General features: G+C 47.9%; 1 protein-coding gene and 1 pseudogene across 13 annotated transcripts; both read left to right on the top strand.

Moving 5' to 3' along the window:
- Positions 1-44701: 44701 nt before the first annotated feature.
- On the top strand, positions 44702-127781 carry Bcas1 (brain enriched myelin associated protein 1). 12 transcript variants are annotated; one of them, XM_087648498.1, is made up of 13 exons: positions 44702-45219; positions 52244-52320; positions 53968-54046; positions 66530-67104; positions 85596-85751; positions 86335-86379; positions 89538-89669; positions 95711-95923; positions 103903-103944; positions 108934-109101; positions 116620-116685; positions 122908-123186; positions 126647-127625. In XM_087648498.1, the coding sequence occupies exons 2-13, from the start codon at positions 52249-52251 to the stop codon at positions 126719-126721; spliced, it is 1902 nt and encodes a 633-aa protein (XP_087504624.1). In that variant the 5' UTR covers positions 44702-45219; positions 52244-52248; the 3' UTR covers positions 126722-127625.
- On the top strand, positions 125827-126348 carry Rps23-ps5 (ribosomal protein S23, pseudogene 5; annotated as a pseudogene). The gene has a single exon (XR_015684018.1). The product of XR_015684018.1 is annotated as a ribosomal protein S23, pseudogene 5 (transcript).
- Positions 127782-130113: the final 2332 nt, after the last annotated feature.

Below are 130113 nucleotides of genomic sequence, written 5' to 3'. Positions count from 1 at the left end.
ACGACTGGACTCAGACGTCCCTGCTCACACGAGAATGAATGCTGAGCCTGCCGGATTTGACCAAATAGAGGGAAAATGTTTAGGACAGACAGGCTGGCACCCGGCATCCTGGACGAACACTACCAGGCCTCAAGAACCTGGGAGTTCACTCTCCCCTCAAGTCAACATGTGCTGAGGACACGGAGAGAAAAAGGACCGTTAATCACACAGGGTGTCTCCTTACCCCTGGAAGAGATAAAAATCCACGCCTGTGTTCCACCTGGAATGCTGAGAGCAGAGGTTGTCAGAGACCTGGTGACATTTTGCTCTCTGTGGAGGCAGCTCTCACCCACCTTTTGCTACCCAAATTCCCCACAATGATAATCCCAGACTCTTCCCTCCCTAGACTGTTAACCAACCTTAGCGGAGAGGTCACGTGTGCTTTATGGCCTTCTGGCCTCTATGCTATGGGTCAGAGACCACACTAGGCCTTAAGAAGGGGACTCTCCCTGAACCTAGAGCTCACTGTGTGTAAGGCTGGCTGGCCATGAGCTTGCTGGAGCCACCCATGTCCATCTGGCAATGCCAGGCTCACAGGTGCACGCAGGAACACCCCTCTTGAGTACTGAGGATTCGAACCGGCGTCTTCACACTTGCAGCTTAAGCATCCTACCAAGTCAAGTCCCCAGTCGCTGTATCCTAGCTCTATAATCTTCTCTTCACGGTGGGCTATGCCTTACAGACAAGCTTACAGGAGAGAAGGCTGTACCATGGGTTACAGAGACAGTAAGCAATACACCCACGATCCAATATTCCTTAGGACCCCAGAATACAAGCTCGCAGTGACATTGTGTCTTTACATCTGCCCCAGGCTTACCACTCAATATCTGCCATAAACAACTCAAACAGTCGCGGCGGGACTGCGTGTAAGTCTGCGTTACAATCCTCAAGGGGGTGAGAAGAGCAGCTGTGACTTCCTGTGGGCCGCGCACCAAGCCGAAGTAGACAGAACCTTCACGAAGCTTCTATTCCACAGCGTGATGAGGAGGCCCCAGCGAAACGCGGTACGCAATCAGGGTGCAAAGGAAGCACGAGAGGACGGAGAGCCGTAGCGGCAGGGATTGCTGTCTTAGGTGCAATGGGCAGAAGGGAAGGCTCTGACCAGGGCTGAGAACTAAATGAAAAGGGGGAACAGCCCTGTGGTACCTGTGGGGCGCACGGGGAGAGGGGGAGCAGGAAGCACACTGCGAAGGATGAAGAGGAAGCTGAGAACTCTCTGCGGCTATAGAAAAGAAGATGCAGTCCAAATGGGAGGGACCTTCACAGGTGGCCAAGCGTGTGGTCTTGGGAGCTTGGGAGGCCACCATATTGAGTTTTTTGAATTTGAGAAGCTATTGAGAGGGTTACGACCGCCCCATGTTCTGGGTGTGTGCAGAACGGGTTACAGCAGGGCAGGAATAGAGACTAGAAAACACACTAGCAGACGAAATGGTGACTGATCATGAGCCCAGAAGGAGGTGACCTGAGCTTGCACCTCACTGGTGCTGATGGAAAGATGGAGACAGTAGTATTTAATAAATGGGAGCCCCGAGGTGAATTTGAGAAGCAAGCCAACAGTATTTAGTGACAGAAAGATCATCAAGGCTTCCGTCACCACCACCAGCTCCCGGCATTCCTGAGGGCACCTCCTCCTCCCCTTCAGCCTCTTGTTGCTAGGCACAGTCACGTGACCCCAGCACAAGCTGTAGCTCCTCAGTAAGAAACCAAGTTAATCTCTCTAAGGGTTTGGCCATTTTGAATTTTCCAGGAGAGCCTATCCTGCTTATTCTTGTTGCTAATCCCAGCACCTTGCACGGTGCCTTCCCCACACGGAGATCACCATGAATGAATCACCTTTCCATGAATGAGCAAGTGAGGGAGAAAGGGAACGGCTTGAGGCTGAGCTTACAGAAGCAAGACAAAGTACTGGCAGGAAATGCCGGTTGGAGTATAACTGACCACCCTGGGAGAGCAGCCACTGAGAGGAACAAAGGCACCTTTCACCCCCGCGCCGGATTTCAGTCATTCATGACTCAGCACTGGGAGGGAAGCCAGACACAGCGAAGCATGATAGTAGCCCTGAACGGGAATAGCGTGGTAGCCCCTCTAACAAGTAAGGATACAAAGGCATACAGGTGAAAGGGACTTCGTATGCTATCCCAGCACCGACCCCAGCCCATTTGAAAACCCCCTACGGGACAGATCATGGCTGCTTTCCACACTCAGCAGCAACGACTAGTTACCTAGGAATCCTTTCTTGGCTGCAACTTCAAAGAAACTCCACTCAAACAGGAGTGATCTTACATTGTTCCACGCCCATCCTGAGGGGTGCTCAGAATCTAATAACGATCACGATTGCCAACTAACACGCCCCCACCCCAGCAGCCTCACACTGATGATGGGGCTACAAGCTATCCACACACAGAAATTGGTGTTTCAGTCATTGAAGACCAAATGCAGGAATAGTGTGGATTTCACACACACACACACACCGCTATGTGCTACTCAGAATCTGTGGGCAGGCAACTCTGACTGGACGGTGTGTGAAAGTGTCCCTCTGTGACTGAATCGTGATCTTTGTGGTCAGAACTCTGTAGCAGGTAGGACGGTTGAACGAATGTTCCTAGCATCAGGGAAGGCTTTGAGGGGGAAACAGTTCAGGCTAGTGTCGATGGAAATTGAAGTTCTTGCTTTGAAAGCTGTTGCTGGAGGAATAGAGAGTTTGCCCTTCCGTGTGGACCTTGAGACGATTAAGAACCAACAATGCTCAGTGAGCAATGGCTGCCCAGATCAGCTCACGGTCAGCTCACGGAACAGGACCTGCAAGGGGCTTTCCATCCTGAAGGCATTTTTCATTCCCTCTTTCCCGAGTCTTTTTTCTTTTCAGACACAGAGTTGGCCGCAGAGATTAAAATATACCCACCAGTGTTTGATGAGGCATAGAAGGCAGATGGTGTCGACCGGAACTCTAGTCCCTGCTTCTCTCTTCTTCAGGTGCAGTAGACGTTCCAAGACTCGTGTGATTAAAAGACATCACTAAAATACGCTTTGCATATTTACAAGAGGAAAGTGTGGTCAGGCATCGGGGACCACCCCTGTAATTCCAGGAGTCCTAAAGCTGGGGTGGGGTGGGGGTGTGACAATTTCAAGACTAGCCTGCACTCCAAACCAAAGCCCAGAGGACTGTTCTTCAAACTAAGTATTTGCAGAATGCAAATATATATATACATACACATGTATATGTATATATATTTACAAATCACATAAATATTTTCAGGATGCAAATATTTGAAGCTTGGCTTGACCCCTCTTCCTAGCAATTTTTAAAAATGTATACACACACACTCCTTTTCCTTGATCCAAACTTCTGGATAAGTTATAAAGGAAGAAAAGAGTGGAAATGATTTGCACTTCATCTCTGAAATGACAGAGTACATAGTCCGTCAAAAACAACTGAACAAGGGATGGGAGACGGCTCTGTGATAAAGAGCACTGGGTGCTCTGGAAGTTTTGTTTCTCCCACCCAAGGCTGCTTGCTCACAGGCAACTGCCTCTAACTCCAGCTCCAGGGGATCTGGCACCCCCTCCTGGAACCTACAGGTACTGCACTCATGTGCACAGACACTTAACCTAAAACTACAATTTTAAAAAGAAAAGAAACGAAATCGAAGAGAAACAGAACAGTCTGGGTTCAGATGTGTCCATGTTGAACTACTATTCTAAAGAGGAACCTAAACCCATCTTTTTATCTATTTATCTTTCCCACATTTCTCTTAATTAATATATTTTAATTAACTGTCGGGGTTAATTTAATTAGTCGTGGCCTGTTTGAATGGTGCATTCCCTTGAATCCATGCCCAGGTATTTACGCCATGCCTAGACTGTTGAATGACAGTCACGTTCTTCTTAAGGATTAAGCCTCATCAACCTTTTTCAAAGCCATCTTGGGCTTACTCTGGCACCAGGAGACGGAGACAAAAATCAACATCATCTCGTTATGTGATCATCTCTGGCAAGAGACGACATGATTCTGCCTTCGTAGGAAAGAATGTTGCTTGTGTGGAGAAACCAGGTCCAGTGAACCCGTTCACCTACCAACCCCTCCGACACTCTAGTGAGTCAGAGGGAGACCTCCATGTTGGTGCCTCTGGCTGGGTAAACAGGTACAGAAGTGTCTAGGACCTTTGATATCAAGATATCAAGACTTTGATGTCTAGATATCAAGGACTCGGAAGCTCCTTACCTAGAATGATCTGGAGCACAGGAAAATCTCAGGAGGAAGAAGGCTGCCTCTGTGCTGTCCACACTGGGCAAAGTCGATGTGGCCACCATAAGTGTCCTTAGAGTTTGTCTTTGGGTCACCACAACAGTAATGGAGAGAAAGCATCTCCCCTGGTGGCCCAGCAGAAGGCTTGTGATTGATACTAAACATGAAGGTGGGGGAGGCCAGGGTGGGAAGTAGATAGAGGAACAGAAAGTTGTGAAGAGTCAGACAGGGACAATGGAACCCTAGTCATGTAGAAGGGTGCCATGAAGCTGCCAAGTCACAGGGGGTCCAGGGACCTTCGTATTCTAAGCCCAGGAAGATATATAACAGATGTCAGGGGCTGAAAGTCTCAACAGTCAAATCACAGAGCTGTGACAGCACCCAAGCACCCAAGGCCTTTTCAGAAACTACAGTCCAACGGGCATAGCTTGCAGCCACCCACTGCAGCTCCTGCTTTCAGAAGATGAGGACAGCCGTAGGTGGAGAGGGCTGGATGGTTAGTGACTAATGGCCAGAGCAGTAAGGCTCTACCGGAAGCACCCAGAGCTATAACTATCTGGCTTCTAGTGTCTTCCCTGACTCTTAAAGATCAGACTTGGAAGCTTCTGCATCTGCCTGTCCAGCCCTTACACCTCAGGCTCTCAAGGGGTGGAGATGGCCAGTGTCAACAGCAGATGGAGCACAGCCAGTTGATTGGTGACAAGAGGATTTAATAAGAGTGCTGGGGGTGCAGGTCTGCAGTTGTGTAAAATATCACAATATAGTCAGGGTTTGCATTCCTGCACACAACATCATGACCAAGAAGCAAGTTGGGGAGGAAAGGGTTTATTCAGCTTACACTTCCACATTGCTGTTTATCACCAAAGGAAGTCAGGACTGGAACTCAAGCAGGTCAGGAAGCAGGAGGTAGGAGCTGATGCAGAGGCCATGGAGGGATGTTGCTTACTGGCTTGCTTCCCCTGGCTTGCTCAGCTTGCTCTCTTATAGAACCCAAGAACATCAGCCCAGGGATGGCACCTCCCACAATGGGCTAGATGCTCCCTCCTTGATCACTAATTGAGAAAATACCTTACAGCTGGATCTCATGGAGGCATTTTCTCAAGGGAGGCTCCTTTCTCTGTGATAACTCCAGCTTGTGTCAAGTTGACACTCAAAACCACCCTGTACAATGTGGATGTGCACCGGTGTCCTCAAGAGAGGGTCCTTGGGTTGAGATTCCCAGGCTCATGATCCTCCTCAGTGGATACCACCACCCACACAAATCTCACCAAACCCATATTAAACCACCAATAAATGCAACACCAAGAAATCCAACCTGGACACTCCAGTTCAAGCATTCCCGTGCTAACCCATAATACCATACTCTCTAGCAGAGAGGAAACAGAGAAAATGACGAATGCACCTGCATTTAGTGGCACCCAGTTGGAATGAGAAACGGTAAAGGGAAATGAGGTTCCCAGTAAGGAACGATGCTGAGATGTTGTCCAGTTGTTCCTCACACCAGCAGGATACGAGGTCAGCCATTCCATCCTCCACACGGGCTTAGCCTAAGCACACCTCCAAGGACAACTGTCCAGAGACAGAATGAACTTTAGCACAGTTCTGGGGGGGGGGAGATGTTTCCTCCTTTGAGCCTGAAGATCCCAAACATATATGCTTCGTGCCAAGCCACACTATAAGGAACACGTCTTTTATCAGGACACACCCAGCCAGTAACATGGGTCCTTGCTGGCTCAGTAACAGCTAATGAGAGAAACAGAGTTCAGGGTTCACTGATTACCGCAACGCCGTGCAAAAAGTAAACTCCAGTTACGACCTTTTTGTTACCTGCCTTGGGTTGTGAGCATTGATGGAAAGAAGGAGACTAGCTGCCTCAGTGAACAGCTAGAAACACAATGTTTCCAGAGAGTGCTGGAGACTGGACTCAGTGGTAAAAAGTGTGTAGTGCTATTCCAAAGGACCCAAATTCAGCCCCTACGTGGGACAGCTCACAACGGTCTACAACTCCAGCTCAGGGGATGTGACACCCCTGGCCTCCTCCAGCACCCACACTCAAGTATACCTAAACACACACATGCACGTGCGCGCGCACAAACACACACACACACACACACGATAAAAATAAAACAAATCTTTTAAAATATGCAAAGACATTAGAAGTACAAGATCAGTGTTATGGCTCAGCTAGTAACAGCACTAGGCACACAAGCCTGAGGTCCCAAATTCAATCGCTTGGACTCCACATAAAAAAGCTGGACGAATTGGTACAGATTTGCAATCCCAGCATCCCTAGGGTGAGGTGGGAGGCAGAGACAGGAGACTAAGCTGCAAGTGACAGAGAGACTGGCCTGGAGGGCAGCTGGGCAGAAACAATGTGAGGCCCTGCATTAGCAAGGTGGAGGCAGAACACTGACTCAGATCTGTACACATGCGCCATGGCGCCTGTAAGTCATGTCCTCTCTCTCACACATACACAGTAACAGATAACGTAAACATTTAGCAACAAAGTAGCATTAGCAATACTCAATTATGGACCTGAATTTTGTGTGTGAAACAATGTGTTACTCCTATGGCCACCTGCATGGTGCTTAGGACAGGTGTGCACCACCACACCTGGCTTCTGACAGGTGTGCACCACCACACCTGGCTTCTGACAGGTGTGCACCACCACACCTGGCTTCTGACAGGTGCGCACCATCACACCTGGCTTCTGCCATGCTGGGAATGAAACCTGGGCCCTGTGCATACCAGGCGAGCATTCTGACAACAGACCTAGCCCTCCCCCAGCCAATTAATTTTAATTTAATTATTCATTTATTGTCATTAATTAATTTCAATGAATTTTCACATTCTAAACAATTCAAATTATGATAATCTTTCAACGTTTCTTCAAAATATAATGCCTCGTTCAATACAAACAAAATATATGTGCCTCATAAGTGTGACTTACTTAGGACAGTCAACATTCATGTTTGGTGAACTGGGGTAAAGCGGGGGATTATCATCTAGGGAAACCATCTTACGTTATATGAGTTGTGTGCACTCATAACTCAGTTCTCAAGTCCGCAGCTCCAGGGGAAAGACTCGGAGTCAGGCTGGGTATTATGCTCCGTGTTAAAGATGCTAAAAAAAATAATATACAAGCACAATTCAAGACTTAAAGTGAGCTAGACGTGAGAAGTGGACTGACCCTCCCTGCTGGCGCTGTATTCCCAGTACAGGGGGAGAAGGCACCACAGAGGCCTCCGCAGTCCGGAGAAGGAACAGAGCTGGGAGATTAAAGATTTGCCAAGCTGTGGGCTTTTTTCTCATCTATTTTTGGGTTCTGCTGAGCAAAAAGCCCCTGCACTTTCTGAACCTGGACTCTGAACATCCTCCCTCTAGTTTACTATAAAAAGAAAATTCTTTAATAATAATTAAAAAACAGTGCTGGCATGAGAGTTTAACATGTTCTCTGGCTCTCCCAGCCCCTGAATTCCTGGCTGAGGAAGCACAAGCTGGTGAATGACAGGAAGGGACAGAGTGGAACATTATCTCTATTCAAGGTCTGAAGCAGGGTGAAGACCGCATGCCAGGGGCTGGCTCAGTAACCACATGGCAGGGAGGGGAGAGGAGACCAGGAGGGGAGGAAGGAAGGGAAGAGAGGGAAATGTGTGCCCTGTTTTGGGACTGAGCAAGGTTCTAGAAGATTCCTCAACAGGAGTTGCTGACACAGACCTCAGAAATCCTTTGCCTGTTTCACATGATGTGTGTTACACTTCCAAATTCTTCAAATTCTCAGGCCTCAGGAGTTTCACCTTCTGTGTTAAGGTTTACCTTTTGTCTTGGAAGCCATACCTGTGTGTGTAGGTGTGAGCTGGCTTCCTGCTCACTGCCGCCTGACAAAAGCTTCCTTTAGCCACGCTCAGTTTCATATTCCCATGTCCTCCCCTGGTCCATGTCCTCCAACTCCCTTACCAAACCCTCTACACACCGGAGATGCCTGCAAATGCCAAAGGCCGTGTGTGTATGTGTGTGTATATGTATGTGTGTATGTATGTATGTGTGTGGTGTGTGTATGTGTGTACATGTGTATGTGTGTATATGTGTGTGTATGTGTGTGTATGTGTGTGGTGTGTATGTGTGGTGTGTGTGTGTATGTGTGATGTGTATGTGTGGTGTGTGTGTATGTGTGTGTATGTATGTGTGGTGTGTGTATGTGTGTGTATGTGTATGGTATGTGTGTGCATGTGTATATATGTGTGTGTATGTGTGTGTGTATGTGTGTATGTGTGGTGTGTGTGTATGTGTGTGTATGTGTGTGGTGTGTATGTGTGGTGTGTGTGTGTATGTGTGTATATGTGTGTGTTGTTTGTTTTCTGCTATGCTCCCCGTCTTATTTACCTCAGAAATGAAGAATATCGAAAACAAAAAATAAAGTTGAGAACAATCACTGCACATCTGTAGACCCTGAAACTCTCGAAGGAAGAAGCCCTCGCCCCCGCCCCACCCCCAGTCTGAGAAGACGTTACTGTATAACAGAGTGAGACAGTGCAGGAGTTCCTAAATCTTGTATTCTTTTTTTTTTTTTTTTTTTTTTTTTTTTTTTTTTTTTTGGTTCTTTTTTTCGGAGCTGGGGACCGAACCCAGGGCCTTGCGCTTCCTAGGTAAGCGCTCTACCACTGTGCTAAATCCCCAGCCCCTAAATCTTGTATTCTTGAAGAGACTATTTTAGGTTTGACTGGATTTTGGTCTTGATAGAAAATCCCATGGAAAATTACAGAAAAATACCCAGCTCTATTCTAGGAACCTGAGGTCAGATGCCTCAGGCTCTTAACTCCTGTTAAATCACTTGCTCGTGCGAAACCTCCCCTTACAGCTGTGGAGTGAGAAATCAGGCTATGATTTTTGCTTTTAAAACACACACACACACACACACACACACACACACACACACACACACACACACACACACAGAGCTCCCAGGGACTAAGGCCATCCCAAGAGTACACAGGGATGGACCTAGGGTTCCAGCCTCATATGTAGCAGAGGAGGGCCTTGTCGGGCATCATGGGAGGAGAGGCCCTTGGTCCTGTCAAAGTTCGATGCCCCAGTGTAGGGGAATGTCAGGGCAGAGAGGTGGGAGGGAGTGGGGGGAGCACTCTCATAGAAGCAGGGGGAGATAGCAGGTTTCTGGAGGGGAAACTGGGAAAAGGGATAACATTTGAACTGTGAATAAAAAACATCCAATAAAAGAAAAAATGTTGGGGAAAAAAACCCTTACTGTAAACACTCAGTGCTACACTTGGGTCCCAAATACCTGAGTGTAGTCCCAGCTGGCTGGAATAAGACTTTCAGGTGTCTGTAAGCCTTGTCTGAGTGGTCATCTCCTCGGGCTCGCCATAACTAGGGAAGATAAGGAGATCAGTGCTCAGCTGAGCTTTTGTGGGCTTAAGCATTTCTGCGGAGTGCTAGATTTTCTGGTCTGGACTCTCGTTTCTAAACAGGTAATCCCAACAACCGGAGAGAGTAAAGCCAGTTGGGGAGGCAGACTGCAAAGTCAAGAACTGCCTGAGCTCAAGGTCAGACTGAGCAACTTTGAGACCCATTCTTGGAGCAGAATGAAAAGCAGGGCTGAGATGCCCTTCCATAGTAGAGGGCTGCCTAGGGATGCAAAACACTACGCGGGACCTCCACTGCCAACTGATTCTGTACGGTCCCTGGCTGGCTCTGGAGATCAGCGGTAAAACCCTTGCCTTGAGCGTGAAAGGACCAGATCCAAGAGTGGGTGGGGCAGAATTTTAACTGTCATGGAGCGGGCCTGAGCCCTGCAAGCCCCCAGGTACCCCACAGTTCATCTGTCCGTGGGTCCTACGTTTCTAGTATGAAATCTGACCCACAAGTTCCCGCTTGACTCTGAAACTCCATTCACTTTTTTTTTCATTCACCCAAGATAATTAGGATCTTTAATACCTAACCTCAAACTAGGACTGAACTTTAGTCTCAGGAAGGCTGCTAAAGACGGCAACTCCCAAACAGAGCGCTGCAGGGGGTGGACCTGTCAGCTATCGCCTGCTGAACCACAGTACCTTTGGTTCATCCAGGAGTCACTGGGTTCACATATTGCAAAACCAGACCTGAGACACTGTCTTGCATCCTTCCTGGGCAAGCAAACAGCACAAACAGCTTTGAGATGCCAGGGGAGGGAGGGAGAGACACCCACCAGCTAGAACATTCTTCCAGATGACTACTGAGAATCATGGGTAACGAGGCAGTCAAGATGTTGAGAGTTATCTTTCCTTACTATTTTAATATTTTCCTAAAACATGAAGAATAGAAAAACGCAAGAAATCACAGGGTTAGTAGGTCCGTACGTTTGGTGTCTATGCTGCAGGTGTGTTTGGGGAAGCAGAGCAGGGGAAGAGCATCACTCTTGGTGGTGCGCGCGCCAACATTCTAGAGTGAGATGCATGTTCTTCTCACGGCTGATTCGTGAAGTCAGCAGGATGGGCAGGAAGTGGGAGAGATGGGGAACAACCCCAAAGCCCCACGTGGTGCTCAGAAACTGCACGTCTCCTCGCCGTCTCTCAGTGGTGCGTGTGACCCACCTGAGAGACGGACCCACCTCCATGAAGTTAAACAGCTATATGTACAGGCTAGGGTTTGAACACCAAAAGGCGCTGATGCACAGGAACTACAGGGGCTGTGGCAGAGTCACCGTCTCACACCAAGGAAAGAAGCCCATAGACCCATCCACAGTCCGGGTGAGCTGTAAGAGCCTTGCCACTGCTGGCCTCTGGGGGGCTCTTTCACTTCCGGTTTCTAAATGGCGCACACATCCACTGAGGGCTAGCCCAGTCAGGAAAGAGAGGAGAGGAATTCAGAGGGATACAGACCTTCCTGAGTTAGTTAACCTGGGAAATCTGTCATCCATGAAAGATGTGTCTGCCCCTGACCACAAAAACCTCTGAAGGGATGTATTTTTACATTCTCCCATCCAACCACTCCACTCCACAAACACCGAGCGACACTTCCGGGGCCCAGGGAGACACTGGGGACTGCAACAGTCACAAATCTCTGAAACATCCCGGATACTGATCTCCCCGATTCTTTCCCGCTCCGCTGATTTCTCTACAAAGTTGTAGCAGATGTTTTAAAATCCGGATTAGGCCAGGCATGGTGGCGCGCAACTTTCAGCCCAGCACGTGGGAAGCGATACCAGCAGAGCTTTGTGAGTCTGAGGCATCGGGTGAGCATAGACACACACACACACACACACACACACACACACACACACACACACACACACCCTTACATGTCTTAAAATGTAACTTATGGGCTCCTACATAAACGCTCGTGGAGTATATCTATCTCTGAGGTGTGGGGCCAGGCTAGTGCATCTCAGTGGGCTCGCCAGGGAGAAGCAGGCTTAATAACGTCTGCCCTCTGTGCACTGCACGTGTAGGCAGTGACGATGCTCATGCACTGGTGGTGCATGTCTGAAGCCTCAGCTCTTGGGTAGAGGGAGAAAGAGCTCCAGGCCAGCCTGGGTTACATAGGGAATCCCTTTTTGGAGACACACAGGGAAATCTGTCAAGAGCCTGAATTCTCCGGTAGGCATCGTCACAACAGTAAAATGTTACATGAACTAGTGAGGCGGAATGAGTTAACTGCCACGGTTCCATCAGGGAGAATAATCGCTCTCTATCCCTCCCGGCGTCCTCCCAATGGCTGTGATATAAAGGACCCCCAAACTGTCCACCTTCCATGAGTCTTTGCCTGCTAAGTCCCGTGCGTGGCATTTCACAACATGCTGACCCTGAAGAGCCGGCAATGCTCTCCCCAAGGGGACCGCCCCGGGATGACTTACACACCTGCTGAGTCATCACCTGGGATTCGCTCCTGTTGACACTACGCTTCGAACTCGGTGCCCTGTGTCCTCCTCTGCTGAAGTCACACTTTAACTGGGAAGTCACTCCCTGACCTCTCTCAGTAGGTCAGGGACCTCTGTACACACTTCACTTCCTCTAAGCTAGAACGGGCTGCTGATTCATTGATGAGGGCTGCAGGGAGCAGATGAGTGGCAGGTGATTGGCCGCAGGAGATGCCACGGACTCCATCTCTGAGTTCTGCTCCCAGATGCTCCTTTGGCCTCTGAAATGTGGGTTCTCAAAGGCACGGGGCCACCTGGGGGCTGATGAGATACCAAATGCCACCCGGCCTGTGTGGCAACCCTCACTTCTAAACCTAGAAATGAAGTCTCAGTTCTGCGATCCGGATTCTGTGAAACCAAAACATTTTTCGAAAGGAAAGGAAGTTTAGAACTGCCCCCCAGAATGCTCCAGAAGGTACAAAAGGTCAAGAAAAACTCAGGAGGTGGGGTGCGTGCCTTTAATTCCAGCACTCAGGAGACAGAAGCAGGAGGATTCCTGCCTGTCCAAGGCCTGTCTGAGGTGCACAGATAGACCCTGTCTCAAAAGCAAGCCAAAGAAAACAAAGGTCCAGAGGCCCACAGGGTAAGAGCGCCATTAGGCAACCACAAAGACCAGAGTTCAGTAACAAGCTTGGGGTCTCACGCACACCCGGAATCTCAGGTCTGGGGGAGCAGAGACAAGAGGATTACTCAGTCCCTGTCCCAAAGGAACCAGTGGAGGATGACAGAGGGGACATCCTCTTCTGTGCCTGCTCACACATGTGCACATACACACATAAAGTATAAATTAAAGGGGACGCGCACGCGCGCACACACACACACACACACACACACAAACACACACAAAGACAAAAAGCAAATCACAAAACAGGATTTTTTCTTTCTTTCTTTTGAGGTGGGATGGGTTGGGAGGTGGGGAGCACACGGGTTGAAGACGGTTTCTCTGTGTAGCCTTGGCTATCTAGGAACTCACTTTATGGACTAGGTTGGCCTTGAACTCACAGAGATCGAACTGCCCCTACCTCCCAAGTGCTGGGATTGAAGCTGTGCACCTCCACACCTGACTATAACACAGGTCATTTTACAGATAAGAAATGTTTCCAGCGTCCGGAAAAGCAGTGGTCATCCATCTGACTTATTCAGACTTTCACAGTTCAGCACTTCAGTGAGAAACAAAATACTCCAGATGTGTTTGCGGACCCTGGCTTCCCGTGAACAAGCCCTTGCCCTCACCTCCCTCTCCGAGGCTACACCCACCCTGACGCCAGACCGTGGTGCTCAGCCTTAGATGATACTGCGTCAAATCAATGAGCTCAGAATATGACCGGGACCTGGCATTGTCTGTGAGCTTCATTCAACATGTCTTCCTGCGGTTTGGTTTTTTGGTTTTTTTTGTTTTTGTTTTTGTTTTTGTTTTCCTTTCTTTTTTTCAGAGCTGGGGACCGAACTCAGGGCCTCTACCACTGAGCTAAATCCCCAACCCCTGCAGTTTGGTTTTTAATTCGGCATCTCATTTTGACAACGTCACCCCGCTCATATGTCACCGAGCTTCAGTTGATTTTAACTTTTTAATTTGAACGTAATATCAGCTGAGTGACTTATCCCTGCTGTTTAACCGTTATCTTCTTGCTGGATGTTCAGGTGATGTCTGCCTTTTCTAGATCAAATTGTCATGTCCTATATACTCCTGCCTGTGTCCCTCGTGTGTGTCTGTGAGTACCCTGCCAGGTCACTGGGGGACTCTTGAAGGTCATGGGCACACGATGCCTCTGTAAAAGCTCACCAGGTAACTCTGCACCACGGTCACGGCATTTGCTGTCTGCATTAGTATTCTATGAGAGCTTAGGTCTTGGTATCCATGGTATAGCTCAGAGTGTGTTATTAACATGCATAAAGGCCTAGGTTCCCTCCTCTGCACCAGATTAAACTGGCCATGAGTGGGCTATACCTGCTACCCCGGCACCCGGGAGGTAAAGACAGAAGGATTAGAAGTTCAAAGTCATCCTACATTAAGCAGAAATTTTGAGGTCAGCACAGGCTACGTGAAACTCTGTCTCAAAACACAAAAAGAGTTCTGCTATTTTTGTCCCTCTGTCATGGGTGTGCCCTGGGGTAAGCCCTGGGGTGTGCTGCAGAACCCCCATGCCTCGCCTTCCTCCCCTGGCATCGACACCCCTGACACCATCTCTGGCACGCACACCTGGACCTCAATAAGCGGGTTTGTCATGTACCTGGTGACCCGCTACCTGGAGGGCGTTCCTGGACTCTCCACCTGGCTTTGACCTCAGTGCCCCAACTGACACCTGGCATCGCCCCCACAGCAAACAAGCGCTGAGAGGGGAACTTTGTAACACTATCAGTCTAAACTAATCACAGGCGGGGTCACTCTCCACAGTCGGTGACCACAGTGACCTGGAGGAACAACTGTCCCCAAACCTCAATGACCCCAACCGGGGATGCCCCCTGCTCCTCAAGGAGGCAACACCCATGACTGATAAGTGTTAGCTGAGTCTGGGCCGTGCGCCTGCTCAGGGAGCACAGGCTGTTGCCGCAGGTCAAAGGTCAAGTGCTTTCAGAAGTCACTCCTAGATCATTCAATGATATCTGTTTACCCGCTCTTCTTTCGACTGCACCCAAAGATGCAGACCACCCTGTGAGACTGCGGCCCCATTTGCCACAGTAGGACACATCTGGCTCAGGGGGACGTCCCTCTCATCAGCTTCGCAGCCCCTGAGGATTGTGATGGGGTTTTGCTACCACTCAACGAGAAGAAACTGCCTTGGGGGAGAACAGAATTTAGTGAGCGCATCTGAGACCACGCGATGAGTTAAACACAAGAGAAAAAAGCGGGAGGCTGAGCTCTAGGTGTCTCCTGTGTCCTTGTGTGTCCTGAGGATGGGAGGGTTCCCCTTTACAGTTCAGTGTCTCTGAAGCTGCAGCAATGTGGACTGTTGGTTCCACCCCACGGTTGCCTGGCAACAGCCAGGCGTGCCTGACTCACTATAAAAGGGGCTGCTTGCCCCCTCCTCTCTCTCTCTCCGTCCCTTCTCTCCCCATTCCCCTCACTCTCTCTTTCCATGTGTTCATAAGGGGCTTCTACTCCTCTCTTCCACACTTCTCTCTCTCTGTCTGTCTGACTCTCTCTCTCTCTCTCTCTCTCTCTCTCTCTCTGCCTTTCTCTGTCTCTACCCCCTCAACTCCCCTCCCCATGCCCTACATAAACTCAATTCTGTACTATATGCTGTGTGGCTGGTCCCTCAGGTGGAAGGGATACTTCAGCACGGGCCACCAGAGATGCCCCTTCCACCTCACTGTACCAGGCCTCTACCAAACACATTCCTGGCTCCCTTTCCTTTTTATAAACAAAAGAAAGATCAGGGAGCTAAGAATGTCCTCTCTCCGTATCATTCGCCTTGCTGCCAACACCCCCACTTTCAGGCTTGTAAAGGGACCATAAAGAGAAATGCCTTCAGGGCGGGGTTTGCAACATCGTGGTTTAGGAAGAAGAAGGGGTCTCTTTGCGTCCATGAATAGGACACCTATCTTGTAAACGTTTTTTCAAATCTGGAATGAAGAACCCAGTGCCAGTGGGTGCCATACCTCTTGGGGGTCAGCCTCCCCCACCTCTCTAGCTCCCTTCGCTTGGGTTTACTAAGTAAACTTCATGTTAAACCGTCTGTGTCTCTTGGCTGAATTCTTTGCCTTTGTGAGGTAAGAACAGAGGTTTGTAAACCTTCTCTGAGTAGCAATGCCGACCGGCCTTTGTGCTAGGATGTATTCTACATGGCTGCTCCCGCTATGGTCTCAGGCGCTTCAGTATCACGCTCAGGGAAATCAGTACATTGACAAAAGGACCCAGCTCATAAATGAGGGTCCAGAGATGTGTCCCAAGGAGGCCAGCTACAGATCAACGTCTTAGCCGAGGAGAGAGTGGTGAGCACTGTGAAGAGGCCAAGACAATGAAAGCCACAGAATCGTGACCCATATGTGTCTGCGCATGCTGTGTGTGTAGGCTCAATAGTGATTCCCTCCAAACTAAAACAATGCATCCCAGAGGAAGAGAGTTAAACACTCAGAAAGTGACCACGTCCTGTGAGCCTTGGTCCCTGGAAGCCCTCAGCATGGTTCAAAGCCTGTTCTCTCAAAACGTCTCTTTGAACTTCAAGATTTTTCCCTAAGCTCTTCTCTCTTATACTGACGTATTGTCCAGTCGCAATTCTTCCTTTGCAACCTGTCTTAGTTTCTTTTCAGTCACCGAGAGAATATATCATGGCCTAAGCAATTTACGGAAGAAAGAGTTTGCTAGGGTTTTATTGTTTTAGAGAGTCAGTCCATGACCTTCATGACAGGAAGCATGACGGTAGGCAGACACCAATGGCACCAGAGCAGTAGCTGGACACTCACATCTCGAGATAAGGGCTGGGGAGGAGAGAGAGAGAGAGAGAGAGAGAGAGAGACAGAGAGAGAGACAGAGAGAGAGACAGAGAGAGAGACAGAGAGAGAGACAGAGAGAGAGACAGAGAGAGAGAGACAGAGAGAGACAGAGACAGAGGCAGAGAGACAGAGAGAGAGACAGAGAGAGAGAATGAGCTAACTGGGAACACTTTCAAAAGCTTAAAGCCCACCTCCAGTGATGCACCTCTTCCAACAACACCACACCTCCTAATCCTTCCCAAACAGTTCCACTAACTGGGGACTAAGTATTCAAACATAGGAACCTATAGGGGCCATTCTCATTCCAACAACCACAGATAGTTTCTTAACTCCCTCAAGCATTCCCTTTCCTGGGAGAGGGAAGCTTAAAGAGCTGTGGTACAAGAGAAAGGTCAAGGGGTAAGTGAGGGGAGGGGAAGTAGGAGAGGAGGGAGGGGGGTTGGGAAGGGAGGGAGGGGAGAGGGAGGGAGTCTAGTGTCACCTCAAACCCCCTTCTCCTTTTGATGTATAGCAAGTTCAAGGTTCAGGCTGGCTCACAGAGAAGACTCAGACAGACGGGGAGGGTTGAAGTATCTTTCTTTGATTTGGGGAGCATGTCTTAGGGTTAGTGCCTCGCGACTGTGTCCACATGCAATACCTCCACTCTAGTTCATCCCTGTGAGTGTTAGAGAAAGGACTTCAGGGCTGCCAGGTGGGAAAGACAGAGGCTGCCTTCTGCCTGACAGCTGTCTTGAGAGAAGTATGTTGTCATGGGGGAGGGGAAATGGAGGAAGGGAAGGCTGAGGGCTGTTCTGAGAGCACTGGGTGGGAGAGATGGATGGTAACAGGCCATACACTGGGCAAGTGTCTAGATCAGCAACACACACACACACACACACACACACACACACACACACACACACACGCCTACACCTCGTGTGGGCTGAGCTGCCTCTCCTTAGAGGGGAAGTTAGACTAAGCCCATGGAGCCCAGCAGTCTGCACAGGGTTTGGAGTAAGGTCTTTGGCTTGCATGGGAAGAGAATGTTTGGGGGTGCACACAGGATACAAGTGAGCATGGCCAGGCTAGCCAACAACCCCATGGTCCTTGGATACCTTCTACCTTTTATTTGACAAATGGTCTCCCATTGGCCTGGAACTTATCACCCAGCTGAGGCCCCTTACCCCATCCCTACACACACACCTCACAGCCCTGGGATTATAGCCACTCACTGTCACATACAGCTTTCTACAAAGTTCTGGGCATCTGAAGTCAAGTCCTCACACTGGTAATGCAAGCACTTAATGGGGTAGGACATTTCTCCTTTCCCGAATGCCCTGTCTATTCAGAAGCCTCAAAACACACCTGGGAGGCACAAGGTATTGATCAGCTCGCTACTGGTCACAGGCTATGGGTCTATCTTGTAACCCTCACTACCTAGCTTCTAGTCACCCCAGCATCCTTCCCCCAGTATTCAGGGAGGGTGCAGCAGCCTCCGTACCTAAAACCCTCCAATTAACAAGCTTAGTGCAGACGGAAGGGAAGCTTGCTGTGGGAAACTTAATATATCTAAGGAGACTAGAATTCTCCTTTGAGTTCAGGCCAAGTGTAACTACTGACCTGCCTTTCTTAACGGCAGCAACAAGACACCGGCTTGCTGTCACGGATGCTGTCAACCATTTAACAGAGCATTTAACTCTCAGAAACATAAACTACTGGGATGTTTATTGTAATGTTAAGCATGAGGTTCGAGTATCTCGGAGGAGGTGAGGCTGGTGCCGGGTGCTGACCTCTTAGCACTGGCCGGGACGTTTCCTTACACTGGTTCTATCACATTAGCTGTTAAGTACAGCGACTGTGTATTCGGTCTGTTACTCTTTAACGTCAGGGCGGAACTCCCCAGCCCGTCCATCTAAAAATGTGGTCCAGCTGCGCCACCTGCTGACAATATTAGGAAGTACATGCGGTGTCTGGATTCTGTTGAAGAATGGCTGGGGCAAATACATACCTAGGCAAACACAGGACCACGTTGGACACTGCCAGGATGTTCACTTGTCTTCCCTGGGGATACTATTACTGGGTAGTTTTTTTAATAAGATTCTTTGGACAGTGATGTGGATCAGTGAGTGGATAAAGGTGCTTGCCTCTAAACCTGAGTTTGATCCCAGGCTCCCACGAGATGACCTCTGAGAGCACACACACATACATACTGAGTAAATGAATAAATAAACAAGCAGACCAGCTTCCTGACCCTCACCCAGTGGTGCCTGGCCTGCTGTAATCAGTTAGTACTTAAAACCTGCAGTGCGTCAGGCATCCCACAGGGACATTTAACACATGAACGCCACTGCTCCAGGCTTCCAGGGGGGGATGTAGGCACAGAGAATTCAAGCAACTTGTATAAAGTCACACAGCAAAAAGTGGCAAGGACAAGATTCCAACCGGGTAACCTTGCCCAGAGATCCTGCTTTAAATCTCCATGCTGCTCAACCTTCCAAAAAAGCAAAAGTTGTAGAGAGTGACTACTAAATAATCTTTCACTTTATTAACTCAACCTTCCAGGAAGGTTAGCTCTAGAAGATGCAAACTTTACTGTCCCACTTCATTGCAAAACTCCATACTATATACTGTCTCACTGTGCTTAGAAATCAGGCAGCAACTATTGAGCTGCATGAGCACTGAATTCTGGGAAGTGAATATTTTCTTTCACATCAAGGAACAAACAGACCATGACCTCATAATGCTGCCTCTTAAGGAGTGGACATTCCTCCTGAGAATCATGTCTCCGTCATTTATGAAGGGCAGTGCCTTGGCTCCAAGAATACATTGTCCATGTAGAGAAACTACTTAGAATCCATGAGCTCTTCTATCTATTCAAGAAAGGGATTCCGATTTGGATATAGTCTTTGAGCTTTTAAGGCCACAGATAAGAGAAGGCAAACCTTATATTTATATATAGTCTTTGGGCTTTTAATGCCACAGATAGGAGAAGGCAAGCCTTAATTTTATATAGTCTTTGGGCTTTTAATGCCACAGATAAGAGAAGGCAAGCCTTAATTTTAAGGCAGACCTCATGATCCCTGGACGTTTACATAATTACACACAAAGAGAATGCAGAAATTATTAAAGCCAGATCAAGTTCAAGCCACAAACCTCCTCAACATGGGCATTGTTCTCTCCTCTCAGGAAGGCTGAGGAGTGAATGTATAACTAGCACAAATCGTATCTAGAAATGGCACTTCATGTTTTCTTCTCTCTGGCTAGTTACACCATGGGGTTATGTACCCATGAGCCAGCTGAGGGAGGGAGACACAGAGCTGCAATGGAAGGCACGTGTTGATTTACATGTGCTTGCTTTAATGACACACATGGTGTTCTGTTTGTACATGTCATCCAATCTTGGGTAATACCTGCCCCATGCTTAGCTAGTCTGCTTTGCAATCTCATCCCAGAACCAGAAAAGGAAGAAAGAAGAGCAGATAAGGCCCCTTGCTGTAGAGAACATCAGCCATGGACACACATAGAAAGGCCTCAGTAGACTTTAAGAAACAAGAAGTATGGCTGCCCAGACTCGAATATGGATTCTTAATACCTAAGAGGACAGCTCACTTTGGGTTGGTATGACCTTTGGGTCAGTGGCCACCCTGGGATATGACAGGCCTGGGAGCAAGAGCCTGTGCTCAGAACATGAGTTCATGGAGGGATGGAATGACACCATTCCCTTAATGATGTGAGCAAGCCACTGGGCTGCTAAACTATGGCTACGGATGTCTCAGGAAATAAATAAGTGGGTTTACAGTTTGAACCACTGTGTTCTGGCATTCTGCAATTTAGAGAGAAGAGAAATCCCTAAAAATGCAGATTTGCCAAAGAGAAGAAATAAGTGGAAGGAAGGAAGGAAGGAAGGAACCAATTTCAAGGTGCCATCTATCCTGATCTAGAAATAGATTTTCGTTTAGATTTACTTTCATTTTTTTTTTCATTATGTCTGTCTGTGCACATAAGTGCAGCTGAACATGGTAGCCAGCAGGGGCAGCAGATCCACTGGAGTTACAGGCCTTTGTGGCTAGCAGGGCCCTCCGGAAGAGCAGCAAGCTCTCCTAACCACTGGACTATCTCTTCAGTCCCCCTAAAAAATCTCACACTTGTATCTCTGATGATTCGCTTGTTCGATCATGGCCTTCAACGAGCTCAGCTCCCAAACCAACTTTTTCTAATTTCAAGGGTTTGGAGAGTGCTCGAAGGGGTATCTCCAAGGATACGCTTCAAAGCTTCCAAACAAGCGAACAGCCTTATTGGCAGCTTTGAATGCAGCAAAGACTTGTGGGTAATGTGGGAGCTAAGACGTCTGTGATGTTTTCCAAATGCTCGCAGGCGAGTTGTCTGCCCGAGAGACCAGCACGCAGATGAGCAAGGGGTGACTCTCTGAAAGAATAGAGAAACTTACACAATGCTCTCTCTGGGAGTTTGAGGTCAGAACCGATACGGTAGGAAGCCAGGAGTGTGTCCCACCATTGGAAAAGCAAAGGGGATGATGGAAAGCTTTTCCCAAGTTCCATGAGGCACAAAGCGGGAGACGAATGAGTCTTTGGGTGAAAGGAAGGAGATGTGAAAATTTCCAGAAGATCAGCAAAACAACCCAGTTTTAACAATTACCCTCAAAATAGCTTCTCCTATCCTGGAGAATCCCCAGGCAAGAACGTTCAAGGCCTGGTCACAGGTGCCAATACCTCTAAGTGGGGACACGGGGACCTATCTATGATTGACAGCTACAGAGCATAAATATTATCCCCAGAGCTTTACAGTTTTCCTCATCATTTGGTGTCAAAGAGAATCTGGTGGTGACTTTTATGGTTTGTTTGATTTTAGATAGGGTCTCAGTAGAGAGCTCAGGCTGGTCTTGAACCCGCCGTCCTCTTGCCTTGGTCTCCCAAGTGTTGGTGTTGCAGATACATGTTCCCATACCCAGCTTAAGAGTGTGTATGTGTGTTTGTGTGTGTATCTCTGTGTATATAAGTGTGTGTGTGTATGTATGCATGTATATGTGTGTCTTTCTGTGTGTATATATATGTGTATGTCTGTGTCTCTGTGTGTCTGTGTTTGTATATGTCTGTGTGTATATGTGTGTGTCTGTGTATGTTTGTGTATATGTATGTATATGTGAATGTGTGTATATGTCTGTGTATGTCTGTCTTTCTATGTGTTTATATGTGTTTGTCTCTGTTTGTATATGTCTGTGTGTATATGTGTGTGTATCTGTGTATGTTTGTACATATGCATATTGTATATGTATGTATGTATTATGTATGTATGTGTGTGTCTGTATATGTCTGTGTATGTCTGTGTTTATGTGTGTCTGTGTGCATATGTGTGTGTGTATGTATGTATGTGGGTCTGTGTGCGGGGGGTGTCTGTGTGTATGTATATGTGTGTGCCTGTGTGTATGCATATGTGCATTTGTATGTGTATGTGTGTGTGTTTACATGTGAGTGTGGGCACATACATGTATGTGTGTGTGTTTACATGTGAGTGTGGGCAGCTCAGAAGTCAGCCTTGGGTGCTGGTCCTCACCTTCCACCTCCTTTGAGGGCCTCTCTCATTCTCTGCTGCACCCAGGCCCTTGAGACTCTGGGGATTCTCCATCTCCCATCTCCCATCTTGCTGGATCCTAGGTAGGAGCTGCCCAGTCCAGACTTACAGGAGTTCTGGGGATCTGAACCCAGGTCCTCATGCTTAGGTGGCAAGTGCTTTCCCAACTAACGGAGCTATGTCCCCAGCCATTCGTAGTCATCTTTTTTCTTTTTCTTTTTCTTCATTGATTCTTTGTGACTTTCACATCATGCACCCCGGTCCCACATATCTCCCCATACCCTTGTATCCCCCTTTGCCCTTGCAACCCCCAAATAAAACATACAAACAATAAAACCAAAGCATAGAAAACATCTCGTCGTGGAAGCTGTGGTGTGTCACAGTGTGTCCCACAGTACACCCTCTGGTCCACACTTCTTTACTTGCTGATGTTCATTGCAATGAGTCACTGGTCCGGTTCAGGGTCTCTGGCTTCAGTGGCACCATCAATACTGGATCCTCACCGGGACTCCTCCCGGTTATCCTGTTGTTGCTCCGTGTCATGGAGATCCTGCAGCTTTGGGTCAGCAGGACCGGCCCTTTCACACGTCCCAACAATTCAGAGGATATAGATTCGGGGGTGGGCCAATCAGAGCCCTGCATCGAGCCTGGGGGGTAGCTGAACCAGTGAGTGCAATGGGTCTCTCCACCAGGGGGAGCTCTTCAGCACTGCTCTGGCTGTGCCGCCCAGTGTAGCCATGGGCAGGAGGCAGGGTCAGCCCTCCTGCTCGCCTGCTCTGGTCCTTAGATGGCTCACCCACACCTCCAGGGCCAGCTGTACTTTGCTGCCCATCAAGGTGCAGGGCCCACTCTCCAAGTGCTGCAGCCAGTGATGGGGCAGGGCTAGTTCTCCTGTTCTCCTGCCCTCAGTTCCAGCTCTCTGAGTACCTAAGGCAAAGGGAGAAGGGAGCGGGCATCACTTCCTCACCTGTGCCATCTCACAGCGGTGGAGTGGCTGAGGCCAGCTCTCCCTCTCTCACTCCTTCAGAGCTGGTTCACCCATGACCCTGCCACCAGGGCTGGCTCAAAGGGTAGCAGAGGAAGGGCAGGCACAGCTCTCCTGCTTTTATGACCCCAGGGCCAGCCCTCCCAGCTGCCACAGATGGGGGTGCGGGAAAGGCACCACTCCAGCATCCATGCCACCTCACAGCAGACAAGCGGCGGGCTAGCTCTCCCACATGCTTGCTCTCAGGGCTGGCTCATCTGAGCTCTGCCATCCAGGTGAGATGCTGGCTCCTCTTCCTGAGTGCCGCAGCTGGTGCAGTGCAGGACCAGCTCTCCTGAGCTCATGACCCTGTGGGCAGCTTTCTCAACAGTCGAAGGTGGTGAGGGGGTGGGAGGACATCTCCTCTGCACCCATGACAGATGCATGGCAGGGTCAGCTCCCCCACAGTTATTTCCTCTGGACAGTTCACCCACACTCCGGCTGCCAGGGCCAGCTTCAGTGGGCCTGTTCAGTGCTACAGCAGGTGAGAGATGGGGGCCAACTTTCAGTGGCTGCCCTGACCAGGGACATCCCTATGTTCTCGGTGGTAACATGAACTGTGGACATCGGCACTAACCCATGCTGCCGTATAGCCATAAATGCAGACGTGGCCTTCAGTGGCAGCTCAGGCTGGGACCTCACCGTGGCCCCAGGTGACAGGGCTGGCCACCCACAACAGACTACTCCTCTCCACCCTGAGTCTTCAGTCCCATCTCTCTTCATAGTGCTCAAGCTGTTCCACTTCTTTGTCTCTCCTGTCTGACCACCACAGACTCACACACTGTGATGGCTCACGCTGAGAGCTGGCCGCAGGGTGGGCAGGACCCTCGGGTGACATCCTCCATCCCCGCTGTGTGGTGTGTGAGCAAGCGAGTGTCTACGGCCTGCCCTGTGCCTGCTGGAGGGCAGGTCTGTGGATGGCATGGTGGTCTCGAGGTTTCTGCCTGTCTTCCTCCTCCTGTGCTGCTCTAGATAGATTTGCTCAGATCGGGTTGGATTTGTATGAGTGCTAAGCATAAAACAGCTTCGGCCGCCAAGCCCGGCTTCAAGCTGGAGTGAACAAAGGACGGCCACCCACTCTGCCATGACGGTTGTAAGAACCACACCAATTACGTTTTAACAGTTGGCCCTTGTTGATTTTTTTGGTTCCTGCCCTCAGGGAATTTAATGGATGAGTCAACTTCATTTCAGTCTTGTACTGTATTGGTCTGTTTGGTATTTCTTTCAATGGCTTCTGGCAAGCGCCTCAGGTGTAAGCAAGACTGGAACAAGGGGTTGGGGATTTAGCTCAGTGGTAGAGCGCTTGCCTAGGAAGCGCAAGGCCCTGGGTTCGGTCCCCAGCTCCAAAAAAAAAAAAAAAAAAAAAAAAAAAAGACTGGAACAAACCGCCTATCCTAGTGCACAGAAACACTCAGCAGAGGAGAACAAAGAAGCCCGGACCTCAGACTCGCCAACCCCAGGTGCAGTCGCCATCACAATAGCCTTGGCACTTTACAGGCCACTGTGCCCAAACAGAAAGCTCACTTGTCAATGAGTGCATTAGGAAATGTGAGCCCAGAAGCTCTACCATGAGCATGAGTAATAGGATCTATGTAACTTCAGTGAGTGATTCTCTCACAAGCCACTTCTTGCTTGGATTACGGGGCAGCTCAGCTCTGACTGACAGCCGGAGCTGCTGGCTAGACAGGACAGTTGGTTGACCATGGAACGGGTAGGGTAGCGAGACTAGCAACTCCAGGGCGTCTGCTGCAGGCAGCCCATTGGCCTCCGTTCTCTTGTCCTAGTTACTCTGTTTGTCCAGCTGGCTTGTCTTTCTGCCTTCCCCCAGCTCCTGTCTCCTGTGGCAGATGCACCATATCCACACCCAGTAGTGAGATTCTGCACCCCGAGCTCCTCTGTGGCTCTGGCTGAGGTAGACACCAGGCAAGATACTAGGGGAGTTGGGGCCTCCGGTTGAAGCATTCTTCAACCAAAGCTACTGTTCTTACGCCAAGTATAGTAGTGGCCCACGCCTATGATTCCAGAACGTGGGCCATTTCAAGTCAAACCCAGGCTACATCGTGAGAGGCCGTCCAGCCTGTGCTACAGTGTGAGGCCAGGTTTCAAAAGCGAATTCGCTGTTCTTAAAGCAACCAGCTCCAATCTTCCTTTTCTCCTGGGGATGTCGCTGCTACCCAGGGGTTCCCGTGCTATCCTGTCCTGCTACAAACACCTTGTAACAAGTCTTTTTGCACACACACACACACACACACACACACACACACACCCCTTGTAACGAGTCTCTTTGGCGACACACACACACACACACACACACACACACACACACACACACACACGCACGCACACCTTGTAATGAGTCTCCCTGGTGACAGCCCTTGCTTTGAATCACCTGCAGAGTGGAACATGTCACCCATGTCCTGTGGTCCCTCACGGTGGATGCTTCCATGGATCTCTTGGCTAACTCATGGTTAGGAACTGTAGGAGAAATGGAGTGGGTGGAGCGAAGCAGCCTCTGAGATACATTCCTTTTCGGGGTAGGTGTCAGATATCTGAAGCCACCCTTCAGGACACAAACTTGGCAGTGAGGGCGGGGCCCTTATTTGCAAACCTCCTTGCTATATACATGAACAGCTGTTTCCACAGGCCAAGCCCTCTCCAAAGTTTGAACACTGTAGCTCGGACAAGACAAACACATAGTTCCCAGGAAGTGGGCAGCCATAAATGTGTCACTGTGGACGGCTGGTGGGGTCGAGAACCCTCAGGTTCTGCTTGCTTACCAAAAGTTCTTTTTTGGAAGCCTAGAGGAGGGGTGTCGGAAGTGTGCCATGCTGGATCATATGAGTGGTTAAAAAGTAACGTAGGCAAAGACCTACAGACACTAATAATAAAGAACCTACTGTGGGTCTGGCCCTGCTGCACTTGGCCTTCCTTCAGGATACCCTCAGTCTGGTTATGACAGTCTTCCTATAGGTAAGAAATCTGCAGTCGATGGGGCTAAAATGATGCATGAACCCTCCCTCAGCCAGCGAGCGACTGAACTAGAATTCAGCCACAGGTCCATGGCTCCAAGCCTGTTTGGGGATAAGGAAAGGGAGGACCAGGCACACACAGGGGTCCGTATATTGTCCTTGACATAGAGAAGTCAATAGTGAACCAATTGGGTGACTTTCTCAGTCCGCTTGCATAGTGCAAGTCGCTGTAGGAGAAAAGCTACCGGCTAAGCGTACATACCACACTACCATCCTGACACACGAGGTGTGACCACTGGCGTCACAGTAGCTCGACCGTTAGGGGATCACTAACCACTTGCTGATTGGATTTGAGGTCTGCTCCACGGAGGAATCACCAATGCTATCTCACTAAGGGCCTGCTGCCAAAATGCTCTCAAATAAATATTTCTGTCTGTACCCATGGCCCTGGGATGCTCTCAAGTTTGGTCAGAGAGTGGACAGCAGTCAGCGCAGAGATCCAAAACTGTTAAAGTGACGAGTGTCCCGCTCCACGGCGGACCTGTCCATCAACCCCAGCATCATCAGGGCTCAAGGACGGGGTGGGGGTGGGGTGTCAAGGCCGGAGGATGCAGAGGGGCACCATGAAAGGCAGGTGGAGAGACACAGCACAAGATCAAGCCAGCCAGAATCCCGGTACCGGAGGAGTAGGTGGTCTCCAGGACACCCACCCTTTACGGAGGAGGCATTAGAAAGGGGGGAGCATCTATAGTGTTTGGAAATGTGGCTGCTGGTCGGCTCGACCTGCTGTGTTATCGAAAAGGAAAAAAATGGCAGAAGGTTGAGAATGTTGGAGAAGAGGTCGGGGGCGTTCAGGAGACTGGGTAGATGTGATCATATTTCATTGTAGACAAGAATGCAAATTCTCAAAACTGAAGAGAAGATGGGATTGGTAATGGAGGTGAGCTCCCGCGTGGTGCCCAAAACCAAACCTAGATCCTGTCCAAGAGCAGCCGTGCTCTTGACTGGCAAGCCATCTCTTCTGCCTCTAGTTACGTGATTTTTTTTTAAATTTTTTTCCACCTCATCTGGAACAAACAAACAAAAGCCACCCACCACTGCTCTGGACATTTCAAATACCAGTTGTACATACTTTATAAAAATTTCCAATCTTGCTACAGTTAGCATTGCCCAATGAAACAAGCAGAGAAGATTCAGGGACAGAGATGTTAGGTGACACCCTAGGGTGGCACGGCCTTTCTGATCCGAGCCCAGTTTTGTCCAGGACTGAGATGCCCGCACTGTTGTTGACGGGGATTAAGAGTGTCAGTGGGCTGCCACAGGAAGAATCTGCACAAGCTGAGGAACTAGATCCTGGCTCTCATCCATCAGCTGTACCACAAAAGCATACGAGGGCCAATTATGGCCTCCATGGGGACACAACGACTTACAATGCAAACCGTGCCCTGGTCTAACCTCAGACTGCAGCTGAAACCTCCAGGTCCTCTGTAGTCTGTAAAACTCTGCAACCATAATTGATCTGGAGAGATGACCTGGCAGAGAGCCTGAGGCCTTGGTCACAAGGACTCTATGGGCTGAACACCAAAGCTTAGTCCCTTTCAGGGAGACTCTGGCATTTGATCCTGGGCCCAGACAAACTTGGCCAATGTTGACGCAGACCCGGCCAGCAAACACAAATGAAAACCCAACTTCTTGGGCAGGAAGAAGCCAAGGAAGTGACTGAACACCAGGAAGGATTGGTGGAGGATTGAGGCAGCCCACTTGGGGCCTAATGCTGGGGCCTCTGTCTGACAGTGGACCACTAGAAATACCTTTTGCACAGATGGTCGGCGAGCTAGACAAAGCCTCTCCATCCTCCCTGACTGTGTTTCTAACCCGACCAAGGCCAGCTAGTGTTTTTGAAATTCAACTTGTGGTTTATAAAGCGTTTGCTTCAACCCCAGGCTGGGAGGCAAAACTCTTCTCAGACTGAGATTGTCCCTCAGTTTACAAACCTTTGAACAGTCCTGGTTTCCTTACAGGCCTCTCTAGACAGCGATCCTTCATGAGGCAGACAAACTGTCACTTTCTCTCTTTTGGAAGCTCGGTCTTCAGTGTCCAGCATACAGAGAGTGCTTAATAAATGCTAGAAGAGATGGCGTGGGTGTATGGGTTGATGGGTAGGTAGACGAATGGGTCGATGAACGGATTGATATCTGAATAATATGGGTAGGTGAGTAGATGAATGGCCAGTTGATTAGATGGTTTAATGTGCTGATGGCTGCTTCAGTGAGACAGTTGATAACAGTGACAAGGGTGTCCCTATTCTGGAATTTGAAGAAACCTGTGCTTCCCCACCTATGATTAGTCCACACAATTCCAAAAACCTATCGCTGGGGGATAAAGTAAATCCTCGCTTCAGAATGTCGATGCAGGACCCACCTGGGATTCCATCTAAGCCTCTTGACCCTTGAGCCATTCCTCTTCCTAGGGAATGCTCTACACTAGATCCCCAAGAAGAGACCCCCCACAAGTCTCGTTTGTCTAACGTTGTGGAAGCTCAAGATCCAAGTGACTGATCTGAAGAAAGGGTGACTTCAAACTAGAAAGTAACATCTGGGTTTGGATGTTAGCTCTGTCAGGGACTAGTTGAGGAAATACAGTTTCTTCTCTTTTCTAGCTTCTCTTGACTTTTTACTTAAACATGAAGAGCAGAAACCTTTTAAAATAGTAATATGCAGGCTGGACAGATTGCTCAGTGGTTAAGAGCACTGGCTGCTCTTGGAGAGGACTGGTTTGGTTCCCAGCACAAAGATTCATAAGCCTTTGTCATTCCAGTTCCAATTAATCTGATGCCCTCTTCTGGCCTCCTTGGGAATTGCACAGGTAAAAGCTCATAAGCATAAAATAAAATAGATCTTAAATTTCTTTAAATTATTTAATAATTACTACAAAGAGTTATATTAATAGGCAACAAAATAAAATGGGGTAAAATTGCTTAGCCAGTAAAACATGGATATGGTAGCTGGTAAAGAAAAATAATCAAAATATTCAATCCGGTTATCAATAATAGCTTGCAGCAGGCCGTGTCCCACAAACCATGAATCCTTGCCAATAGCAGGCAAGAGGATTTTACATAAAGTTTGTCTTAAATTGTGGGGTCCATGCAGGTGTCACGGCCATCAAGACCATGAAGAGATGAGAACGAGACCTCAATTCAGCTGGCCCAAGTCAGCCAGGCTGGATCAAACCTTGAGAGAGTCGATGCTGGGTCACTTGCTGTAAGCAAATGAAACAGATCACAATTTGGAGAAAGGTTTCCAAGCAACAATCATCACAGCTCCAGGTGCACAATAATACTGCACAGAAACTCTTTTGGGCACGCAGTACACGTGACCATGAAGACGGGTTTCATAGCTTAAGAACCTAGGATCTGGTGTGGTCTCTGACCCAGAGAGCACAGAGGTGTCAGGCTGTAAAGGACATGTGACCTCCCCACCCTCTATTAACTGGGAGCCAAAGATAAAGGTCTAGGGAGGGAGGATCTAGGATAAACATTTGGGGACATTTGGATGAGGTCTGGCCCTACAGATAACAAAGATCACCAGACCATTAACAACATCCACTCCCAGAGTTCTGGGTGGAAATGAGGTCTTTATTTCCGCCATTGAAGAGACACCTGTGTGATTAGCATTCCTGGTTTCTCTGGTGTTTATCTGTAGGCATGGGACCTCCTGCTCTCTCTGTTAGATGACACTGACATAGCCAGGAGGAAGCAGGAGGGGACTCACGTGGCTACTTCCTTTCAGCCGCCAACTAGCATTTACAGTTGCGTCAAAGTCAAACAAAGCCTTGGTCTGATGTCAGAACCTCTTCAGCATCTCCTCTGGATCTCAGGCAGGCGCTTGGTCCCCCTTGGCCTGCTGAAAAAGGCCTTAGGGGATTAGACCTGATACACTGTTTCAGCCGGCTTTATTCCATTTTGGAGGGCAGAGCACAACAGTTAACAAAATCACGGCAGCCGTGAAGGAGAAGGAGAAAGTGGTAGCCTTTGTTCCCAAGTTCCCCCTTCCTTTGTCTCCTACTCGATCCGGAGGATCCTCAGCCTATTGGATAGCACTGCTCACATTATCGGGGAAAGTCAGTCCCGTGTGATAGATAATTCATCTTCCTTGCCAGCTAAACTAGACTTGGAATGAGCACGGATGTACACCTCCGGGCGAGCGTCTTAGGGTGCTTCTGGAAAGACCTAGCAGAAAAGGAGAGAGCATCCCTGAGTGTGCACAGCACCACCCCATGGGCTAGGACTGGATCAGGAAGAGGGGGAGGGGCAAGCTGAGCGGCAGTGTTCATCTTCCTCTGCTTCCACACAGAAGGTGCAATGTGGCCAGCTGCCTCATGCTCCTGCCGCCATGATGGACCCCACCCTCAAAACGGGAACCTAACTACCTCTTTCTCCCCTCGGTTGCTCTTGGTCAGGCATTTGGTCAGGGAAAGGAATAAATTCACTAGCACACCCCTTAGTGAATGCTGTCTGGTGGTGCCCTCAGAGACACACAGAGCTGCCTGCACCTACTAACGTCCAGGGTGGATCTCAGGCCAGTCAGACGGACATCAGGCGATACAATTTAACCAGAATATAAGATGTTTTCAAACCTCTGTTGTATATGTAGCTTTTAGATTTTATTTTAATCTAGAGAAGACAGTATTTGTTTTCTGCCTGTGACAGACATCAACTTCTAGGATATGCATATGCTTTGGTGCACCTATAGAGGTCAAAGGGCAACTTGCAGGAGTAGGTTCTCCTTCACTGTGGGGCTGGGGCTTCAACTCGGGTAGTCAGACTCGGCCTGGAACAGCCTTTATCTGCTGAGCTATCTCCCTAGCCCTGAGGTTTCTTTAAATTCAGTAGATACATTGTGAGCCACTTTACAGGGAATGTGTCTGCCGATAACTGAAGTTCCAGAACAACAGGAGGAAGGAAATTACAGATGCAGTTTGGGTGTTCGACTTTTGCCTCCTGCTCTGAAAATCTTTTCTGCTTTTCTTTGGTTCCTGCTTCAGTGGTCTGAACAGTCCTTTATTGCTCCTCAGGAGAATATCTCTCATTCTCAGCCACAGCTCTAGAGAGACAGAGATACCCTTGATATGGGAAAGAAGCAAACTCATCTTCTGAAGGGAAAGATCTGTTGCTCAAATGGTTCAGCTTAGAACTCTCCAAGTGCACAGGGGAGGTGGATGGATAGACTGCTAGCCCAAACGTCATAGGAGTCAGAAACATAAGAACCCAGGAAATGGGGGTTGGGGATTTAGCTCAGTGGGTAGAGCACTTGCCTAGCAAACGCAAGGCCCTGGGTTCAGTCCCCAGCTCCGAAAAAAAGAAAAAGAAAAAAACAAAAAACAAGAACCCAGGAGATGGCTCCCTCAGTAAAACCCTTGTCATCGTCGTAGAAGCATGAGGACCTGAGTTTGATCCCAAGAATTCATAGGGTGTGGTGGACGGAGTCCTTTTAATTTCAGCTGAGGGGAGGCAGAAACAGATGAATTCCCAGGGCTCGCTCACCACCCAAGCCACCTAACCAGCAAGCTCCACCCCAGTGAGGGACCCTGTTTTAAAAACATCTTGAGGACAGCATCCTGAGGGTGACACCTGAGGCTGACCTCCAGCTTCCACATGCGTGCACACAGCACCCACACGTATAGACATGCATGAACTCAGACCCAGAAATCAGGAAGGTGACCCAGGGCCTACGATCAATACCTCCACACAGACTCTCTGCCCAAAGTTTTCCTCAACACATTCTAAAGTGCACTTTAAATTATCAGAATATCTAAGCATTGCACAGGAAAAAAATCATGCTTGCTGTTCTGAACATTAAACGGTCTTTGAATCTTTACTTTGTGTAATATATATATATGAAACTATATATGTATGTATCTTTTAAACTGCATGGCTATTGTATTAGATTAAATATAGAATATAAAATATGAAATACACAAAGCATTTCCTTTACAAACACTCTCCCATATTTCACAAAGACCTGGGGTTTTCTCACCGGTTTTCAAACTTTTGATAAAACACGGCATAAGAAACAGCTTTGATGATTGTGAATTTTTCTCAAGAGAAACAGGGGGAGAGGGGGACGGTGCAAAATTGAGGCTAAGTGGCAGCAGCGGCTGGATCAGGAGCCAGGGGAGTATCTAGCGTGAGTGGGGATCAAGAAACACTGCAAAGTGGTGTCCTTTGAAAAAGACAGCCAGCTCTCAATTTTGCTCCCTGCTCCTCGTTCATGCAATTTGTGAGGACATTGCTAGCCCTTCCGGCTTTGTAAAGCGAAATCCCAAAATCCGGCATTCCAGGTTTTCGTCTAAGTTCCTCTAATTAGCGCACAAGGACAATGGATCCTCGCTTTGAGCTTCAGTCTCCCTTCAGGTCGCATCACGAAGAGCTGGAACACTGAAGGATGACGGGAGTTGGCTGTCAGGAGCCTGTTGCTTTATCAACTGCTAAAGCATAAAGGCAAATGTCCTAATAGAACAGTTTCAGATTCACAGTCCCTGAGGAAATAAGAGATTCACCGGACCCTTCCGGCTCTCTGCTGGCAGGTCCTTGGCTATGCAGGCTGCCCTGGGTCAGGCGCCACGGAAAAAAGCAGAGGGCTATGAAGAGTGCCCAGCGTGCCCCGGAACTGCTGTTTTCATTTATCACGGGTCTTGTGGTCAAGAGGCACTACAACACAGTCAATTTGTAACAAATGTGATCTAATCTTAGAGGTTAGTTTGAGGTCGGGAATGGCAGTCATTCTTGGGAGGGTAAGAGGGAATGGTGCCCACTGGGGAGGGAGTCTCAGTCTCCATCAGCTGAGTCAGGTAGGTCCACATAGGGCAGAGAGAAAGAGAAAGCAGATCAGTGTTTCTTAGCCCCAGTTTCCCCTTTGGGTTAGGCGATCACAGGGGACACGGAAGGACAGTGGGCTCTGATTCAAAGCCAGTAGGGATCCTCAACTCAGTCCTGGGAATTTTGTCACAGTGAACAGGGAGGGGTCCCGGAGAATGGATAGGGGAACAGGAATCTTGCTGAGGGCCGGAGTCCAGAAAGAAAGAAGTGCAGCAAGAGCCAAGAAAAGAAGGGGGCATCAAAACCCCAACAGTAAGGCAAAGCCTGGAGAGGAACCGGACAGGATGTAAAGGTGTTGCGAGGAAACAAGGAAACGGGTTGGGAGGTACCGCAGTGTGTGAGCCTGGCACCTCAGACTGCCTGCGCAGAGGGTAAACAGAGTTAAGACGAGCAATGGCCGCAGAGGGTGCGCCTTAAGAGCTGAGGTTTCATTTTAGTCATATCTACGGCTCCTTCATGTCTTTTTACATTTTTTTTTTTTTTGGTCTTTTTTTCGGAGCTGGGGACCGAACCCAGGGCCTTGTGCTTCCTAGGCAAGCGCTCTACCACTGAGCTAAATCCCCAGCCCCGTCTTTTTACATTTTAATGGCTTTTTACACCTGATTTTGTTAGTAAAATCTTGAAATCAATTATGTCTTAAATTAAAACTTAGTAATGTACTTTAAACACATCAAAAGCACGCTGTGCCCCAAGTGTCCAACAGTCGTAAACATAGAAGGAGTAAAGCAATCGCTTTAAATGTATTCTAAAAGAGAACTATGTGTCATTAAGCAGACTGTATAGTTTTTAAATTATACCATCTTAAACACGTTTATATGTATGTATATATACATCCACACACACCCCAACCACACATCTTTTTTTTTTTTTTTTGGTTCTTTTTTTGGAGCTGGGGACCGAACCCAGGGCCTTGCGCTTGCTAGGCAAGCGCTCTACCACTGAGCTAAATTCCCAACCCCCCAACCACACATCTTTAAAAGAAATAGGAATGGTTTTTATTCACTCACTTTATGTCGGGACTATGCATCTTACTGGTTTTTGTTTTGTTATTTTGTTTTGTTTTGTTTGGGTTTGGGGGGATTGTTTGTTTGTTTGTTTTTTGTTTCGTTCTTACATAATAACATTTGCTTTCTGCTCCTGTGATAAACACAAAGACCAAAAGCAACTTAGGGGAAAGAGGATTTTTCATTTGACAGCTTGCAGTCCATCGTCGAGAGAAGCCAGGGCAGGAACAGAAAGCAGAACCCATGAAGGAACACTGCTCACTGGTTTGCCCCTCTGACCATCTCAGCCTGCTTTCTCATACAGCCCAAGATCACCTGCTTAGGGAATGGCACCACCCACAGTGGACTGGGTCCTCCTACGTCAATTAGCAATGAAGAAAATGTCTCATAGACGTAGCCACAGGCCAGTCTGGTGGAGGTAATTCTTCACTGAGGCTCCCTTTTCCCAGCGGACTCTAGGCTTGTGTCAAATTGATAGCCACAGCTCACTGGGACCAGAACTTGATTGACCACTGGAGGAGCTGGACAGCTCCAATTACCTGATTAGAGCAGGGACTTTGATGTGGGAGGAGATTTGTCTAGGAAGGAAAATGGCTGAGGCAGCCCTTGCTCTCCAGCCAGCAAAAGGAAAGACATTTTTTTTTCTGGAGTAGAATTTTCATAACAGGATTTGGAAAGTAGCACGAAATTGACAAAGAAGGGAGGCATTGAGAAAGGGAACATGGTCAGTTAGGAGGAGGGTCAGATTCGAGAATGAAGTCCAGGATCTTGGAAGGTGGAGTAGAGAGAGCTGAGAGAAGGGTGGTGGGGGTGAAGAAAGGGGGTGGGGCTTTGGGAACATAAAACCCAGCCCATCTTCCACCATATTGGAGAGAATCTTTAGTGTCTTAGTGAGTTTGGAAGTTAGATGGACTATACCCTCTGGAATTAATGAGGGGACATTTTAGCCAGGCCATGTTACAGCAGAACAAGAGAAACTGAGGTAATGGGGCCCCTTTTAGAGGACTGGTGGCCCATGTCTGCTCAGCAGAGTGAAGAAGAAGATTCAACAGAAACTAAGCCAAAGGGAAGGGATGAACTGAAGTCACTGGCTCTTTAGTAGGAACCCACTGGGAGGAAGAGAGAGCCCTGTCCACCGGTTCCCACAAGGGAAACTCTCTGCCTCAGGTCTGGACCTCTAAGAAGTCTGTGTGGCTCATGTCTGAAAGAAGAATTTCCAAAGCAGGGAGATCTCAAACGTCACCTAATGGTGACTCACCCAGTGGCAGTGGTGATGAGAGTGATGGAAATAGTCTTTGTCTGAGCTGCTCAAGGAGAAGAGATAGAAAGAATCAATCAAGGAGGGGAAGCAGAAAGGAGAACAGAGGGGAGAGGAACCCTACTGGGGAAAGGAACTCCCCGACGCCCTATAGGGAGTAAGGTTGACCAGAAGGATGAATCAATGGCAGAAGAATGATCCATGTCTTGACATTTCATTTGGGAGGAAATCTGTCTTGGGGATCTCTGGTGTGAGAACCAGAACCTGACACCTGCTGTCCCAGGAGAGTTAGAGGGATGGCAAGAGGTGGGAAGGAGGACTGAAAAGCTTCCTTTTGTGAGCTATTAATAACCATCTTGCCGGCCAGCCGTTCCTGGGCTGTCAGTGACCAGGGAGGGGAGAATCTAAAAGAACAAGTTACTTTAGTTCCAGGGACCAAATTGCTATAATGTCAGTGATTGTCACTGTTTAACCCAAGAGGGGGAGCTTTACAAAAACGGGGTGGTCATGACTACCGAATCCTTGTCTCCAAACAGAACCGAAGCAGTGTTTTGGAATGAGTGCTCTGTGTATGATATCGATATGAAATGAGACAACTATCAAAAAGGGTCTTCCCAAGACAGGCTCATAGATTTTTTTTTGCATATTCCTTTGCAGTTTTTTCTTCCCATTCATCTTTTTGAGTCATAATGGTGTTTGAACCAGGGCTCGCTGAGTTCTTTTGCCTTTGAGCTACACTCTCAGCCCCTACTCCCTGTGGACTTTCTAACGAAAATTTACTTCTTGTAAAATTATGGAAAAATAATTAAAATTGTGTCCTCTGGAGCCGTATCACTTGCCTTTCTCATTAAGACAAAACACCCAACACGTAAGAGATGCAGAAGGGTTAGGGCTCAGCATTTTCAAAGTGCTAATGCATCCCAATGGGGAAAGGCATGAGTAAGCTTAGGGGCCGGACAAGCCTGTGATAGGCTTCTCACATCATGGTGCCCTACAGACATCTGAGGACACAGGACCAAACCAGGAGCGCGAACTACCTTCAAGGGCCAGCCCCCTAGTGACCCATCTGCTTCAACTGGACCCTACCTTCGCCTTTCGAAGTATCCCTGCCTACAGGAGACAGCGTTCAGAGCATGACCTGTGGGGACGTTTCAGACTCACACCCTGACACCGTCAGAAACAATCAAGGGCTGGAAGGAGTTTAGGTTTTTATTCACACAAGACCTAGCTGTATCGGTGAGCTTTTTGCTGTACCACTTTGGCTCCTGGAAGATTGCACGCGCACACCTGCCCAGGAGCTAGCTTAGAACTGAGAGCGAAAGATACACACACACATTAGCTTATTTTTAAAAATAAGCTACCTCAAAGGTTGGACAGATATATATATATATATATATATATATATATATATATATATATGAATGAATGAATGAAATGTAGTGTCTTTAGATACACCAGAAGAGGGCGTCTGGTGTATCTAACCATCACAGATGGTTGTGAGCCACCATGTGGTTGCTGGGAATTGAACTCAGGACCTCTGGAAGAGCAGTCAGTGCTCTTAACCACTGAGCCATCTCTCCAGCCCAGGCTGGGCATTGCTAAACCTTCCCCTGCTACCTCAGGGCTGACTGGGGAAGTGGCCAGTGGTGAATCTGCCCGTTCCTCTCTGTGTCCTACCTGTGCCCGGTGCCTAACCATTAGCTTTTGGCATCTTTACTGATTGATCAAAATCAATTGGGGACAACAACCTTCAGCGTCTGGACAAGTAGACTCCTGATGAATCAAAGCATTAGGACCAATCTCCAGCATCTAGTGACCTTTGTCATGTTGGAAATCAAAACTAACAAGTTTTAAATAGTCGTAAATTCATTTATGAGTCTAATAATCCCATTCAATGTTAATGAAAATAGCATTAGGGGTTGGGGATTCAGCTCAGTGGTAGAGCGCTTGCCTAGCAAGCGCAAGCCCCTGGGTTCGGTCCTCAGCTCCAAAAGAAAAAAAAAAAAAGAAAAAGAAAAAGAAAAGAAAATAGCATTAGTATAAAATATAACTATTTTCTCCAATAGTCTTCCAACAAAACTATTTGTTTTGCATGAAGATTTTTTAAATGGTTTCTTTTAATTTTTTTTATTAATTTTTATGTATATGAGTACACTGTCGCTGTCTTCAGACACACCAGGAGAGGGCATCAGATCGCATTACAGATGGTTGTGAGCCACCATGTGGTTGCTAGGAATTGAACTCAGGACCTCTGGAAGAGCAGTCAGTGCTCTTAACCACTGAGCCATCTGTCTAGGCCCCGCGTTGAAGATTTTAAAGAGGCAAAAGCCAGCAGTATGATTTTAGATTTTTGTGATTCTTGGGAGTCTGCCGTGATGAAAGAGAGCGGCATCTCCTCTTGCCTCTGCCTCTGCTGCTTGGATAAGGTGAAGAACACACAGCTCCACAAGTGTGCAGCTGAGGGAGGACACACACGCAGCTGAGGAAGAGAGACAGAATCTAACCATTGTTTTCAGATAACTATTAACACGATACCAAACTGAAGTGTGAGCATGTCTCATTTTATTATTTTATTTTATTTTATTTTATTTTATTTTATTTTATTTTATTTTATTTTATAAGAGAAAACAAGGAAAGCAAGGGGTTGACCAGATGGCTAGAAGTTGAGAGCGTGTCCTGCTTATTAGAGGGTCACAGTTTAGTTCACAGCTCCTATGTCGGGGGATGGAGGGGGCTCACATGGCCAGTAAGTCCAGCTCTGGGGATCCTATGCCCTTGTCTAGCTAATGTGGGTATTTGCACACATGTGACATATATACACACACAAGCACACACACATAAATAAAAATAAAATAATATTGTTGGCTTTCTTTTTTTTTTTCCTTTTTTACTATTGACTCTTGTGATAGTCACTGGTTTCTGAATAGGAAGTACTTGGATTCTTTTTTTTTTTTTTTCTTTTTTTTTTTTTTTTTTTTTTTTTTTTTTTGTTGTTCTTTTTTTTTTTTCGGAGCTGGGGACCGAACCCAGGGCCTTGCGCTTCCTAGGCAAGCGCTCTACCACTGAGCTAAATCCCCAACCCCCTTTTTTTTTTTTAGTACAACATTTTAATTAATTCTTTGGAATTTTCAAAAATAAGATAAAAGAGAGCCATTTGTGAAATAACAGAAGGTTATAAATTATTCTTAAGAATGCTTGATGCTATAAAACGTAAAACTTTTGCAAATCTGAAGAAGAAACCTGATTTCATTTTTAATAGAACCCTTTTGAGGGAGGATGTTTTTCATCTTATTTTGCACGTGTGTCTCTCTGTGTGGTTTACATGTAGTGGATATGCATGTATGTGTGGGGTCCATGCTGGTGTGTGCACATAAGGGAGCCAGAGGTAGAAGTCAGGTGTCCTGCTTCCCCCTGTCTGCCTTTTGCCCCTAAGACAGAATCTCTCATCAGAACTAGAGCTAGGCTGACCACAGAGAACCCTAACTACTCTCCTTTCTCTGCCTCCTACAGCGCTGCCACTGTATGTGTGACACATCACACCTGGCCCCTTTCAAGGGTGCTGGGGATTTGAACTTAGGTCCTTATGCTTACCCACCAAATGCTCCAACCCACGAACCATTTCTCCAGTCAACTCCATACTTTCTGCCTCTTAACTATGTTTGTTGCAGAATCAAAACCACCCAGAAATCCATTTGGTGAGGGAAATTTTTAGGACCTCTGGGCAATGTATTTCTAACTCCGTTTAAAGTATTGACAGATGTGTCTAGATCAAGACAATTTTCGGATGGGATGTGGTGACTCGTGCCTGGAATACCAGGACCCAGGAGGCTGACACAGGAAGACAGCTGAGCCTAGCTGTATAGCACGGCTCGGCCTCAGAGAAGTAGGAGGAGCAACTCTCTGACTTGTCTTCCCAGAGCCTGTGAGGACCACACCACAGCGTTTACACGGCCTTATTTGCCCCATGTTCTTGGATACTTGGAGAGCTTCATTCAGACATGCACACACTGTACTTTTATATACGCATACTGGACCTTCTGTTGCTAAAAATCTGCACCTCTAAAGACCAATGTTATCTGTGAAAGAAATCTCAGTGCCATCCCTTCATGGCCATGGTAATTTAACATTGTCGAGCGTTTTAAGCAAATTATCCGCCTTTAGTTCGCACAGGAACCCTGCAACGGGTGACTACCAATACACTCGCTTCATACATGTGAGAATTGATGAACAGAGTGGGCAGGGGCCTCCCAGGGTTATTCTGTCTCATGAAGGAACTCTAGATCCCAGTTTCCTCATGAGAGTGAGGCCTGGATCTCCCTGTGAATTCTGAAGCTAGCGTCAGCCACAGATTGAACTGAGGAAGGCAGTGGGCTTCCCTCAGCTTCCTTTCCTAGCTTCCCAAATACAGCATCACAGGATTATGGGAAGAACATCATCAGATAGAATAGGGAAACCATTCAGAAGAACACCAGGTGGCCAGTGAGACAAACAGACAAAGGTGACAGCCGACTTGCTCTCTCCACTGGAGCAGACTGGCCAACTCACCCAGGCAGGAGGCTGACTGCCATCTGCAGGTTCAGTCCACAGGACTGCACTGTAAGGGATCACGTCCACGCCAGCTCAGATCCTTAAAGCATAGCAGAGAGGCCGGAGGGACGGCTCAGTCAGTGAAGTACTTGCTTTGCAAGCACGTGGACCTGAGTTCGATCCCGGAAATCATGTAAACAACAAACAAAAGCAAAAACAAAAAAGAGCTGAGGCATTGCAAAACCAGCTTTTAGGACGGTCTGACTAGTGGGTGCCTGGGGCTTGCTGGCAGCTAGCCTACTCTACTTGGTGAGCTCAGGCTAGTGAGGGACACTGTCTCAACAACAAACAAACAACAAAACCAGTGACACCTGAGAAGCTGTATCAAGGTTGTCCTCTGGCCACATATGTACATGTGTATACACATGTACACACACATGCGCACACACACACACATGCACACACACGCACACACATGCACACATGCACACACGTACACACACATGCACACACGCACACACATGCACACACACACACACACACAGACACACACACACACGCAAAGCTGACATTGGCTCTGTGAGCAGAGGCACAGCTCCGTATTGGAAGACAATGGAATACACACAGGGTCAGGACTGGCTTGGAGATGGTGCTAGGATATTTCAGATTTCTAGAGGCTGTTCTATAACTGGCTCTATCCAGATTCTGGAGACAGGAGTTGACAACTGTGTGGGTCAGTCAATATTTGAAGAGGGGTGGAGATCCTAGGGCGAGAAGATTAGGAGGTGAATCATGTCAGGGGTGTGTCGTGAGCACCTCAAGTCTGTAGGCAGAGTGGCTGTGCTCTGTGTCCAGCATGGCATGGCCTCATCGGGAGGTAAGGCCCACACCAGGAAGTCTTGGCCCTGGATGCTCACTGCCATCTCCACCCAGGGCGTTCTGATCTGCTTAGTGTTCTGTGGTCACCATCTTGAAATCCTTCCTTCTCCTCCTCCTCCTCCTCTTCATCTTCTTTGTCTTCTTCTAGCATATGTATGTGTAGATAATGTGTATGAATGTGTATGTGAGTACACTGTAGCTGCCCTCAGACACACCAGAAGAGGGCATCAGATCCCATTACAGATGGTTGTGAGCCACCATGTGGTTGCTGGGAATTGAACTCAGGATCTCTGGAAGAGTAGTCAGTGCTCTTAACCTCCGGGCCATTTCTCTGCCCCATTACTTGATATTCTCAATAGTGTAATCTGTGAGCTGAGGTTGTATAAGCAAAGCTGAGAGTACATGAAGAGTTTTACGTGGCGTGTATGCACAATAGCTGTGCTCACCACCCTTTCACACCTACCACTCGGGGTCCCGTCATCCACGTGGGGGTGTCCAGCAAGCCTGGGAGTAAAAGGTAGATGTTGCATCTGCAACTGTGTGTGTGGTCTGAGTTTGTGTCTGCTTGCTGAGCAAGTCAGTATGATGCCAAGCCCAGAAGTGGGGGCGCATGTTCCGAGAGCCACAGATATCAGCTGGAGAGATAATTCAATCAGTAAAATGAATTCGATCCCCAGAGCCCGGGTGAAAAAAGCCAAGCATGGTGTTGCACACTTGTAATCTCAGTGCTGTAGAAGTGGAGACAGGAGAAGACGGGAGGAGGAAGGAGGAGGCAGGAGGAGGTAGGAGGAGGAAGGAGGAGGGAGGAGGAAGAAGGAGGAGGCAGGAGGAGGGAGGAGGAGGAAGGAGAAGGAAGGAGGAGGGAGGAGGAGGAAGGAAGAAGAAGGAGGAGGAAGGAGGAGGAAGGAGGAAGAAGGAGGAAGAAGGAGGGTCCCTGAGTCTTTTGGGCACCTGGCCAACCCTAATTTTGTGATCAGTGAGAGACTCTCTCTTGAAAGAACAGCTTTTGAGGAACAGGAGCTAAGGTTGGCCTCTGGTCTTTACATATATGCACACACATATGCCTGTGTATCTGCATATATACAAACATACATGCACAAGGATACACACACACACACACACACACACACACACACACACACACACAAGCCTAATTCCACTTCTTGACCAATCTGTGCTCAAGGAGAAGGAAGGGACCCAAAGGTTCTTTCCTTTCCTGTTCTGTCTTCATCATCAGTAAATCAAAGCCAGAAGGTTGAGTGTCCCAATATGGAGGGAAGACAGTTCCTTTGTTAGTCCTGTGAAGCACTTACTCAGCTTTTAAAGATTTATTCATTATGTATGTGTGTGAGTGTGTGTGTTGCCTGCATGGATGTGTGCACTCAGTGTGCAGTACCCACAGAGGCCACAAGAGGGTGTCAAATCCACTGGAACTGGAGTTACAGGTGGTTGTGAGCTGCCATGTGGGTGCTGGGAACTCAACCCAGGTCCTCTGTAAAGAACAAGGGCTCTTAACCACCAAGGCAACTCTCCAGCCTACACACACACACACACACACACACACACACACACACAAAGCACATGCGCACACACAAAGCACATGCACACATACAAGCACACACACGCTCACATGCATGCACAAGCACATGCACACACACACAAGCACACAAGCACATAAGCACGCATGCACACACATTGCTGAGAGAGCAGTTGTGAGGTTTCTGGGGTTCCATGACAAGAGTTCCTTGCACGTCAAGCCAGCTCTGCACAGTGTACAGGAGAGGGTAAAATTCGCATGATTGCTTAATGTTTTAAATTCTGTTTTAACTTGCAATGACTTGAGCAACCAACATAATGTATGAAAGGTGAATTAGGAGACCATAGGAGAAAAGGAGAAAGGAGAAAATCCTGATTTCATTCCTCCCCCGTACTTCTCCCTGCTTTTGAAACAAGCCTGCACTGTTTTCTCTTTGCAAACTCCATAGCCAGCTGCTATGGTTTGGATAAGGGTCCCTTAGCCATTGGAGGTGCTGTGGCCTTAAGGAGGTGGGGCCTTACTGGTCCTTCAATTTTTGGGAACCTCTCTGCAAGGGGTTTTATGAGATTCCTTGTCTCTTCCTCTTCCTCTTTTCTTTCTGCCCCCAGAGAGTGAGTCTGGTCACTCTGCCACTCTTCCCCACTGTGCAGTTCAGACTCTGGACCCATTCAGTCATGGACTGGAACCACCAAGTCATGATCCAAAGCACACGTTTTTGCTCTGTAAGCAGCCCCGACTTAGGCGTTTCGTTGTAGCGACAGGAGGCTGGTAGTTTATCAGTGCAGCCCTCGGTGTGGCTGTTGACAGCAGCAGTGAGTGCTGAATGGGAGTCTCCGACCTTCTGCCACTTCCTGAGAGCCTCCCCTCAGTGAGTGTCCTCAGTCAAACTCCCTCTGCAGTGTGAGCATAAGTGAGGTCCAAAGAGGAGGGCAGCAAGTAGCTGCGAGCGATAATTTGAGGGTGAACAGGGCCAGTCAGCTCTTAGCCATGGAACCTTGCTCTTGGAGTCTTGCCCGCCAACTGCCCTTTCCGGTGAATCGGGAATAGGATGCAAAATGAACACAGGGGTCTCCCAGCCAGGAGGCTGTGAGACACTTGAGGAGTTAGTGACACACTCGTCACCCAGTTGGTCTATAAGAATCAAGGTCTGAGCCAGGACCAAGAGTAGATTGCGTTACACAGTGCGCACAGTGCGCAGTGGTGGCCGCTCTGCGTATGGGTTTCCGGGGACGCCAGAGCTGAGGCCAGAGCTGAGCGCGCCTGCCTGGGGAATCGGTTTAGTTAAAGCAGGCTTGACTCTTCTGAGGCTTTCTGACTCGGACTCTATGCTCTGCATTCTCTCAGTTGCTGTGGCTATTCTTTGTCAGCAAGACCCTATGCCGTGAGTCCAGTTTATATTGTTAGGACTCTGTGTCCAGTGATGAGCCCGGGTGGGTGGAGAGGCCCCGCCCACCAGGCCTATATATAGCCTGATGCTCGGCAAATAGTCATGAAGCGCATCTGAATGGGTGTATTATTGACCGAAGCCTCACTAATTACTGGTTTACATTTCTCTTGAATGTTTTCCCAGGAGTGTTCTTAACACATTTCCCTTTGCCTTGACTGTCAGGAAGCTCCTTCTTAGCAAGTGTAATAATACCAAACTTACTTGCAATAATACCAAACTTACTCTTTTTTATTCTTTATTTTTCTTCTCTCTCCCTCCCTCCCCACCCTCCCCCCTCTCTGTCTCTCTGTCTCTCTCATGTTTTTTTTTTCTTTCTCAAGACAGGGTTTCTCCATGTAGCCCTGTCTGTCCTGGAACTCACTCTGTTAACCAGGCTAGCCTCAAACTCAGGAGTCTGCCTGCCTCTGCCTCCTGAGTGCTGGGGTCAAAGGCTTGCACCCCCTTGGCTGGCTACACACTTGCTTCTTTGATCAGTCTTTTTTGTGTCTTCTTTGGCTTGATTGGTTTTTGCTCCCAAGTGTATCAGATCCATCCCTACCACACAATGTAACTAACTTGTTGCACACTTCAACTGTCTTGGCTCAAGGACGTAGCTTCGCTGAAGAGCAGTTTGCCCAGTATGCACAGAGCCCAGAGTTCCATTTCTTGAATCATGTAAGTCGGACATCCCAGCACGGAGGCAGTGAAGGCAGGTGGACCAAAGGATGCTCTTAAACTGCATAGTAAGGGATTGGGGATTTAGCTCAGTGGTAGAGCGCTTGCCTAGTAAGCGCAAGGCCCTGGGTTCGGTTCTCAGCTCCGAAAAAAAGAAAAGAGAAAAAAAACTGCATAGTAAGATCAAGGCCAGCCTGGGCTATATGAAACCCTGCTTCAAGCAAACAGAGAAGTAAATAACTTCTGGCCAGCGGAGGAAAAGAACACTCAGCAATGTCATGTGGTTTCGCTACAGCAATAAGCCACTCTTTGTTTAACTGTTTTTCAGGACTTAGGGCTTTCACAGGACTAGGCTTTGTGGGGGAAGGTGTCTCCTGGCTAGGTGACCTGGACATGGTAGAGATACCACCCCAGAATCAATGCAGGTAAAGGGCAGGACCCTCACAGAACATCTTCTCCCTGCTCTGACCGTGACAGGCAATTGCTACAGAGAGGGATTGCATCCAGGTCCACCTGCACAGCCCCACATGGGTGCTCTAAGTGCCTCGGAGGCATGAATGTAAGAGCATGTGGGTGTTCTGTCTTTTACTGGGAGCAGAGGCACCTGAATACAGGAAGAGACGCGCTTCCATGGGGCAGGCAGGGGCGGGGAGGACTCCTCCCAGCGTATGTTTGTCCTACTCTGTGTATTCAGCCAGCAGGCCCGACAAGGAAGCAAAGGGCAGAGGACCAGCCTCTGCAGATAGTCTAGTACCAGGCAGCAACAGCTGAAGACTCAGGACCCTGAGCAGAACCGACTGCTGGAAACTGTGGGGGACACAAGATACTCCAACCAGCTCACCAGGTAACCACCTCCAGACCCTTGAAACTCAGCTGGAGTGTCTATTGCTTGTGGTGGGGGATCAGATAGAGGGTAGAACTTGGCCCCATCTCTCACTCATTTGCTGTGTGGTCTTGGGCATGTGAGAGCCTTGGTTTTACTGTCTGTGAAATGGACTTAGAGACTGTTCTTCATAAAAAGCATCACTGGCCATGGGGGCTGTGTTGAGTATGGAGCAGCATAAATCACTCCGGCCTCTGTGAGCAATGAAGAGTCATCACAGACTGAGGGCCAGTGTCAGGTCAAGAATCTCACAGTCGGGGTTGGGGATTTAACTCAGTGGTAGAGCGCTTGCCTAGCAAGCACAAGGCCCTGGGTTCGGTCCCCAGCTCCGAAAGAAAAGAAAAAAAAAAGAATCTCACAGCCAAACAGACTTCTAATCTGTGACTAGGGGTGTTGTTCAAGGACCCAAGGAGACAGGGAAAGGGGCTCTTTAAGTGTTCTCTGTGAATCTGGCACTCTCTATCTGGCATTCAAATCCCTGGGTAGTCCCATTGCCCTCCGAACCACTCTGCTGCCTAGAAGAGTCAGGATGCTCAGAGGATCTCCACGCTATCACAAGCTGGTCACGTAACCAGGAGTCAGGTTCCTTCAGCCTTGTGGGCCTCCACTTGCTCGTTTGTAATGTGGGGAACTCAGCTTGGAGGGCAAATACACACGAAAGCCCATATGTGTGAGAAACTTCAGTCTGTGTCAGGTCGCATGCACATTCCTGTGCAGAGAACGAGGCTGGGGAGGGCACTGGGGACTGGTCCTGAAGCTGTTGGATCCAAGTAACAGCCAGAAGGAAGGAGCCTGTATTCACAAGGGACACTACAAGACTTAGTCATCAAGACCAGCTAAAGCTGGGGGTGGTGGCACTCAGGAGGCACTCAGGTGGCACCTGGTTTAAGGCCAGCCTGTTCTACATGGCAAATTCTAAGCCAACCAGTGGGATAAAGTGAGACCTTGTTGCAAACAAACAAACAAACAAACAAGGGCTGGAGAGGCGACTGGGCATTTCAGATGCTATGTTGTTCTTGCAGAAGATCAGAGTTCTGTTCACAGTATACATTGGACAGCTCACAACCATCTTATGGTATGATGCCCTCTTCTGGCCTCTGTGAGCACTGCATGTTCATGCACACACACACACACACACACACACACACAGAGAGAGAGAGGCAAGTGCTCATACACATACAATAAAAATAAATAAAATTTTTAAAAATTAAAAACATAAAAGTATAAAAAAGATCAAATACATTTTAAGACAAAATTCACAAAGTGAAAAATTAATGTCAAGGCATCTTTGATTAACAAAATCTCAACTCGGTAAAAATAAAATCGGTGACGCCATGAATCTTGGTTTTTCAAAAGCTGTCTTGAAAGGGGATTGGGGGTTTAGTTCAGTGGTAGAACCCTTGCCTAGCAAACCCAAGGCCCTGCGTTCCACCCTCAGCAATACAGAAAAAGACAAACAGACAAAAAGAAGGCTCATATTCAGAACCTAGCACCTGGGAGGCTGAGGCAGGAGGATTGCAGTGAGTTGGAAGCCATGCTGTCACATGGTATGTTCCAACCTGTACAGTACTGTGAGACCCTTCTTAGAAAAGAAAAAGAAGGGGTTGGGGAGTTAGCTCAGTGGTAGAGCGCTTGCCTAGCAAGCACAAGGCCCTGGGTTCAGTTCCCAGCTCCGAAAAAAAGAAAAGAAAAAAAAGAAAAGAAAAAGAAAATTGTTAACCTTGCGTCATCCTGATGCCTGGGATTCTTGTCCTGCCTTTCCTGGCACCTGAAGCCACCTAACTCCGGTTCCAGCCCTGCTGTGATCTGCTGCCCTCAGCCCAGGGGCATGTGTGCCTGTGTGTACACTGCAGTGGCTTCAACCTGAGAGAAAGGCAGAAGGAGCCAGCTCTGACCGAGATATTTTTATTTACTTCCCCCCCCCAAAGAACTCTAAGACCCTCGGGGGCATATCTGGTTTGGTTTTAGTGTTTTGACAGAGTCTCACGGTGAAACTCAGGCCGGCTCCAAGCTCAGCATTAGCTGAGTGCTGGGACTGCAGGCACGCACTGCGAAACCACGCATCCTGGGTGCGTGTTCACTTTGAGGAAGAGGATATGTATTCTAGGAAGCAGTGTGGGTGCCACGCCCCGTTCTGGCTGGCTTGTGTCTAGCGATCCAGGGGGAGAAGGACAGACAGCTCTGAGAAGACAGCCACCTCCCTTCCTCAGGCTCTGCTCCTCCTGCACAGTGCCTGGTGTCCTAACCAGTGCTTGCACATGTCACCCTAGTACTGTGCAGTCAAGTGGCTGAGGTCTGCACTGAATCCTCAGGGACTGGGGTTCAAACTCTACCTATGCCTCTCTAGAGCTTTCTTCTTCTCCATTAGACCAATGAGCACGAAGCGAGGCCTGGAAGAATGCAGGAAGGACAGGCAATAGGAAGGACAGACAAGGTGTGGAGGTCTTAGAGATCACCTGCCTATGGGGAGGGACCAGAGCCACACCTCAGTTTCTTCTTCTGTGGAATGGAAACTTCGGAAGGGAAGCAGAAAGCAAGGCTATGTGAGGCGAGCAGATGCCCACAGTGCACTGCAGGGGGACACTCCCGTCATTACTCATGGGTGGCCACCCAGGATCCAAGAAGGATAGATACCTGCATGTAAGGGTGCCCAGGGAGGCCAGTACCAGCCTTGCCCAGTGCACAGGGGACCTCTAATTACTACCCCTATCTCTCATTTAAAGATGCTCAGTTTGGTCCTCAGAACAAGAATAGTCAAATCTGGACCTGGAGGTACCTGTCCTCTCAGCTACTCCGGATCATCTGAAGCAGGGGGATTGCAAGTTCATGGTCTCACTGGGTTACAGAAAAAACTCAAGGGTAGCCTAAGCAATGTAGTGAAATGTTCTCTTTAAAATCAAGCCAGAGACCAGGAGGTAGCTCAGTGGTAGACCTCTCGCCTGACATGCTTGAGGTTCTGGGTTCAATCCCCAACACTGTAAAAAGAGACAGAGAGAAATAAAACAAAAGGGGGAAAAAAAACCTATCACGCTGTCCACCTTCCAGAAGCAGTCACTGTGTAAGCAAAAGCACCCAAGTGTTCCAGGAGCGGAGCACATGCCTAAACCTGCAGCCAGACACCCTTCCCCTGGATCCCAGGCATCCCATGCCGAGCTGGGGTGAGGAGTTCAGGGAGGGCGGATTTCTGTCCTTAGCCCCCATACAGGAAGCAAGCTGTACCACTGGGTATGACCGACGCCCTGGTGGTAGCCACAAATCACCAGCACCGTGCCAGGCCCTCAGGAAGGTCTACTCTCACGATTCACCAGCAATGCTGACCTTGCCTGGGGATGGGGGTGGGGGGCAGAGAGAGGCTGGTGCTGCCCAGTGTGCCAGCCTGGCCACGTTGGCACACTGTCAGAGGAGTGGCGGGTGGCTCGTGGTGTGCTCGAATTCCACTGCATTGATCAAAGGTGTTTCTTGTTTGCTGGGTGACTAATTCGCCGTCCAGCCCTTCCAAGCCCTCCCCCTTGTACCTAACAGTCGTTTAGCTGCCTGCTGAGAGGAAGTTCTCAGGAAGGTCCTTCTGCCAAGGCAGGCTCGAATGCTGTGTGCATTTATCCCCAACCCAGGAATGGGGATTGCTGCTAAGCCATGGCTAAAATGAGGGGCAACGGTACAGCCATGGCCGTGCGTGCGTGCATGTGTACATGTGTGTGTGCATGTGTGCCTGGGGCTCTCAGAAGCTATAAAAAGATGTTGGATCCCCCAGGGTTAGAGTTACAGATGTTTGTTAGCCACTGTGTGGGTGCTGGGAATTGAACCAAGGTCCTCTGCAAGGGCGTTTTCGGGGACATCGTCTCTCACTGGTCTGGAGCCTACATTGTAGGTTAGATAGGATAATCAGTGGGACCCGTATGCCTTTTGCTGCCTCCTCAGTGTTGGGATTAGAGGTGCACACCACCATGGCCAGCTGCGTACAGAACTCCTGGAGACTGGGCTCAGTCCCGTGCCTGCGTGGCAAGCATTTTACCTACAGAGCCATCTCCCAACAAAAGTACCGGAGATGGGAGCAAGGAACCTTAATGACAGAACTTTTCACGATTCACAGGACTGAGAACCAAGCACAGATCTACCAAGCACCTTTGAGGGAAGCTGGCCAGGAAAAGTGAGGACAGTGACAAAGGTGATCCTGCTTGTGGCTAGAATTAGGCAGGACTGTCACGTGCCAGGCCCTGCGCAGAACACCATCTCTGGAGATGGGCATATTGTCCTAATTAGTTAATTAGTTTTAAGTTAGTGTTGAGGTGCTGGGTCTCGGCATGACACCGTCAAACATTTTGTTGTTACCGTGAATCCTCCTGCCATGTCTCCTCCCCCACAGTCATGATCCCCCTCATATTTTCCAATCCCAGCGGCTCCCTTTCTGCTTCTGTGCTTTAAGCAAGAACTTTCTGAGCTGTGCTCCGGGAACATAGGACACAGCCCCAAGAGATAACTAAGAAGACTCCACGCCATTTAAAAGTCACTGCACAGCAAAGGAAACTATCGTCAGAGCACGCAGGGAGCCTACAGGGAATGGGAGAAAGGCCTCTGCCAGCTAGATCTAGACAGAGGATTAACATCTAGTATATATTATATACTAGATACACACACATACACACACACACACACACACACACACATATATATATTTGCACAAATTAAACACCAAAAAGGAAATCTCATACCTAAAAATACTGACAATCTATAAATGAGCTACTGAGATAAAGAGAAAGAACAAAAGAAAGAACACAAACAAGTATTTTAAAGTGTTCAGGGCCAGAGAGCTGCCTCGGTGGTTAAGAGCCCTGTGGCTCTTTTCGAGGACCTGGGTTTGGCTCCCAGGCCCCACATGGCAGCTTACGGCTGTCTATAACTTCCGTTTCAGGGGATTCCATACCCTCTTCTGGTCTCCTAGGTCACCTGGTACACACATGATGCACATAAAGATGTAAAACACTTAGAAACCTTCAAAATTATTTTTTTTTTGGTTCTTTTTTTCGGAGCTGGGGACTGAACCCAGGGCCTTGCGCTTCCTAGGTAAGCGCTCTACCACTGAGCTAAATCCCCAGCCCCTCAAAATTATTTTTTAAAAGCTGTTCGATAGTCTGAACCATCAGGCCTATGTAAATTAAAAGTTTGACATTATCCTTAGCTATCATTTAGATGAGGAGACTTGGGCTCGGGCAGGCTTAGGAACTGGTTCGCAGTAGCGTTTTTTCAGTGCATGGTGAGCAGGAGCTCCAGAGGACACTGCAAACACTGCAATTCCGTGCTCGCCTAGAGCAGCAGCCCTCAACCTTCCTAATTCTGCAACATTTTGATACAGTTCCTCGTGGTGCCGTCACCCGCCCATAAAATAATTTCAATTGCTACTTCATAGCTTTAATTTTGCTACTGTTTCGAATCGTCATGGGTTATCCAGTGGTTTTGGGGGGTCGCGACCTACAGGTTGAGAACCACTGGCCTAGAGCTCTCTGCACCAGCTTGTGTGAATCCCCCAGACCCGTCAGGCATGGCTGTCACTCTTGCTTTATTAGTCGCAGCACTGTTGGGCCCTGTGAGCCTAGCCACCCTCCGCCAGCTGTGAGATGTTCTTTTCCAAACTGCTCCCTTCCACCCCTCTGCAGAGGTCATGGGAACCAAACTGTTTCTGTTGTACTTATATCTGCCGGTAGGTGGCGGTAAGCCTTTTCCTTTGGTTTGATTTTAGCGCTGCGTTTCAAACAGTTGAGGGACAGCTTTCGAGGGACATTCTGATTTCTGAAGAAAGCAGTGTTATCTGATTCCTAGTGATCTCAGCAAAACGCAGGTCCTGCATTTCCCGCCTGTCCCCGAAGTTGCGGAAAGACTATTTAAATGGTGGTGAAAGGGTCAGGGAACCTCGGCCCTGTGAGAAACAAAGGCTTGTCACCTGACTATAGTTATCACACGTCTCCCAGCCCAAGGTATTTCATAACCTTAAATGTGTACTGAAAGCACGCGCCACTTAAGAGCCCAGGGAGATGGTTCAGGAGACAAAGTGCTTGCATTCAAATGTAAGGACATGAGTTTAGAGTCCCCGTACACAGGTAAAAAGCTGTGTGCAAGGGTGCGTGTCTATCAGGAAGATGGCTGGGGCTTAGCAGCCAACCAGCCCAGCTGATCCGGGGAGATCCAAGCCCAGTGGAGACTCTGTCTCAAAAACTAAGGCAGAGGCAATTGAGAAAGACCCCCAGATGGCGAACCTCGAATCTACACACATGCCCACACACATACATGTGCATATACGCAAACAGGTACACACACACACACACACACACACACACACACACACCTGCCTACATGCCTCAGTTTCCCCGTCTGCAAATATGAACAATATTGTCATGGTCCTAGTCCATGACAAAGTCCATGATCCTAGTTACAAAGTCCTAGAATTGTGTCTCTTTCACACAGAGAAAGCCCTCAGCAAAGGCTGCTCCTATTCTAACTTACCATGACGGTGCTTGTCTGACTTGTGCCCGGTCCTGTCAGCAGTGGAGACGGTCTAGAGACACCATGTTCCTCTCTTGACTCTTCCAATGGACCTGGTCCGGTTCCCAGCACCCACATGAATGCCCACAACTCTGTAAGTCCGGCTCTAGGGGATCTCACGCCCTCTTCTGGCCCCTAGGGACACTGCATGCACATGATACACAGATACCACGCAGGCAAAACACCCATACAGGTGAAATTAATAAACCTTTTCACAATTATAGTTCTAAAACTGGTATCTAAGACATTGAGATTCCCCCCCCCCATGAATTTCACTGTGAGAAGAAGGTGAAAGCCAGGTGCCAGATGCCAGGTGCCAGGTGCCAGGTGCCAAGTGCCAGGTGCCAGGTGCCAGCCAGAGCGGAAGTTTGTCTATATCTTGGCTTCATATGCAGGTGCCAAGACTTAGGTTTGTATTTTGATTTCTTTTCCTCCCCTTTCTGTATTGAAGGAACAATGGGAAACCAGATGAGCGTCCCACTAAGACCTGGAGACCAGGAGCATGACCCGGAAGCAGACACTTACAAGGTAGCACCCTCAGTCCCTGGCACACTGGATACCAGAAAGTGGGGTCCAAACAGCTCTATTCTACCTCCCCAGGGCTCACTGAAGAGAGATGGGGTGTGAGGGCCGCTGCTGGGACTGTCAGTCAGGGGAGCTGAAGTCCTAGAGTCCACCAAGGAGCTGGATAAAATGCAGGTTCTATGTTAGAGGGGGGCAGGCTCCATGGGTAAAGCGCTTGCAGCATAAGCATGAGAACCTGAGTTCTAATCCCATGTGAGAAGTTGGGCATGGCAGCCCAAAAACATGAGGATCCCAATGTACACCTCTGACCTCCACATGCACACACATGGGCACCTAGGAGTAGGCCTCCACCGAATGCAGGCCCCATGTAAGAGTGGAGCAATTTGAAGAGACGGCGGTTTATGGAGCCTGCGTCTCCAACGACCTCCGCGGGCCAGGACCTGCAGCAAAGCCAGGTCAGTAGCTGCTTCAAGGCTGCTTTCCAAACGCAGGCTTTGGTTTCTCGGTGTTCTCCCTAGGGACATGGGACAGTGTCTGCAGAGGTCTTTGACAATTAGCTCAGGAATAGAATGCTGCTAATGTCCTGTGTATGGAGGCCACAGGTGTCACTGACTGTCCTACAGTGAACAAGGAATGCACACATATGCATGCATGCATGTGCAGGCTTACACACACACACACACACACACACACACACACACACACATGAATTACCAATTCCAAATGTCATCATATTGACATTGACAACCCTAGGTGTTTTCCAATGGTCCAAGACCTTAGCTGTACATTGAACCTCTGGGAAACCTCTAAATCACAGTATCTGACTTTCCCCTCAGAACAGTTTAACAGGAAGCCATGTGGGAATCAGAGTGGAGGAGAGTGTTTTCAAAGTTCCTTGATAACTTCACATATATCACTGGTGGTGAGCTAGAGTCAGGAATATCTAAAAGATGCCTGTCAATATGTCGGTCAAGGGGCTAGGGAGTTAGATCTGTTGGTAAAGTGCTTGCCTTACAAGCCCAAGGACCAGAGTTCAATTCCCAGAGCCCACACATTAAAACAAAACAAAACAAAGCCAGCCATGGATTCTGAGTGGGTCAAGACAGGCAGGCCCGTGCACCTAACAAGGCAGCTACTCTGGATTACTTTGCGAGTTCCAAGCCACTGTCTCAAAACAGGACGATGCCACCAGAGGAACAAAACATGAAGCTGCCCTCTCAACTCCACAAGCGTGCACACATCTGCAAACATACATGTACATCTATGCATGCACAGAGTGAATGAACCTCCTGTGTTTGACAGGTGTGTTCATACAAGGCGTGGCTAATGGTTGCCTTCAGGCCGAGACAGACTAGTGAAGTTAGCCCGGCAGACACTGAATCGCCAGGTTAAATTCTTACTCAGTTCCTTATGAGACAGCGCCCCTTTCATTCCCATCTGTATTGCAGGGATTTGCCTGCTGATGTAAAGCTGGGGAGATGAAACATGAACCCCCGAGTGCTCTTAGGATGACAGGAATCTGGCCTGAGAGAGTCATTTTGCTGCTCGAAGGCCGGATAGAAAGCTGGCAGTTTCTACAAACATAGCCTTGAGGCTCTCCCATGAGTTCCTCCTGTGACCAGACCACCGAAACCATCTGTTCTGTTGCAGGTGACGTCGGACAACGAGTGTGTTCAGAATGGCATCCCGGTGGTGGTGTCCACTCGTGTGATTCAACACTATGAGGAAGGTCAGTGCTGTGGGTAAAGACCACTCTGCTGGAGTGTGGGCCTCTCTGGTCCTGTGGACAGTGGACAGAGGAAGCGGGAGCCACAGGCTTTCCAGGAAAGTTCATGTACTTATTCCCCAGGGTGACAGAAACACTGGGCCCACACTGCGTGCTTATACACTGGAAGCTGCCTGTCCTAGAGTCAGAATGTAAGTGTCATCAAGTTGTCTCCTGTGAGTTCTGGCGAAGACCAAGTTCAGGCCATCCTGACTCCACGGTGGTTGGCTTCTCCCTCTATGTGGGTCTCTCTGTAGACCCGAGATCCCACTGTCATGAGGAAACAGTTGTACCATATCAGGGCCCACCCCAACGACCTTGTCTTAGTCATCTGAAAGACTGTCTCCAAATGTGGTCACTTTCACAGGGGTTAGCACCTAGGATCTTTGGGGAAAATACAATTCAAGCCATGACAACACTTGTGGGCCGGCCTTCTCAGTGGACGAGAAGAAGCAATTGAGAGAGTCAAGGGCCTGGCTTTGGGGAACAAGATACCTAACTCAGAGGCCCTGCTTGGCAGCTCGTTGGCTATGTGACTCGGCACATGCCACATGACACAAACGAGGTGTGACTCTGTTGCAGTTGATGACCACGTAGTGACCAAGTTAGCCTCGCCTCCCTGCTGCGTGCAGGGGCTCCTTCCCTGTGTGACTTCGGAGAACTAGAAGATAGGAAACCTCAGTCCCCCCAGAGATCCTAGACTTAGAGGACAAACCCTTCCACACACTTCCAGTCCAGACCTAATCAATTATCCATATAGGAAGAGGGTCTGTTCCGGGGCTGATGAGATGGCTCAGTGGTTAAGAACAACGCCTGCCGTTCTTCCTCAGGATACGGGTTCGATACCCAGCACGCATAGTGGTTCAGAACCATCTATAACACCAGTTCCGAGCATCTGGTGCCTTCCTCAGGCCTCCACGGGCTCCTGCATGCCTGCAGAATACAGGAATTTACATGGTCTCTGTACTGTTCCCCTTTGTAAGTTGTCAGCTACAGAAATGCCTCAGCCCCACTGTGGTTTGGCAATCCCGTCCCAGCTGGTAAGGCGGGAGGAAGTCAGCTCTCTAGCTCACCTGTGGCCACTGAAAGCAGGAAGAGAGGGCACTAAGCCCAGAGCTCCCAGGAAGGAAGGTCGAAGGGGCTTTTAACCGTAGTTCACAGTTCAAGTAAAACCAAGCTGTGTGAGTGGAGATAGCCCAGCTGCTGTTTAATTAACATTATGTCCCTCAGTCGCAAAGATGTGCTTTAAAAGACACATCTGTTCTCCAAAGAGGCACCTTCACTCTTAATCAGACTTGAGGTTTGGGGCTGGGGCAGGAGCCGAAGGAGGCAGGGAGTGGGCTCTGGGAACAGTGGAGTGGGGTGGGGGTGGGGTAGAGAGGGCAGGAGGATGGGCTGGACGCACAGGTGGCTACTGGGACTCTGGAGGTGACGTAGTCATTACTCAGAGGATGCCATCTTCTCTGTTGTCATATGGAAGTGGACTCGTGTGTGTGTGTGTGTGTGTGTGTGTGTGTGTGTGTGTGTGTGTCTGGGTTTGTGTGAAAAGAGTAGGGGGTTTTTATCCCTTCACCTGGACAGTTTGGGGATCTCGGAGCTGATCTGCGTCCTCGCTGAGGATGTATGCATTGGGGCGCAATGGGTATCTGTGAGGTGAGTAGTCCTGAAGGCACAGAATCTTGCAAATAAGGGGAGACGGGGATGTGCAAAACAATATTCTTCCTCTTCCAAGATGGAGTCACCCTGGCACCTGTGAGTGTGATATCTTCCCTGTGGGTAACCAAAGAAGGCTGTGTGGGTGGGTGAGATGGACAGGTGCTCCTGACCTATTCGTGAAGGTCTAATGTCACCCAAAGGGTCATTCATTATAAAGAAAGAAGCCAGGGGGACGGAAGTGACATTGGGAACAGATGTTAGAGGGAGGGGAAAGGGAGGGAGAGATGGGGTGGGGCTTAAAGACGGATACTGGTAGACTTGACTTGTGGAGTAGTACACAGCCTCAGAAAAGGCATGGAAATTTCTAGAAGCTGGCCCACTTTTAACCGTCTGGCCTTCTGAGCTCTAAGATACCAGTGCTGTGTTAAGCCCCAGAAGTCGTAGCGTTTGTTCCCACGTTGCACACAGGCATTGCGACCTAACCAACTTGGGTTGAGTGCTGGGCGGGAAGGGGGCGGTGGCAGCGGGAGCAGCTCTGCCACTTGTTAGTTGTGTGATGTTGGAGTGGAATTGGCACCGCCCAAGACTTGCCTGTAAGATGGCCGTGGTGCCAATTTCTGGGGGCGCAAAGGGGGGCTGTAAGAATGGCAGCTTTGAAGGACGAACTTGAGGGGATAAAGGAGAGGCCAACTACAGACAGCGTAGGCTGCCTCGGCCAACTTTAGTCCCTGATGCCCTGGGCGAATCAGTCTTACCTGGCCAGGTCTTCCCTCCTGGTTATTCCTAAAACTTCAGAATTCTTTGGGGGAAATAAAAGTGCCCCATTTTTCTCTTCCTCTGATTCCGCTCTAGTGAGTTTGTCCTCTTTGAAAGACAAAAGTCTCCATCCTTACGGCTGATCAATGGCAGAGCCCAACACATGACAGATGAGTCCGAGTGCATCTCTTCCCCCAAAGCCGATGCCTGTCTGTCACACACGAATAAGGAGTGTCTTAGAATTGGTGTCTTCCCTTTCATCCCTCGTCAACTGCTCGTAAAGAAGGAACTGTCTAATTGTGCACCCTTGAAATATACGTGTGTGTCTATGCACACGTATCAGGAATGAGCTTAGCGAACTGAAAATTCCTTACTCACGTAGGAAGGCTTCTGCTGGTGATACAGAGTGAGGATTTGCCAGTTTGGATCTCTGAGGAATTGTCTCAGACAGTGCCCCAAATCATAGCTAATTGGCAGTGGGAAAAAAAATATGATGGGCCCCGGGCCGACGTTAATAACATCTGTTTTCTCTGAGCAGCCACTGTCCCTGCTCTCACTGCTTCTGTTTGGGGTTCTGTTACTGTTGCTCATTCTGACCCTGAAGTAAACCCCCTGCCTCATCCTACCTTAGCTGGGGTTACAGCCCCGAAACAGGCTACTCTATGTAGGTTGATGTCATTGTACAGGTGAAGGCAGGTATAGGATAGGACGAGGCCTGTCATTGGACAAGAAGGAAGGATGGGTGGGAGAAAAGTTTTAGAGAGGAGGAGAGACTGGAGTGAGAGGAGAGCAGAGGGAGAAGCAACAGGGAAGCAGACGTAAACAATTCTCACCGTGCATCCTCACACACATACGGGTTGTTATGAATGTTCTTAAGGGGTGGATGTGTACAGGATTCTGTGTCTAGATAAGCAGCGGACTATATCTTATCTAGGTGGGCAGTTTATATCCTTATCAGGTGGTTGTAAGTTAATTGTGTGGATGTGTTGTACGTTGAGCTTTTAACACATAAATCTGGTTGCTGGGTTACAGTCTGTTGAGTTATGTCTTTACTAGATTGTTGGAAGCGTGAACAGAGTGGGTGACAGGAAACCATGCTGGGCTATAGAGTGCTTGGGCTAGTGTGCAGTGGGGCCCCACTAGCATGGCCCAAGGACCGTGATGGTAACAGACGTGGTACAACCTGCTGAGGGGACAGTGTGTGAAAGCGGCTGACGGAGAAACAGCAAGAGCTCTCGGATCCGCGTGGAGAGGGAACTCGCGGGAGCAAGGTCACGCGCCTTTTTTAATTTTACCGCAACAACTCTACATTTTAGAAATGCTTCCATAACTTAAATGAAGGTCTGATAGGGGGCTGGGGGTCAGTAAAGTACTGGAGTCAGGAAAGTCGGTCCTCAGAATCCAAGTTTTTAAAAAAAGGCTGACATAATGTTATCTACTTATGATTCCAGCACTGGAGAGGGGAGAAATAGATCCTGGCCTCACTGGCCAGTTAGTCTAGCCTACTTGGCGAGTCCCCAGCCAGGGAGAGAGAGAGAGATCCTGTCTCAGGCAAGATAGGTAATAGCAGAAAAATGATGCCCACGGCTAGCCTCTAGTTTGCATGCAGGTTCACACCCGCACACATGAAGCACCTCACATATACTAGACACTCATGAACATACACCTACACTTAAGACTAAACAAGACATTTAAGTTTTAGCAGTCTCTGGGAGCAAAGGGCTGGCTGTCATCTTTTGTGACACGTCCAGAGCCCAGCACATGCAATATACTCAAGACCTGGGCCAGCCCAGCTTTCTCCAGATTTCTGGGAGATCCTGATATCTTGGAAAGGTGAGGCTGGCGGAGAAGTGGCTGGAGGCTGTGTGAGACAGGGAAACTACACGGAGCTAGAAGTGCCTGTCTCCACACCTCTGTGTGTGGCTCCTGGGAGAAGCCGATAAGAGCTCGGCGGTCCTCCAGGGACAGCCCCAGGTTAGGTTTTCATTTAGAATCCTCCCACTTAAAACATCTGCCCGTGTTCTGGTCAAACACACTACACAGCAGACACTAGAGTCAGCCACCTCTGCTGCTATGTTCACACCACTATTCCATATGTCTCAAAAGACAGCTTTCAAAAATTCATAACATCATCCTAACCACTATCATCATCACCATCATCATTAACATCATGACCACTCTAATTATCAACATCACCATCTTCACCAGCTAGCATCATCACGACATCGTCATAATCATCACCATCATCGAAGATTTCTTTCATGGCTTTGAATCCTGTATCTCTTTTCTATATCTTTTCCTTTTATTTTTCTCTTTCTTTTAATTACCTGTACATTTATTCTGTTCCTGTTTTTTTTCTTTTCATGCATATGCATGTTTGCATGTGTGTGTGTTTGTGTGTGAGCACATACATGTGCATGCGCCTGTGCCTATATGTGAGCATGTGCAAGTGTGAGTGCACGTGAGCATGAGAGTGTGCGTGTGCATGTGTGCGTGTATGTGTGTGTATGTGTATGTATGTGTGTTTGTGTGTATGTGTGTTTGTTTGTATGTGTATATGTGTGTATGTGTCTGTGTGTATGTGTGTATGTATGTATGTGTATGTGTGTATTTGTATGTGTATGTATGTGTGTATGTGTGTATGCATGTATATGCGTGCGTATGTGTGTATGTATGTATATATGTATGTGTGTGCTTGTGCGTGTGTTTACGTGTGTGTGTGTCTGTGTGTTTATGTGTGTCTGTGTGTGTCTGCGTGTGTCTGTGTGTGTGTATGTGTGTGTATGTGTGTGTGTGTGTGTGTGTGCATGTGGAGGCTCCAGACTGATGTCATTAGTGATCCTTCATTTCTCCTCCACATTATTCTTCAAGGCAGGGTCTCTCAGACAAGCCCTGACCTTACCAATACGGCTCGCACTACTACCCCCACCCCCATCTCCATGGCCCTCCCCTTGTTGTCCTAGCAGCTGTGGGCACAAGAAGAATAAAATACTACCTTCTTTGGCAATTTACTTAATATTTAAATCCACTTAACATAGTATCTGATCAACTCTCTCCATGGTGAGGGTGCTGTAACTATATCACATTACTGCTCTGAATCTCTGGACAGTTTTTGGAAAGAAATCTGGCAGTAGTTTTTTTTTTTTTTTTTTTTGAATTGGTTTAGGGGGCAGCAACTCCACATTTGCTCTTCCAACCTAAAGAAGAAAGAAACACACTAGTTTAGGACAGACCTGTTTGTATGGAATGTGGTGGTTTGAATACACTTGGCCCATAGGGAGTAGTACTGTTTGGAGCTGTGGCCTTGTTGGAAGAAGTGTGTCACTGTTGGGTGGTGGGCTTTGAGACACTCCTTCTAGCTTCTTGCAAGACAGTGTTCTCCCGTTTGCCTTCAGAACAAGATATAGAACTCTCAGCTCCTCCAGGGCCATGTCTGCCTGGATGCCGCCATGCTCCCACCATGGTAATAATGAACTGGACCTCTGAACCTGTGAGCCAGCCCCAATTAAATGTTGTCCTTTATAAGAGTTGCCTTGGAGGGGCTGGGGATTTAGCTCAGTGGTAGAGCGCTTACCTAGGAAGCGCAAGGCCCTGGGTTCGGTCCCCAGCTCCGAAAAAAAGAACCAAAAAAAAAAAAAGAGTTGCCTTGGTCATGGTGTCTGTTCACAGCAGTGAAACCCTAACTAAGACAGGGAAGATGAAAGAAACGAAGTAGAAACTTCTAGAATATTCATGGATAAGGCAATGGTAGAAAGATAGGTAGATAGACAGACAGACAGAATGTGGATGTCACTTGAGGAACAACATCTGATAACTGTCTTCTTCTGGCCTTCGCATCCACTCCCATGGTAAACGCAGCCACCGTGTACAATACTGAGAATGCTTGAGAAGCCACATCAGGTTGCAAATGTTAATTGTGGAAAGGGTAGAAGGCAGAGATAGGAAGGAAAATGGCTGCGGTAGGAAAGACGTGTCAGGTGCGTATTATCACCCGATTTAAGAAGGAAAAACAAAAACAGAAAACCAAGGAAAACCCCCAAGACGAACTCAGACATCTGCTGTGCCTCTGAGTGGCCGTGCTGGAGCTGCTAGTAACCCTGCACACTCCACGGTTTTCGCAAAGCAGACACATAGAAGGTGGGGAGGAGGAAGAAATGGAGTAGACGGTGTGATGCCGCTGCCCTGGTGTTACCCACTGGAACTGAGCTTCCCCGTGGCCTCTTGGCAGTGTTCTGGGCAGCACAGGGTTAATAGTCCATTTGGATCCCATGACATCACTCAATGTCCAAGCAAATCAACCTCGTAATCAAGACTCCATTCCTCCTGTCCAAAAGCCCCCTCTGTTGTTTGTGTGCTAGGGTTTCCTGGCCAAGACATCCTGGCTCTTGAGAGCTGAGAAGAAAGCTTGAAATCTGATCTGTCAGTGAAGTTTCCAAATCTCCCATCTTCCTCCAAGCCACAGGCATCAGCCCCACGAACCCTGACACTTCAGAACAACAAACGCATCTGCCAGGCACCGAGAGCCACAGTTGTTTGAAGTGTCATTTGACTCTTGCTAAGCGACCCCGACCCTACCAATCCAACCTGCAGAGGGTCATTACTGCATCCCCTCCGAGGTCTTTATCTCTTTTCCCAAGGGAATCTTATAGCCCTTTGATATTTAAATAGAATAGTCTTTTGAAGAACTCAGCATCTCCCTCCCTCTACAATGAACCGCTTTGGCGGCTGCACTTGGATCCTGATCGAACAGTCACTGTGCGTCTGATCCAAGAATTTTACCCATGCGAACTCCCCCAATTCTACAAACTCCCGCTGCATCTGCAGGATTTGCAACGTCTCCCCTTTGTCACTGCTGAGCACTGTATGGGCACTTTGTGATTTATTCTGATAGCTCAGGATGTCAGTGTAAAACAAGGGTGTGTAGGAAGTGATGTTGGAAGGGCTGGTGAGATGGGAAAGTGCTCGCCATGCAAATATGAGGACTTGGGTTTGGATTCCCAGCACTTACTTTACACACACACCCACACACACATACATAAATGCACACATGCACATGCACACAGGCACATGCAGATACATACATACATGCACACACAAACACATACATGCACACACATGCACACATGAGCACACACATACACACATGCATACATATGCACACATATACACACACATGCACACACACACACACACACACACACACATCTATAGTTCCAGTGCTGAGACAAGAGTACCTCTGAGACTTGGGAAGTAATCAGTCTTGGTAAATCAGCATACTCTGGGTTCAGTGAGAGACCCTATCTCAAAAAATAGAGTGACTTCATGTGTACCCACAAGTGTATACATCACACACACACACACACACACACACACACACACACACACACACACGGTGCTTGTGTGGAGAACAAGCACCATGGTCAGACAGAATAGGCATTTGGAAATAGATGGTTTATTGGCAGAGGGAAGGTGAGGAGTCTTAGCCTTCCTTTTGAAAACTGGGAGGATTGGGACAGTGAAGCTCAGGAAAAGGGGAGCCTGTCCTCAGCAGCTTGTTACAGGGTGGCTGTTCTTCTGGAAGCATCACTGCCCCCACCTCCACCCCCACACACACCCAGTGCTTGCAAGGCTCTGCTCTGTGCCTGACCTTTATCACCAGACTTGTCACCTTACTGCCAGGCATTCCTGAAGACATCAGGGGCTATGATTAGACACCCTGAGTCTCTGTTCATTCAGGGCTCATATACAGTGAGAAGGAAACAAGGAGTTCCAATAGTTCCCTCTTTCCATGTGGGGGTCCATTCTAGGACCGCCCCCTCCCCCAGTTGCCTAAAATACTGGACATTACTGAACTTGTGATGTTCTGCGTTGTTTCTCATCCATATGTGCCTGCAAAAATCTTTACAGGCCAGCAAGATGGCCTAGCAAGTGCTTGCCACCAAGCTGATGACCTAAGTTCAACACCTGGAGCCCACGTGGTAGAAGGAGAGAACGGAGTCCTTCAGGTTGTCCTCTGACATCCACACATGTGCCAGGGCACTTGCCCCACCTCCTCCACCCCATCCAGCATCCATAATAAATAAGTAGAAATTTAGTAAGAAATGCCCCCTGCCCCTTCCCTCAAAAAAAGACTAAAAGAAAAATCCAAACCAACAAGCATAAGAATCATGACAGAGAAAAGAAAAAGAAAAAAGAAAAGAAGAAAAGCAGCAGAACTTTCACAAAAGTCATCGTCCCCAACTCCCAAGCTCGGAGACACTGGCGAGGGTAAGATGCCCGGAAGGTTTCAAACAGTGTCCTTTAAAGATGGCTGATGGCCTGAAGAACACACAAAGAAGCCTCCAAACCCAACCTTGGGTCCAGGAGAGGAAAGTCAGGAGCACAGAGGGACACTTAGCAAAACGGACGAGAAAATCAGTGACCTCGGAAAACATCGGCGAAGGCATTGGGGTTTAAAAAAAAAAAAAAAAGATTGTTGGAAATAAAAAAAAATTCAATGAATCATATTTTTATTTAAAAAGAAAAAGTACATGGGGAAAAGAATGGATTATAGATTCCACCAAGCAGAAGAGGGAAACGCAGAGGTGGGGAGTAAGGCTAGTGAGAACCATTTGTGTAAACGGTCTCCATCCACCCACACCGAGAATGGCTAGATCACGGAGCCAGAACCACTGCCTTCTAAGAAGCACGTTGTTCTAGTAAAGACTCCCAGGGACTGAGGGGCCAAGGATAAGGAAAACAATTTATACAGCAAATAGGAAGGAGAAAAACAAACTACATAGATAATCTGGTACCTGTTAAAGTCGACTTTGAATCAAAAATAGTCAGAAGAGACTTAAAAGACCCCTACATAGTAATAAAGAAACGGATCTGTTCACCAAGAAGACAAAACAACTATAAAGATGCAGGCGCCAATTTCATACAGAAGACACTAGTGACCCTGAGAGGCTGGACCCTGAGGGTGGACTCGGGGACAGGCGAGCGGCAGTGTGCTTCTTTATTGGCTCACGCCCCAGTGTGACAAGATTGACTAAATCCCCTGTGTCTGATCTCCACTATTTCTCTTTTAATCAAGCTACTGAGGATGGTTGGCCAAGCAGATCTGGTCCAGACCTCCAGAGCCCAGGCTTTGACCCTAACAACTCTGCTATCAGTACGAACCCCCCAGCTTCCAGCTGTTAGGAAAGGAGCCCACTCAGAACTTAGGGGTCTTACACGTCATTGAGTGGCTTTACCTCATCTCTGACGACAAGCGTGTGGCTTCCTTCTGCTCCTGGCTGTATGTCTTGTGCTAGGTCCACATTGGGTATTGAGCCTTTTCAAAGCAGAATCCTGCACTTTCCCCGGGAAGAGCATCTTGTTTTCCTCTGGCTGTAAGACCTTTTCGATCCTTGGGTTTCCAGGCAGGTGGTGAAGGGGGAAACCAATCCGTGTTCTCATGGGGTTTGCAAAAGCCTCTCCCTGTTTTCAATCCAAGTCTCTTCCTTTGTGTCAGCATTTCCTCTCATTCTCTCTCTCTCTCTCTCTCTCTCTCTCTCTCTCTCTCTCTCTCTCTCTCTCTCTCTGGCCTGGGACACACCCACAGTCCATTTCTCTTCCCTCTGACAAGCCAAAGATGTGCCTCAATCCTTGGGACCCTGCTCTGCCTGCTTCTCTCTCCTCCTATGTGAATTCCTGGAGCATGGAGCCAAGCAAAGGAGAGTTAGCCCAGGTAGCCAATGCACGGCTGGGGGCTTCCTCATGAAGACTTCCTAGTTCCATCATTGGTCCCATCTGAGTCACTTCTCTGTCCTCTGTGCTACTAAGAGAGCAATGAGGCACACAAAGATGCTCTCTTCAGAGGGTTGGTCCTGACTCCAGACCCTGTAAGATACCAGAGTTTGGCAGAGCAGCTGCGGGTGGCCGAGTGTACGTGTGGGCGTGTGTTTAGGGTCCCATGTTAATGTGTAACGGAACCAGAACGAAAAACCCTCAGATCCTCTCCCTGCTTTTTCCTGCTCCTTGACTCCTTATAAACAGATACCAAGATGTGCCTGTATAAATGTATACTAAACAATGTGCAGTGTTGGCAAGGCTGGGGAGCAGTCTTCAACATTGTCATAGTATCTGCCAGTCACTAAGTGCCTGCTGGGGGGTCAGGGGTCAGGGGTCAGGATTCAGGGTAGCAGACAGCATCAGGCCAGGTCCTGGGTGAGCTTCTCCTGAAGCATCACGACTGTCATACTAGGGAACTATTCTATTCCCCGTGTTCATGTATGTGCACACACATGCTTGCTTGCATGCATGCTGACGTTCATATGGGTTCCATATGGGTTCCGTGCATGTGCACACATGGGTGCGTGAGGCGAAGGCCAGAGGATAACCTCAAGTATTGCTCTTCAGCGGTTATATACATTTTGATCTTTTAAATGACACAGGTTTTCTCGATGTCTTGCCAGCCTGGAACTCGACAGTCAGGCCGGTTAGGCTGGCTGGACAGTGTACCCCAAGGGTCCCCCCATGCCTCCATCTCCCCAGGGCTGGAATTACAGGTGTGATCACGACACCCAGCTTTTTCTACATGTGTTTCAGGGATAGAACTCGGGTCCTAATGCTTGTGAGGCAAGGGCATTGTCCCAGACCAACATTCCCATTTTATGAATGAAGGAAACTCAAGCTCATTTGTCAGGACTTTCCCCAGGACCTCAAAGCTTGTCAGTGAGGATCTTCAGAATCAAATATGACTTCGAAGTTCTTCCCCACTGCTTTGCTACCAAAGGGCCTTTTAAAAAAAAGGCAATTTGATTGATTCAAGGCAGGAAGCAGTGGGTGTCTGGGAGTGTGGCTCCCAGGAGGTTGGGAAGCCACCACTTACACACATAGAATACACGAGCTGGCCATATCGGTGCTGCTGCTGTCCCAGACTTCCGGTCTGAAGACACACCTGCTCTTCAAGGCTACAATGTATCAGCTTTCTGAGTGCTGCAGGTTCAGTGCCTTAGTCTTCCGTATTCCCCAGAGTCTTTGCTAACAGATGTCTTACATTGAGACAGACAGCATGAACTCAGGAGTGGACTTCTGTCCTTGGGGACTGAAGGGAAGGCGGCTTGAGCTCAGGTGTCAGTGTTCTCCCTCATCAGCGGTGACAACAGCTAAGTGTCATGACACGTACTCAGCAGTTAGTGTTTCTCAGCCACTTTTCTGTATACTTTAAACGTATTAACTAGTGTCATCTCCTAACTGGTGAGGGAGGGCCTACGGTTTCTTCATTTTTACCAAAGAATAAAGGCAGAGAAAAATTAAATCACTTGGATTCAAAAATAGTGTGCGTGTGCATGTGCATGCGTGTGTGTGTGTGTGTGTGTGTGTGTGTGTGTGTGTGTGTGTGTGTGTGTAAGGTCTCACTGTGTTGCTCTGGCTGGCCTGGAACTCACAGAGATCTGCCTGCCTGTCTCCGTAGTGCCAGGATTAAAGGCAGGGACCACCATTCCCTGCCAGAGAGGACTTCCCTCAGCGGTCCTCAAATGTGAGTGCTTTTTCTCTCCCAGGGGACACTTATAAAATGTCTGATTACCACAGCACTGGGGTGTGAGGGACACTCAAGAGGTTGAGGCCAACAGCGCTGCTGGATATAATACACAGGACACAATCCCATGATGAAGAACAGCTCAAGCCCTGATGACTAGCATATTAAGGGAGTGAGAGCTCTCCCAGCTCTGGAGCTCAACAACACACTAGGATTTCTATTGGAAAAAAATTAAGGATACACTTCTCTGGACTCCAAGGAAGTGAAAGATGACAGTGGGCATTGGGTGCCGCTCACACAGTGCCTGGCAGGTAGTGGCTTCCCAGCCATTGGCTTGTCTGCCTCATCAGCCTCAGAGGGTTTCTCTTCCAGGAAGAGCAGGGTCAGGAGATGTCTACTGGGCTGACGGCAGGGGAACAAGGCCGTCCCAGTGTGCAGAAGGGACGTTGTGTGACAAAAGTTGGAGTCCATTATCCACCCTTGAATTTCCTGGCTTGTTGAATGACCACTGTTTATGTTTGTGTTTACAGTCGATTTGGGAATCAACAGCTTGAAGGATAATGTGCCCGCTTCTTCCCCCGAGACAATGGAGGCTCACGCTGTGGCTGATGCCAGCGGAAAGAATCTTGGGAAAGGATCCAAGCCCAAAGCACCAGCTGCTAGGTCCCATTTTTTCTTGACACTCTCTCGGCCTGTACCAGGACGTCCCGGGGACCAAGGCACAGATTCATCGGCTGCATCGGGGAGGCTTGATGTCAGCCCAGGCACGGCGCCTGAGAACAAAGACCCGAGTGAGCACGGGGCACTTCCGGTGGCAGCTGCACCAGGGCCGGCTCCAGATAAAACCCCAGGGTGCACTGAGGCCAAGCAGCAGACCCTCCCTGCCACCAGCCCACTGGCACCTTCACCACCTGAGTCCCAGGCAGAAGCCCCGTCCAGGCCCAAGGATTTCAGCTTTTTGAACAGACTCTTTAAACTGGACAAGGGAAGAGAAAGCGCGCCGGCTGACAGCCCGCCTGAAGAAGGGAAAGGGTCCAAAAGCCAAGAACGGGCCATAGAGGCTCCTGCTGTACCAGGGAATCCTCATGGTGTCTCTGCAGGGAAGGTAAGTGTGTGGAAGGCTACGGGCTTCCTCTCCAGCGGGTGCTTCTGTGGGGGGTGCTGTTGGGTGCGACCATTGCACATCACCCTACAGTCACCCGGGGTCCTAGACAAGGTAAGCTTCCTCTGCGTTTGGGTTGGCACAAACATCCGGAGAACAAAACCTCTGTAAACCCTGTTTTACGTAAAGAAAAAGAGGTGGTAGGTGACTTACAAAGATTGAAACTTGCCTCCTAATCCAAGCCCCCGGGGCGTAAGGCGTATGTTTATGAGCCCAGAAAGAAAGCACCAAGGGGAGAAAAGTGACTTCTACCAAGCCTAAACATCAGACTGGGGGTGTAGATAGTGAATGCTTGCCCAGAAGCCCTGAAGCCCTGGATTTGCTCCCCGGTGCTCATACACCCAGGGATGGAGACTCAGGTTTTCGATCCCAGCACTTGGGAGGTAGAAACAAGAAAATCTGATGTTCAAGGTCATCCTTGGCTACTTAAGGCCAGCCTGAGCTACATAGGACCCTGTCTCAAGGAAAGAAAAGAATTAACCACACCGTGACTATTAGATTCCAGCCGAAATTTCCAGGCAGTTGAAATTGTAAAAAGAGACAATAAGACCAATATAGTGAAGCCTCTTGCTACCAATATTTTTCTACACCCATAAATTTGGACTCGGAGTTTATTTTCGAAGTCGCTTTCCTAGTTTGCCATACGGTCCAATGAGCAGCACGTGAAGAGGGGTCTGGACTCAGGCTGTCAGCTTCACCTCAGGAAGCATCCTATGGCACAAGCCAAGAGCCCTAGGCTGCCCTTCTTGGGACTGTGAACTGGTCACTGATATCCATGATGATTCCAGGCAACCATTTACACATTTCGCCTGTGTAGAGAAACTCTGGCTGGGTTTGCCCATGGGTGTCGAGAGCCATTCAGAGGTGGTGAGCTTCTCTAACAGTCATTGGCTTTTAAGGTGTCTGCCTCCAAAGCCAGTCGTCACCTGAAGTAGGAAAAACTAGAGTTATTTCTAGGGAGAAAGAATGAAGAACTGTGCTCTGCCCATCTTTGCGTGGTTGCCTAGTGACTCAGCCAAATCCTCCTCTTAATTAAAGCGACAGGCAGCCGCCAGCTAGTTCTTTAGTCACAAACCCCGGCACACTCCTCCAGTCTTTCAAAAACCTCAGCGGTGAGCAGTTTTGAAGTGGTGCCTTGTCAAGTCTGCCTCCTCTTTTGGGCAGGGGTGAGGGATACCCTCGGAGACAGCAGCTAGATTTAATTAGTGGCAGTGGGTTCCCAGGTGAGCCTGGCTTCGAGACTCAATCTGGGTTAGAAACACAGGAAGTATGAATGCAGTCCGGCCCAGGGGGATGTTCGCAGTTAAAACCGTCTTTCAGAGTACCCCATCCTCAGTTACAACACGCGTTTCTTCCTGGATAAAAGACCCCTCCTCTCCGATACACACTTGCCAAGGTAACTTATGTGCTTAGCTGGGTCACACTACAAACTTCCGTGTTCCGATTGGCAGTATCGTAGAAATTTGAAATGGTGAGTGTCTGTCCTGTGTACTGTGCCTGTGTACAACTTATTTTTTTTATACATAGTATGAGATAACCATTTCGTCTTCAGCCTACAGACGTGTGGATATCTGAATGCATACACATGCACAGGGATTTTTTTTTAACCTAACAGCAAAGCAAAACAAAACAAAAGCAAAAAAGCAGCCCTCTGATTTGTAAACGTTTTTCATCCGGCCCCCGTGACCTACTTCTGTGTTTTGGGGGAAACCATTTTTTTTTAAGTATAGTGAGAAAATACAGCCCTCAGGAAATAACATGAACAAAACTTCCCAATCTATAACGTCCTCTCGGAGCTAGTACCGCCACGGTGCACAGCTGACCGGTGGATGAATGTATTCAGAATTCTTCGGGTAAATTAAGCCTTGGGTTTTGCCTTGTCAGCTCTCCCCGCCCCCTCTCCCATCCCCCACAGTTCCCTCCGAGCCTCCGCCCCACACGGCCACTGAGTTCTCCTAGCTGAGCTTGGAATTCCAGCCGCAGCCTCACCAAGATGTGAATCTGGACAGAGATAACCAGCCCCCAACCCCCATCTCCTCCTTGTGGGGAAACACACAAATCTGTGTTTTCAGAACGACAATCTTATCTGTGTGCCTTATAAAACTACATTCAGACCATAGCGTCACTGAAACAAGGCGAGAATTCATGGACAAGCGGGGCATTTACCACATAGGCCGAAGAAAAGATAAATTATAGGCCTGAAAGCTGACTGAGCTGTGATTCACACAAACCAACTGGTTGGCAGGAACGGGGCTTTTTTTCCCTTCTCTCTCCCCAACTGAACCAGGGTTCTAAGATAAACATTTAATAGACCTCGTCGCACGTGCGCAAAATGACCCTACAATGGAAATCTGGTTTTACTGCTTATAAAAGAGAACACTGGGTGCCTGTTTCTCTCAGGGTCCTTCCAGGGGTATCTTTGTGGTGGGTGCAAGGATGCGCAGTTGTTGCCAAGAATAGTTGGTTCCTTAAGAACCAGAAATGTTTCTTTTTTGTTGACAAATTTATTCAAGTTCTGCACCAATTACTTCAACAGCAACCTTGTACAAGAAGAGAAAGATGGCTGGCTTTTGTCGTTCTATTGTGATCCCGTCAGTAACCATCTTCACAGCCCCTCCCCTGAACTTTTCATTACATTTATTTGTGTGTGTGTGTGTGTTTGTTTAGAAGTGTGTGTGCATGCACACGTGCAGGTCAGAGGACGACCTGTGGGAATTGTTCTCTCTTTCCACCACGTGAGTCCCCGAATTCCATATCTGGTTGTCAGGAGGCAGCAATGTACCTTGATCTGCAGAGCCCTCTAGAAGGCCCTAGTAGACTTCCTTAGGGGATGCCAGCCCTGAGCCCCCAGGTCACTGGAGCCACACAGATCTGAAGAGCAAACTTGCTGTTTTCCCTCCCTGCTCCTCTTCTTTCCAGCACTGCATTCAGAAATGCTCGCCTGGTGAGAAGACCAGAAAATAAACCGGATGTGGTGGTGCTTGTCCGTAATCCCAGCACTTGGGAGGTGAAGGCAGGAGAATAAGGTGTTCAAAGTTATCCTCTGCCAGCCTGAACTACACAAGATCCTCTCTCCAAACAAACAAACAAACCCAATAACAAAAAAAATCAAAAACAAACCTGTGGATAAATCGGGATAGGAAATCAATTAAAATGACTGGGAGGAGAATTTGGAAAACATTATCTAAAAAGACTCTTGAGTGTGTGTGTGTGTGTGTGTGTGTGTGTGTGTGTGTGTGTGTGTGTGTGGTGTGTCTTTGCATAACACCAAGCAGTTCTTAGAAAGTCTGCTGCTGCCCCATTTTGGCAGCACTAAGCACGTCTCACTGCTGGGAAAGTTCGTTTAACACACACACATCCGTTCTAGACAGTGGGTTAAGAGTTTGAGGCAGTTATTAATGCCGGGGTTCTTCCTTCTAACTGTGAAATGCACTTATCGGGCTCGAGGAACGTATATGACAGAAGTACTTGTCAGTGACCCCACTGCCCTCTACCCTGCCTGCACCTGTGTCCACACTTTGCCAGCAGCAAAACTCATCCTCTGCCTTGAGCCCGAGGTGTGTGTGTGTGTGTGTCTATGTGTAAGCTCACTTCTATGTGTGTGTGTCTCTCTCTCTGGGTGCTGCAAAGTCATTACGGATCTGGAAAACAAAAGCCAGAAGCTGGAGGTGTAGCTCAGTGGGCAGAGTGTTTAACTAGTGTGCCCAAGAGCCTGGGCTCTGGTCCCAGCACTGCATGGTGGCACAAGCCCGTAGCCCCAGCACCAAGAAGATGGATGGCAGGAGCGTCAGAAGTTCAAAGCCGTCCTCAGCTATACAGTGAGTTGGGGTCCAGACTTCTCTCAAAACAAAAACCCAAGCAAGGAGAACATTTCGTGGAGCAGAAAAATCTCTATTCACCTGGCTCAGCCAATGGGAATCAAGCTGACGACCTTCCGGCCAAGGAGAAGAGACACTGACAGAAGGGAAGGGATGGAGGAAGGAAGGAAAGAGGGTCTCGCCTGTGGAGAACCGACAGCCTTTTCTGATGTTCTCCCTCCACCTCCAGCCACAAACAGCCAGTGTGGTTAACGTAAGAATTTTGTTGAGCCAACGGCTTTGGGTGATGTAAAGCCAGTGTCTGGAGGCCTGGAGAGACTTCCTGGAGACGCAGACAAACTTTACTGTAGGAGCTGCTATGTGGGTGCTAAGGACTCCTAACTGCTGAGCCATCTCCCCTGCCCTTAGATTTTTATATCTTACGATTTGGTTGGTTTCCATTTGAAATCTGGTCATGTCCCAGAGTCTTAGGATTTTACCGCTGAGAACAGACACCATGACCAAGGCAACTCTTTAAGGACAACTTTTAGTTGGGGCTGGCTTACAGGTTCAGAGGTTCAGTCCATCATCATCAAGGCAGGAGCGTGGCAGCATCCAGGCAGGCATGGTGCAGGAGGAGCTGAGAGTTCCGCCTCTTGTTTCAAAGGCAGCTAGCAGGAGACTCGCTTCCAGGCAGCTAGGACTAAGGTATTAAAGCCCACGCCCACAGTGACAAACCTACTCCAACAAGGCCATGCCTTCTAATACTGCCACTCCCTGGGGCAAGCATATAACAAACTGTCACACCCAGTTAAGAGCATGGATGTCTCTAGGGAACTTGAGGACAACCCTGGGTATCGACAACACAATTTTTTTTTAATTTTTTTTCAAGCACACTTGCATTTCAAATGACCCAGTTCATAATTAATTATTTATTGAAGCATTGAACAACATTTTATCCATAACATTATTTACTTTCTATTTATGGGATCCTGGGCTTTGTGTATGCTAGACAAGCACTCTGTGTTTGATTGATCAATTCCAACACAATGATTTTTTTTTAATTGTAGCATCTCTTGCAAGAAGAAAGCTTAGAATTGAGAAAAACCCACTAGGTCATAACTCTCTACCACGTCCTCATGCACGCACAGTGAAAAGGGAGAGAAAAATATTGAAATTATTAGTAGTGATTTTTTTTCACGATGGCTCCGTGGATGTGCGATTTCCCCCATTCGTTCGTTCCTCTATATTTTCTCTCACTATTTTTAGGTGTGTTTTGTTTTTTAATTTGGGAGGGGATTGAGAAAGGGCACTGCGATATAGCCCCAAACTCGAAGCAGTCCTCCTGCATTTGCTTCTCAAGTGCTGGGATTGCAGGCGTGAGCCTCCAAGCCTGGTTTTTGTCTGTTTCACGCGAGAAAAACACAAAATAAAACAGAAACGCAGCCAACATTTCTCACGTTCGTCCAGTAGGTGGCGCTGTGGGACCAGAGCATCCCGAGTCGCACTGGACATCCGCATCCCTCCCTTGCTGGCCACAGTGGCGCCCACAAGAGATGATTTTTCTCTCTCCTCAGTTCCCAAACTCAGCGATCCAGACCGTGTGTGGCAGTTCTTTCCTCTGAAACAACGCTGGCTTTTCAAACAAACCTGTCTCCCGCACTGTGCGACTGCGGCAGCTTTTGGCGCCCTTTCCTGATTGACGTTTCCTGGATTGCTTCAACTGCTTTCTTTCCCAGTCCCGCCCTGGGCTTAGAACATGAGAATGCATTTTTAATAGCTGATGTGAACCAGGATAGGAATCGTGGGAAAAATGAAAGTTAAAAAAAAAAAAAAAAACCTACACTGATAATACAGTGTAGTATTTTCCTTAGTAACGTTGAGCTTTGTGGTTATATGGGTGGGTGGGGGGGAGTTAGGGAAATCACAATAACCACCAATGAGACCCACAAAATTATATTAGTATCTTCTTCCTGCTCGTTAATTTACTTTCCTTTTAGGCAAATTAGCGTCTGAATTGTACGTCCTAGAATGAACCAAACGTCTTTTTCTTCCTGAATCTAAGAGCTCCCTGTAGGTGCCTCTGCTCTGGGGAGAAGAAGGGGAAATAAGAGAGCATGCTGCCTAGCAGAGGAAGCCCTCAGTGCTATTCAGGCACCCCCGGGGGAGAGGAAGGACGGATTCCTCGCTTTCCTTTGATCCTAGGCAGCACCCGGCTCCGATTTCTAAGAGATGGAGAGAACGGAAGGAGCTGATTGCTCGTTTCTGCACCTTCCTCCGCTCCATTCAGAAGCCCCTGCGTTCTCAGCCCTGGTTCTTGGTCTAAAGATTCAAAATGAAGTTAGCTCTAGTTAAGCTTCTGGCTGCCCGTGGTCCTGTTGCCAAGACCCTGCTGTGAAGGAGGCTGAGGATTGACTGGCACTTGTCAGAGGGAGGGGGGCAGGGAATCACAGAGGGACTTCCGCATCGAAAACCTAGTTCCAGTGGAGCAGCTCTCAACCGACCCAATTAGGATGGCTTTATCCAGAGCGCCTTTCCTGTTTGCTCTTTGAAGCCAACAGGCAGGGAGGAAAACTTCTGACACAGAGAATAATTACCCACATCTGTTTGCTTAAAAGGAGTTTCTGGGCATTTCCTGAAGAACACTTCTAGCGTGTCCTGGGAATCTTACTACTGGAATTAATTGTAGTGAGCACACAGTTGAGGTTGAGGACAAAGATGGCCCTGCAAGAAGCACACAGCCGGCTTGAGCTGGTGACCCGACAGCTGGAGCTGACCCCTGGCCTCATATACTTTGACCCTAGAGATGATTATTATGTCTTCTCTAGTTACAGAAGGTATTTAACCCTGGCATTTTATAGACTGCCACGGTTTTATTTTTGTTGCTGCACTAAAATATTCTGACCAAAAAAAAAAGCAACTTAGGAGAAAGGGTTTTACTGCAGTTCACAATTCTGAGTTACAGCCCATCATTTTCAGGAAGTGAGGGCTCGAGCTCAGCCAGCCAGTTACTGAATTAAGAGGATTCTCTAGTCTTAAACAGTCCAGAGCTCAGCCTAGGGAATGGCGCCGCCCACATGGAGCCCCATCTTCCTACATCAATCAACCATCAAAATAATCCCCCACAGACACGACCAAAGGTCATCTACATCTAGACAATTCCTTATTAAGTAAGACTCTGCTCCCATTAAGACTTGCTCCATTGCATCCAGTTGGCAGTTAAAACCAGCCAAGGCAGTAATGCCCTCTCCTGGCTCGAATCGAGAAATTACGATCGATAGAAAGTTTGTCTGTCATGCCACTGACTAAATACTTGCCCTTTGCATTGTAGTGTGTCTTTCTATCGTTTCTTTGGACAGAAATAAAGTCTGAATTATTTTTTTCTGTCTTCCAGGAATAGTAACATGGCATATACACTGACCACGCTTTTATTTAGTTAATACTTTCTTCGTCTGCACATGAAGCCCTTCCCCATCTGTCGTGCCTGTGAAGTGCTCTACTGAATGGACAGGCATACCATGCTGCCTTTAGCCGTGACCTATTCATGACCTTTGCCTGTCTCCCTCCCTACAGCAAGCATCTTCTTCTCTTTGTCATGTGGCCTGTGTGATGTTAGGTTTAGAATAAACCCTTAGAGATGGAATTTCTAGGTTCTTTCTTTCTATTTATTTATTTCTTTTGGTAAGCAATACTAACTTGCCTTCCGTCCTGGCTGAATTAATTCATGCTTCATCAGCAGTGCCTGGGCACCTGTCACCACAGCCTGCCTGGGGAAGGATTTTATAACGTGTGGAATTTTTACTTTCCATTCTCTCTTCATGACTGTTCATGTCATAGATACAACTTAAGTCCAGAACGGCAAGACTTTCCTCGTGTATTCTTCTAGAAGTTTATCCATTTGGATCATTCCTTTGAGCTTGGGCAGAGCTAGGATACCAAGTTAACCCTGCACACGTGTGCATGTGCACACACACACATACACACTCGCACATACACACGCTCACATATACACACATGCACACACATGTACACACACATGCACACATACATACACATGCATACACACTCACAGATACACATGCTCATGTATACACACATGCACACACATGCACACATACATACACATGCATACACACAGATACACATGCACACATACGCACACATGCAAACAGACACACTCATACACACTCAGATGTACACACACGTACACACTCAAACATATACACACATACACACTTGCATGTATACACACATACATATATATACATACGTATACACACATACACACATGTGTGCGCATATGCACGCATACATACATGTACACACACAAACTCGCACATATACAAACTCACACATATGTACACACATACACATTTTCACATATACACACATACACACATGCACACATATGCACATATATACATGCACACATACATACACACTCACATGCAGACACACATACATGTACATACACACTCACATGCAGACACACATGCACACATACATGCACATGCAAACAGACACAAATATACACACATACATGCACGCACACACACATACACATGTGCGTGCACACACACTGAGAGTTGTTTGTCCCCTCTTCTCTCATCAGGATATTTTCACGTTCTTGGGTTTGCAGTGCCGTCCCTGCCTTGGACTTGGGTCCCATACATCTTTAGGCAAACTAGATTGCATGTTCTTTGGAAACACGGGAAAACACACAGCAGTGAAGAACAGCAGGCAGGAGTGAACTTCAGTTCGATTCCATTGCTGAGAAGATACTGTGGAAGCCTGGAGCAGGGAGATGAGGCAGTTAAGGCGGCGTGGTGCCTCCACGCCTTTCGCTGAGGGATTATGTGGGATGGGATTCAACCCCAACCCTACACTTTGGTCATTGGCAAGTGTTTCTTCTTTTCGTACATAAATTTCCCCCTCTTCAAAATTGGAATTGTCAGTAGAGCATCCTTCATGGGTCCTCCTGAGAACCAGTGTGGCACAGAGCCAGGCTGGGGTTTCGGGTTGCTACTAGTATGACAGAACATGATATTCCTTCTCTTGGCACATTCCTCAGTAAAATCAGTGGCTACAGAATACTCATCATGTGGCTGGCTGTAGTGTGATATCACGTCATGTGGCTGTAGTCTCATGTCACACACTAACACCATTTGCCAATTCATTTGGCTTTCCTGGGATCATCAGGGTTCTGAAGGGTTTTCGTCACCCCTCCAGCACCATCCCATGAAGTTCCATTCCCTGATGCACACACAGAATATTTCCATCCCCACAGGTCTACAATCCACCCCAGCCTCCTCCCCCAACTCCCAAGACAATGTCTCACTGCAGTTCAGGCTACACTGGAGTTACTGTGTGGTTCTGGCTGATCTCAAACTCACGAACCTCCTGCCTCAGCCTCCTATGGGCTGGGACTGCTGGCCTGTGTGTGCCTCAGGTCCCCTCCATTCCTCCTAGCAACCACTGACCAATATGTTCTCCATCTTGTTGCTTTCCCATTCAAGGCTGTCGTGGAAGCAGGGTCACATGCCATGGCTGGTTTTGGGAGACATTTTCCCTTCATTGCTTTGCCACAGATCGATGCCTGTGTGATAGATCAATAGTTCTGCCCCTTCCGTCCTCTCTCTCTGATGACTAATACCCAGTCCTGTGGACTTGCCTCTTTGTTTAACCATTTTAAAAATTGTTTACTCATTCCATGCTCCCCCGGTTTGGAGCAGTTACTAATAAAGATACTATGGACATCAATACATGGGGTTTTGTGAATATAGGATTTGTTTCTCCAGAAGAAAAGTCCAGGAGTACACACAGCATCGCCCTCAGCCTTGGTCCGAGAAGCTTCTTTTTGCCTCAGAATGCAGAGATTCATGACACTGCAAAGTGTAGAGAGTGACCATTGAGGGATCAGCCCTAAACGGGACATCTACCTCACCCCACCCCACATCTCAGGGAACGCCCTCACAACTCAAGGAAGAAGCCGTGTTTCCTCCAACCGGACCCTCGGGACAGCAGCGAGATCAGCAAACATTCCATCAGGCAACTGGACTCAGTGGATTCAACAGAAGAGCAAGAACGAGGAAGACTGAAGAAGTCTGTGCTGGTGGTGGGGCCTTGAGGTAGGCATCTCAAGATACAGTGTATAGATGCATGAAATTGTCAAAGAATAAATAAAGATAGTATTTTTAAAAGTGCATTTATTTGTGTATATGTGCGTGCTCAAACACATGCACGTGCAGGTCAGATACATGTATATGCAGATAGATAGATATAGATAGATAGATAGATAGATAGATAGATAGATAGATAGATCTATCGATCATAGATAAGGTGACAGACAGACACATAAATAGATCTAGCATATGAGAATCAAATTCAGGTTGACGGGCTTATTGACAAGTGATTTTACTCACTGAGCCACCTGGCTGTCCCAATACAAGATATTTTTTAGAAAACAGAAAGAGGGGGCAGCACGGGAGGGTGGGAGACCAAAGGGGAGAAGGAAGGAAAGGCCGGTGGAGGAGCAGGCTGCCGGCCACACTTATTGATGCCGGCAGCTCTAAGGTTGAATGCTCTCTAGTTGTAAACTGCTAAGAGACGCCTCCCATGGTGACGGCCTCCCATCGTGACGGCTTCGTTTTTGCGTTTCTATCAACCACGCCTGAGCACCCAGCTTCTCTGTATCCCTGTCAGCAGCCGGTATCGTCACTGTCTTACCTTAGCCGTTCTGGTGGGGACGTTGTACTAACTCATTGTGGGTTGTTTTGTTTTTTAGTTTGTATGATGTACATGCATGTGACGTGGAGCATGTACGGAGGGCATCTGTGGCAGCCATTTCTCTTCTGCCACGTGGGTAGCAGAGATTCAACTTAACTCGCTAGCCTTAGCGCAGCAAGTGCCTTTGATTTATATTTTTTTTTTTTTTTGGTTCTTTTTTTCGGAGCTGGGGACCGAACCCAGGGCCTTGCGCTTCCTAGGTAAGCGCTCTACCACTGAGCTAAATCCCCAGCCCCTTGATTTATATTTTTATTCTCCGTGTATTCGTGTTTTGCCAGAGGCCAGAAGAGAACCCTGGAACCCCAGGTCCCCAGGAGCCGGGGTTAAGGACGATTGTGAACCATCGTACATTTGGGAACCAAATCCAGGTCCTCTGGAAGAGCCGACAACACTCTGAACCATGTTAACAATGTCTTATATATTCTAGATATCTCACAGGACAGACCTGTGATAGTGTTTGTGGTGGTTTGAATCAGAATGCTCCCCATAGGTGCGTGTATTTGAAATCTTGGTCACCAGGGAGTCAGATTGTTTGAAAGGAGTAAAAGGATTAGGGTGTCTGGCCTTGCTGGAGTGGGTGTGGCCTTGTTGGAGTGGGTGTGGCCTTGTTGGAGTGGGTGTGGTATTGTTGAAGTGGGTGTGGTCTTGTTGGAGTGGGTGTGGCCTTGCTGGAAGAAATGTGTCACTGATGATGGGATTTGAGGTTACAAAAACTCACACCAGGCCCAGTCTTTCTCTTTCTGCCGCCAGTGATTCAGGATATAGAACTCTGCAGCACCATGTCTGCCTGCCTGCTGCCATGCTCCCCACCATGATGGTAATGGGCTAACCTCTGAAACTATAAGCTAGTCCCAATTAAATGCTTTATTTATAAGAGTTGCCTTGGTCATGGTGTCTCTTCACAGCAATAGAACAGTGACTAAGACAATGTCAACAAAAGTTGGAATCACTTGAGAGATGATCCTCTAGGCATGTCTGGTAGGAATTACCTTGATTATGTTAGTTGAAGTGGGAAGAACTGCCCTCTTTGGGTGACACCATTCCCTAGGCAGGCGAGTTCCGATGTATATGCATTCATTACCCTCTTCTTCCGCCTTGATATTTAATGGGATCAGCTGCTTCAGACTTCTGGTGCCTTGGCTGCTGTGCCATGACAGACTATGACCTGGAACTGTCAGCTAAAAGAAACTCTGTCTCCTTTAAGTTACTTCTGTAAGAGTATTTTCTCACAGCTACAGGAAATAAAATAAGAAAAGATCTCTTACTTTTGGTGAAGCCCAGTGAGTAGGTTGTGATTTTGGAAACTAGCCAGGACACTCAATAAATTGATGATGATGATGATGAAGAAGAAGAAGAAGAAGAAGAAGGAGAAGGAGAAGGAGAAGGAGAAGGAGAAGGAGAAGAAGAAGAAGAAGAAGAAGAAGAAGAAGAAGAAGAAGAAGAAGAAGAAGAAGAAGAAGAAGAAGAAGAAGAAGAAGAAGAAGAAGAAGAAGAAGGAGAAGAAGAAGAAGAAGAGTGTGATGCTGGTGTTACTTGGACCAAATCATTCATTTGCTCTTTCATTTAAGCAAATTCTTAAGCATTTTCCTGTGTAAGCTATGGGCACTGTAGAAAAGTACAAAGCTTCCTTCCTATTCTGGGGGCTTGGGGGAAGGCACAGGGAAATGAATGAGTCATATTTTTAGTACGGTGAGGGATTTCTCCACCTCCTTGCTCCTGTGTGATGTCTAGGCTGGAGATTCCCCGTCCCCGTGTGTTGGAAGACATGCTTGGCGGTGTTCCCTGCGTCTGCCTACCAGGTGCCAGTTGGCTCCTCCGTCATGAAAGTCAGAACTATCTCCAGACATGATTCTTACAAGTCCCTGATAGGAGGAAGGACCAATGAGAGAGTGAAATGTCCTAGGTAAATAAAGAAATTAGAACCCAGGGTTACTGGATGGAGTTGTGTAAAGCAGGGCAGTAAGAAAGACTTCAGTGGAAATGTAGCTTTGGCAAAGACTTGAAGGGAGTGAGGTGGAAGATTTCTGGCAAGCAGGAGCTCATGTGCAACAAACCAGGGCAGGGACCTGCCTGACATGTTCCGGGGGCTTCATAAACACCGCTAAGGCTGCAGTGGGGAAGCTTAAGGGGGAAACAGTCACACACAAAAGTGTGAGAAGAGAAATGAGAACAGAATGTGTGAGGGGTAGTCGGGTCCCTCTGTCACAGGAGGCATGAATGAGAGGCGGCTAACCAGTGCATGGCCACAGTCTCCTTTCCCGTAAAATGCTTTGGACCATTTCTGGGAGACCAAGATGGCGGGTTTGTGCCGGTCCTGACAACCGGGAGACTATCTTCTCCGTTCAAGAAGTCAAAGCGATATGGCCGAGACAAATTCGAAGGGCAGTGCTTTAAGTGTTTAAGGTGTATGGGTTGTTGGGGGAATTTCAGAACTGAGTGTGTATTTATGGTCACTCTTTGTAAAGCCGTTGGTCTCCCACCCCCTGGGTTTACACAGAGTTGAATTTAATTTACTGCTCACCCAACATCAGCTGGGCCGAGCTGGTAGTGGCGAAGCTCTGTAATGTCAAGGGGGGTGGAGTCTGGACATCCGTGTGACTTTGGGCCAGCAGCCCCATTTCCCGTGTCATTGTCTGAACAACTGTCACAAGTCGTAACATCTGGATTCGTACAGTGGTTTGTACGCTGCGGTGTGCATCTGTCTTAGCTTTGCTTCTCATCGCTGAGATAAAACACCCTGGCAGAAGCAGCTGAGGGAAGAGAGGGTCTGTCTGGCTCACCAAGACGGGTTACAGTCCATCTCTGCAGTGGGAGCATGGACTGACTGGTCATGTTAGGCCACAATTAAGGGAAGGAGCCATGAATTAAATTAGCATCAGTTACACACACGGGCTAGTGCCCACCTTGCACTCCCTCCTCTTACACAATCAAGCATTCCCTTCCCAGGAATGGTGCTACCCACAATGGGGAGGCTTTCCACTACTAAGGTAATCTGCACAGACATAACCACAGGCCGAGCTAACCTGAGACAGCATCTGATTTAACACCTCTTCCTAGGTGACTCTAGACTGCATCGAATTGACAGTTAAAAGTAACCTCGAGGGGCGAGAGAAATAGCTCAGGTTTAAGAGCACCTGCTGCTCTCCCAGAGGCCAAGGGTTCGATCCATGCACCTACATGACAGCCCACAACTGTTTATGACTCCAGTCCCAGAAGATCTGACATCCTCTTCTGACCTCCCTTGGTGTCAGGCATGTGGTATACACACACATGTGCAGGCAAAACACTCACACGCACACAAAGATCTTTTTAAAAGTTTTTAAGACTGCCATATTATTTCCATATGAATAACAATGTATTAAGACTAGTAATACTGGGGTTGGGGATTTAGCTCAGTGGTAGAGCTCTTGCCTAGCAAGTGCAAGGCCCTGGGTTCGGTCCCCAGCTCCGAAAAAAAGAAAAGAAAAGAAAAGAAAAGACTAGTAATACTAATGTGTTACTACTAACTAGTAGTCTTGACTAAGTGATAAATAGTTCATAAAATACAGAAATCATTCCATTCCTCTAACTAAAATGCTTCTCAGGTTTGAGACCTTCAGACCACATCGGTTCATCCTGGGTTTCCAGAAACTACCAAGAGGAGAGGCCAAAGTCTGATCTAGGACCAAGTTTGTTGTATTTTATCCTCCACTGGAGGAGGAAGTGGTTAAAATCAGTAGAAATGCCTGGTCTCTTGTGAGCTCCTAGAAGCTCGTGCCCTGGGCGCTGTGAGGAAGCTCATGTAGAAGCAGCGGAGCTCCGTTCTGTCCGTCCCACAGCAGGACGTTAGCCTGGGTTAGCAAGGGGAGAAACACCTACCTGGGGATGAAGGAAAAGATTATACATGGACATATGTGTGAGTGTGTGCATGTGTGAGTGAATGTGTGTGTGTGAGTGTGGGCGTCTGTCTCTCTTTGCATGTGTGTGTATGTGTGTGTGTGGGAGTGAGTGTGTATGTATGTGTGTGGCAGTGAGAATGTGTATGAGTCTCGGTGTGCGTGTATATATATGCATGTGGCAGTGTCTAGGTATGTGTGAATGTGTGTCTCTGTGTGCATGTGTATGTGTGTGTATGTGTATGCATGTGTGTGTTTGTGCATGTGTATGTGTGTGTGTGTATATATATATATGTGGCAGTGAGAATGTGTGTGAGTCTCTATGTGCATGTATGTGAGTGGGGGGGTGGGAGTGTGTGTCTCTGTGTGCATGTGCATGTATGTGTGTGTGGCTATGAGTGTATGTATGTGTGTATATCTCTGTGTGCATGTGTATGCATGTGTGTGGCAGTATGTGTATGTGTGAGGGTGTGTCTCTGATGCATGTGTATGCATGTATGTGGCAGCAAGAATGTGTGTCTCTGTGTGCATGTGTGTGTGTGTGTGTAGGTGTGTCTGCGCGTGCATGCATGTAAGGGATGGTGATAAAGGGAGATGGCTTCTGGCCCAGGTAAGTGTGAAGTGAGACTCGATCTATATTGCTGCTACAAACTAAGTTTCTGGCTGGCTGTCCCTTCTCAGGTCCTCTGCCCTGCCCACACTGGGCATGTTACAGGTGTCACCTGCTCTACCAACTCTCCAGGCAGATGCACAGAGGGCCTGCAGGATCAGAACTGCAGGAAGCCTGCAGTGACCTTACACTGTCCAGCAAATATCAGTTTATAAAGTTTGCTTAACTTTTAACCTGTAAATTTCACAATTTCACTCTGGTAATTTGCAAAAGGAAGTGGAGCAATGGGGGCTTAAAAATAAAAGTGTGGGCAAAGGAGACGGCTCAGAGGGTAAAAGTGCTTTACACCACCTGAGCTCGATTCCCAGATCCGTGTAAAAGCTGAATTTCCCAGCGTGTGTCTACAGTCTCACGCTCCTGTGGGAAGTGAGAGGCGAGGACAAGAGAATTGCTCAGACATCCATGGGCCGGCTAGCCTGGGGTACGCAGCCTCAGAAACAAGAGAGACTCTGCCTCAGAAACTGGGTGGACGGTGAGAACCAGCTCTGAACGTTGACCTTTGACCTCTACCTGCACACTCACGCTCACAAGGAAAACTGTGAGGTGCTTATAACATCCAAAGTGTACAACCACGAGCACCATAATTAAGGATACCAGACAACAAATGCATACGAAAAACATAATAAATCCCACAGGCAGCACAGAGTGACGTGTGCTTGGTCATGGGGGTGCCACGTCTTGTTATGCAAGAAGAGCAAGTTCAGACAGACATCCTCGTCTTGTTCATAAAACATTTCCAAAAATGATTTTTTAAATTTGTTTATATGCACATATATGATGCTGTGTGAGTTTATGCATGCTACATGCATGCGAGTACCCATGTGTGAGCTGGAAACTGAACAAGGGTCCCGGCAAGATCAGTGAGGATCCTTGATGCTGACCCTCCCTCCAGCCTCCATATGAAGCCTTTATGTCCTTGTGGAGATGCTGGTCGTGTGTGTGTGTGTGTGTGTGTGTGTGTGTGTGTGTGTGTGTGTGTGTCAGGGGTGAGGATGGAGGCTGAGATAGATTAAGTTAGTGAAGACACTGGGGCATTGAAAGTAGAAAGAACAGAAATGTGGGAAGAGAGCTGCTTTGCTGGAGTTTGAGGGATGGGCAAACTCCCTCACTGGCAGTTTGAGGTAACTCTTTTTTCTGAGGTAACTCTTAAGACTTGGAAGAGGTAACACTTAAGACTGGGAGGGTGGGGTTTGGAGAGAGGGCTAAGCCCTTAACAGTTCACACTCTCTTGGAGCAGACCCCAGCTGGGCTCCCAGCAGTCAACATCAAACAGTTCCCAACTGCTCGGAACCCATCTCCAGGTAATCTGACACCCTCTTCTGCCCTCCATGGGCAATTTCACATATTCATACATACACACACACACACGCACACACACACATGTACACACACATGCACACACACATGTACACACACATGCACACACACGAATATGCACACACGTGCATACTCACAAACATGCATGCACATATACATACACACACGTGAACATGCACACATAATTACTCACAAACATGCATGCACACATATGCATATAAACACACAAATGTACATGCACGCACATGCATGCTCACACACATGCATGCACATACACACAGACAGACATACACACATGCACACTCACAAACATGCATGCACACACACACTTGAACATGCACACACACATGGACATACACACATGCATACTCACAAACATGCATGCACATACATGCACACACACATACATGCACACACATGCACACACACCTAATTTTTTTATTCACTTTATATCCCTCTTGCTGCCCCCCTTCTAGGTCATTTCCTCCCACAATCCCTTCCCCATCCTCATTCCCTTCTCCTCTGCGTGGAGACCCCTGATATCCCCCACCCTGGCATATCGAGTCTCTGTGGGGGCTAGGCACATCCTCTCCCACTGAGGCCAGACAAGGCAGCCCAGTTAGAGAAACTTATTCCACAGATAGGCAACAGCTTTAGAGACAGCCCTCGCTCCAGTCATTGGGGGACCCACATGAGGACTGAGCTGCCCATCTACTACATATGTGCTTGTGGATTGGGGGGCTTAGGTCCAGCTCCTGTATGCTCTTTGGTTGGTGGTTTGGTCTCTGAGAGCACCAAGGGTCCAGATTAGTTGACATTGTTGGTCTTCCTATGGATTTCCTATCCCCTTCGGGCCCCCTCAATCCCTCTCCCATCTCTTCCTTAAGACTCCCTGAGCTCCATCCACTGTTTTGCTGTGGGTCTCTGCATCTATCTGTGTCAGCTACATGCTTCTCAGAGGACAGCCATGCTAGACTCCTGTCTGCAAGCATAACAGAGTAGCATTACTAGTGTACGGGATTAATGCTTGCCCACGGGATGGGTCTCTAGGTGGGCCGGTTATTGCTTGGCTAGTCCCTCAGTCTCTGCTCCAGCCCCCTTCCCTGAATTTCCTGTAGACTGGATAAATTTTGAATCCAAGGTTTTTACACACCTAATTTGTTAAACACCCTAAAAGAAGGTGTAAAGAATGAATGTGAACACCTCCAGGCACCCAGAGGGGCAGAAGATTCCAGAAATGGGAAATGATTTGTAGTGTGGTATGTTTGAGAAACTCTAAGACAACAGACCAGAAAGAACAGAGAAAGAGGAATCAGAGAGAGGCCCAGCAGGCCTAACACAGAGTTGGGACTGACTCCAAAGTCATGGGAGTCACGGGAGGGAGGTGGAGGTTACTGGGGAACTAGTAAACCAGCCGAGAGTCATGGCCATCATGGTGTAGAGTGGTGACAGTCTTGGCTCCTGGTCATTGTGAAAATGGAACCAGGAAGGAACACTTCCCAACCACTTCCCAGGAACCAACAAACTCCACACCCCCAAAGCTGAGCAGTTACTGGGATATGACTTCTTATTGTTACTGTTATTGTTACGGTTGTCGACATGATTTGACTGTACGGAGATTGTGGGGAAATCACACAGATCATCAGACACGAAGACTGTGAATGTGGAAAACCTCGGCTTCTCTGACACCCTCCTTGTAGACTTGAGAAAAAAGGGGTTTTGTTTTGGATGTGATATGCGCTGTTCAGTTTGTTACCCTCTGGCCCCAAACAATGTCCCTCCTACCAACTGTGATGCATGTGCTAGCGAGAGGGGGAGGGAGGAGAGAGAAGGACTCTCATAAATTCCCGATTGTCCTGCATGGCCGTGGGCAGAAGAGCTATGGCTGGAATTAGGGGATAAGGAAGAGAGGGGTGTGTTGTGAAAGGAAGACTCTTGAGAGTCCACGTCCAAGGAGTTGCAACTGTGAAAAGTCTGTTTTGTTCCCAGGACATAGTGGACAGCGAGGAGAGAAAGCAAGAAGTTGACACTCTGAGTTATTCTGTCCCTGCGGATCCAGAGGTGCTGGGGACCACGAAGGAGGACCCCCAGGTGGTAGACGCCACAGAGAATAGTAATTCCATCATGAGCTTCTTCAAGACACTAGTAAGTAGGGATCGCTGTCCTTCTTCGTCAACTCCATTGTCTCTGTGTCTAATTCCAAGAGTCAAGCTTACTTGAATGTTGTGGGTACCAAGATTATTGCCGGGGCCATGAGACAAACTTCCTTCAAGGAGCTGCATTCATCTTGCTCTCAGTGACAAAGGTTTAGAGTGGGAAGCCATGACGAGAGCATGGGAGCAGGGGGTCTTAACTGTGGGATACGAGCCGTGTTGGGATCCATCAGTAACTGGTATCTGTTTGCGTCGTATGCAATATCACCCTGACTTCAAAAGGGAAAATGGGGGAAATGTCGGGATGTGGCACAGGCACTGTGCTTGGACTAACAGAACACGGGTGGTCCTCTGGGAGGCGACTCTGAATGCGGTCAAATCTTGGTGGATACCTAAGATCTAATACATTATAGAATAAAATGTTGATGTGAGATGCTCAGGTCTCTACTCGGCTGAAAGTGCGTTTTAGTTCCCACCTTTCAGTGTGGTAAACTAGACCACCCTGAAGAGCACAAACTAAAAGTCACCCTCAAGAGACATCTTTTTTTGACATCTACATTTCTCAAACTTTTCAGGTTTCGCCTAACAAAACTGAAACAAAGAAGGACCCAGAAGACATGGTAGGCACACTGAAGTATATATGTGTCAGGGTTGATGCAGAGAATTGGGTTTGCATTTGTCTGTGAGCATGTGTCAGACGAGATACATATGAATAGCATGTGTTAATATATGCACATGTAGGTGTTAATATATGCACATGTAGGTGTTAATATATGCACATGTAGGTGTTAATCTATGCACACGTGTTATACATGCACATGTATATGTTAATATATATGCACATGTATATGTTAATATATATGCACATGTATATGTTAATATATATGCACATGTATATGTTAATATATATGCACATGTATATGTTAATGTGTGCATATATGTGTTAATATATACACATATATGTGTTAATATATGCACATGTATGTGTTATATATGCACATGAATCTACTTAGAAAATCAATAGCACTGATGGATTGTCCTTAAGGTGTCCTAGGTTGTGACAGTGGTTTTGTTTGCTTAGTTTCTGTAGTGTTGGGGGGATCGGATCCAGAGTCTCTTGCCTAGAAGGCAAGCCCTCTACCCACTTAGCTACCCTGCCCCGGTTAATGGTATTTTAATAAAAATTTTAGCTGGGCATAGTGGCACCTGCCTTTAATCCCAGCACTTGGGAGGCAGAGGCAGGTGGACCTCTATGAGTTTGAGTCCAGCCTGGTCTACATAGTGAGTTCCAGGAAAGCCAGGGCTACACAGTGAAACCCTGTCTTGAAGAGGGGAAAAGTTAGTGAGGTGGTTGAAAGGTGATATTCTGGCTGAAGAATGTCACAATACCCAACCGTTAATAGATAACTGTTAACCCAACCGTTAAATATACAATAGATACAAATTACTACTAACTATACCATCATTGTCTCTTTTTTCCCATTGTGCTTAGAAAAGAAAATGAGGAAATATCGTTTTGTTTTGATTTTTTTGTTTTCGTTTTTTGCTTGTTTGTTTTGGTTTGTTTTAAGACTTTCCCCGAAGTGGTAGGCAGAAGTTCTACATCTGAGGCTGTTCACGTGTTCTCCATTTTCACATAAATAGTAGGTCTCTATTGAAGGACAATGTTGGACTAGAATAGTTGCCACTGGATGTGTGCTGTGAAAGGCCAGGTGGAATCAGGGCTCCGCTGAGCCTGGAGGTTTACAGGGCTCAAGTGTGGACCGTTCCTCTCTCCGTAAACTTGGGATGAAATAACCATCTTACGGATGCTTTTCCTTCCATGTGGCAGGGCTGGTGGTCTGTAATAGAAAATATGGTTTAAATTTCATGGAAACCGGCAGGCAGATGAAGCTGGAGAGAGATATGTGTCCAGTAGAAGTGCTTTGGTGGGGACAGGGATACAGTAAATGGCTTAGCCAGCCCCCACCTATTGAGTTAAGCTATGGCAGGGGTGGAGGGAACACCCTTTATTTTACCCTGAAAAGCTTGCATTTGAGCTCACATTCAACATGGTGGCCGTGTGATCCTAACTTACCCCAACTCAAGTCTCCACATCTGTAAAAACTGGCCCAATCAAGATTCTGTCCACCAGATGCAGGGTGCAGGGAAGGCGCCACAAAGCCTTGCAAATTGTAGTGTTCTGTTCAAACATAGCCTTACATCCAAATCACTGAGTGGATCGATTGATTCTTCTAGAATTGTCTTCTCCCATTGAAAAACAGATTCCTTAGAAGTACTCATTTGCCTGGAGGCAGCTAAGGTCAAATCCAGTGAATGGTTGGGTCACAATGTTTCTCTTTTGTCTCTGTGTTTTTCGGTTCTTGGAGCTCCATACTCAGCACCCTGGGCTGTCAGCTGGGGATGTGGGTGGTTGGGTGGCTCCCCAAGTGACCCAATGCACTCTTTCTGTTCAGCTGGTCCACGGGCCAAGACCCATCCACAGTGCAGATGTGGTCCCCACAGAGCACACTTTGGTGACAAAATCTCATTGTCCCAATAGGCTGAGAAGTCCCTACTGGGAGCTGGATTGTAGAGGAGGGTCATGAGTACAGGTTGTGATACCGAGGAGCCAGCCTCTCCTCTGTATTTGTCTTTGGGGAACCTTTTTCTTCTAAAATTCCCAAAGTGCTTTTGAAAAATCTCCATCTCTGTCCTACTCAACCCTGAGTCATTTTGATATATAATTTTATTTCCTTATTTTTTATATATTTATTTTATGTGTAGGGGTGTTTTGGCTACATGTGTGTAAATGTACCACATACATGCAGTGCCCATGGAGATCAGAAGAGGCCATCTGATCCCCTGGAACAGGAGTCGTAGGAGGTTGTGGGCCACCAAGTAGGTGCTGGGAACTGAACCTGGGACCTCTGGAAGAGCAGCTGGTGCTCTTAACTGCTGAGCCATCTCTCCAACCACCTAAAAAAATAACCTCACAGCATTTATAACTTGAGCCAACAGTTTATTATGACTGCAGCTGCCTTCCCATCCCCTCCCATTTCAGCTCAATGAATTGGTTCACACCAGCAACTTCCATTGCCCAGGAAAATCTGCCCTTGTAGAAGTCACTCAAAATGTTTGTGGGTGATATTATTTTCATGAAGAAAATTGGTTTGGGGATGAAAGTCATTTGGTTACCACCACATTTAGTTAAGGAAGCAAAATCAAAACACAAAAGATCACTTGTCAGCCAGTGGGTTTTTTTTTTTTTTCTTTCACAGGTGACAATGTCATTTACATATTTAAAGCTGTCAGCCAGGATTGCAGTGTTATCTTTTTGGTTGCGGTTATGTTTCCTTTGATGTTTTAAGTCACGTGATCACAGCTTAAAATGTTACTGCCTTGAGTAAATAGGGGTAAGGGGGTTGTTTTGGATTGGAGGGCGGGGTTCCGAGATGTGTTGATTTGAATCATTTATATAAGCAACCCTGTTTTTTAAAAAAAAAAAAAATGTGTGCCTGAGATTGACTCTGAATATACTGTTTGGCGAGTTGTTTTTGAGAATTTTAAAAAGGTAAGTATTCCCATGATGCTTTGCTTGTGATTAGGCGATGAGTGTTCCCATGATGCTTTGCTTGTGGTTAGGCGATGAGTACTCCCATGATGCTTTGCGGTTGGGGGATGTGAGTGACACACCAGTAACTAATTGTCAGAGTGTCTGAATATACTTTGAAACAGAAGAGACACGTGGGTTTGTTTAAAAGCAAATCTCTTAGCTGTGCCTGATGTTGTCCAGAAGGCAACCAAGGCAGACAGTGTCTGCGATGGACACGCTGGCCAGAAGATGTCGGAGACGCAGGCTAAAAGCAAGAAGAAACGCCTGGACAGCCCCAGGCTAGGACTCTCCTTTAGAAAATTCTTTAGGCACAAGGTCTGTATCTCCTCAAACCGTGAGGAAAAAGGACCCTGTTCTTCACTCTGACGCCTAGGATCCAGTGTCTACCAGCTCCTCGTCAGGAGATCCCAAGCCTTGGGTGGGATCAGTGAGAGGGACTTGAAGAGGCTGAGGCCTGAAATTTGGGCGTCTAAGCCCCCATAGCTATAAACAAAAAACTGGCTCCTTCCAAGTGTGGACCAGGGTTCTGAAATTCTCATCCGTGTTTCCCAGATGTCAGTCGCTGGCATGCCTTCAACAACTTTACTTAAACACATTGTTAATCACTTGGTATTTTTATACTAAAATTGACTAGTCCTATTTATGTGTCCCTTTAAAAATTAAAGCTTCATTTTCCATTATATGAGCAAAGCCAGAATCATTTTTCCTAACAGGAAAATGAGCATTAATGTGGTTAATTAAAAGTAACACTTTAGCTCATCTCTGTTGAGCTTTGAATCCAGTGTCCTCCGGGCTTTGATTAGGAAGGCACTGGCCGGAGGAGACTATTAGAGCCATCCCACCAGCAGACTTTTCTGCAGAATATCATTAAATGACTGGAAAGCCAGAAAAGGGACAGAACGCTATTTGAGTTTTGCTTCGCATCCGGGTTGTAAAGTTGTGCTATGCCACCCACTCTTTGGGAAACTCTCTTCTGACCTCACGATAACAATACTACCTTTCTGTCGTCCGCCACACCTGCTCCCTCTGTTGACTGAGTTCATACTGAGCCCACATAGCTGCCAAGCGGAGGAAAGCGGCGAATGGAGGCAGAGCCAATGCTATCGATTGACATTAGCTCAGCTTTGGGGACAAGCTCTTCCTACAGAAGGGAAGACACAGTAAGCGTCTAAAACCACTGATGCAAAGGAACTCGGAGTTGGGGTCAAATGCTTAGAATTTCTTCTTAAAATATTAACCACTGTCCACCAAAGTTAGTGAGCCTGCTTTAAAAAAAAAAAAAAAGTTCCCTGCTCCATTTTGTAAAGTCCCAGGACTGTGTATGCAAATGGGATTTTCCAGAATCTACATTTGCATATGCAAATAACACAAGGCCACCTTCAATTTCCTCAAAGGCTTATTTTGCTCTGTAAGGAGATGAAGACAGATATTGCCGTAAGAAAGAGAGGAACACTAAAACGTGGTCCTGGGGGGTCTAGAGAGAAGCTCAGTGGTTAGGGGCACTTGCTGCTCTTTCAGAGGATGTGAGTTCAGTTCCCAGTACCTACAGGTCACAGCTATCTGAAGCTGCAGCCCCAGGGCATCCAACATCTTCTTCTGACCTTTGAGGGCTCTGGACTCAAGTGTGCACGTGTGCTTGCACACACTACACACACACACACACACACACACACACACGTAAAATTTTAAAAAGTCAATAAATTTTTTTTAAAGTAGTGCAGGCTTCTGGACATAGTAGTGCATGCCTCTAATCCCAGAACTTAGCAAACAGAGACAGGAGCATCACCCCAAATGCTTACAGAGCCCCTGTCTTAAATAAAAGATAAATAAACGTGTAAATAATAACGGTACGGCCACCTGGGTACATAGAGCACAGAGTAATGGCAGCCGATGAGAAACATCACAGACCTTTTACCCAAAGGAATCTGGCCTAGCGTGGGGGTTACATGTGGAGGGGAGACCTTGGGTATTTGAGGCGTCTCTCTACACGCGTGTCATGCTCTCTACCCCACATCTGCCCTGCATCATCACATGCGTGCATTTCGAGTGTCACCAAGCTGCATATCTGTAACATCTTCCCACCATGACCACCCCACCCACGGTCCACCATTTCTACTGCTTCCCCAATAGCAGTGGCTCCTTTGGGATGAAGATGGGATCCAGACGCTTAAAACATTGCAGGGGGTTCCGTCTTCTGGGATTCTGTAACCCAGACACACAAGCCTCAGGGTTGTCAGGGCTATACCTTGATTGACACTTGATTTCCCATTCAGATGCAAATTAAAATAGGGGAGCGATCCCAAGTGTCCCCCTTCTCCTTTATGCAAAGATTCGTCACTGGCTTTTACCTCTGTGTCAAGGGCTGTTTCTTTCTTCTCTTTTGATGATTCTGTTGTCCTTAGGAAAAAAACACCCAGGCTCCCCATGAGGCTGTCCTCTCTGACAGAAGGGGGAATCCAAACAATTTGAAGTTAAGCTCATTCTGGTCATGCATGCTCCCAACCCCCAACACTTGAGCTTCCTTGGCCACGTAACAAACCTGAGGCCAGCCTGAGCTGGTATCAAGGAGCCATAGCGACAATAAGACCCTTTCTTAAAAGCAAATGCATAAATACGTAGATTTTCTTAGTTAAAATTAAGATTGGGAGGCTGGAGAGAAGAGGCAACAGTCAAGAATCCTTGCTGCTCTTTGAAAGCTTTTTGGCTACGGGCACCCACATCCGGCAATTTATAACTGCCGGCAACTCCAGCTCCAGGGGATCTGATGCTTTCCTGTCTTCCGTGTGCACCCCTCACATGGGCACATACGCATACCTGCACACACACACACACACACACACACACACACACACACACAAAGGCATACACACATAAATTTTAAAATGTATTGTGCTGGCCGGTCTTATGTCCACTTGACACACGAACCAGAGTTACCTGACAGGAAGGAAACTCAACTGAGGAAATGCCTCCCTAACATCAGGCTGTAGGGCATTTTCCTAACTAGTGATTGATGTGGGAGGGCCAAGTCATTGTAGATAGTGGGCCCTAGGCTCTCTGAGCAAGCCATGAGGAGCAAGCCAGTAAGCAGCACCCCTCCACGGCCTCTGCATCGGCTCCTGCCTCCAGGTTCCTATCCTGTTTGAGTCCCCGCCTGACTTCCTCCAATGATGAACACCTATATGGAAGTGTAAGCCAAATTAACCCTTTCCTCCCCAGCTGGCTTTTTGCACATGGCCTTTCATTGTATCAATAGAAACCCTTACTAAGACTCATCATTTGTGAACAAGGAAGGCTAGAACTAATAAATACAGTAAGTTCTGGGGGCAGAGCTGGGGTACTCCATGCAAGGTGAGGGATCTACTCCTGCCCTCCAGCCCTCACCCATGTTCCTGTTGGAAGAAGCAAGAACATTGCTTTCCCTTCCTAACCCTGAACCTTTGTCTCTTGGGGTTAGGACATAAGATGCTTCAGAATCCAACTTAGCCCCAAGTGTTTCCAATGTTCAGTGACAGAACACACATATGGAGGCCAGGCATTGACCAATGCCCCACTGCTCAGTGAGGCAGCTGCACTTGTTATGAGAAGCCAGCTCCCAAGCCTCTTCGTTTTCCACTTGCCAACTGTTTGAGGTTCTTGTTTTGATGTCTGTACCTTCCTGAGCCCTTACTATGTGTCCCACATCCAGAAATAAAGCCAAGGGGATCACTTATTAAGAAGATTGTCCCCAGAGCTGTTAAGAGTCCCAGGTGTAGAGTCGCCGAGTAAAATAGAAACACACACAGTGAAATTCAGACTTCAGATGCACAAGAAACGATTCTATGTTGAAATTCATTGTTTATACAGAGACACAATTATTAATAAAAAGAAATAATTTTAGCATAAATTTTAGTATATTCCATGCAATGTTTAGGGTAGACTTATACTAGAGAAGTTTTATTTTCTGGTTTGAAACTCAAATTTAATGGGGGATTCCTCGTTTTAAATTGTGTATGTATCTGTCAGTCACATGAGAGTGCAGGTGCTCAAGGAGGCCAGTAGAGGGCATCAGGTCCCCGGGATCTGGAATTACAGGTGGTTCTGCGCCGACCTGTGTGGATATGGGATCCAAACTTAGATCTTTTGCAAGAGCAGGTTGCTCTCCTAACCACTGCACTATCTTTCCTATATTGTCATTTTTTTTCGGAGCTGGGGACCGAACCCAGGGCCTTTACCACTGAGCTAAATCCCCAACCCCCTATATTGTCATTTTTAATTGCAGTCTGATAACCTTCTAGAGCAGCCTGCCTCTGAGTCAGTCTGGAATCTTAATGTCCCCTACAGAATCCAGAGAAAGGAGAGTAGATTATCAAATGTCAGCAGAACACTGTGTGTGTGTGTGTGTGTGTGTGTGTGTGTGTGTGTGTGTGTGTGTGTGTGAAGGTGGGCTGGCAGGGAAGGCAAACCAAGAGAAGCTTTGCTGGGCTCTGTCCCAGGAATCAAGGGCTGGATGGAAACTAGTCATGGCAGGATCTGGTCCTCTCTCTCTCTCCCTCTTTCTCCAACCCTCTGTTTAGTTAAGATCACAGGCACCAGCTATGAATGTAAACATTAGAAAGGTGGCTTTTAGGATTCCAGTCATCTCTAGTGTCATGGTGTCACTATAGTGACACATCTGTATGTCATCCCAGCACTCTGAAGGCTGGGGCAGGAGGATAACTGCTTCTGGCCCAAGCAGAGCTACATGAAAAGGCCTTCTAGCAATGGCCAAAGAGCAAATGAAAAGAATCGAGAACCAAAAACTATTTCAAATTTTCCTGAATTTGTCTGAATCCCATTTTTATTGTCGGATATTTTTCTTTTAGTCAGAAATTGTCGGGGAATTTAAATATGCTTTCTGTAATGAAGTCAGCTCAAAAGAATCCGGTGCTAAAACTTGAATGTCAATATTCACTCATGTCCAGACATATTTGGACTTTATGAGTCCTTACCCAGTGATTCAGGAGAAGCAGAGACTGGGAATTAACAGTAATATACTGGGGTGGGGTTATATTAAAACAGATGTATTGGTGCAGAGCTGTGCTCTCAGACTTGAGATGGTGTGGTAAAGGCAGGAGGGTCAGAAGTTCAAGGTCAGCCTTGGTTGTATAAGGAACTGAGGCCATCCTGGGCTACATGAAGCCCTTTGGGGAATGGGGAGAGAGAAGAAAAATGGAGGAGAAAGAAAAGAGAAAAGAAAAGAAATGTGAGATACCTTCAACCGGGCTTCGGCACAGCTGAGGGGGGAGGAGGGAAGCTGAGGGCTTGGATGACAGGGAAGGAAGAGGGGGAAGGAGCAGAACCAACGGTTGCCTCCTGAAGAGGCTGTGTGTGGGCTGTGAAGGGGGATCCAAGAATAGGAGTGTGGTCTGTGGATCTTCACCGGCGTTCAGACTCCTTTCTGCCTTCTCCATGGCCTGGGTCTATAAAGTGGGGCATGGGAAAAAAAAAATCAGAACTCCCATGGCCAACATAGTATCACCACCCTCGCTTAGCTTTCATGTTGGCTTGGTTACGGTAACAGCGTTTACACAAAAAACACGAGCTGGCGTGCATGATTGTGTGGAGAGTCAGAACAGGTCTGTGGATGGAAGTCTGGTCAAAGCTATTTGGAGACAAGAGCCTTGGCAAGAATACTCTCTCTCTCCTCTCTCTCTCTCTCTCTCTCTCTGTCTCTCTCTCTCCCTCCCTCTCTCTCTCTCTCCCCCTCCCTCCCTTTCTCATTTCCTTCCTTATTTTCTTTTTACATTGACTGAGTGATTGATTGGTGCATATACAGGCGTGCATGCATGTGTGTGTGTGTGTGTGTGTGCGCGCGTGTGTGCGTGTGTGTGTGTGTGTGTGTGCGCGTGTGTGTATAGTGTACACAGGCACATGCAAGCCACAGTAGACATGTGCAGGTCAGAGAACAACCCTCAGGGGTAAGTTCTCGCCTTCCACTATGTGGACTCTAGGTTTTGAACTCAGGTCATCAGGCTATGAACAAGTTTCTTTCCCCCACTGAGCCAAGAACTAGTCCAGGACTTCGGTTTCTAATAACACACCTCCTCTCTCCAAAACCTACCCCCCGAGTTAATTACATAAGCACCATTACTAACAGGTCTCCCCACTTTTTCCTTCCCAAAAGGAAAATAACCGGTAAATTAAAAAAAAAAAGATTTTAACACACAGCTACTTTCACCGTGGAAATTTGCATAAAACAGAAAGTTTGAAAGGAAAAAATTAACATCAATCATGCAGGCCCCCAGCCCACACATATATTAACAGAGAAGAACCTTTTACTTTTGAAAGCATGAAATTCTTCGCGTTTCACTTTTCTTTTTGAAAACCAAACTGCACAGGACGCCGAGAATTCACCCACTACTCCAGCCAATCTCAAGTCGGACAAAGCCGACCTCACCCCCCAGGAGACCCAAGGGACAGCCAAGAGTTCCAAGGGCAGCAGTCAGCCAGGCCAGGCGCCATCTGCGGGAACCAGCGACACAGCAAGAGAGGGTGGCAAGGAGAAGGCGGGGCCCACCTCCTTACCACTGGGAAAGCTGTTTTGGAAGAAGGTGAGTTTTTGTGAGGAGTTTGCAGGGTCCTTGGGGCCAAGGTGGCTCAGGAGTTATTTCCTGATTCTCAGAGGTTATCTCCCTCCCCCTCCATGAGTCAACTTGTCACTGAATTGAGAACTCCTAATGTACCCCTGGGTGATCGTGTTGTACGCTGCAGGTCCTTGTGGGGGAAAAACAGAGACGAACAAGTAACAATTGTATTCTTTGAGTGACCCGGACCAGTGACAGAAGGCTGTGGTGTGTGGTGGCTATATTGTCCCTCTGTGATGGTCTATCGGTAACCTGGGCTTCCTCAACACATACCCAACCTGGTTAGAGGACATTCTGTCTTCACCCCTCCCTGTCCAGATACACCCTTTGGGGCTGATTCTTGACCTCCATTTTAGAAAATAAGGCTGTCCACCCTGTGGATAGCAGGGGCAAGGCTCATGCTCTGCAACAAAGGTGGAGAGGGTGCAGCTTGCACAGAAATGGTGGCTGGGTTGGCGCAGAGCAAACCCCACTGTACCACATGTTCAGAATGCTGACCTGGTTTGAATTTCTCCAAAAGATGAATGAGACACTGGGGTGGATTCCCACAGTGACTTCCAGGACAGCAGGACTGAAAAATAGAGAGACCTGGTCTCAAAAATCAAAAACAAAACAAAACAAACAAACAAACATTGTACATATATTCAAAGCAACTTGCAATTGACATAGGTTTGCAGCCTAGAGAGATGACTCGATGGTTCAGAGGGAGTACTGCCCTTGCCGGGGACCTGGGTTCCATTCGGACACCCAGACTGAGAGGTTCATAGGTGCCTGGAACTCCAACTCCAGAGAACCTGACATCTTGAGCTTCTGTGACCATGCGCGCGCGCGCGCGCACACACACACACACACACACACACCCCACATATCACACACTACACACACACCACACATACCACACACACCACACACACACATACACATACATATACATACACCACACATATCACACACTACACACACACCACACATACCACACACACACCAGACACACACACCACACACCACACACACCACACATACCACACACACCACACACACACATACACACAGACCACAAACACACCACACACACACCACACACACACCACACACATACATACATACACACACACCACACACACCACATACACACACATACACATACACACACATACACACACACACCACACACACACTACACACACACACACCACACATACCACACACACATCAGACACACATACCACACACACCACACATACCACACACACACATACACACAGACCACACACACACCACACACACCACACACATACATACATACACACACACCACACACACCACACACATACATACATACACACACACCACACACACCACATACACCACATACACACATACACATACACACACACACCACACACACACACACCACACACCACACACCACACACACACACACCACACACCACACACACACACACACACACACACACGCACACACACACACACACACACAAAACTTAAATCATTGTTGAAAGCAGATTATTACTCAAGGCGAGGCTAGGTGCATTGAGTTTAGAAAGGAATCCAGTGAAAAGGGAACACGTTATATAAAAAAAATGGTCCTGGTGTGAGGAAAATTTGGATTCTTGAAGAAGCACACACCAAACAGAAGTGGATGAATGACTTATGGTTGTCAAAGGGGTGGAGAGACTGGGAATGAGTTTTGAGGCCACAGTGAGAGATTGGGGGGAGGAAGGGCAGGAAAAGGAAGGAAGGAAGGAGGGAAGGAAGGAAGGAGGGGGGCAGGTTGGGCTTGAGGCTGGTGCTGGCAGAAGCACAGGGGAAGGTTACAGCCCATCCTGTTCATGTGGAGAGTCCCACACTGGACAGGAACAGAAGACCCAGGACCCCTCTGTGCTCTATGGGTGACAGAGTCATCGAAGAAGGCACCGTGGAGTGCTGAATGCGTGACAGGTGGAATCTTATCCCTGCAGGAAGTCTGATACAGCTCCAGGATGTCGTCCCTGTCCTGGTCCTCTGGGCTGCTGTCTCACTGACAGACCTTTCCACCCTCCTGGGCCCACGAGGCAGGGAAGACCCCAGCAAAAGGCTAGAAACTCAGAGACACACTAGCGATGAGACGGGACATCCAGGCTTTTGGGATGAGGGTTCATCGGGCATGTGTGAGCTCAGATCAGCTGTCATGTGATCGAAACGGGCCACCTTCTATCGTAAAGAACCTCTAAGAGTTGAACGCATTCTTTTAAACAAGAGAGCACTTGTGGAGGGAGCTGACGCGGATAAATTACGTGCTGTGTGGCTCTTTAGGCGGTGTTTGGTGTTTTTATTAGATCTCTGAGAATTCTGTGCAATGCGTTTGATCATATCCACGCCCCCCCCAGCTGCCCCAAAACCCACCCCTCCCGTACCTACCCAGCTGTACGTCTTGTTTTTAAGCTTCTTCACCCCACAAGTTTATTTTGTGCCACGTTTATTCTTGGATGTGTGGCCCTCCCTTGGAGGGTGGCCAACTTGCCAGGGCTTACTCTTATAAAGACCGACCTACCCTCAGCTTCCCAGCAGCTGTCAGTTGCCAATCATACCTTGGCTAGGGCGGGACTTCCTGCCCACTTTCTCCACATGAGCACTTAGACTGGCTTATAGCTCCTTGTTCTCAGCGACATACAAGTCTTCCATGGGATTCTGCCAGGTTTTGTTTTGTTTTGTTTTGTTTTTTTAATTAGTGTGTTTACTGTTGTTAACAGACTGGGCTACCTTTTAGATTAAGCAATTAAGAGCCAGGGGCTGATGGGGGAAGCTGAGGTAATTCTGTTTTTCAGGTTTGAATGATTCATACCAGACAGTCCCTATCACAAAGAGGTTGAAAACCCGAAAGACACCCCCACGTGTTATTAAAATTATTAGTGTAAAAGAAGTAATTTTAGTATAAATTTAGGTGGGTTCCATGCACTATTTGGAACATATTTATGCCAGAAAATTATTTGCCGATCTGACGTTCAGATTGAATGGGGCATTAAACGGGGGCTTCCCTACAGGAAGCCTCTGGGGTCTGGCCTCCATCTTGTTTATTCCGTTTTTAGTCTGGGCGGCCTATGCCTTACCTTCAAAACACTGTATCTTCGTTTGCACCCAAGTGAGCCTCTCTCTCAGCCACTCTGCCTGGTTTGCCTTCTTGCCTCGGCAGTGCCCTCACAGAACATTCTGGATAATCAAACTGTCACTGCCCTTCCTCCGACGGTCTCTTGCACATCTGCTCACTGGCCATGGAAGGCACAGAACTGTTATCGGGTTCTCCCTGTTTCTTAGACTTTTCCTAAGGACAGAGAAGAGGGCAGAGGGTTGCCTAAGGCTCTCATCTGCCCCTGTGTACTGCGCTGGGAAACCCGGCCAGGGGCAACTACAGATGAAGCACGTGACACAGACTTAGCTCAACCCAGGCAACGTCATGCTTTCAGAGAAGAACAGAGACACTTCCCAGCTCCTCCATGGAAAGATAGGCTTTTGCACAGGGGGTAGATACAACTTAGAAGCGATAAATGACTTCGGAGAAAGGGAAGTCCCTAACAGGCTGCCAGGCTCGTGTGACTGGTTACCACAGTTTTGATCTTTTTCTGTAGACATTCTGTGTATTTTGACCTCTGCGGTTGCCTCTCATTTGTCTGAACACAGTGGAAGAATGGAAACCACACCAAGTGGCTGCTCCCTCCTGGGAAGCCTGTGAAGTCTGGACTCAATCCTGTATGTGTTTATCAGTAAAAGGAGTACTACGTCCTAAAAACACTCTCATGAAACTCACCAGCTCCTTGAGGTCATTAACGCAGTCTGAACAGTGGAGAGCAAAGACCTCAAGAAGGCAGGCCGAGTTCCTATGACCTAGAACTCCGTGCTATGAGTGTCAGTGTGCCCCTTGACTACAGAGAGTGAGCCATTCAGGTTCTGAGACCCATATCACAGCCTGCCTACCCCATTCCAACGTCGGTGCCCGTGCAATTGAAACAGTGACTCCTTGTCATTGGAGTTGCTAGAGTCAGAGCCTGGGTCCTGGTGACTATTAAAAGCTAGGCTAATCATCCTCAACCCATGAATAGTAAAAGGGGGGTATATTTAATGGGGCCTCATTTAGAAGAGGAACAAATAAAAGAGCCCAGTGATTTTCCCCCCACCCCCGACTCCATCTTCTGGGTCTGACTGTGGTTTAAGTTACATAGAAGGCAAGAGGTATACATAGCTAAGTTGTCTTGATCAAGACGTGGTCCCAATCATTAATGGTTCATCAGGGTGTTAATTGCCTTGCATATGCAAATGAGCCACCTCAGTCTCCTTAAACTGATGGATATAAACAAACCTATGCCCCACTCCCTCTTGTCCTGTCTGGGTCTAGGAAGCCAAGGCAGGTGATCATAAATTGTTGTGGGTTCTGTGGCCACAGCATTCAGGACCTGGGTTCTGAATTGATTTTCTCTTACATGGGGTATGGAAATGTGGCTGGGCTTGGCTTCTCGGCCTTTTGGAATCTTTACGTTATCTTCAGTAGCTGCTGGTGGGGAGGCGGAACCTTCTGTCAAACGTATGAACTTACACAAAGTAAAGATTTGGTGGTTCTTGGGTATAGTCCTAAACACACACACACACACACACACACACACACACACACACACACACACACCTTAACATTGCACAGTACAAGGCTTTTCCATTTTTCCATATAAACATACGGATTCAGGTTCTCAGAAACACCACACCCCAGCAGTCATGGTTTCACGATGTCTTCACCTTAACAGAACAAAGAAAGTCATAAATCAGCACGCTTTTGAAATATACTGGTGGGAGCATCAGTCCACGGCACTGCGGAGCGTGGTCTCAGATGCTATCTCAAGAAATTCTTAGCTATGGGGTTGACGGAGTCCGTTTGGGAAGACCACAACAGCCAGCCGTGTGCCCATAGCCTCTTTAAAGAAATCCAGTTAGACGTTGGGAGCTTATCTGTTTTGTGTATGTGCTGCCGTTGACACAGCAGAGATGCTGACACCACGTCGACTGGGTAGATCTAAGCAAAACTACAGTCAATGTAAAGAAAAAAAAAAGGATATAAATTCAAATAGTGCAGGACAGTATTGAACTCAAAGATGCTGCCAAAATTATTCAAGTACGAAGGACGATCAGTGGGGCTAGTTCTCAAAATAAAGACTGTCAGGGGCGATGAGATCACTCAGTGGGTGAAGGCGCTTGCTGCCAAGCCTGATGACCTGAGTTCGATCCCTGGGACCCATTTGATGGAAGCAGAGAACCTCTGCAAGTTGGTCTCTGACCTCCAAACACATGCTGTACCACACATAAAGACACACACAAATAAAAGTAGCATGACTTTTACAAGGGTAACATGGCAGTCTCAGGTTGGTCACAAACTCACTAGGTAGCTAATCTTTTCCTTCCATCCTCCCCACCCCCACCCCCACCACCAAGTGCTGGGATTTTACAGGCATGTGCCACCTGCCAGGTTCATGTGATGCTGGTTATGGAAACCAAGGCTCTGTGCATGCCAAGAAAGCATACTACCAACAGAACTGCACCCCAAACCCCAAAACATACAGAAGGATCTGGAAATCTAAAGCCAGAGTGAAGATCAAGGGAACATCGGTGTTCAGAATGAACACCGCCCATCCCTCTCTGTCACCTATGTGCAGCCCACAGTGTCTTCTGAAAGTGACAAGATAGGAACTTTAGGCCTTGGCTGCAGAGAGCTAGGGCAAGAATGAGACTTGAAACCCTGTAGCTCTACTCTTAAACAGAGGGGTTGTTTCCTTGACACAATGTAAACACTATATTAACCCCGGAAGCCATTGTAGGTTCCGCTTGAGGAAGTCTAACTTTTATAAGTATTCTTTGAGTCTTTGCCTGTGTGTAATAGCTTCCCACTGGCCTAGAGAGAGGGGTTGGCTTTGTCTTGGTTACTTTTCCATTGGTGTGATAAATCACTGTGACCAAAAGCAAGGTACAAAGGAGTTTACTTTAGGTCACTCTCCATCACCGAGGGAAGTCAGGGCTGGAACTCAATCTGGATGTAGGAGCTGATGCAGAAGCCATGGATGGATGCTGCTTACTGACTTGCTCCCCTGGCTTGCTCAGCCTGCTTTTTTATAGAACCCAGGGCCCCTGACCAGAGGTGGTTCCACCCACGGCAGGCTGGGCCCTCCCACATTGATCACTAAACAAGACAATACCCTACAGACATGCCCACCCCCCAGTTATCAGTTAAAATCCCCTCTTCCCAGAAGTGTAGGTTTGTGTCAAGTTGGCAAACACCAACTAGCTCACACGCCAATAAAGCAGCATTCCTTGTAAACAGCTTTTGACTGTAGCACCATTTCCTCATCATCAGAGGCTTCTATAAGTGTTCTTCCCTGCCCAGGATGTCATCGATATGAAACAAGATGAGCAGAAAGAAACAGTCCAAGCTGGTGATCCTAGCTAGGCAAACCGCTAGTTCCCAGTCGCCGGACAGGGTCTTGGCCCTCAGCACGGCATCCTCACTCTCTGGCTGTTTAACCTTAGAAGTGACTTGGCTTCTCTGTGTGTTTCTTACACTGTAAATGGTGGTCCTATATGTATTGTTGGGGATGCTTTAAGGCAGATAAGATATGGCAGGTGCCTGAGGGACTAGTGGAGGTATCCCTTCTCTCCTTCCCTCCCTGTTACTAAGCAGGACTAAAGTCACTTCCCTAAGTGGTTTTAACTCAGAATCCAAGAAGGCACAAAAAGGTCTGTGAGCGTATTGGTGTCATTTGCGATGTAATTTGTTTCTGGAACGTTCTCAAAGCCATCTGTATATCCACTAACACCCCACACACCAAAGTTTAAGAACCACTGAAGGAAAGATATCAAGATGACCTCCAGGGTCATAGCCAACTGACAGAAGATAGCATTGACCTTTGGAAGAATCGGGGTGCACCCTCTATTTGAGGAAGGACTCCAGATGTCAGGAGACTCCAGAGGACAAATCAGTGTCTGAATTAGAGTGTGTGTGGAACCCCAGGGCCTGGCCCTTCATGGACGGTTCCAGTCAAGTTGAACTTGAACAGGACACAGTCAGCCCAGACTGGAGGCCCAGTGTTGACCAAGGACTATGGTCAGAGAGGACTGGGAGCCTCTTATGGGGTGGGAGTGCTTACTTGCTCCATAAATGAGTCACATTTCTCTCGTTCACTCATAGAATTTCCCTAAGAAGTTTATGTTTCCCCTACCTGTAGCTGTGTTTTGAGAGGCTATCTCTTTCTCATGAGCTAGGGAGGTAGCTCACTTGGCAGAAAGTTTGCCCAGCATTTAGGGGGCCCTGGATTTGCTCCCCCAGCACCACATAAGTGAGTAGAGCAGTACACACTTGAAATCACAGTCCTGGGAAAGTGGGGGCAGGAGAATCAGAAGGTCAAAGTCATCTTTTGACTACAGAGGGAGTGCAAAACTAGCCTGAAACGTGGTATTCAGCAATAAAAATAACTATCGTTACATATTATTGTATAGTTAATATTGTTGATCATAGTCCTTGGTCAACACTGGGCCTCCAGTCTGGGCCAACTGTGTCCTGTTCAAGTTCAATCAGATTTTATTGGCTACTAGAAAGTGTGAAGCAACATGTGCTTTCTCACAGCCACAACTCTGTGGCTCTGGCTTTCTGTGGCGTCCCTGTTCCACACTTAGCCTACCTGTGACATCGTATTCTTTCTCCGTTTGCTGCATTTTTGAAATATACGACTAGTACTATCTTGCTATGCTATTCCCCTTTGTGGAAGCCTCCTTTGAGTTCTTGCTAGAACAAGGCCCACATTAGCAGTTTAGTGTCTGAGAACTGCCCTACTGGGCTGGTAGACCAGATGGCCCTTGCTTTCGCCTGACTTGTGTTGGTAATAATATCATGAATTTTGTTTTTTTATCTTCTTCTAGTCAGTTAAGGAGGATTCACTTTCCACAGGCGCAGAGGAGAACGTAAGTGACTGGGTGCCATCTCAAATCATCCCCCTGTCATCTTCGGTGTGCCGGGCCATTGGGTGCTGAGCGCGGAGATGCCTGGTTGGCACATGCTCTGTTAGACTCTTTCATCCCCTTTTACCATTAGGGGCGCCAGGACCAGGGCAACCAAGACCGGATCGATGTTTTTACGATTCTCAATGATAAGAGGGAAAAAAGCAAGAGCAAAATCAGCAATTCTCTTTTCTAGCTTGTCATGCTTTAGGGCTGAACGAGTCTACCACAGAGTGATGGCTTTGCACATCCACGAGGGATGGGGTTGCATCTTCTGCTTCATTCTGCATCGACTTCTCCTTCGCCTTCATTTCCGTGGTTATCCAGATTCTCGATAACTTTGGGTGGTACTCAGGACCGGCCATTGCCTCAGGCAATGAGAGAGAATGTCATAGAGCGATAATATGGGCTGTTGCCTCCGCTAGAAAGCTGAGTGCAGGGGTTTGCACCAGAAGGACTGATCGCCGGATATTTCTGGCCTTTAATGTCCTAGAGATAGTCAAAACGTCTGAAGGGATGGCACTGTGTGAGCTCTCTCTTTCTCTCACACACATATGTGTAGCTGAAAATGTCATCCCGAGCAATTAATCGATGGGGGCGTTGGTAGTTTCCGGCCCAAGACAGCAGCTCTCAGTGCTGAAGGCAGTGCAGGCTTTGAACATTGTTATGACTGGGATAAGTGACTCCACAGCTTCATAAGATACAATAGGACGTGATCACTTTGCCCAAGCAAAATGTGTCTCGATCTTTCCGGAGTCTCATGTCCACTTACCGTGAACAGCATGCAAGCCTTCAGGTACTGGAGCCAAATGGATGCTGGAAATCCAAATATCTTCCCTGAAAGTTAGTCACGATAGGGGGTAGTCATTGGAATGGCTTTGTGTGATTCGTTTTGTGCACTTTCTGTTTTCATTGGCATATATGTATGTTATATGTGTGTGTGTGTGTATGTGCTTCACATGGTATTAAATTACATAAGGACATTTTCACACGAGCATGGAGTATACTCTGAGTGTGCTACCCCCACACTCCTCTCCCCTCCTCTCCCTTCCCGTTCCCCTCGCCAGTTCCCATTGTTCCCCTAGATGTGCTATGATTCTTACTCGGAGAAAGATCCTGACAATGTGTTGGTTTTGATATTTATTGTTCCTCCCCTCCCTTCATACATTTTTTTGTTCTTTCATTGACTCTTTCCTTTCTGCATTCATTTCTTGAGTCAAAGTTAATAAGTCAGCAAGGCTCGGGTCTCTCACGATTCCAGAAAGTTCTTGTGAATTTCCTGAATATTTTCTAAGAACCCAGAATCTTCTCTCCTACCAACCTGAAAAGCACCAGTCGGCTTGGAGATTCTGAGTTCTGTGAGCTTTGGGGGAGAAATCCGTGTGTTCCAGGAGCCCCATAGTCCCTGCAGCTCAGGTATTAAAATCTGGAGTTGATCTGAAACAGCCAAGTGCATTTCACCTCGTGCCATACACTTAACATGGACTAGGACTGGATTAATTGATCTGTTCCTAATATCAAGAGGTAAAAAAGCTAGTGGGGATGTGAGGAAAAGCAAGACATTTTTAATGAAATGAAGGAATGTTTTAAACATTGCTCCCCCTCCCCATTTAGCCCTATAACTTCCATTTCTGATTTGAAGACTCCACATTCACCATCTAGCTGCCCATCCCGTGGAGAGAATGAGCCTAAACAGTTATAGCCTAGGCATCATTATCTCCACATCACATTTTCTGCTTGAACCTCAGTTTACTCATCTGTTAAATGGGGATAATGACTGAACACAAGTTTGCGGTGGTAGCAGGAATTAAATGAGATGTTCATTTAGGCATCAGTAAACAACAGTTGTCATACCAGATTCAGTCTGCCACCCATTTTTTTAAAATCTGACCCACAAGTTAAAAGTGGTCTTCTATATTTTTTAAAGGCTGGCGGGAAAAAATGAAAGAAAAATAATTTCATGGGATGTGGAAATCACATAAATTCAAGTGCCAGTGTTGACAAATTTCATTAGAACTCAGCCACATGTCCCTTTATGCATCGACTCTGGATGCTTTGCCAGGTGGGCCAAGACAGGTAACACCTTTTGCAGGAAGGCTGGCTACCCCCAGCAGAGCACGGGTGAATGGCAGATAGCATAGAAAGTGCTGGCCCCACCATTACTGTGCTAATTCCCAGGGAAATGATGCTCTCTCTAGCTGGCTTGGCATCCAGTTGGAGCGCAGGAGTGTGTGCAAACAAAGTTCATTTCATTTCTTCGTCCCTGGAGAAGCAAGCGTATTCACTGTGACAATGTCCAGCGCTCCCCCACAGCAGGGCGGTCAGAGCCTGACTCCTGAGTTCTGGAGCGGCATGGTTGGACTGCTTTGGTTTGTTTCGTTTTTCTGCACCCATATACACCCTTTTGAAAGCCAGTGCACAGCCCACCGTGACCCACCCTGAGCAGAAGGTGCATGTGACGTCAACGTGATGTCACGTTGACATGAAAAGACCACCAGAAGTTTAGAACTCCTTCTAAGTTTTGATTCTAATCCTATAGGAGACAAAATCTGGGCCAACAAGATGGCTCAGCAGGCAAAGGCACTTGCGGCTAAGCCTGCGAGTATGAGTTGGATCCCTGAGACCCACGTGGTGGAAGGGGAGAACCCACTCCTGAGAATGTTCTGTCGTGGGCATGCCCCCATCACAGACGCATACAGATAAGTAAACATTTACAGGATTGAGAAGCAGTCGAGCTCAGTGGTGCTTACCTTAATCCCAGCGCTTGAGAGGCAGAGGAGCAGACAGCCCTCCGTGAGTTCAAGGCCAGGCTGGTCCAGAGAGTTCCGGAACAGCCAAAGCTACTTAGACAGTCTCTATCCAAAAGAAATAAATAATTAAAATAAAATAAAATCTGTCTCGTCTATAGCAGCTACGGAAAAGCTCAGGTGTAAAACAAAAATCTTTTGGCCTTGGTTAGTAGCAGCTGCTACTTTTTAGCAAGAACTTGAAAGCTGCACATGAATAAACAAAAAACAAAAACAAAACAAAACGCCCAGCCTGGATGAGAAAGAAAACAGCCTCACTGTCACCACGGCTGAGAGGAGAATTAGTTTCTGACATGGCTGGACCTGGGTTCCCTGTCTGCCTCAGCCTGGCCGGGCTGTGACTGGGGCTTCAGCCTCCTAGCAGTCTGGAGGGAGGAGACACAGCTTCTGTCAGCCTATGCTGTGGTAACAAAGTCTCAAAGTTCAGTGTATGCCCCCTTCACTAGCCCTTCCTAAAGACATGGTCTCAAGCATCCCAGGCCAGACTCAAACTGTGCAGTCTGGAGGACTTTAGTTCTGATCCTCCTGCCTCTTCCTCCTGAGTGCTGGGATTGCAGCTGTCACATCCAGTTTATGTGGTGCTGAGGACCAGTGGGCTTCCTGCACACTGGGTGAGCGCTGTCCCAGAGGAGCCACAACTGTAACTGTTTCCTGCTGGTATCAGAGGGAGGGAGCAGAGAGGAGGCAGTGCTAAGTGTGAGGCATGGCTGCGGGGCTCCTGAAGCATCCGCTGGGTCAGCATCCACTCATGTTCTGACTTTACAGAGCAACTCATGACCGTGCTATAGATTGTGCTCTCAGGATTTCCCCTCTAGGTTCTTACATACAAAGGCTCAAAATGTTCCGAAGACAGAATAATAATTCTAAATCCAGGCCAAGAGGCCAAGGTCAGTTCTTACCTACTTGGGAGCCTTCTCCCACCCTCCCACAGCAGTACAGCAACTGTTCTTCTGTGGCCACAAGGTAGCAAACATAAGGATGAAATCCCAGGGGACCAAGGACAGTGGAGCCAAAGGAGGCAGAGGGTCCGAGTTCTTAAAGGTTGGCAGAGCCTCGAATGCTCTCTCAAGAATGCTGCCATAGAGAGCTCTGTTTCACTGGTCAGCAGGAAACCCCCCATTCTCCTCAAAATGGCTGCCACCCTCTGGTATGACTTTGGCCAAGTTAGCCAATTGTTCATAATCCTTATTTGTAAAATGGAGATAACATTACCTTTGTAACCTTGTCCCAAGGTCGTATGTAAGAAGTACATTGTACAACAGCAGACATGGAAAGTGGTCTAAATGGACCCATATGTCATTGGGTGCTCTGGGTCATACACAGTCATGGGATTGATAGGTTTAATCTTAACATGAGTATGAACTGGTAGGGTTAGCTGAGTGTTTGTGGTACCTGTTAGAAGCCTAAGAACTTGACGCGTGTTGCCTCATTATTCATGATCCTTTAGTCACTGTTGCATTGCTGTGACCAAGGCAACTTACAAAAGAAAGTGTTGACTCGGGGGCTTGCTGATAGTTTTAGTGGGTTAGTCCGTGGCCACCATGATGCCTGTCTGCATGGCAGCAGACAGGTAGCATGGTGGCCGGGCGGAAGCCAAGAACTCACATCTGATCCACAAGCGGGAGACAGAGCTAATTGGAATGGGGTTCCTCAAAGCCCACCCCAGTAACACACCTCCACCAACAAGGCCACACTTCCTAATCGCTCTTAAATAGTTCCACCAACCAGGAGCCAAGCATTGAAACCTGCAAGCCTCTATAGGCTGTTCTCATTCAAACCACCACGAGACCTCTACACGGGCTGGATGTAATTACCCTGAACGGAAGGGTGGAAGAGACTCCTGTCTATGCCTGCACCTTCACAGGGAAGGAATCTGTCAACTCCATTCCTGTCTGTCTGTCCATCTGTCTGTCTGGTGATCTACAATCATATGTCTGTGAGCTCATTGTTTACATCCTGAATATTGCCCCCTTGAAGATTTGCCTGCACAGAAACGAGTCACAGGTTCAAGCCCACAGCTACTCTGCAGATAGAACAAACCAAGACTCCTTCATAAAACATGCTTTGGGGGGTGGGGGGTGTATTTGGGTGTGGTGGGGTTGTTTTGTTTTGTTTTGTTTTCTTATTACCTGGCAAAACACTCTAGGCGGTGTGTGAGCCACCAGTAGAGACTGTAAGGCTTGAGGAAGTAGAATCCACCTTACAAACCGTGGATCTCACTGAGAAAGAAACCCAGACTGAGCCCACAGATGTGAAAGTCAAAGAAGAAAGCAAACCCCGGAGGACCCCTCTGATGGCGTTTCTCAGACAAATGGTAAGCCACTTCCCGTCCCCGAAGAGAGGACGTGCCTGCCCATCTCTTGAGAGTAGGGAGTGTCCTACCCCTGTGTGAGCATCACTGTGGTGAGACGTGGGGACTATGGTGGGCTCATGGGAAATTCCATTTGCTCTTCTCATTCCATCATGAGACCTATTTCTTGCTAACATTCCTTGCCACTGATAATTCCCTTTCTAGTAAATTAAGAAACTTCAGTTCTAAGTTTTGGCAACAGTATCCACCCAGAAGTTAATTCCGTTACTGGCTTCGCGCCCTACATTTGATGTCTGGTTCAGTTGTTGGTGATGACTCTGCTTTTCCATTGGTAATGAAGCGAGCTTTCCTCTTACTCAAACAGATTGCTTATGTAAAGAACACGAGGATATATAAAGATGGGGCCGGAGGGATGGCTCAGCGCTTAACAGTGTACTGCTGCTCTTGCAGAGGACCAGGGTTCTGTTCCCGGTGCCTCCCTATATCAAGTGGCTCATAACGTTCTGTATCTCCAGTTCCAAGGGACCTGATGCCCTCTTCTGTCCTCTGAGGATACTGCACACACACGATGCACATACAACCAAGCAAGCAAACACACACACACACACACACACACACAACACATTTAAAAAATAAAGAATATATAAATAAATTAAAACAAGCCCTTAAAAACAATATAGGGCATTCTCTGGATTAAATATTTAATAGTGTAACTCATAGCCAAGCATAGGATTTTACACCTGTAATCCCATCGCTTAAGAAGCTGGGGTGGATTCCTAGGTCAAAGCTACACTGTGCTGCACAGTGAAACTCAGTCTGAAAAGCAAAAAAGGCCAAAGCCACAGACCGAAGTACAGAATTCCTGAAGGTGACATATGCGTGACCTAGGTCACTGGGACATAGTAATGCTTGCTGCCTGATATTCTTTTTTTTTTTTTCTTTCTTTCTTTCTTTTTTTCGGAGCTGGGGACCGAACCCAGGGCTTTGCGTTTGCTAAGCAAGCGCTCTACCACTGAGCTAAATCCCTAACCCCGCTGCCTGATATTCTTACAGGGGAAGTGTCTGGCTGCATAGTTTGCTTGGTGAACTTGCCATGCTCTTAATCTCTGTGGGCTGGAAAGAATGTGAGCAGACACCTTTGGGTCCCCGTGATTTTCACTATCTAGGAACTTAAATGGGCACAAGAAAACTAAAGTCACCAGGAAACAGCAGAAAAGCCCGCTGTGCAATTCTGTTAATGAAGTACAAGTCCTCCAACATCTGTCCCACCATCCTTCCCACTGTCCTTCCCACCATCCTTCCCACCGTCCTTCCCACCGTCCTTCCCACCATCCTTCCCACCATCCATCGGGCACCTCTATTTTTGTATTCAGGGGTCTAATCAGTGTGTAGATAAAAAAAAAAAGGCAGCTGAACACTGCAGGTGGGAACAAGAGCCTTGTCTTTAGATAGATAGATAGATAGATAGATAGACAGACAGAGAACGATAGATAGATAATGATAGATAGAGATAGACAGATAGATAATGATAGATAGATATAGATAAATGGTAGATAAAATAAGATAGAATGATAGATAGGTAGATAGATAGATAGATAGATAGATAGATAGATAGATAGATAGATCGCCCTACTTCTTTTATTTTTTTGAGACAGGACATCCCCATGTAGACCTGGAACTCACTATGTAGATCAGGCTAGCCTTGAACTCACAGAGCTCCACTGAGATAGCCATTCTTGGTTGTCAAGTTGACTACATCTGAAATGAACTACAATCTGGAAATGGAGGCACAGCTATGAGAACTCATTTTTGCCTGGGCGGTCAATCCACTCCTAGTCCAGACCTCTGAGGAAGGAAGATACATGGTTTTGATGCCCATCTTGAGTGGGAAGACACACCCTTTAATCAGGACCACGAGTTCTGCTGGAAGCCTATAGAAGGACATGGAAGAAGGAAACTTTTGCTCTTGGCTGCTTGTCCTCATCTTGCTAGCAAGTCCATCCCCTCGCTGGCATTAGAACCTTCTTCTTTGGGATTCCAGCAGATACTGAAGACCGGCTGAGACATCCAACCTTGTGGACTGAAGAAATGACGGATTCTCGGTCCTTCCGTTCACAGCCAGCCATTCTTGCATTACTGGACTACAGCTCTAAGTCATAGACGACCATTCTACAAGTTCTGCGACTCGTGAGAACCCTGACTAATACATCTACCATGTCCCTGTCTCCCTGGTGCTAGAACCAAAGGCTTGCACCACCACACCCATCCCTCTTCTTTTAACTGTCAGATATCACTGAGGGGTCAAAGTCCATCTGCATTCTTTTTCCAAACAATACGTGAACCGATCACCAAATGTTTCTGCTCAAATGCTGACCCTTTGAGCGACCGGGGTTGGAAGCATCAAAACGTGCAAGCAATAAGAACCAGCATCATTAACATGCAAGGCTCCAGACACCAAAGCCAGAGTCTAAACTGCAGGCTGAAACGATTCACCTTTGAGTCTCATGGAGAAAACCACACTCGGAACAAGTTACTCGGCAGAGAGTAGGAAAATCTCGGAAACTGCTTCTGAGCCTCTGAGCTTTTAGCATCCTCAAACGGTAACGGCTGCTTTTGACAGCCAGTAAAAGGAAGCCTCAGTGGCTAGGGTTGTTTAGGTGGCAAAGTGCAACCAGGGTTATCTGAGTTGTATCGCTGAAACAGGGTTCTGCAGGCTTCAGAAGGAAGGAGCAGGGTGAGGGAGGGCAGGTGGGAGGGGCTGTCCTCATAATAGGGATTATTAAGGAAGTGACCTCAGGCGAGCTTGATGATGTCTTTATCTGAAGCCAGCAGCCTGAGGTACATGTGGCTTCCTGTGCCTCAAAACGGAATGGAGAAAAGTTGCCGACGACAGGGGACTCTCTCGTGCTTTTCTGTAAAAGGGAGGAAATTGGTGGTGATCTTCCTGGAGGCCTGGAGTTTTGCTCTCACCCAATCCCACCCAACCCTCCTCCAAGACAATGGAAGAGATGGAGGGAAAGGAAGAAGCTCCAGATCCTGAACGGGAGAAGCCTCTGAGGGAGGGACACGAGCCTGAAGTAAGGGGAAGTCAAGGTCAATTGTGCTCGCCCTCCTAGGATGCACGGAGCATTGCTGTCCTGAAGCTGTGGCGAGGCCGGGGCCTGACGCGCACTGCTCCTTTGGCTTGAAAAGCTATTCCTCTCACGCATGTTGTGTTGGTTGCTCTCCTACTGCTGTGATAAAAACGCCGTGACCAGAGCGGCTTGTAAAAGAAAGTCTAGTGGGGCCTGTACCTCCACAGAGGTAAGAATGAGCTGTGGCAACTCAGAGGCATGGGGTTTGGAACTGGAAACTGCGAGCTCACATCTTGAGCTCAAAGGAGGAAGCAGAGAAACAGCAGTGGTGAGAGCCTTTAAACCCTCAAAGCCCGCCCCCCGTGACACACTTCCTCTAACCAGGCCACACCTCCCAGGCCTCCCCAAACAGTGTCACCAGCTGGGAACCAAGTGTTCAAAGGCCAGAGCCTCTGGGGACTTCCTCATACAAGCCACCACACATGTTTGCATTTTGCAACTGAACTTTTCCCCGGGGTGGGGATGGGTGACTCATTTGGTAAACTGTTGGATTTCCGAGTATGAGGACCTGTGTTTCACGCCCGGAGCCCACTAAAGGCCAGGCGGCATGCGCTTATAATCCCAGCATGGAAGAAACAGCCGCAGGCAGATCTCTGAAGTTCACTCAGCCTAACTAAATGGGCGAGTTCCAGGTTCAGCGACTCTGCTTAAGAGGCGAATGTGTTCTGGGGAATGTCACTCGGTGTTGACCTGTGGCCTCCACATGCACAGGAACACTGCCACCCGGGAGCGCCTCCACTCACCTGCACCGACAAACATGCATGGTGTCCAGGGCCTAACTGATGTGGATAGAAGCCATGTTCTGAAGGCCACACTGGAGTGCAGGTGAGGGGAGTACAAGGAGTTCTTTCTACACAGTCTGAGCCAGAGGGGCCGAGTGACATCCTAAAGTGTCAGACAGTAGCAGACGACAGCAATAGCTGGAGGAGTCAATTCCCTCTTCTCGGCATTCTCGAGCAAGATTGAGCCTCTCAGAAGAGCACAGGAGACCCAGCGGGAGGAAGAGTGGCTCTCCATCCTCGAGGGCCTCAGTCCCATGTAGAGGACACACTGGTCTTTACTTGGAAACCTTGGTGAATCTCACTCTAAGGAGAGTGTGTGGAAGCCAGGAACGGTGGTCGGTCATCTCAGTCAGTGTTCATTGCTGTGAAGAGACACCGTGACCAAGGCAACTCTTAGAAAGGGAAGCGCTTGACCGGGAGCTGGCTTACAGTGTGTTAGAGATTAGTCCGTAATCATCATGATGGGGAGCGTGGTGATACACAGGCAGGCACGGTGCTGGAGAGGTAGCTGAGATCCTGAGCCTTATCCACGGGCAGCAGGAAGGGAGAGAGACAGACAGACAGACACAGAGAGACAGACAGACACAGAGAGACAGACAGACACACAGAGAGACAGAGACAGAGAGAAACAGAGAGACAGATAGAGAGGCAGACTGACTGACTATTCAACTATATGCGCCTACAGACGCCATTCTTATTCAATCCACCACAGTGGTACAGGCTGAGACAGAGAGATGGTGAGTTCAAGGCCTGCCCGAGCAGTGTAGCAGATCCTATCTCAAAAAAAGAAAGAAAAAGCAAGTTCACAGAGCTTGGCAGCACCCCATTCTCCATTACCAGCCAGTCAGGAGACACCGAGACTGCTCTGTACTTGGGGTGCACTGGGGATGTGGCTTTAGGGATAGGGAAAGACCCCGCCATCCCCACACTCTGTCCAAACTGTTGATGGCCCTAGTCGGTGCTTCTGTTGTCTGGAGAGCCACGTCGAGTCATTATTGGAGAAACGTAGTTTCTACCTTTGAGTGGGCATGTCTGTTGTTGTAAAATTATATTAAAAATGGTTTTCTTTTACCCCTCTAGATCCAGCACCACAGTGCCCCAAGATATCTGGTAGACATCTTGTCAGAAACACACATCCCAACTCCGTGGCGGCCCAGTGTCTGCCACCACACACTCGCTTACACTTACATCGCTACAAGAAAGCACACACAACGGGGCTGGGGATTTAGCTCAGTGGTAGAGCGCTTACCTAGGAAGTGCAAGGCCCTGGGTTCGGTCCCCAGCTCCGAAAAAAAGAACAAAAAAAAAAAAAAAAAAAAGAAAGAAAGCACACACAACACAATCAGAGGTTATCTCTAATCCAATTGATAAGATAAAATTGCCCACCTACACATACAAAGCCCTGTTCACATCCATCCCTTAAGAACATTCATAGCTGGGGCTGGGGATTTAGCTCAGTGGTAGAGCGCTTACCTAGGAAGCGCAAGGCCCTGGGTTCGGTCCCCAGCTCCGAAAAAAAGAACCAAAAAAAACAAAGAACATTCATAGCAACCTGTAAATACACAGAGTGGAATCTTAAGGTCAGCCTCCATGTTCTCTCAGCCGCTTCTCTCTCATCTCCGGTCTCCAGTCTCCTTCCGTTCCAGTCTCCTCCTCTTCCCTCAAGCCTTTCTCCCGCCCATCCTTCCTTCTCATCCAATGACAGGCCTCCTTCTATCTTGTACCCGCCTCACCTGTATGACATCATACCACACGTGTCCCACAAAAATCTGTACTCGAGGCTCATCGGCCTCTGTCTTCTCCAAGCCCGCATTAGTTGCTTCACTTATTCAATTTATCTAATTCAAATAATCTAATTTTAAGTAAATGTTCACTCTTTGATAGTTGACTGAGTGGTGCCTGCCCCTCCTTGGGGCGGTAGAATGCAGAGGTCGCTGAGAGTACAGAGCCTAGAGTCACCGCCCACGGTCACAGCTCGGGTCTCTAACCGCCTAGCTCCACAGCCCGCCTAGAGCCTCTGAGCTTTCATTTTGTTTGCTTGTAAAATGATGGTTGCCTCTGTTAAGATTCTGCTGTGGCGAACCATTCATACACATCTTTCTCTCTCTGCACAGTGCCTGCCCTCAGTGAGAGACCACTCAGAGTTAACCTTTGAACTTACCTCTGACACTTCGAGTGTCGTCTCTCAGACACCGGAGAATGTAACCCTAAACCCTCAGAGTGCATTTGAGCAGCTGTAAGGATTTCTTTGTCGTGCATGTTTGGTACGCGTGTTTATAAACATGTTTGCCTGTACATGGGTGTACATGTGAGGGTGTGTGCATGCACATGTGCACGTGTGTTGAGAGTCTCCCTTACATGTTAAGGCCTGGTCTTTTGGTCGAACCAGGAGCGCTCTCAGATACAACTAGCCTACGTAGCCTGATCTCCGGGAATACTGTCTCCACCTCCTTCCGGTGCACTGGGATCCAAGTGGCCGCCATGCCCACCCAGCTTCCTGGGGTCTGAACTGTCTTCTTACACCTGCCGCTTTCATGGAAGGTGCTTTAACCTCCAGGCCAGCTCCTGGCCCACCTCTCATGTTCTTAGGATTAAGTGTTCTTATCTATGCACGCTGAGCGTATGCTGTCCGCTAAGAGAACATCCCAGTGGACAGTGGTGCAGCTGCGGGCTCCATGAGTAACTGGGAGGAGATGGTGCTAACCAATGAGCGCTCATCCTCACGTCACGTGGGAGTTTGATCGCGCCACTCACAGTTAAAGTCACAGGGCCCAGGGTGAGTCCGAGTCTGGCTGTAGCCAGTTAGAGCACTGCTCAGAACCCCGAGAGCCTTGCTAAACGCAGGTGGTTGAGCCCCAGGCCCAGAGTTTCTGATCCTGTGGCTCTGGATCTAAACAGGTCCCAAGAACTCGCATCTCTCTAACAAATCCTCAGGTGAGTCTGGCGCCCCTGGGCCTGTGGCCACACAATTGGAACCAGTAGCTCAGATTACCCGCTTCGAGGAACCAAAGACGGTGATTCGACTAGATGTCACCCTGTTGAGGAAGCCCCTGGCTCCAGGGGGCGCTAACCCAGCTCCACTTGCCGAAAGTAACAAAAAGAATTGGTAGCCAAGTGGCACCAATACACCAGTTCATTCATTCACTCACTCACTCATTCATTCATTCATTCATTCATTCATTCATCATATCTCTAACCACCACTTCCTTCCAACGTTTCTTTCTTTCTTTCATCTTCTCCTTCTGAAAGAGGATCTCACTTAGCCTAGGCTATCTCATGAGTCCTGCTGCCTCGGCTCCTAAATGCTGGGATTAGGAGTGTTTTCCTGGGGAGACAGGAGCAAATGTCTCTTTACCCCATATATACTTTTTATTTCGTTTGTTTTTGTTTGTTTGCTCTTCGTTTGGGCCGCTAACCCTTGAATTCATCAGACTCTGATGACACAAACAGCCAGGGCCCCCTTTCCCGTTGTTCTTCTGCTTTCTCGATCCTCAATATCAACGGTAAATGAAGGGGTCGCCGTCGGTTTTGGAAGAAGTGCGTGCGCCTGCGCACGGTCGCTGTGCTGTGGTAACTGAGAGGACGCTGTCTGTTTGTTGTTGTAGTCAGTGAGAGGGAGCGAAGGGATCACCCGCTCGGAAGAGAGTAACGGGAAAGACTCCAGCTGCCAAGTAAGTGACTGTGAACTCAGCCTGCGGGCCGGTTCAGCCTTGCGTCCCCCGGGTTCTCAGTGCAGTTCTCAGACGCCTGTGAGACGTTGCCTGGTTAAGCACCCACTGTATGCCCAGCAGCATTGGGCTCTGCAGACATGGCATGGGCCAGTCCTGCGCTCTTCTCTCTCCATATGGAAAGTTTCATCCCAGCCTTCGGGTTTTAGCAGCAATGTCACCTTCTCCAAGAGCTCCTGTGCCCTTCCGTCATCCTGGTCATAGGGTTTGCTCACCTCGTGACACTGTAACGATTCTTCTGTCTCTCCTGATCCTTCTCACCCCTGTCTGGAACACTGTAGAACAAGCAGGTGCTTCTGGTTTTCTCTCATCTTCTGTGGTACCTTCTTTACTGTTAACCAACAGAACTGGACATTCGCGCAGGTTCCTTCCTTTTAAAATGGGGCCATTGGGCTGGGTGGTGGCCAGCAGCTCTCTTAGTGCACGAACCTCACACATGCAAAGCCCCGGGCTCCATCCCAACACTACATAGAACCATGATTTGTAACACATGCCTGCAATCCCAGCACTTGAGAGGCAGAGGGAGGGAAGTTAGGTGTTCAACATCGTTACTATTTTATAATCTGGCACTCCTTTTCATTTAAATAGATACTTCTATTAAAAAATCAGAGCTCTTGTGCTAACTTTAACAATACAAAGAAGTGCTTAAACGCCTGTGTTTTAGACTCGTAGGACCTGGGTCTGTCGGATCCTGGGTTTTTAAGGCGTGCTTGTTTGTTTGTTTGTTTGTTTTTGTTCGTTTTTGTGGGTTTTTGCTATATTTGTTTTGAAAGATTACCAATCTCCCAGTGCCCCGGTATCCTCACTTAGGAGGATGTAGGGACGCAGAGTCAATAGAGCGTCCACCTAGATGGCCCAGTACTGGGAAAGCACTAAGAACGTTCCTGATGTGGGGACTCAATAAATAACTTAATATCAGTGTAAGCCACCATAGCGAAACACCAAACCATAGGAACATCTGCCTCACGTTTCTGTTGACTGGAAAGGCTGGCGTGGTTTAGTCTCCACGGCAGGCTCTCTCCCTTGCATGCAAATGGCTGCCTTCCACCTCTCAGGGGGAAACCTGAGGAAAGAGGAGGAAGAAAGGAAGAAGAGCGCCCCCTGGTGTCTCTTCCGGGGATGACGCTAAGCCTTTGGAATCGGTTCCATCTGTATGACCCCATTTTTAACATGAATTAGCATTTTATTCCAAACTTAACCAAAAAAAATGATTCAGCCAACTGTAGGGGCTCTTTGTCATTATGATTAAGCTGTTGGTAGGGAATCACCACCCCATTGTTTTGCTCATATCACATGCATCCACAGCACAATTCAGAATACAGTCTAGATTTCTACCTCTGTTGATAATTATAAAACTACGACTGTTTTCCTATATTATAAATATAATGTTAAAGAACATGATTTTTTTCCATTTCTTTTCTTTTTTATATCTATATTGGACCTCCAAACCTACATGCAATGCCAGGCACTTTGGGGCCCAAGCACTCTAAGGCTCACCTTGGAAACACAGTAAACTTGCTTTATACCAAAAGGAAAATACAGGCCAGTGAGATCCCTCGGTGGGTCAATTCTGGTCATGACAGCCTGCCAACCTGAGTTCAAATCCCAGACCATACAAAAATCTGGGTATAATGGTACACATCTGTAATCTCAGGTCTCCTTTGGAAAAAATATGAGGTAAAGATATAATTACCAGGAAGTTCATGGGCCAGCCAGCATGCAGTACACAGCACAGAATCAAAAACAAGCCATGACCCCAAAAGAAAGAGAGACCCACCTCAACAAGGTGGAAGGAGAGAGCTGACTCTGAAAGATGTCCTCTGACCTGCACACGCGCGCACACACACACACACACACACACTATACATACCACACACACATGCACACACCTGCCACACATACAGATACACTACACATGCTGCACACACACACATGCATACACACTATACATACTGCACACAAATGCACACACACTACGCATATTGCACACACATGCTACACATACAGATACATACTACACATACTGCACACACATACATAACACATGCACACTATACATACTGCACGTAAGCATGAGTGTGTGAGTGCACACACACACACACACCTGAACCCTGCAGAGGGACAGCCATAACAATAATTTTAGTAGTTCTATAACAGCGGTAACGTTCATGGTGGGAATCCTCCTCTTGTTAATCTGGAGGTTCGAAAATCCATTTGAGAACTCCATCTTCCAGAGCCTTAGACCTTGCCTTAAGAAGTGTTCTCATCGGGAGGGAGAAGAGAAGTAGACACCCTGTCCTCTGAGGTTTGCCCTCTCGTGGGTGTTCACAGAAACCTGAGCACTCCTAGCCTCAGGTGGTCTCCAGAGTCCAAATAAAACGAGACGAGCCGGTAGCTGTGCCCCTCCACTTCCTGCTTGGCTGGTCCGCATGTGAATGTTTCTGGTGTAGATTTTGTAAAAGAGGTCAGACTCGAGGTAAAACAGTCAGGGCTTCAGTACTTAATAACAAAGCCATTCTTGCTCTCAAGGGAATGATCAGATTAAGCCAGGCTTGGTGACCCAGACTCTGGAGCAAAAGGATTTGAAAGTTCCAGACCCGACTGAGGTAGAGAGTGAGTTCAAGGACACCAGGTCGACTTAGCGATCAATTCCTGCTTTAAAGCTTCAAGCAATATAGAGGAAAGTGTGGATGTAGCTCAGTGGGAGAGCACCTCCCTAAGCCAGAGTAACAGCTCAGGAGGCAGAGGCAGGAGGATTGCTGTGAGTTCAAGGCCAGCCTGGTTTTCAGAGCAAGGTTTGGGACAGCCAGAGCTACACAGAAACCCTGTCTCGGGGAAAATAATCAGATTTTTTTTTCTTTTTTTTCGGAGCTGGGGACCGAACCCAGGGCCTTGCGCTTGGTAGGCAAGCGTTCTATCAGATTATTTTTTAGACTTGTTTTACTTTTAGTTACGTGTCTTTTAATTGTGTGTCTTCATGTAGAGTGATCATGGGAACACAGGTGCTTGGTCAGAAGAGGGTGTGGATCCCATGGAGCTGGAGTTACAGGTGGCTGTGCTTGATGTGGGTCTGGGGGACTGAACTCAGGTCCTCTGCAAGAGCAGCAAGTGCTGTTAACATCCAAACCATGTCTCCAGCCCAAGAAACTAGAGGTACACTGAGAAAATAAACAATGTATACATACACACATGTTTACGTACATCATGCATAAATACATACCTTCTTATACAGTAATACATATTACATATATTCATGTGCATACACATACATGTATGCACAAGTACATAATATACATGCACATTCACACACATGTATGCACACATACATGAATTCATTTTTAAGCCATTAAAAGGAAAATGTAAGCAAGGAAGGGAAGAGGCACTCAGGGCCTGTTCTCTCACAGGAACCCACCGTTGGTCCTTTGTGCAGCGCCGTCCTGACTCACAGTGATCTAGGAAGGCTTCAGGTCACAGAGTGTGACTTGCTGGCCAGTCATTCCACACATTTTAAGAAAACCCCTCTGTGGCCACTCTTCCCTGGTACTGGATAAAGAGTGGAAGGCCACGGTGTTCCCTGAGGCACCAGGAGGCAGAAAGAGGGTATCAGAGCAGTGTTCTAAAGGGGGTGGGGGACCAGGACAGGATCTCCAAGAGCCAAGACTTGATTAAAACACAGTAGCCTGCATCCCAGACCCTAACAAGAGACTGGGCAGGATAACAGGGAACCCTCCCCAATCCCCCACTCCCAAATGGAGTTTTTCCTGAGAAGGGAGGGGGAGTCCCTGCAGCTGGGAAGTGTGGGCGGTGTGCCCCTAGCATGCGCCCCTAGTGTGTGCCTCTAGAGTGCACCCCTAGTGTGCACCCCTAGTATGAGCCCCTAGAGTGCACCCCTAGTGTGTACTCCTAGTGCGAGCCCCTAGCGTGTGCCCCTAGAGAGTGCCCCTAATGTGTGCCCCTAAGGTGTGCCCCTAGTATGTGCCCCTAGTGTGTGCCCTTAGCTTGTGGCTCTGGCTCACCGTTTCCCATCCCCTAATCTGCACACTATAGTCAGAACCTCACAGTTCCTTAAAAAGAGGAACTGCAGGCAGTCGGTGGGAAGAGGCTGACCAGCTCTCCTGTTAGTCAGGGACTTTCCTGACTGTCCGTCAAGCTGACAGTTCCGTGTCCTGGAACCACCTCCCTCTAAGAAAACCCAAGCTGATCTCTACTCCGAGTTTGGCATTCCACATGAGCCAGCTGTGGTACTTGGACCCTCAGGTCTCCTTACACAGAAGAGGTCATGGAGAGACTCTTCCATGCCTGTTCACACGGCACGGACATGATAGAACTACACTCAATCCAGGGCTCTGCCTCCAGTATGAGCTTTTGAGTCACTGCTAGATGCTGACACCTTCCACGCAGTTTGTGGAAGTTGTGGGCACAGCAGTACCCATCCCTAGCCTTTCCAGAGGAGACAGCTGCTCTGGGCTTCCTATGCTACTCAGAGTTTCTCCTCAAGTCTCAGCACTGCCAGGAAATACAGGATTAGGGACTTGTCTGCAGAATAATTTGAAGGGTGCTGGCCACACTCATGGGCATCTGCTTCCTGAGGGAGCTGCAGTCTCCATGAGCTTGGGCTCAGAGCAGCCGCTCTACTCGGTCTTCTGCTGCTTTCTCAGGGCTGTGCTGGCTTCACTGATGTAAAACGCTAGCTTCTATTTTCGCTCAACACTGAAGCTCTGCCTGCCGTCAGACTTCCTGCCTGGGTACAGGTCAGGACTTCGTGAACCAGAGTCTGTAGACGTGTATCCAGGGGGCCGAATATACCCATGGGGGGGAGCAGTTACACTTGCAAGGTTTACTGTGATTTTCAAAGCTGCTGTTTAAAGATAAATGTGGACTGTATCTCATAAGAGTTCATTGGCAAGGGTTCAGGGGAGCATGGGCCTGTAACGCTAACACCAGCACTAAGGAGGCAGAGCCAAGCCAGGCAGACCACAAGTTTGAGGCTGGCACTGACCGTGTAGGCATGACGTCTCCCAGCTGGGATCCAGCGAGCATTCACTAGCCCACAGTATGGTGCATGTGACCTGAGTTCCTCAAATTTCTCCATCTACCCCAAATAGCCTACCAGATTTGGGGGTTTTGGTTCAATGTAGCTATGGTTTTTCCAGACTCTTCTAGGACTGGGTTGTTTTATTTGTTTGTTTGTTTGTTTGTTTGTTTAAAACCTTTACATTGTAGCTACCCTCTCATTTTGGTATTGAAAAAATGTGCATTTGAAACTAAAAATAAGTATTTTTTGAGCTACCATTTTATGAAATAAAAGGACAGTTTGGCATAAAGATATAAGGCATATGTAATTATGAATTTCGAGGTGAGCACCCTCAAGAAATAAGTCACTTATGCTAACTATGGGACACTTTGTCCACACCGGTCTACACGTGAAAGGGCTCCAGGAACGGCTGGATCTTTTTTGGTTCTTTTTTTCGGAGCTGGGGGACCGAACCCAGGGCCTTGTGCTTCCTAGGTAAGCGCTCTACCACTGAGCTAAATCCCCAGCCCCTTCTGGAGTATTTCTAACAAAGCTCAAATATCAGACCAACAGCTGTCTTCAGCTATCGTGAACCAATCAGTGATAGCTTCAGCTATGCTGAACCAATCAGAGCTGTCTTCAGTTATCTTGAACCAATCAGAGCTGTCCTCAGCTATGCTGAACCAATCAGAACTGTGTTCAGCTATCCTGAACCAATCAGAGCTGTCCATGCCCCATCATGTACGCTGCTGATACTGGCCAGGCTGGGGACCGCATACCTGGAGTGGGATTAATTTGCCTAGGTGTCATAGGGTAGCTGTCATTACTGCCTCAGTTTACAGATGGAGAAATTGAGGCTCTGGGGAATTAAGTGACTCGGCCCAAGTTGTGTATGTAGTTTGCCAAGGAACAGAGGGAGTTCTTGCAGGGAAAACAGAGATAAGTAATGGATAGATGCAAGATAAATATATAAATAAATGCCACCTGTTATGCACAGCCTTGATGATTTCTCCCCCACCCCCCACCCCATATTTTACCTAAACTCATTTGCAACATCTGAGCATCTCTGTTTTAATACATTTGCCTCTCTGCTTTTAAGAATCATCTTAAACAGGGGCACTAAACAGGGCCTTTGTTTGAAATTGCTGTAGACATCAAACTCCACGGAGAAGACGCCCTCACCCCCAGAGCCGGAGCCCGCGGGGACAGCCCAGAAAAACAAAGAGACCTCCTCGAAGGACAAGAAGTCGGTGGACAAGAAGTCAGCGGCTGAGAGCAACAAGCAGAAGAATGGCAAACCGGAAGCCAGAGAACCAGCGCCGTGTGTGCAGCAGCCCACGGTGGAGGTGAACGCGCTGCAGACTGGGGACAAGACCCCAAAGAGGTCTGAGAAGCGGCGACAGTCCCTCGGGGGCTTTCTGAAGGGCCTGGTAAGCAGATGGGGTGTTTGAGGATTTTTTTTTTCGGTTCTTGGTTAAGGAGTGTGGCATTCGACTCCAAAGTGGAAGCTCGCCGGAAAGCTGGCAAAACAAATGATTCTTGTGTGCCTACTGGGTACCACCAGGCACTTAGGCACAGAGAGCAGCAGACACACAGGCTGTTCCTGAGCTCAAGGCTAGAGGCAGGAAGGTTGAGCCTGGTATTGGGGACAGGACCATCTAAATAGCAACAGGAACGGAGCCGAGGAGAACAATACCAAGCACCTATGCTCCTTAGCCACTCCATCCAGCCGGACTGCAGTCCTGCTCTGGCTGCCTTCTAGCTCTGTGTCCTTGGCTGGGTCACTTAACCCAACCCTCAGTTTCCCCCATTGTCAAATTGAGGTCATGGTAACAGCTGCAGGTCTGTTTCAGTTTGCTTTCTATCTGTGATAAACACCATGACCAAAAGCAACCTGATGAAGAAAGGTTTTTTTTCAGCCTACAGTTCATCGTGACGGGAAGTCAGGGCAAGAACCTGAGAGCAGGAACTGAAGCAGAGACCATGGAGGAATGCTGCATACATGGCTTGCTAGCCCTGCTTTCTTACACAACCTAGGACCACCAGCCTAGGGTACGGCACCGCCCACAGTGGGCTGGGCCCTCTCACGGCAATCAGCAGTCAAGAAAATGCCCTCATCAACTTGCCTACTGCCCAGTTTCTCAAATGATGCTCCTTCTACCCTGATGACTCTGTCTGAGTCAAGGAGAACTAACCAGCACAGACCCATTTGTACTATATCATTATTGAGTGTTAAAAGAAAAACTCAACAGATTTAATATGGAGTATTTGAGGGAGGGACCATCATGGGGGTCGTGGATCAGGCAGAGCACTAAACCAGAAGAGAAACCTAGAGTCCAGCTCTGCCCTATGAGCTACCAGCTTACAGGCTGGATACAGATACAAAGTAATCACTGATTGGTGTCAGAGTGGTGGGATGTGTCACTTACCTTATTGCTAATTTGTGCATGGTATGATAAACTGCCAGCTTCTGATTGGTCAAAGCTAGACTGTGATTGGCTGAAGCTCAGCTATTTGCTACATAAAGTATACTCTTCTCTTTTGGTGTATTTTTCCACTCAGTCACACAGTACTTTGTGGCATAAGAACTTAAAGAGCCAGCCTCAGGCCTATGGTCTCTAATTTGTCAGGGATATAAATGCTCGGTTGAATTACTTCTTCACCGAAGGAGCCACTGGGGCTGATGGGGCCAGAAGAATTCCTTTGGCTGTTGCAGTTTTAGGCAGAGAGGCCAAGATAATCAGATTTGTCCCAACCATCCAGTCAAATCATCAGAGTTGGGATCCCCAAGGCCAATGTCAATGCCAGAGGGTGTGGCCCTAGTCTTGTAACCCCAGCACTTAAGGAAGCAGAGACAAGGCATCTCTGGAGCTAGACTAACAGGATCTGTGTACTCTTGGTGAGAGTGAGAGACTCTGCCTCCGTCACTGTCAGAGCAATTGGGGAAGACACCTGGCATCAACCTGCAGCCTTCACATGTGTACCATACAGTGTGAGCATGTATATACACATGCATACCACACACACACACATACACACAATCAAAACTATACTGTCATGTTTCCTACACTAGAAAGTGGCAGATAGTATGTATATGTTATGTAACATACACTATATGCTATATATAGTAATCACATGGTTGTGCATATGCCCTCTATAGTATACTATATCCTTTATGCTACATATAACTTACACGGACGAAAGCACAGGAACCTCACATACAGCTGTACTGTATGTTCCTTTACTGTGCTCTGTGCACCATCCTGTGTTGTGAGGTTCTATTTGGAAGGCTGCAAAAAAAAGAGGCACCGGCAACAGTGTCTCTGATCTATGTGATATGTATGAATCTCAACCCACGTGTGACAGGAAAGATCTTGTGTTCAAAGGCCAGGGGTTTTCTTACTCCCTGTGACAGGGATTCTATTAGTCCTTGGTATGAAATCCTGGAAAATCTCAGCATAGTGGTGCAGGCTTACAATCCTAACTCTCCAGAGGGTTGCTGTGAGAACAGGGCCAACCTGGGCTAAACAGCGAGTCCCAGGACAGCCGAGGCTACCCAGTGAGATGCTACCTGGAAAATAAACACACAGAGGATCCTAGAGAAAGCAAAGCTGTAGAATAGAAAAATGTACGCCATGAGGGTTCGTAAGTGGGTCTGACAGTTGGGAGATGGGGAGAGACAAGGGAGGTACATCTTTTGACTGAGGTGGTGCTAACACGACCATTTGTAAGAGTCTGAGCTCGTAGAACTTGTACACAGGAAGGACGAGTTTGACTATGTCTGAGTCACACTTAACAGAAAGGGCAAGACTACAATAGTACAGTCACAACAGCGTGCATCCACCTGCCGCACTGAGATAATAGCAAGGTGCCACCTCCACACGCCAGACACTCGCATGGCCCATGAGGAGGCAGCAGACTAAGCCCACAGAGGAGGAGGATGCCAGATCAAAGAGAGTAAGGTCACTTCAGATAGCGCTGGGGAACAAACCAGGGCGCCATCTTGTCAGGCACGGGAAGAAGGAGCTACTTGACAGTAACTAGGGGTGGAGAATGAATTAGAATAGCAAGTCGCTCTTTCTCTCCGGCCCGTGGCGCCGGCAAGATGGGTAAGTGTCGTGGTCTCCGTACTGCCCAGAAGCTCCGCAGTCACCGACGGGACCAGAAGCGGCATGATAAACAGTACAAGAAAGCCCACTTGGGCACAGCCCTGAAGGCCAATCCGTTTGGGGGTGCCTCTCACGCAAAGGGAATTGTGCTGGAAAAAGTAGGGGTTGAAGCCAAACAGCCAAATTCTGCCATCCAGAAGTGTGTCAGGGTGCAGCTCATTAAGAACGGCAAGAAGATCACAGCCTTCGTGCCCAATGACGGTTGCTTGAACTTCATTGAGGAAAACGATGAAGTTCTGGTTGCTGGATTTGGTCACAAAGGCCATGCCGTGGGTGATATATTCCTGGAGTCTGCTTTAAGGTGGTTAAAGTAGCCACTGTGTCTCTTTTGGCTCTGTACAAAGGCAAGAAGGAAAGACCAAGATCATAAATTTTTGACAATGGAAACAGAATAATAAATTTTCATATCCAGAAAAAAAAAAAGAATAGCAAGTCGTCCCCTCCCAACCCAGGACTGCTCTACGTGTGTCACAGTGTGAGCACACTTTATCTGGGAGCTCCCCTACGAGATGGGTTTGAGCATCCCCATTTTAAAATCAAATCGTAGCGTGTCTAAGATTTCACAAACCTGGGAAGCAATGTCACTAGGCATCGAAGCTAGACATCCATCCATGAACACAGCGTGTTCACGTCGCACAGGACGACCTAGCCAGAATAAGTATGTATTAGGTACCCTTTGCTGTTGTTGGTCTCATACTGGCTGCTTTGTGTTTTCCTCCAGGGACCAAAGCGGATGTTGGATGCTCAAGTGCAAACGGACCCCGTATCCATCGGACCAGTTGGAAAATCCAAGTAAACAAATCACCTAGCTCCCACCAGGTTCTCCTCCCACTCCATCTCCTGTCTAGACCCACACCGTGTATATATATATATTTTTTTTTCTTCTGGCCAGCCAATGAAATTCTGCCTGAATTGTTGTAGATCAAGGTGTATTATTTATGACTCTGGTCCAGTCTTTCCTGGCATATAAGTGTATAAATGGGTTAGCAGGTTAACCAGTTGATCTAGGGGAGCAGGTGAGTGCCAGGGTGGGAGGAAGTAAGTAGATAAAGGCATTTGTGTTAAGTTATGAAAAAAAATGGCAGGTATCCAGTAAGGTGCAGAAGAAAAGTGCTTAGGAGAAAAAGAATATCCGGCTCTGTAGCCAGTGTTGCTGTACGCTCTGAACCTGAAGAGGGGAAGGGAAGACTGGCTTAGTTCATTTCACATTTGGGGGAAGGAGGACTCAGGGCAGGCTCTACGTTGGGCACCTGCCAACTTTTGGAATAGAATGTGTGGGCTATAAAAGAATTGGTTTTCAAATAGGGTCCTTGAAAGTTATCGGTGATGGGGAAGTGATTCGCTGAGGAGGGCTCACAGTGATTTGGGGGAACAATTACTTCTGAGGCACAGGGACAAGGGCATGAATTACCAACTTCAAAAGAAAAAAAAAACGGCAAAATGAAAGTTGCAGGTTCGTTTTGCGACACAAGGGGGCGCCAAGACCTCCGCTTTCCCCTTTGCATCCGGTACCCCTAACAAAGATTTGTTTCTGTAATATTTCGTTATTAATGTTTCTCAGATGGCTGAGGGACTTGCTTCATCTGTTCCGTCTGACGCTTATCTCACGCCTGTCTGTAATATCCTAATGTTTTCATAATGTGCTCTGATAAAAACCCTCCCCTAACCCAGTTAATAAAAATTGACAGATTATGCAAATACTTGAGGTGTTTTTTTTTTTAATTCTTGTACAGAGAACAGAGTTGGACCGTGAGTCCATTAAGACGGAATCGCAAAGCAGCGTTTGATTGACTGATAATCCTTTGTATCGTACCTTTCTTTTTCCAATTTAATAAAAAAAAATGAATTTTAGAAAAGCTTTTGACTCTAAACTTCAAATGCAGCTCGCTGACTCTCTCTGCAAGGGTTGTGTCTTTCTAAGCAGCTGAAAATCAGTGTCCATTACGGATGCCCACACACATTCAATACACCTTCACACGCAACTCCGTGTACACGAACCTTCATACTTACTACGTTCTCATAGAGACAAGGACAGATAGGTGTACACCTACGCCTGAACTTAAATTCACAGCCTCTGTCCCAGCAAACGAGGTTTGGCCACCAGTCCCTTCATAAGTCCATTAAAAGAGCCAAATTAATGATTAAAAAAACAAAACAAAATACAGATGACTCAATGCGGCCACACTGGGAAGAGGGAGAAAGAGATCCAAGAGTCTCTCCCACCTCCCACAGTCCATCTTCAAGGTCCTTCAAATAGAAAGCAGGAAGCCCAGGTGAGGTTCTCTGCCCACCTCTACCTCAGCTTCACGTCTCTCCTTACGAGCTGTAAACCTTGCTCCAGTAAACAAACACCTCCTCCGGCACCCCTCCCCCACTCCACCCACCCAGGGCTTCAGCTTTCTCCTTCTCCTCTTGCAGACTCCTGGGGAAATTTTAACTTCTCGGGGTTGGTTGTTTCAATAGTAGGATAGTCAAAGAAGATTGCATGCGTTCCTTCAGAATATATTCATTCTTTCATTCTTGTCAGACTGGTAAATATTCATTCTCTCTCTCTCTCTCTCTCTCTCTCTCTCTCTCTCTCTCTCTCTCTCTCCCCCCCCTCCCCCCACATGAGAACTATCACAGGGGTCAGAAATGTTTATTGAATATCTTGTCCTAGCACGGATGAGAGCACAGGAGCCACACCTAGAACAGATTGGGAAATTGGTAATGTAGCCACAGCACAGCCATGTCTGTAAGCCCCCACATGTGGAGGAAGAAAGGCGGTATAGCCATGTGGCCTGCCTGCCAGCTCGCTGACTGCATTCTAGGGTTCAAATACAGACCAGAAGTGGCTTCCTTTAAGCTAAACTTGCTTCCTGGGTCCTCAGGACCTGATTTGGAAATCACTGTGTGTTCCTTGCTGGGTTCAGAGCCCCCATGTCCCGTGCTCCGCTCCGTGTCATTCCGTGCTAGAAGGTTTTGCTGGAAAGATTGGGGGTGGAGTGTTAAAAGCACCTTGGGAAAACTAGAAGAAGTGGCCACACTACCCAGTCCCACCAAGTCGCCACCAATGAGACCAGCCTGCTGACAGTTCCTTTGTCTGCAAAGCCCTGGGGGCGACGCCTGCTGTGACCTTTTGCCAGCCTCTGGGCCAGCGCGGTGTGTAGAGGAAGTTGGCCAGTTTCACCTTACAGGGCACCAGTTCCTTCGGCTGAGATGAGAGAAGTTTCCAGGCAGGATAGGGAGGTGCAGAAGCAGTGGGGAGTGACTGACTCGGGCCACCAGGCAATAACACCCTCCCGCTTCCGGAAGGCAAACACAGGTTGGGGTGGGGGAGGGGCTCTCTGAGAGAAGCCCTGCAAAGCCCCTCCCGGGCTTTTATTCCTGGTCCTAACCCCTCCTGGGCAAAAAAAGTGGGTGCGCTTAACAAAATTGTGGTTTTGCTTTTGTTTTTGTTGAGGCCAGGAAATTTAAGCCACAAACTCAATGATTCATTGCAGGGACCCTAAACCCAGCTGTAGTTTTAAGAAGCAAGTTTTGCGCTTTCGTGCGAAAGTTGTGTGTTTTCAGTCGCAATCCTGTCTCTGATGCCGCCTTCACTAACTGCCCCAGCAAGACACTCCCCAAATCCGCACAGAAAGTCCACGGGAGTCAGAGGGGTTAGGGGCTGAAAGCTGGGCCCCACAGAGCCCAACCAACCTCTGGCAGGTCGAGTGAGGAGCAAACCTGACAGGCAGCAAAACATTCTGGAATACTGTCCCCAAAGAAATTCAAATTAAGACGTGCGGGAGGAGAGGGACAAAGGTGCCCGATTGTCACCATGAGTCTTTAACGATTCGCTGATTTATTTGTAGGTGCTCAGGGAAGTGTCTCCTCTCCCTTGCCAAGAAGACGTGTCTTTTCCAAGAATGGAGCTAGTGAGACGAAATGTCCGGCATTGTGCGTGCAAGTTACACACACATACACACACACACACACACACACCCCACACACACTCATGTGCACACACATGCATGCACATTCCCAAGGATGCCTTCCAGTTCCTGGTGACAGAAACTGTTTGCCTCATATCCATAAGAGAATTCACTCAAAGGAGCAGTTGTTCCCAGCAGCCTGAGGCCACTCCTGGATTCATCCTCTGGGGAATGAGCCACAAACCCTGAGAGCTGCCAAAAGCTGGGAGGGGAAAGAGAAAGCCAGAGAGAA

The sequence above is a fragment of the Rattus norvegicus genome, chromosome 3 (genome assembly GCF_021556685.1).
Source record: "Rattus norvegicus strain SHRSP/BbbUtx chromosome 3, alternate assembly SHRSP_T2T, whole genome shotgun sequence".
NCBI lineage: Eukaryota > Metazoa > Chordata > Mammalia > Rodentia > Muridae > Rattus > Rattus norvegicus.
Note: the sequence above shows the minus strand (reverse complement) of the source record. Positions and strands in the feature narration are given on the sequence as shown.

Bases quoted from the DNA above. Each gene is read 5' to 3' on its own strand.
- Bcas1 (XM_087648498.1), top strand. From the start codon at position 52,249: ATGGGAAACCAGATGAGCGTCCCACTAAGACCTGGAGACCAGGAGCAT. The intron at 54,047-66,529 runs GTCAGTGCTGTG...TTGTGTTTACAG, and splicing joins GATTCAACACTATGAGGAAG to TCGATTTGGGAATCAACAGC. The intron at 95,924-103,902 runs GTGAGTTTTTGT...ATCTTCTTCTAG, and splicing joins GAAAGCTGTTTTGGAAGAAG to TCAGTTAAGGAGGATTCACT.